A 114382-nucleotide genomic window follows, 5' to 3' on the forward strand; every position below is an offset into this window, starting at 1 on the left:
TTGAATTTGGAATCCTCCATTGCTCCCACTCAAATCTGAAAGTCCTGCCAATTTACAGAAAACCTCGCTCTGATACCAATTGTTAAGGTTTCAAGCAGATCCGAAGCAAATATGAACTAACAATTATATGCAGATTTAAATACAAAAGATAAAGAAATAAAACAGGACACAAATAACACAGAGATTTAACGTGGTTCACCCAGAATGGGTTACGTCCACCATACACAGCCGTCCAATCTTTCTTATTATCTAGCAAAAACAGTACATCAACCTTACAATGCCTTAAGCATCCCAGCCGCTTATAAACTTTGAGTACTTTCAACGGGGGGGAGATTGTAGGCACAAAAGAAATCATCAAGGGGGGTTAATTGTCCAGGATGATAATGATATTTGTTGTTTTATAGTATGAGTCTCAAGGATGATGGTATGCTTTTTATTGTATTATTTATTATTGTTTATTTTTTAGGAATGATTGAGTCTGGTTGGAATTTTAGATGATTTTGTTTGACTAATTATTTGTACATAGAATAACATCACTGTCGTTGAAAGATGAGTTCTAATTTAGATGTATGTTTACTTGATGATTGATTCTCTACTTTTAATAACTTAAATAAACAAGAGATGCAATGCGTCATGTTCCTACCAATAGTGTGGTTAGTTTAGAGCATAAAATAGAAAAGCATTTGGATAGTGTGTGTGTGTGTGTGCGCACGCGCGTGCGTGCATACATATAAATACATATATGATCCGCCACCAATCATATAATATATACATATAGATATAGATACATGCATACATGTGTGTGTGTGCATACATATACATACATATATGTATATATATGTATATGTATGTATGTAAATATATCTATGTATACATATGATCCGCCACCAATCATATAATATATACAATATGATCCTCTACCAACCATATAATATATACATATAGATATAGATACATACATACATGTGTGTGGGTGCGCATATATATATATGGTATGTGTGTGTGTGTGTGTGTGAAAACCACACACACACACACACACACACACACACATATATATATATATATATATTTATATTTATTTATTTATGTCAATAATTTAAATCAAAATGTAGGAATATAAGCATTATGATCACTCAATACGAAATTCATATGTCAAATTTAAACAAACACTCCAATTAGAGTCATTTGAATCATTCATCTTTGCAAGATGCAATCTATAAATTCTAATGTGGTGTGTGAGATTCCATCTTCATACCGAATTCAGAAAGCTAGAACAACTCTACCTGAACCAAGTTCTCACCTTCATCCACATTCACTTGTTCCTGCATTCACTTGCACTCGATTGTTCATTAGTAATGACAATCCCCAATTTCACAATAAAGGAATAATTTAAATCATTCATTTGCATTTAGATTTCCATTTCCCTTCAATTTCATTTCATTATCCATCTAGTTCAATTTCAATCTCATTTCTATTTCCATTTCATTCATATAACATAAAATATAAATAATTTTCCTAATTTAATAATTGCAATTAAATATAGATAAAAACGGTACGTGACATTGACAAAGTTAGTTTATGTATTGCTCACAAACTTAGGAAGAATATCTATGGGTTTAAGAGCAATAGTTTTGGTTAGAACCTTTTAAAAAACATTTAGAAGAGTGGTTGACCTCCAATTATTGATAAGGAATTCATCACCATCTCTGGGAAGTAAACTAATAACTCCTTTGTTAATGTTTTCTCCTAAAGAATCTTAATCAAGAGCTTATATGTGTATACTTGTAGCAAATCTTCACTTATCCAACTCTTATTTTTCTTGTAGAATTCCATTGGGAGCCCATTAGAGCACCGTGATTCATCATTGCTTAATATATTGATGGCATTTTCGACTTCCTCTAGGGTAATGTCCTGATTGAGGAAGTTTGTGTCTCCTTCTATAAGCTTGTTTGGAATAAGTTTTCAACATAACTCTTTGGCCTCTCGATACTTAAAGGTATTTCCTTTAGTGGTAAATAGGTTTTTGTAGTATTGAAGGAAAGCCTCTGTAATTTTCTCTTGATCCTTCACTACTCTATCATCTTTCCAAAAAAATCAATCTTCTCTTTGACTTCCTTTTGTCTTAAGATCGCGAAGAAGAATTCGGTCCCTTTGTCACTATGTTGCAACCAATTCATTTTGGCCTTGATCCTCATCGCTTAGAATCTTTTGGTTCCTCGAGGAATTCTTTATAAGGGTAATATTATCATTAATTTCTATATTGGAAGAGTCCAATTGAAGTTGTGATTAACACTGACAAGATTATCATTTAATTCATCCTCTAGACTTTTTTAATCCTTAACCTTCTTCTTACCAATGGTTTGCAATAGTATCCTCCAACTACTAACATTTTGGTCACATCTACTGATAGTAGGGGAATTAGACTTGTCCCATTTGTTAAGTTGTATTATCATGTAAGTAGCACACATGTTGTCTTCATCATTCGATAGGCTAATGCTGAGGAGGAAGATATCACTCCTAGCTAGAATCCTACTGATGGATTTATTAATAGAAATGTCAGCTTGAATAGGGTGATGATAAGGGAGAGTGTAAGGGGACACTTTAATATTGTTACCTTCCCCATCTTTATTGGAGTTGAAGTGATCTTTGTTGATGTAAACTTTGTCCAATCTATAGTATACCATCTTTCCTCCTTATTGGTAATTGTACCATGTGTACCAAATTGTATTGTGGTCCTGCTTTCTTGACCTCTAGAGGATCAAACAGTTTTAGCTTATCCTTCATTTTTGACTATTAGTTTCACTGCTTTTCTACTCAAACTTCATACCACCTAGTTTATCCGCTTGTTGCTCTGTCAAATCAAAATCACCAACTATAATCTAAGGTATCTCAACAAGGTTGTATAGCCATTTCCACAATTATATTCTCCCTCTATAAACATTGGGTGTATATAGGGAGCATAGTCTAAAATTTAATTCAAATTTTGCTAATACTGACCCATGCAACCCCATTGCATGGAGAGGATCCATTTTTTGTGACATAGTTGATCCATCTATTAGCCAGTAGGATTGTCATAGCCCTAAACTTCACTCGCTATTTTAAACATTTGTTTTAAGTTGAATTAGAATGTTTTCGAACGAATTTCTTTACAAATACTAAAGTAAATTGTTTTCTTTATAAAAAGTTATGTTTAAAACTAAATGTTAAAATATTTATTATAACTATTATGTTTCAAACTCAAATGTTTGCTTTAGATATATAAAGAAAATAAAAATAACAATAATAATAAAATGTATATACTTTACAGTACATATAAAAATGCATTTATGGAAAATATATATATGTGTGTGTGTGTGTGTGTGTGTGTGTGTGTGTGTGTGTGTGTGTGTGTGTGTGTGTGTGTGTGTGTGTGTGATCTTTTAAATAATGTATTTCATTATAAAGTGACAATAAAGGGAATAATTATAAAATGCATGAAGGTAGGCTTTTTTATTTAAAAGGGGGGACTTTTCCAAATCGTGGGAGGAGATAATATTTCATTATTTTTGCAGCATTATTTTACTAACAAAAGAACTTAGCCAAATTTTGGGAGAGAAAAGCACTCTTCTTCCTTGATTTTTAGATTTTGAAGAATGAATTAGTTTGTGGGTGGATTTGAATGGGATTTGTTGCATTGGAGTAGGAATTGGGAGGTCTTCAATGCTATCCAAGAATTGCACAAATTCATTTGGTATGTTGGGGGTTCTTTGCATTTTCATTTTGAAGAAAAATGAGGTAGGGCTTCTCATATCTTCTTCGTTTCTTCATCTTTTGAATTAAAATTTGTTACAAATTGATTGCAACATGATTTTAAGCATTCCCCCTCCTTCAATATTTTCATTTGAACGAGTATATTATTTGCATGTTTCATATTTGGACAAACATGGGTTTATATGGGGTAAATGTTGGTAAACTTTCATTGAATTATGGGAAGGGAATTTTGAATGCATTTTTGTGTTGTTGGCTACATGGAGACTAATGGGTTCTCTCAAATTTTGGTTTTGAGTATTTTGGATTTTTAAGCTTTTGAGGTCCATCAATGGAGGATGGCCTCTAGGATTGGTTTTTATTCAAAAAGCGAGTTTTATTCAAAAAGTGTAATTTGAGTGTTATAATGTTATAGTTTAATGTGGATTTATATTATAAATTATTTAATTTGGCTTGATTTGAGTTTGTCTTCATTCAATTATGGTCATGCTAAGATAAACTTATGATCAAGTGAAAGGGGTTAATCAAGTTTAGTAAAATGATGTATAATTCATGTACCTTAAGTGTATAGTTCCAATTTGAATGTAATTAAATCAGTCATTATGGATGTTTTAATCTATCTAAAAATTTATAGAAAAGGGATTAATTTCAATCTAAGAAATTAGCTTCAATGTCATCTATACATTTATCGACATGAAATAGTTGATATCATTTTATTGACACAGATTCAACCTTAAGGTATGGAACATAGATTAATGTATCATTTTAAAGAAAAATTATAATACCATGATTCATGATCTTGGTCATTGTCGTGTATATTTATCTTATCAAGTAGTTTCTACTATTGACCCATGAGGAGTTGAGAATGAATTTGCATTTGAATCTTGCATGGTCCCAAGTTATTTCGTAAAGATTAATGCTTACCTATGGTTTTATATGCTCTCTCTCTCTCTCTCTCTCTCTCTCTCTCTCTCTCTCTCTCTCTCTCTCTCTCTCTCTCTCTCTCTCTCTCTCTCTCTCTCTCTCTCTCTCTCTCTCTCTCACACACACACACACACACACACACACACACACACACATGCATGTTTGGAATATGAATGTGACATTGTGTCAGATGATTAAACTCAAATAAGAATGTAAAAAATGGCATGTTAGAGTTGGTTTGATATTGTTTTAAATGCTTGACTTATATTGATTTGGATTTGATCCATGCCTTCTTGGGTGATCAAGGAATTGGTGTTCAAGCTGTGAGCAAATGAGAGAAATGCAAATGTGTGTAATGAAAGTCAAATGTGATTGATGTCTTGTGTGTGATCATGTGATTACATTTGATCTCTTAGCATATGCTTACTAATTGAATCACTATGTTTCATACTCTCTTATCTGTCACAGTGTTGGTGCATTACCATATTAGAATGTAGATTCGCTATGTCGCACTAGATTCCATCACCCTACCAGTTTCAAGTTGTTAGATGACCTCACGTAGGATCGGTGGTTCTTTGTGTCATGAAGAACTCCGAGGAAGCATAATTGCTTCGTGGTTGGGCGGAAAAGCGCTTTGGCAAGGTTCTCACCCATGATGTGCTTGTGGGAGATAGATGTTGGAATCTCCTATTAGAATTATTATCAACTATATGAATTATGTACTATTGTAATCAACCTTATAAATAAAATAATTTCCTTATGTTTGCCCATCTCCTGGGTCATGTACTTTGACAATACATAACAAAAAAAAAAAAAAATGATCTCTCTATTTTAATATTTATTTGAGTATGTTGTGTTAATGCATTCTTAATTATGTATGATATTAAGTGTAGTTATATAATTTAATATTTTAACTAAATAGAGGTCCTTGCAAGGATAACAAATCCCCCTTTCACCTTAACATGATTCATGGTGAGGTTTGCATATTTCCAAATGCATTTTAGGTCCACATCAAGAGTAAACATGGTGGCTTTAACTTCTTGCAAAAAAATAGCATCTTTGTTCTTATGTTGGTTAAGAAATCTTCTAATCATATATTTTCTATTTGGAGATTCAAGGCCCATAAAATTCCAAGAGATACAATTTAAATCCAAGATAAAATTAATCAGAAGTGTCGATTGATTTCCTAAAGCCATCAAAGCATTTAGGCAACTATTGTTTAGTATATTTCCTCTTAAGAAGGGGGGATATAGAGCTCTTAGTCCCACCTCTTTTTTTTGTTTGACAATGGAGATATGCACATATCTAACCGAGATCATTCTATCAAGGTAATCCATTCTGGATGTAGGGGGATGGTTTCACATAGATCCTGCTCACTCCTAGTAAGAATATAGCTAGACCCTTCATCTTTTGCCTTTATAGACTTCATAGTTTGGATCCCTTTATTATCCATGATAACTCTGCCTTGATGATTACAGTAAAGAATATCAAGGCTTGGGAAGTAGAGCTGTTAGGGGCCTCATTATCCATAGTGGAATTTATAACATGTGGTCATCTCCTTTAGGATCCATGCTATGAGTCTCCTTAGGGTATTTGACATCTATATCTTTATCTTGTAGACCACAATCTCGAATAGATTTTGTAGGGGTCAAAGCAGTAAGGGATTGCAAAGGTGGGGTGGTCAAAGTAGCCTCAAGGGCTAGAGGAGGGGCATGTTCCCTACTAGGAGGATCCATATCAACAAATCCATTCTCTTTTTTCACAGTGAACATTTTGTATTGGTTTGAATATAATGTAACAACTATTAGATAATTTCAAATCTTCCTCGTGCTCATTAAGAGTTGTAGGACTACCCAACCTATGGGGACTCTTAGAGCTATGACTCTCACTCTCTGTTTCTTGAACTATAGATTTGACAAGGGAACCTAGCTCATTGGAATGCTCACTATCATAGGAATTCAAGGGTTGTATGTCTACAACACCCTAAGAGTAGTCCTTGGGGTGACTAATATCAATCTCACTACCTTTAGGAGCCACATAAGCCTTGTTATTTTTTATTACCGAATTTTCTCCCAGTCTTATCCATAGCTAACAGTTGAGTGTTCTTCCTTCTCACTCAGCTTTGTTTAACCAGGAATTTCATTACCCAAGAGACCATTTTTGTCCTTGGGGGAGTCCCATATTAGGGATAAAGATTGAGAAATGGTTGAATAGGGAGGGGGGTCAGCATTGAATTTCCCCATAGAAAGGGAGACATTGAGGGGTTGAATTATCGAAAGAGGGGAGAGCATGGTTCTCTTCACGCTAGTAGAAATATCATTAACAACAATGATCAAGTTGATATTTTTGCAAGGAGCTCTCATGGATTGTTGGACAACATCATTCAATGCATCTAGATGGGAAGCAAGATTAACCCTAGGTGGCTTGAGGATTGTATTTAGGATGAGAAGGGCCTTACCATTTGAATATTGGTTAAGAGTTTTGGAAGCCATGTTAGGATTAACACCTTTAGCCCCGCTGGGCATAGAATTAGGAGGGTGCTTGATTTATTTGTTCAAAATAATAAGACATTTTTTTTTCCGGATATGTCTTCTTTACGACACAAGTAGGAGACATTTAAGTGTCTGAGAACTTCAATGCTGCAAGATTAAAGTTCTCTACCAATGGTAACTTTTACAAAGTAGGGAAATTCAAGGTCGTCGTTAAGGGAGATCAAAACCCTAGCGCCCATATGGGGCAGGGATGCTTGCATGGCATCTTGCCTCATGGTTTTACTAATAGTAACAAGCATAAATTGGAAACAAGAGACCAAAGAAATGAAGGGATTTTTTTAATGGTAATCCACCTAGGGCAGTAGAGTGCCAACACTTCATCATTGATTACATTGAGTGACCACTTCAAGCTCCGAAAGTGCAATTCCCTATACTCCAATATTGTCTATTAACAACATCATTTTGCATCTTTAAAAAAAATAAGGAATAAAACTTTTCGACTTCGTTCTACATAATGATATTTGAAACCTTAATTTTTTTAAACTAGACATTCTTAAACCGTCAATCAAGAAATTTTTTGGTCGGGATTTTGTTACTGTCTACTACGGTTAAAAAAATTACAATGTTCTTTAATCTAGTTTTCTCCTAAGAAAGCATATTAACCATATCAATAGTTGGAATTATTGTGATTTTTTAGGAGGAATAGATAGGGATCTTACCTCTTCCTCCATTTGGGTCCCCATTAGCTTCTACAATTACAACCAAGTTGGCTTCAAATTTTGCAAATCATGGCATCATCATTGGAGAATTGATAAGAACATCTTTGAATAGTTTAATTTCCAAACAAATTGAGATAAAGGCTTGTTGGTCATTAGGGATGGGTTGCTATCCATCCTGAGTGCGGTATACCACTAACCCTAGTTGCATTTACAGCATGGGCCACGACACAAGGTGAGAGAAAGTACAAATACAATAATTGTAGCATATGAGAATGAGTAAAGTTCAAAGCACAAGGGTGCTTACAGAGTTAAGTACCAAATCTAGGTTGACGAGGTTTGAATCCTCCTCCACAATTGATGCTTTGAACCCTATGTTAGCCTTCCTTCACTACCTCCATCTACTCGGCATTCTAGTTTATCCATTGTTGTTGGATTGCTTGGGATTGGAATGAGAATTGACAAAGAAGGATTGAATATGTGTTTGCATTAAAGAAATTGGATTGACTTTTTAGCAAATTGAAGTAAAGTGATGAAAACTGGTATTTTATGAGTGTAAAAGTAATTTTCCCTAATTTATCCATTGTTTTAATTTTTTTTTTAAATGTTTAGTAGACTTACCCATATGGGAGCACATGGCCTATATTTTAGATTCAATTTCATGTAATTTAACTAATTAAAAATGATTTTATAATTTTTTGCCCAATTTGTACCCTCATTATGACAATATTTTTTCAAAACCTTTAAAATGTGAAATTGACCTCAAAAGTGTGACATGTTCACCATAAGATCAAATGGGTATTTTTTCTTTGAAATTTTAATTTAAAAATTGAAGCATTGACCTGTGGGGTTTTTGGAATTTTATGGTTTTTCCTTTAGGAAAAAAAAATTGGAAAATTGAAATTAGGGAAGAATTTCAATGAATTTCAATGTGGAAAAATAAGTCTCATTAATGCTTTTTTATTTAAAATCTTTAGAGACGTTGTTTATTTCATTGTCCCAAATTTATACATTGAAATTTGTATCATGTTTAAAAATAGTGTTTTGGCATGATGAATTGGAATTCCAGTTATAGGGCTAAGAAAGAGGTGCTCTAGAATTTGTCTTAAGTTTATAAGTAACTTTGTTGCTACAATGACCATAGAATTATTAATTAAGTGAAAACTAAAGAAATCACAAGGTAATTAAAAGGAACCAAGATGTATGGTTGTGGCATACTTAGAGCGCTTGCATGGGCTTGATATGATTAGTTATGGATATGGCACACCTAGGTGGGATGGTGGATACACTTGGATACTCACTTTATATGGGTAAATGCCATGCATACTTGAGTTCATAAAGCCATCTCTTTGTGCTTTAGTAATTATACTCCTAGTATTGTTCTTTAGATCCTCATCCTTGATACTATTGGACTTGGTGTGTGATGTGAGACCTATCTCTAGCCACATTTGTGTTAGATGAGACCATGTATGCATGTTTATGATACATGATATGGATTATCCTTCAAGGTTATTATTTGTGATGCTTTCCCCTTGAGCATGTTTATTATGTGATAGGATGATCCTTCTTATTGGTCTATTTGTGTTTGATGTTGATCATGCTTTGTGACATTTTTTGCATTTGATATTGTGTCGACTTGAATTTCATCTTCAGAATATTACCTGCAACATATTAGTTTCACAAAATACAAAGGAAATGCTATAGAAACTCAACCAATGAAACTACATGAAATGAATATTAGAATAAAAGCCATATTATTACCTTCATGATTTAAGTCTCATTGTATCCTAACTCCACTATTCCTGGTTGCAGATGATTTTCTCTCAAACAAGCACTGGTAGCTTCCAAGATGGCATATGAAGAATGGACTGATAACTAATAGTTAACTGATACTATGATATGCAATGCAAATTATTTAAAGCTAAATGATAAATGTTAAATTGCTTCAAGATAGAAACTCATTGATGCATAAGTTTTTACTCAAATTGTTAAATTGAAGACTAACTCTTTCTCAACTCAAACTCCTACTTTTATAGACTTTGAGAGGATAAGATGATGTGTCTGAGATCAACGATCATGATCAAATCTACAAATTTGGATGGTTGTGAGCAAAGGTGAAGGTTGAGAGAAAGGGGGAAGGAGAAGGCAAGTGTCACTCATCTCACCTTGACTTGGTTGCAGATTGAGGGAATCTAGGGATGGTTGTAGAAGATTTGGGCATGAGAGGACAAGTGGAATTAAGTCCTTCCTAAGATATAGGGATGTTGGAGAGAATATAGAAGAAGGTTAAGAAATATGTGTACGTACACAATATTTCATTTATTTTGAAAGTTGAAGATAAGTGGCTAATACATGTTTTATTTATTTTAATTTTGTTGAATTAATTTAGCCACATGATGGATGAGTTGGCAAAGGAAAGATGAAGTGGAGATGGAAGCTGAGTTGGAAAAGAGATTAAATAATTGAAGAAATTATTTAATATTTGAGACTATAGGATAGAAGAATAACCATTAAATATCAGATATTTAATTGACTGATTTGAAGAATAGTTAAATATTAGATATTTAATTAATTGATTGGAAGAAAAGGATAAATGAATGAATTAATAAAATATTTCAATTAAATTAATTAATAGAAAGACATGAAATGAATTAAATAAATTAATCTTTTCAAATTAACTGTTTAATAAAAGAATAATTATTAAATAAATATAAAATATTTATTTAATTGCTCATAGCAATTTTTATGTGTATACATTTTGCCCATCTTTGAAATGATGTCGAGACAACATTGTTTCAAAGATTAAATCAAGTCTTGATAGTGTGCCCGATGGAGATAAAAGTCCTGATTGTGTGCCCCCTCAGGAGATTGACCGTGAAATTATTGAAAATTTTGAATAAGCGACCAATCTCACAATAATTGAAAAGGTTGTTCAATTAAATTTATTTGTGAAAAATAAATAAAATTGCCCCACTTAAAAGCATTAATTACCCTTCCAAATGGTAATTATTAAATTAGCCTTGGTTAATTTTATCCTCATTTGCATCCTTGTCAGCTTGTGGAGTGAAAAGAATTGTCTTGGTGAGCTGGCAAAATGGTGATTCCGTTCGAGAACCATCGATTTGAGCATGTTCGACGATATCAACGACCTCCTGAGTATGGTTATCCGATATGTACCTTATCCCAATCTTGTTTTCAACTTGTCGTACCAATTTCCTTGTTTTTCGGCACGTTTTATGTTTTGTTTTTAATTTTTCGATTTTCGATTTTGTGTGTTAGCACTTTTGCTTTGTTGGTTTGCACATTTGCTTTGTAGATTCTCGCTTTTGTTTATTTAGCGCATTTGATTGTTTGGATACCGCTTTTCAATGGGATGTTAGCGCTTTTATAGAATTCATGCTTTTGATCATGTATTCATGCATATGTAAAAAAGGTTTGCACTTTTGAATGATTTAGCACTTTTGACTTGTCTATTGCCACATTCATTAAAAAGGTTAGCGCTTTTGCTTTAGATGAATTTGTTTGATTTTGTTCATGTTAAAATTCATTGAGATGATTTGATTTAGGCATTTTGATGCACAAATGTGATTGATAGGTATTCAATTGATATCTTGATTGATAGAAATTTTGATCATGTTGATTGATAGGATAGATGATTGATTGATTTGATAGGTAGATTGATAGATTAGCTCCAAGAGACCGATTTAGTTTTGATGAAGAGCATTGCAGAGTTTGATTGAACTTGTTGATTGATAGAAAACCATGATTGATAGTTTGAGGTTGATTTGATAGCCTGATTTGCTTCATTGAAAAGATGTACCAATCATTGATGTGATAGATTAGCGATCTCTTTGATTTGATAGATAGATGATTGATAGAGATCAAATCTCTTGTAAAACAGGAGAAACTTGATGTTCTCCAGTGTCGGGAGAAATTCCCAGCCATGCTTCATTTAGTGTCAAAGCTTACCCAGGCTGATATTAAACATATAGATGCCTGCGGATTACACCATTCGTTATACATGTCTGATATTACCCATAATAAGGGATTGTTGATTGCCTTAGCAGAGAGATGTCATAGCGAGCATAACACTCTCCACCTTCCCACTAGTGAGATTAGTGTGACACTCAAGGGTGTCTACAAGATTCTTCACATCCTTGTGACTGGTGAGTTAGTCCAGTATGATTTTCAGGATCTTGGTGGGACAGAGGCTTGCAGAGCCATATTTGGTTATGAGAGCATTTCCAAAGGAGAGATCCGATGGGAGGATATGATTATGTACTACAAGACTCTCCCAGTGATTCTTACAGGTTTGATTGGCAGATTCATCTATCCAGACAGGAGATCTCAAGGTTTCGTTGTTGGTTGGGGTGAGATTCTTCAAAGCATGATTCAACATCAGACTCTATATGCGTGGGGTGTTTGCATGCTTGCTCATTTGTATCATGATCTTCATCAGGTTGTTTTCAATGACAGTGCTAGTTTATCTACAGGATGCACGGTTTTACGGATCTAGTACTGGGAGCACATTGCTATTACTCGACCTATCCATCATAGAGTTCATGGTGAGAGGCAGTCATATGTTTATTTATATGCAGGTATCCTTACTCAACATAAGCTGGGTAAAATGGAGTATTGGTATTGGATTCTAGATTCATTGGATAACATCATTTGGAGACCTTATATCAATTGTGAACCTTGGATGGATAATGCACGAACATAACCATATATTCTGTAGAGTAGATATCTGATTGGTTGTACTCCATACATTATTGAGCGGCAGTTGATGAGTCACATTCTGAGACAGTTTGGTATCATTCAGCACTTTCCTACTGGTGTCACTATATATGCATAACGGTACAAGGATAGGCGAGATTGGGGACCTTCTTTGTCTTTTGAGATAGCACGTGTAGAGTTCTAGCTACTCCTAGGGTGGCTTATGATTTGAGATTACATGTTCTAGATCCTGGGGTGACTGCGGATTATGCTCAGTACATGCTTGCACACCCTTTTCCTTGAATTACTGATCCAACAGACCCTCCTCCCAGCTTAGGAGATGAGGAGGATGATTCAGATGATCCCATCATTAGGAGACGAAGAGGAAGAGGAGATCTTAGAGCTGCTCGAGAGGCTGAAGCTGAGGGAGATGAGGGAGGAGATGGAGGCAGAGGCGGTAGGAGACCCAAATGGAAAGGAGGTTGATTGAGAGTCCGTGGAGGACCTTTTGGACCGGTTGGCAGGATTGGGAGACCACTTCCAATGGGTGGGAGGGATGAAGGATGTATTGGGAGGGACAATGGTAGGATAAGTATGATATCAGTGAGAGGATTACCCTCTACAGGAGGAGGTAGGAGCATTGGACTCGATGGGGGTTGCGGGAGAGGCATTGATTTTGGTCAGATTTAGCCAGACCCTAGGGTTATTGCAACTCATGGTGGAGAGGAGGAGGATTCAGAGGATCATGTTCCTCTCATTAGACGACGGGTTCTGAGAGCTACTTGGGTTGAGATTCCAGCAAGTGGAGATTAGGGGATTCAGGATCATGTTCCTCGACAGGATGTACTAGAGCAGGATACTTTGGATAGTCTCAGAGCATAGATAGATCAGCTTAGAGCATAGGTGCAAACACTCGTGATAAAGAGAGAGATAGGGTTGTTAGGAGGCAATAGGATACTCAGGGTCTTCTTGATCACATTTAGCAGGTTGGGTCTGACACTCTCTCAGTTGATACCATCATAGCACTATTTTGGGTCAAGAAGGAGACATCACACTAGCGACAATTATATGAGGAATTAGTCACAGAGAGTCAGAGAGTATGTAGCTATCATACTACTATGATAATGGATACTAGTAGCGATGGAGTCATGGGACCTCCTCAGAGAAGTGATGATCATGGGGGACAATAATTTGGAGGATCTTCTCGCCCACAGCCATAGAGATGGACAGAGTCAGGTGGTAGTCGCACAGGATAGCCTTGACTTGATTTATATTGATGAGGCACTTGTATTTTTTATCCGATATCATTGTATACTTGGACTTTTTATTGTTTTATGATGATCTATATGCAAAAATGGACTCTATGTGATGATCTTTGGTTTATGCATGTTACTCTATATGATGATGATCTATATGCATTGATTACATGGATGATGTTATGATAATCTTTTATTTCTTTTATTTTCGTGATGATGATGGAATGAAAATGCTTTTTATTTTTTATTTTGATGATCATGAATGCAAATGAAAATGATTACCAACTTAAATGATATGTTGTACTTAAATGATGCAAATGCAATGATCTATATGGGAATGCTTCTAATGATTACACATGCAAGTGAATGTTGATTGAGTTTTTTTGTTTTTTGTTTAATGTGTATGCATGAAATGCAAATGATCTACATGAAACGTTTTTTATTCTTATATGTAATGGTTATAATGATAAATGAATCTAAGTGCAAAGATGCAACTAAATAACTTTAATGGATAAAAAATGAACTAAAATGATAATGAACTTAATGCAAATAAAAATGATGATACACTACATGATTATGAAATGCACTTAATGGAATGCAAACTAATGAAATGATTGAATGAAACTAAATAAAATGAATGATAATAACTTAAACGATTCTAAAGATGAATGAACCCACAGTGATCAAATGCAAATTGTTTTTGTTTGTCCAAGTATACTCAATCTTTATTTATGACCGTTGATCTCTGAATGGAATGGAATGCAACTAATAATGAATGCTTATAATGCAGATGATAATGAGATAATCTAAAAATGATCTAACTAAAATGATACTTCCATTCTTCATATGTTGTCTTACAATAGTGCTTGATTTCATCATTAAGCTTTAAAATGTTGTAAGATAATACAAGCAACTTGACATAATGATTCAAGCTGACCTAAGTATTTCTTACATGGATTTTGATATAGCAAGTTAATACAAGCAACTTGATATAATGAATCAAGTTGACCTAAGTATTTCTTGCAGAACAAACAAGGATTGTCTCCTTTCATGCATGACTCAGAACGTCCTCATTGATCTTTTGCCAATCATATCCTTAGACAGGTACATACCTTAATAAGAGATAAACTACATACAACAAACAAATAAAATAAGCATGCCCCATCATAGCTTCTCTAGTCATGGACATCCTTGAGTTGCATAGAGTACATGATTAGCAATAATCAAGATATAAACATTGAATCTTGTATGTCATTCACATGTTCTCATATTCATTAACTGATATAATCATCTTGATGAATGATCATTGATAATTCTTCATTAATTGATGGTTTATTCCTTGGATTCCGAGTTTCATGATTTAGTTGTTACAAAATGCCTTGATCTTCATTGCTCTGTTGCTCGTTATTTGTTTCAAAATCCTAGGTGTTTTTGGTTTTTCTAAGTTTTTTGAATGTTTTGGATTTTCAAATATTTAAAAGATCACCTTAGCAAAAGGAATTAGAACTTTGCCCCCAGCGGAAACAAAACTTTATTATGGATATATGAATTGATCAAGATCCAAACCATGGTGGGATACAAATGTAGATTGATTGATTCTGATAAAATCTAAGACAATGACTACGATAAGTATGTCAAAGATTGATAATTGTTGGTAAGTTACATATTTCCTGCTAGTGGTTCAGAGAAATTAATGTGAAAGATGAAATGGATAGGCTCGGATAGATGGAAGCGATAGGATGGAGTGGATAGGTGTGAGAAGCGATCTCATAGATGGAAGAACTCACTTTTTAGATAGCACATATTTACTAGGTTTTCACTATCTAAATTTATTGCATTTTTTTCATATTTTGATTTTTTTTCTTCTGTTTTCACTTTTTTTATGCTTTTTAGGGATTTTCTGCTTTTTTTATTTTTACTGATTTCTTCACGACTTTATATGCTCTTTACCGATTTTTCAAGATTTTATATCTCAAGCATAGAATTTCTTGAGATTGATGGAATTGATAGGTTCATCAAACCAATCACCTTCAGGGGTAGACAACTTGTATGCTCCTGAGCCATATGCTTCTACTATGACAAAAGGACCTAAGCAATTTGGTTCAAATTCCTTCTTTTCTCAGTGTTGTTGATTTCTCGGATTCTCCCTTAGAACTATATCTCCAATCTGAAAAAATGTGTGGCTTGACTATGTGATTATAACTTCTCGCCATTCTCTATTGATATGCCTTCAAATGATCTGTTACATTTTGGCAACGTTCCTGAATCAAATCAAGTTCTTGAAGTCTAGAGACTCGTTCTTCTTCTTCAGGTATAAGACCTTTCAAGGAAACTTGTAGAGAAGGTATCTCTACTTCTACTGGTAATATGGCTTTTGATCCATAGACTAAGAAATATGGAGTTTCCCCCATTGGTGTGCGGATGCTGGTTCAGTATGCCCAAAGAGCAGGATTTAACTGAATGTGTCAGTCTTTTCCGTCTTCATTAACTATTTTCTTCAAGATTTTCAAGATAGTCTTGTTTGATGCCTCAACTTGACCATTTCCCTATGGATAATATGGGATATAAAACCTATGTTGGACATGGAATCGCTCACATACTTCCTTCACATCTTGATTCTTAAATGGTCATCCATTATCAATGATAATGGTCATAGGGACTCCATAGCGACGGATTATATAATTCAAGATGAATGATGATATTTGTTTTCCTGTCACTTTTGTCAAAGGTATTGCTTCAATCCATTTAGTGAAATGTTCAGTAGCAGTCAAAATGAACTTATGTCCATTAGAGGATGAAGGATTTATCTTACCTACCAAATCAAGGCCTCATCGAGAAAATGGCCATGATCCTGCCATAGGATGCAATTCTTGTGCTGGTGCATGGATGAGATTCCCATGGATCTGGCATTGTTTGCATTTCTTGGCATATGTGAATGAATCTATCTCCATAGTAGGCCAATAGTAACCCATATAAAGAAGTTTCTTAGCCAATGTTAATCCACTTGAGTGTGTGCCACAAATACCCGTGTGAACTTCGTTAAGAACTTTCTCAGATTCTTCTTGTTCGAGACATCTCAATAAAGTGCTATCTAGACCTCACCTATATAAGGTATCAACAATAATAGTATAGCGAGATGACTGACGGATAAAATTTCTTCTTTGATTGCAGGATAGGTCAAGAGGAAGGATATTCTCTTTTAAGTATTGATAAGTTTGGCCATATAAGGATTGACCGGTTCCATATATATGGCAAATCATGTGGGTATGTTGGGATTCAATGGTAGGTTTCAAGATATCTTCCACTAAGAATTTGTAACGTTGTTGATTCTCCTGATTCTACAATAGAGATGTTATTGCAGCCATTGCATCTGCTGCTTTATTCTCATTTCTTGGGATCTAAGTGAATGATACTTCTTCAAAGTGTTCTTTAAATTCTTCTACCAACTGTTTATAGGGCATGAGCTTGTCATCCTTAGTTTGACAATCATCATTTATTTGGTTGATTATAATTTGTGAATCACCATAAACATGTAATTCCTTAATGTTCCATTCAATAGCCATTTTGAGCCCAATAGTCAATGCTTCATATTCTACAGTATTGTTTGTGCATGGAAACCTTAGTCTATATGATTTTGGAATTATGTGTCCCTGAGGTGTGATGAACAAAATTCTTGCACCTGATCCATATTGTGTATAAGAACCATCAAAGTACAACTCCTAAAATTTTGTACTTATTGTCAGAATGTCTGCATCAGGAAATTCAATGTGCAAAGGTATGTCATCTTGTAAGGGTGCTTCAGCTAATTGATCAACAATGACCTGTCATTTGATATCTTTTCGATCAACATATTCTATATCAAACTTACTCAGTACCATAACCCATTTTGCTAGTCTGCCTATCAAAGTTGACTTGTTCAGCAAATACTTTAGTGGATCTATTTTTGCTATCAGTTTCACAAAATGAGCCAACATATAATGTCACAGTTTCTGAGTTGCAAATACAACTGCTATACATGTCTTCTTTACTGATGTATAGTTCAATTCATAGCCTACAAGTGTTCTACTGATGTAATAGACTTTTCTTTCTTTACCTTCTTCATCATGTTATGCTAAAAGAGCTCCTAATGATACATTTGTCACTGAGATATAAAGTTACAATGGTTTCCCTTTGATTGGTGATACAAGTACTGGAGGATTCATGAGATATTCTTTGATTTGCATAAAATCCTCTTCACACTTTTGATTCCATTTGAATGGAACATTCTTATGTAAAAGATGAGTGAATGGATGACATCTATTTGCTAATTGAGAGACAAACCTTCTGATTCATTGCAATCTCCCTTGTAGAGAACACAATTGACTTATGTTCCTAGGCGACTCCATTTCCATGATAGCTTTGACCTTTTCTAGATCTACTTCAATTCCATGAGCTGAAATAATGTACCTAAGAATTTTTCCAGAGGTTACTCCAAATGCATATTTCTTTGGATTCAATCTTAACTGATATTGTTCAAGCCTATCAAAGATCTTGCCCAAGATATTCAAATGTTCTTTCCTTATACAAGATTTTGCAAGTATATCATCTACATAATCTTTCATAAATGTATGCATCATATCATGAAAAATTGTTGTCATGGCTCTTTGATAAGTTGATCCTGCATTCTTAAGCCCAAATGACATAACATTTCAGTAGTAAGTACCCCATGCATAGGTGAATGTTGTCTTTTCTTGATCATCAGGGGCAATTCTTATTTGATTGTATCCTGAGAATCCATCCATAAATGAAAACATCTCATGTCCTCCTGACAAGTCCACAATTATATCAATGTTGGGTAGTGGGAAATGATCTTTGGGATATGCCTTGTTTAAATCTCTAAAATTAGTGCAGACTCTTATGCTTTTATCTAGCTTCGACACTGGCACAATGCTTGAAACCCATTCTGGATAGGCAACAAGTCTTATGAAACCCACATCCAATAGTTTCTTTAGCTCAACTTTTCCAAGGAGAGCAATGTGTGGATGCATTTTCCTTAGTTTTTGTTTAACTGGTTTTGATTTTAGATCCACATTGAGATGATGCATGATAAGATCTGGATCAAGTCCTGACATGTCTGCATAGGACCAAGCAAAATTTATCCGTCTTTGTTTGAATAATTATATGTATCATTTCCTCGCTTCAGCTGATAATGATGCAACACGATGAAGTATCTCGGGATCCTTTGGTGTACCAATGTTTATTACCTTCTGTTGGCTCTATTAGAATAGCACATCTCTCCTGAAAATATGCAGGAAGGATGTCAAATTTTCCATCTTCTAGCACCTCAAAGAGGTTTTCACTGTCAGATACGTCCTTTATTTTTCCTCTTGATTGATCTAGTGTTGCCATGAAATGGTTTTCAGCACTAGGTCCTTTTCCTTGATTTATTTTAATTTTGAGACTAGAAAGTTTGGCATTCTCCTGACTACAAGAAATGTTACTTGATTCTACGATGGAAGATATCTTAGGTGTTATGGGTTCGACAACATTAAGATATACAACTAAGTCATGATCATTGGAAAAGACATCCAATTCAGGGTTTTCTAGTTTATCCCAGTCAATTAGTTATGGGCGAAGAAGGGGTAAGTCATAGTCATCATCATTGTTAGGTGCTTAAAGGTTCATGACATAATAGTCATAATTTGGCGTAGAGTAGGTAATGTCATAAATAGAATGCTCTTGAGGATAGTCTCTCCCAAGTGTTCTCCAATCAGTTCTAACAAAATCAGTATTGGTATTTTGTGGTTCACAATCAAGTGACTCTTCATCTAATGTTTGTCCCTCAAACGAATGGATTATATCAACACATACATCTTTAACACTGCAAGTTCCTTCTTGATTAATTTCAATAGATTCATTTGTATTTTGAAGTTGACTTACTTGTGTACATGACATAGAGGATTCTTTTGCTATCTTTTGTCTTCTTTCAAACTTAGCTTCTTCTAGACTAATAGTCAATCCCTCTTGACTATCTATTAGTTATTTCATTGCTCTTCCATACCTTGGTACGTCTTGCTCATCATTTGATAGAAATCTGATATTTCTTGATACTCAATCAATAATCATTTGTGTTTCTTGTGGTGTTACTTCTTGTTCTTTTTCATCCTCTTTCTTTTGTTGTCTTGTATATGCCTCTTTTCTTTGAATTTTGAGTTCTTCTTGTCTTCTTTCTAACTCTATCTTTTGTTTTGTGAAATAAAAGTCTTCATTTGTAATAGTTGTTTGCTTTTCATTCTTTTCTGCACTTGATACACTAGATGATAAATCTGAACCCCATTCATATTCATTTGAATCTGTCTCTCAACCATTGTCTAGGATTACACCACTATACCATACAGGAATATTGTATGGTGCAAATAGTTCTCTGATTTTGGCCATTTCTTCTTTCACTGCTTCTGGAATATATTGCTCAGATTCAACACTTGTTTGTATTTCTTGAACTTGTTTTCAAGATTCTTCTTCTCTTTTGATTGTAAGTTCTTCATGTTATTTCTCATATCCTTCTTGTTTTTGTTTATTGGCTACTATTTCTGCTGCTTGGTGTATCTTTTCTTGCCATAGTTCTTCTTTAGGGATTGCTTTCTTTCTCCACTTTTCCTGTTGATAATTATGTTGCTTTTGATTTGATTTTGGATATCCAAGTCCTGATTTATCTTCTTTAGATTGCAAGTGAGGACAAATAGGTTCTGAAATACCTTCTTGTCGCTTACCAATTGGTCCTTTTCTTTCATATCCCATTTTTTGCATGATCTTATAACCATTGTCATATTGCTCTATGGGAATATTGACTTCTACAACTGTTGCTATAGTTTCATTTTCATCTTTACACAACCAACTAAGAATGTCCTTGTCTTCAATTTCTCCTGCAAGTGTTCTAACTCTAACAAATTCTCCATCAAACATTTCTACTATTTTTTCCGAGATCCGTGATTGAACATTTGTAGGCTTTCCATATGATTTAGGTGAAAGTGGAAAGCTATGTAAATAATATTTTCCCATTCCTTCGTCATTTAATTTGAGCTTTTTTATCAAAGGTTTCCCATAATTGTTCTTGAATTTCTTTGGTTAGATAAATTGATTCTCTGTTATGTGGAACTCTTGTATTGTGTGTTGGCTTCATATTTTTGCAATATTGGCTAGAGTATGCAATTATAGTGAATTATTGTCCCTCATGAGGAAACTTTACACATTGGTGATATGTAGAAGTAACTGCTTGCATGTTGTGAATCCATGGTCTTCCCAGAAGAATGGTATAAGATAGATTCAAATCTAAAACCTGGCATAATGTATTCCTTTCCATAGGTCCTATTTTGATTGGTAACACCACAGTTCCTTTAGAAGAACGTTCTTCTTTGTCATAAGCTTTAATGGTTATTTTATTCTTTGGATCTACTGCATTTTCTGAATATCCCAAAGCTTTTATTAAAATTAATGCACAAATGTTTAAGCCAACTCCACCATCTATGAGTACGCGTTTCACATGAGTTTTGTGAATGGTGACTTCAACATGTAAGGGAGCATTGTGAGGATGTTGCAAGGATGCATCATCATTTTCAAAAAATGATAAGAAATGAGGGACTATAAGGTGTCCCACCATGTTTTGGAACTGATCTACATCCAAGTCTTTTGAAACAGTTATTTCCGTTAGAGCTTTTTCCAAAATTTCCTTATGCATAGGTGAAACTTTGTGATTCAGTGCAACAGGATATATCTTGTCTTCTAGCTTTAGTTTCTTGGGATGATTACTTGATAGACATTGTAGGTTTATTTGTGGAATCCTACATTATAGATTTGGGAGACATCATTTATGATATTCATCTTCTCTTTGATGAAGATGATCCTTCTTTGATTGTTGCGAGGGAACACTCTGACCCTCTTGTTCATTCTCTACATTATCACTCTTTCGAGGTTGACATGATTGTGGATACTTATGTATAACAATTGGAGGAGGTCTCTTCATGTTTGGAGGAGACATGTGAGTCTTTGGGACATGTTCTACATTCATCTCCACTGGATCTTCACTGAAGCATTTTTCAGATATTCCATTCATCATGAGTTTTTTTCATTCATCTTCTCTTCATGATTGGGGAGACTTTATGGATACACCTTTGGTTTTGTTTCTTCTTAAGGGGAGGAATGTTGTTCGACGTTCATGGAGCAATTTATTCATACATCTTCGAGCTTTTATCATTGGTGCAACTTCTACATTGAGGGGGGGCTTCCTAGCTTCTCTTCTCTCGTATGGGGGGGACTTTTTCCTCACATGGGGTTTGGTTCCTCACATGCTTCTATGAGAGTTATCTTGTATAGTTTTCAACTCTCTTTTGGGGGAGGGTTTTTTTTCCATTGGGTTTTTCTCTCTTTCCCCGCTTTGTACGAGATTTCATTGCATTGGTTTTCTTTCCATTTGCATTTGTACATGGGTACCTAACATGGCCTCGTAGTTGGGACCCATCTTGCATTTCTTAGTCGCATTGTAGACTTAAGTGCATTCCCCTAAGTTGCAGTTAAGGGGGGGTGTTGGTGTAAATAATTATTAATCATGGATATTATTACACCTTACTTAAGTTTACTTAGGAAATGCATTTCATAGTAGTATGGGTACGAGACATTTGGGTGTTTGTGCTACATTGGGATAGTGTGTGTAGGAGAATTTCCACCTTTTATGGTGTTGATCTTGTTTCTACTCTATCATTTCCACTTATTGTGGAGTGATAATCCCACCTTCGGTGGGTGATCCACCTCATGTGGAATATTTTATTGTTTCTCCTACCTACCACACCTATTTCCTACATACCCTTGTTTATTATTGCGCCACATGTCATGTTTGTGCGCTCGCATATCCATATTGCCTTGCCTATATATGCAGACTCATATTCATTGTATGTAACATCTATCAATCATCTATCCATCGATGAGATTACAATTTATTCTTGTCTTATTATTTGTCTCTCTTTTTTGTAAATCTCATTGAGCTCTTGATCTTGGAAAAATCTCACACCTTCTATGTTAAAGTCTTGTAGAAATTTAGCCCCTGGTTTTCCCAACATTAAAAGGTATTTTTCTTTTTGTTTTGCTAATAAATTTTCCATTAGTCTATCAAAATTGAAATCTTGCTCAAGGTTTCTAATGGTGTTATTGGCCACTTCTTCATCAACAACCATATATTCAAAAGTTTGGAACATTGAATTATCTTCTTCCATTTGTTTTTGTTGTTTTCTTAATTTCTCGTATTGAGCTCTAGTCCAAACTGACATGTGATTGCTTTGAAAAATTTCTTAAGTTTTGACCTTCTAAAAACAACTCAATAGGTGATTATTGGTTTAGGAAGGTATGCTTTGTTGATTTTACCACTGTTGTTGGTTTGTTGTGATAAAGCGTCTCTTTATTGAAAAGCACATCCTTGCAAAATTTCTTCATCAAATTCTGTCCCACAACCACGTAAATAGTGACAAAAATGGTGTAGGAATATCCTATATTTTAACAAGATTTTGCGGTTGATATACAAGAATCTTATCCTCTTCTAAGTAGCTTTGTAACTGGGATTTCTTTTCTTAAGGCAATATTTAAAAGTTATACAAGCATATGATAGTTTACAAGTTTGCTTGATTCCAATGTGAGTGCAATTCTGATTTTGATATAACCTAGGTTCAAAATAGGAACGATATCCAAGATAATGAACAAAAGGTGGATTGATCAAGTTTCGTGATAGAGCATTTGATATATCCTGATGAGAAACTGATAATGATGCCGACTTTTGCACTTAAGATGGTTGAATCACTAGCTCGTTGAATGTTTTATGCTTATGGAAACCTTTTGGAAATAGCCTGTTGGATTGGTAACCCAGTTATTGAACTAGTTTGAAGATGTGTGATAGTTTAAAGACAACTATACTCAAGAAGGGTTTTGATACCAACTTTGAAATTTTGGTTTAATATGCTTTGTCTCAGATGTGAGAAAGCATTTGTGCTAACTTTTGGTCAAAAGCGCTAACTTATGGAACAAATGCGCTACTTTGTTGCTTCAAAGTGTTGTTCTAACTGTGTTTCAAGGATTTTTCAATTTTTCCAGCAAGTTGTTAGATTTTTGCTCATTTTTAGATGATGATTTTCTTCAATTTTTGACTATTATGAGCACGTTGTAGACATAGAAGACACAATGTTTAAAAAGAAAAATGCACAAGCAAACACAAAATCCTATGACAGACTATGATAGGCTAAGACAATAATTGTTGAATCTCACATGGGGTTCCCCCCGAGGCTATGCTATTCAAAGCGGATATTTAGATGCTTGACCCCATTGGCTCCACCCTTGACACTCACTTCTCTGGGGCAACCAAGCACTAGTTTCTGTGAAAAATCCCCATGGCAAACTTTATAACTCTACTAAGAACCATATGTGTGTGAGCCGCTTCAGAGGTTCGACCTGCTGCGCCAACAATTAGAAGGACTTTGACAACTAGTACAAGTGGTTTTTAGTAAAGGATTCCGATCATGTGGCCATACATGCGACACTTTCAACTTTGTAAATATAGAAGGTTCCCAGCCTATAGAGGTTACACTCTATAGGGTTTATGGTGAAACATAGTGTCAGTATGAACTTATCAACACATGTTGTTTGTGACTTTCGTCAAAAACACTATTTATTTAGAGTGGATCCGAAGGACTCGATATTAGCATGTTTCCACTTGGGTGGTTCCCCTCTCACTAGCCCCCTCAAGGTAGATCGAGAAGGCATGCCCTCTAAAGGTTACACATAAAAGGGAGTAGGTCTGGTTTTCTGATCACCACATGAGGGTGAGAGCATACTTACCTACTACTTCATCGAGCACAAAAAACACAAGTTTATTTTAGCCCTCTACAATCCATGTGCATCTATTTTAAAGAAGTCACTCAAAATGCAAGTTGCATGTTGTCAATTTATCCCCTTAGTTTAAGCTAAATGAGTAAGATATGATGTGTTACTTTCCAAAATAAAACTCCTAATTAACTACGTGAGGAAATGCATGAAATTTTATTTAACATAATCCTGCACACATATATGTTAGTAGTTTTAAATTTTCAGTTCTTGGACATTTGGACCTGTAGAAAAAAGTTTGTTAGTTGCGAACAAATACGCTAGTCTAGCAAATGCGTCATTTTCCACCTCAAAAGCGCTGACCTAGGGGACAAAAATGTGAACCTAAGATACGAAAGCGCTGCTCTATGGACTAAAATGCGAGAATTCATAGACAAAAGTGCTAGCCAAAATGACACATGCGTTAACCTTAGAGACAAAAGCGCTAATCTAAGGATCAAATGCATTGATTTGAAAATAAAAGCGCTAACCTAAATGCCAAATGCACTAACCTGTGAGACAAAAGCACTAATCTATTACATGAAAGTGCTGTAAGAATTCACACAAGTGTGAATTTGGATTACAAATGCGTTAAACTTATATTTGAGAGAACTAGATAGGATGTTAGAAAGATATATGCGAGGTTTCAGCCCCACGGTGGGCACCAAAATGTGTCGACTTGAATTTCATCTTCAAAATACTACCTGCAACATATTAGTTTCACAAAATACAAAGGAAATGCTATAGGAAATCCAAACTCAACCAATGAAACTACATGAAATGAATATTATAATAAAAGCCATATTATTACCTTCATGATTTAAGTCTCATTGTGTCCTAACTCCACTATTCCTGGTTGCAGATGATTTTCTCTCAGACAAGCACTGGTAGCTTCCAAGATGGCATATGAAGAATGGACTGATAACTGATAGTTAACTGATACTATGATATGCAATGCAAATGATTTAAAGCTAAATGAGAAATGCTAAATTGCTAAATTGCTTCAAGATAGAAACTCACAGATGCATAAGTTTTTACTCAAATTGTTAACTTGAAGACTAACTCTTTCTCAACTCAAACTCCTACTTTTATAGACTTTGAGAGGATAAGATGATGTGCCTGAGATCAACGATCATGATTAGATCTACAAATTTGGATGGTTGTGAGCAAAGGTGAAGGTTGAGAGAAAGGGGGGAGGAGAAGCCAAGTGTCACTCATCTCACCTTGACTAGGTTGCAGATTGAGAGAATCTAGGGATGGTTGGAGAAGATTTAGGCATGAGAGGACAAGTGGACTCAAGTCCTTCCTAAGATATAGGGCTGTTGTAGAGAATATAGAAGAAGGTTAAGAAATATGTGTATGTACACAATATTTCATTTATTTTGGAAGTTGGAGATAAGTGGCTAATAAATGTTTTATTTATTTTAATTTTGTTGAATTAATTTAGCCACATGATGGATGAGTTGGCAAAGGAAAGATGAAGTGGAGATGGAAGGTGAGTTGGAAAAGAGATTAAATAATTGAAGAAATTATTTAATATTTGAGACTATAGGATAGAAAAATAACCATTAAATATTAGATATTTAATTGATTGATTTGAAGAATAATTAAATATTAGATATTTAATTAATTGATTAGAAGAAAAGGATAAATGAATTAATCAATAAAATATTTTAATTAAATTAATTAATAGAAAGACATGAAATGAATTAAATGAATTAATCTTTTCAAATTAATTATTTAATAGAATAATAATTGTTAAATAAATATAAAATATTTATTTAATTGCTCATAGCCATTTTTATGTGTATACATATATTGATCATGCTTGTTGGCATGTATGCCTTGATGGGTTATTTCATTTAATGCCATGCAAACATTATTCTATTTGTTCTTATTAGGTGGTGTGTTTGTGAGCTATGCTCCCTTGTTTTGCATGAATGTTGTGCTTGTACCTAAGTGACTATCTTCTAGCATGGTAGGTTGGACCTAAGGGTGCCACATGGTTGAGTGCGTGGAACCACTATTGGGGATTGGAGTTCTTAGAGGCTTCATTTGGTCCTGAGCTTTGGTTAGCATGTAAGTGAAGGTTCTCTACTTCTTATTTCAGTTTCTCTCATTTTTTAATATGATTACACAACATAAAACATATCAATTTAGGAGTTTGAGTCATCTTTTGTAATTGTAGCATGTTTATTTGGAACCTCTTATTGGATGGAGTATAAACCTCCCAAATAAGTGGCGATGATTTTATTTTCATTTTCATATTCCGTTGAGGTCGATGTTGATGCTATTTTCATTCCTTGTGATTTTCTTCTTTTTGGTTAATATGGAAAAATGAACTTAGCACATATTTGGATTTATCCCTAAATTAAATTTAGTGTTGTTAGAATTCCTTCAATTTTATCTTTGGTTTCTTGTGTGGTTTGTCTTCTAAGTTTGAGGTTGTGTGTGTGAGAATGCACCATGGGGTCATGTCACTTTGGTTCTCCTTTTGGTTGATGGACTAGTAGGATGTGTTGATAATGAATCCCTTGTCCCTCGTGTCCTTGTGCTTATGTTGGAGTTCTTTGTAGTTCTCCCGTTATGTGAGGAACATATCTCTTGTTAGTTAGTGTGTTGGAGATTGGTCAAGGTTGTCTCTCTTCTTGTCTCTTGGATGTTTTTGATCAGTTTGTTAATGTTGATTTTATTTTTTGGGGATTGCTAAGTGTTGTCCCTGGTATAAGACCTAAAATGGTCATCTATTTAATTTCTAGACATGACTCTAACACACTGTTAGGACTATTGAACACATCCAGATGATGAGAGGGGGGTTAATCAACACAAATCAAATTTTAACTATTATTTAACTTTTAAGTCTTCAAATCAAATCAACAAAAGTAAAGAATGAGACATAAAAAGGACAACATGGGAACACCAATATTTTTTTGTGGAAAATCTAGTGAAGGAAGAACCACGATGAGGATCAACTCACAATATATGAAATAAGTTATTACAAAGTTTGTTTTAGGATCACTGCTAAGGAAGCTCACTGCTCTTTGAATGGACTTGCAGGCCAAGGTGCACTTTCCTAGGACGCGATACTATACTTGTAGTCTAAATATCACTTCTCAAGAGAAAAATACAATGAGATTACAATGACATATATAATGTGAACTACTATATAAAAGCATATGACAAATGCTGGTAGTGCAGTCCTCTTTGTAGCTCAGTTACTCTGTCATACAAACTTTGCACACTTCATAATTTTATTAGATATCACTAATTTATTTTGCACGTTACAAAAAAATCACATAATCTTTCATATCTTCACAAATGACTTAACCTTTCATATATATCCTTTGTAGTATCCAAAATATCAATTATGTCGGCTTAAATATGACTTAACAAATGAGATGTGTGACCTAGAATGGGTCGGTTCCAAGCATATGCATCAACCACAAAATTAGGTAGCAGATCAACCTAGCACTTATCTGGAACATAAACATATCATAGTGCATCCTTGAAAGCAAATGAAATAGGCTAGGATTAATCACAATTGAAGGAACATACTCAATCGACCATATATCAATACCATTGTCAAGTTTACTAATTGTTTGCCTTTCTATCATTAGGGAGAGACTCAAAACACATTGTAGACTAAGATCAAGTCACTAGAGACCATCTAAACCTTTTTACAATATCTCTTGAAGAGATCAATGATCGAGTGTAAGTTCGAAAGAACATCATCATTGAACTAGTAAATAATGTGCAGACCAGACCAAGTGTATGAAAACATGAGCAACCACAATTATATTGGCCATATTTATATAATGTAAGTTGGTGCCAAACATTTATATGGGTATCCACATAATATCATGGATAAGATATAATTTGTCTGCAATGTGGGTAAATAGATCCTAAACGGTACATCGGATTTTGATTTTTTTTTAGTTGTCTTCATATGCGACTTAACCACTTATAGATATTGATCTGGCTTTTGGGTAGCAACGATGCACACCGTGGAATCAATTATGCGCACAAAGGTCAAAAAGTACACATTTCAAAGTGTTACCTGATACATAACTAAAGATGTTCCAGTAACTGTCAACCCAAAATTGCTAGTAGTTGTTGACAAATGTCCCAATAGTGGTGCACAAATGTCCCAATAGTGGTGCACAAATGTTCCAATAGTGGTGCACAAATGGGCCAATTATGAACAAAAAATTACAAAAAATGATTGGCTATTGGTACAAAATAAATTTATTAATGGTGTTTTCACTATGATGGCTATTAGGGGTCAACATGACAATAAGGTGACGATTATTGGAACTGTGTTATCTATTGGTGCTCTTCTCCTATATAGTATGTCAAGCTAGTTGAAGGTTATGAAAAGCCATTTTTTAACACATGAAAAAGGCAATACATATCGTGGAAATTTGTAAAACGATTTCACACATAAGCTAAAACCCCAACTGCATATCATGGAATCTATAAATGTTTTGTCACCAAAGTTTAAGCCACAAGGCTACAACCTAAAGCGAGTTGAATAGGAAACGTTGTCAAAGGATTTCAGAGGAATTTTTCAGCTGCAGAAGCTTAATTTGGCAAACTCGAACCAAGTTACATTATTGATTTCCTTTGAATGTATATAATGGAAAGATTTCAAGTTTAATTAGTTTTAATTAAAAGAGAAGCTTCCATGAATAAATAAAATAGGTTGTGCAAATTTACTATTGCAACCATTCATTATTTATCTATGAAAAATATTTGTAGAAACAAGAAACATAGTCTTGGGTACTCTCATTCAACGCTATAGTAGCTACAAATCTATGTTTAGTCCAAGCTCTTGTTGCGAGTATTATAGAAGAGTTGTAGCCATATATATATATATATATATATATATATATATATATCTTTTTACCAAAATTATTGAAGGAAAAATGCTGCCATGCAAAACTTAGAAATTTTTTATTACAATAATAAGACCAACTCATTCACTATTTTTAGTTAATAGAAAAATATTCTTAGTAGCATAGACATACATTAGTAAGTAACTTGTAGCTGGAAATGAGCTCATAACTAGTACCTTTTTTAGATCATGTGAAAATAATAAATAGATTAACATGGATTAAGCTTTAGTTCTTACTTAAGACAATATGGAAAAGAGCTACAAAGTTTTATCATCTCTATATTTGATTGGTATGATACCATGTTCAATTGCTATGAAATAAGAACCTTTAAATGCATGCTTGGAGATAATGCAATAACTAGTTAATAAAAGGAAACCATAAAATAAGGGCATTTATATGTAAATATAAGGGTGCAAGTATGCAAGCTCGTGTCTACTAGTGTAATGCCCAATAGACTCAAGTAACAACAACCCAATTTAATATAGATTAAAGGTAGCCGCCCATGAACTCTACACAACAAAGATTGCACCAAGTTTTGTCTAGGAGGTGATTCTTAATCCAAGAGTCAAGTGTGCTATTAACCTTGAGTTAGTATGCAGTTAGCATAAGAGATTGCCTAGTTGGTTCAAAGACTGAATCCTTTTATTGGTTCTAGCTGAGTAGGGTGGTGAACATTGATTGCACGTTAAATCATGCTTGCAACTTAAAAAAAACCTTTGGGGAAGGTGACACTATGCCATGCAAGCGTTTATCAGTTCACATGGTCTAGATGCACTACCTAATCAAAGGTCATACTGGTTAGGAGGTACCTATGGTGTGTGACTAACTAGAGTTGTATAGCGTCAAAACACTAGGCTTAGATTGTATTAGACTTATCAACCTATTTACACCCTTGCAAAGGGTAGAGCCGCTTCCAGTAGGAAGATGTGTAGGAGATTGCTAGGTCTATGGTTGGGTGGTAAATTACCCTGATGATACTTTCCCTCTAGTTAAATACTAGGAGTTATAAAGAAATAAGAATGGATTCAGGTTGCTATAAAATTCTAAACTTCTTATGTGTTGTATTAGATAGAGTATTTTATGTTTTATTTATGCATTTGAAAATCACGCTCGAATAATACATGTTAATTGTTGTTAGATGATAGTTACTTTTCCTTATTTACGTTTAAAAAATAAAAATCAATTCAATGTTTACTTCTGTAAGAATTATGATGTTAATTTACATGATATTTTGGTTTCAGTAGTTTTATCATATTACACATTACCACTACTCTTAGATCATTGCACGGTAGCTCTCATTCTTAAAGTTATACCTTACTATTTTGCACACATTAACAAGGATTTTGCATTGCACACACATATAAGAAATCTTGCATGTTTGAAAGTGTTGTTGAATCTTTTATCTAGCGATTCTAGAATAGTAGTCTTACATGGTTTGACAACAAGGTGATTGAAAGCAATGATATAAGCCAACAAATACCAAAACTAGTTTTTATACGAGAAAAAAAAAAGAGGAAAACAAGGTGAGTTGAAAGCAACACTATGAAAATTGTAGAGATTGTATTCACAATTCTCAATCAAATCTATAAGAGAAATGTTAGAGCCATAATTACAAGAATGATTCGTTAGTTGTAAAAATGACTTAGCACAACAAAATAATATTTATTAATTTATAAACACTTATTTTATTATCATTAGCACCCCTACACGATTGATAAACTGTATTTTGTTAACTATCTCAATATTGCTATTTATTCTTTTATTAAAAAAAAATAATATCTTAAATTTTTTAATTTTAAATAAATTTTGAATACTTGTATATTTTATTTATCTAAATTATTAACATAAAAAATCAATAAATTTGATTGTATAAACTTTTTACACACATTACCTAGATAGTTTCGTATGCTTCGACGAAGGTCATCCTTTACGCAAAATTCCACTTCATTCTTGGCGAGCACGAATGCAATATAGTATTTGTCCCTTTCATTATACAATACAAAAGGGAAAGAATGATACTTTCATGCGCTTCCCCCCTCCTTCGCCCATGGTATTATAATTGTTGTACCTATATAAAATTTCAGTACTTTCAATGGGGGGAGATTGTAGACACAAAATAAATCATCAAGGGGGTTTAGTTTTCTAAGGATGATAATGATATTTGTTGTTTTATAGTATGAGTCTTAAGGACGATGGTATGCTTTTTATTGTTTATTTTTTTAAGAATGATTGAGTTAGATTGGACTTATAGATGACTTCTATGGACTAATTGTCTTTATTTATGATAACATCGCTATCGTTGAAAGACACATTCTAATTTAGATTTATGTTTACTTGCTACATTTAACAACTTAAGTAAAAGACAATTTTTACTTAGTTTAGATATATGGTTACTCATTATATTGTAGTGTTTAAAATATAAAAACATTAATAAACTTGTATTAATAATAAAAAATTTATGTTCTTCAAAGAGAAATCGGAATTTTGTATCCTATAAACAATACAATATATATGTCCCATATTCAAAATACAATAAATATAATTCATGCGTATATAAATAAATGAATATAAATAGATCCATATATTATAAATCACCTGCCAATCCAAAACCAAATTGGCTCTAAAAAATTCTATTGCCACAAATTTCTAATATCTTCTATAGGGGAATCGTACCAATAGCTGTTATAACTAACTTCGCACACTCACATGTTTTAAACGACACATTATATTTCAGCAATATTTTTTGTTGTTGTCTCCATATACGACATAATTGCTTATAGTTGTTGTTCTAGGTTTTGGGTAGTAATGATGCACACTGTTGGTTTTGTTATGCGCATAAGGGTCAAAATGTAGTCATTTCATAGTGTTGCTTGATACCTACTTAAAGATGCCTCAATAACCATGCACTACAACCACCTAAAAAATGACCAATACTTATGCACAAATGTCTCAGTCATCATGCACTATAGGTACCAATAATATTTTTTTTTGTATTGAATAAATGCGAAAAATAATAAGACAAATAAGGGGACAACAACATTTGCTAAGAACACAAAGATATACGCTACCAAACAACAAATTACAAGGCTTCACAATCAACAAAAGGGATCATAACTTTCGAGCAACAAGACAATATAAGATCGAACATTCAAGAGGAGGTAAGAAGCTGATTAAAAATTAGATTTGAATACCAATAAAGTTGCATATATCCTCTGATTAAAATCCAAAAATTCTAACTATTGAATATAAAGTAAACGGTACATGTGAAATTAATTAATAAATTTTTAATTATCATTTTTTTTTGATTTCTTTAAAACTAACAATTTAAAAATTGGATAAACAAAAAGTGAACGTAATTGAAACATAAAGGATTAGTGCCCTTCCCCTACAATTGAATCCAAAATCTAGCTCACATAATAATTCCATTTTCTGTTTCCATTGAAAACCAAAAAAAATTGAAGATAAATCAAAACCCTCTAGCAAGCGTTCAAAAAATTCTAATTCACTGTTGACCTGTCACTTTTTAATTGGACACGTGGACTCATATCTTCCAACCCTAGTCAGTGCATATCTTCTGCCCGGAGGAGATTTCTTTATCCGCAAGCGAAGCAACCCACAGAAAAAAGCATATCGCGAGAAAACCACGCTGACCGCCTTAAACTAGGGTTAGCCTTATGTACGGCTGGATCCGAGATTTTGAGCAGGACTTTTTTTTCCACCGTGTTTTGATAAAATAATATTAAATTTTTGCGAAGGTCTGCAAGCCAGGGTTTCGTCGGATGGTGTCTGATCGAGTAGTGCGATTAAACTGGCGGAAATGGACCCGTTGTGCATGCCGATGCCCTCGATCTACAGGCATTGCTCTCACTAACTTCATTTCTCTAAATCTCTGCGCTCATATTTCTCTGCAAGATTTTCGACGATTTTTTTTTTTGAAGTTTATTTTGTTTTTAAAAACCTGGGAGGATTTTGAGCTACTACACTTCTCTGATCACCTCCTTCTCTTAGTCCTTTTTTTATTCGGTGTCGGGGAAGGGGTGTGGCGGGGGGGTTAATCTTATATATTTAGCTGAAACTGAATATTTTTGGGTTAGAGAGATTAGTACCAGAGCTTCGATGGTAAGATTTTTCTATGATAGGACCATAAGTTTGGGGTCTATGCGTGTGTCGATCTGTATTGAAGATGAAATTTATACATCTTTTCGTTTATTTTTGTTCGGCAGACTTTTTTAAGGATTAATTGGCCGCGTAAACTTGGAAATTTGGGGGTTTGTTGACAATTTCGTTGCATGCAGAGAAAGATTTTACTTCATTTTTGTTGTTGTTGTTGTTATTGTTTTTTTAAGTGCGTGATCTTTTTAGTCTAAGTTCTTGATGCGGTTTTTAGTGTGTTGAGATAGTCCTTTTTTTCTTGGTGAAATTCGTGAAAGATTGTTAGAGCTAGGTGTATAGGGTTTCAAAATAATGGTTTGCCGACTTTCTGTATTGCGTGCTGTCACCTATGCACGATCTCTTCGCTCTGTTGGGCTTGTAATTTTTTAAAGTTTGCTAGATGGTTCGTTTAAAAGGGATTTAGGTCAGTGGGGTTTGTTTATTGCTTGCAGATTCTTGAAACTAAAGTGGTGCTCTGTTGATTTTTGTGGGTGATGATTGACCTCTTGAGATTAGGGCATGCAGGTTCCCTTTCTTGTTTTGCATTCCATTTTTCGTACAGTTCTAAAGAGGGATTTTAATTAAGTGTATGCTGGCATCTCTTTTTTGCATGAACAGGGTTTCAATTGGCCACTCTCTGAAGGAGAGCTGTAAATTAGTGTTGTAAATACTCTTTTTTTTTTCGGAGTTGTTTCTTGTTTGGTTTACTGAAAGATTAATGTAATATGACTATGGAAGTGAGGAATGGAAATTTAGCGATTGACGTTAACAAAAATGTAAAAGCGATTGATATTAACAAAAGTGTAAAAGCCAGTGTGAATTTGAAAAGGAAGCGGGCAAACCAATGCGCAGAATATATAACTGCTTTTGCTGCTTCGCTGAAGAATTCTGATCCAAGCCTGAGGCAGTCCAGGAAGCGCATCAAGACAGATGTACAGGAATGTTGTTCGCAAGAATTTGAACATTGTTCTGAAAAAGCTGTTTTACAGAACTGTGGCAACTTTCACAAGAATTGCTCTGGAAAACTATTTTTGCATAATTATGACAACTTTCGCAAGAGCTCCTTACCAAAGCGGGTCATGCATTTCTGGGAGGGAGAGTGGAATGATTTCCCTGTAAATACACTTGCTCCTCTCAAAGAGGCATTTCAAGCTGGAAAGGCTGTTTCTGATGTGTCAATTGATAGCTCCTCATATCTTGTTGATTTTCTCCACATGGTTCTCATAGATTTGAAAAATGGAATGCAACGTTCAATTGCTTGGATAGATGAAAATGATAAGTGTTTTTCCCCAACTTATGTTGTTGAGGGCAACTGTCGTTTCAAGGGTAGGCAGGGTGACAAGGACAAACATGTTTCTTTGGGAAGTGAAAAGGTTCAACAAATTGAGGTGAAAGTTGAAATTGGCATAAGTGGGACAGACAGCCCAAAATCAGAAAATAGCAGTGAGTTGTCTGTTACACATGTTAAATCACAGAAGTTTCAGGCGCAAGTTCTGCACACAGACTCAAGTGATTCTGAACATGATTCAAGTGACACTCAGAATCAATGCAGAGTGTTTCCTTCGGGCCAACTGAAAGAAGTCTTTTTAGATAATGGAGCAGGGGATGTCACAGCAGCAGGGATTTTGCCAAAAGATTTGCAATATGGCTGGTGTATGGGTACCAACAGATCTGGAAGTCATTTTTACGGGATGTTCTCTGACAGACTTATTAAACTAGAGGAAGGTGATCATGAATTTTCGACTGTCCAAAACAGGTTTCTTGCAGGCGATTGTACACATGTAACTTATCGCAGCATTGTTGGCATACATCGTATTTTGTCCTCAAGCGTTTCAGCAAAAGCCCGCTTGCAGGCATTTCAAAATCATGTTGAGATAACTAGAGAATGCCGTGGAAATGCTAATGTTTTGCATGCTTGGCATGGTACCTCACGGAAATGTGTACCTGGTCTCATAGTGCATGGTTTTGGACCTAGTCAGATCAGAACACTTAAGGGTGGGGCAGCTAATGGCATTGGTGTTTATTTGACACCGGAAGATTGCTTCCATGCCAGGTGTGTAGTAATATGTGACTCAATAGAAATTACTATTGCATTCTTCGAGAAGGGGTACAGAATGTAGGTTCTGTTTTTCTAGTTAGTCACTTCTTCGACCTTTTTTGCTTTAGTCTGGTAAGTTGTATGTCAACGTATGCAACAATTTTATATCATTTGCCTTTCTCTGCAGTGCTGCTTATTCAGATGTTGACGAAAATGGTGAACAACACGTGGTGTTGTGCCAAGTAATAATGGGGAACATGGAGGAGGTTAAACCTGGCTCCCAGCAGCTGCTTCCCAGCAATGAAAATTTTGACAGTGGTGTTGATAACATAAAAAATCCAAAGTGCTATGTTATTTGGAGTACACGAATGAATACTCACATTCACCCAGAGTATGTCGTGAGCTTTAAGGTCTCTGCTGAAGTGCGCGGTAATTTTACTAGGCTTTTCTTAACACTGCTTACTAGTCCCTACAACTTTCTGTTTTATTTGCAAAGACACAGTCTTAGTGACCTGCTGAAACATTTTTCTTGTGTAATTAGAATATTGGGCTGGATTGAGAGCAAATTATGGCAGTCATGGTTTCAATGATACATTAATGGGGCCTCGTTTGCAAAGGGGCATTACTTGTGAGACGGTAAGCTATTGGGTTGTGTTTAGTGACAATGGTTATCTGCTTGTAAACGCTGGTGACATAGGACTTAAGCAATCTGTGCACAAAGGTAGCAAAATACCGGGCTATATTGTATTGTTTGTCTTATGGTAAGAGTTGACGTTAGTATGTTATCTGGTCAGATAAGTTTTTCTGCACCATATAAGCATGGAAAATATCTCGAGGATAAAGGTGAATAAAAGCATTCATAAAAAAGGCGATACAGGTGCATGTTAATAAGTAAAATGACCAATATAAATATCTGGTTTTGCTAGCTTAAACTAAACTTTCTGGTATTCTTTATTTAGGCAAGGATTCAACAGGCTCCAGCTTCAGCCAATGAAATGGATAAGAAGCTACAGGAACCTGCAGACGTACCTGTAAAGGCCACTACTGCATGGATTCATTTTCCAGTTTTATTTTCTGTTATTCAAAAGCACTTATCTACTTCAGATATTGATTCCCTCCAGCGTTACTATGCCGATTTCAAGGTCATCTATCCCCTCTGTACAACAGAAAAATAAAATCTTTGTATTTTTCCAAGTTGCTCAAGCCTGTTTGTTTTTGGTTGTACCAGAAGAGGAAGATATCTCGAGGAGACCTTATAAAAAGGATGAGAATGATTGCTGGAGACAAGCTGGTTATAAATGCTATTAAATACATTCAAAGCCAGGTACCAAATGCTCTTCTCCAAACAGTCACATGCATAAGTTGCTTATTTTGAGATTGTTTGTAGCATTCATCTCGAAGCTGTATGGAGTTATCTAAGGCAGAGTGACTTATGATTGTCATTGTTTAATTTTCTTATAAACTCAGATTTTGTTTTTAGTAAAAGCATTAAGATTCCCATGTCCTTAAACCTAGGATCTTTAAGGGTCTTATGTAGTTGTGTTTTAAGCATAATGGCTAATGGAAACTTGTTAAATCATATATGTTAGGCAGGAAACTCCACTAACATGCCTGGAATGTTAATTTGAGCTATGAATATTTCTATTTTCTCACATCTAATTGTTCTCTCTAATCTTACTTATGTAATGCATTTTTATATATGAGTATGTGACACAGAAGATTGTCATTGTTACATTTTTTTTTAAAATTTTGAAATTCTTTCGAGTAAAAGCATTAAAATTCCTATGTTCTTAAACCTACGTTTGGTAAGGGTATTATTTAGTTGGGTTTCTTATGTACTTTTTTTTGGCGTAAGAGTGGATGGAAATTTGTTAAATCATATATGCTAAGCAGAGAACTACACAATATTAAGTCTGAAATACTATTTTATATTTTAAACTATGAATATGTCAAATTTCTATTTTCATATCTACTTCTTTTCCTTTAAGTTTATTTCTTAAAGCATTTTTATAGATGAACATGTGAAATTTGTATTCTCACATCTACATTTTCTCTCTAAATCATTTGTCTGTAATGCTTTTTTTTAAAATTATGAAAGAAACAATGCCAACTTATGTTGTTGTTAAAAATATTATGAAAGGATAGGAATATAGAATACAACTGACACATAGGACATACCAAAATTTCTTATTGAGAAACTGTCCAAAATGGTAACCAAACCCTGAAAGCTGAGGAAAGATGGGAAATAGTTGTATTTAAGACGTATCATGTACTAAATTTGTATTTTATCTGTCATTGATAATTCATTGTGTGGTTTAAATTCACTAAAGACTCAATTCCCCTTATTAAATTTTTTGGAATGTCGTCCCTTTGGCAACATACAACAATGATTCAACTTCTTTGTTGTGGTGGTTTTCTTTGGTGTTGTAGTCAATGTGGAAAATAGTATAAGAGCTTATGTTTATGAGTCAAATCTCACTTATGCGCCATGCCTTGTCAAGGAATACAAGTTGTCTTGGGCCAAATTAAAAAGGGTTGCCAAAGGAACATGTATTGGTTTATATTAAAGAAAAAGAGGATGTCGACATTGCAAGTAATAGATCAAAGGCTCTTGCATATCCTCTTGCCAAGAGAAGCTCACAAAAACATCCTAGTGGCTTCTCACAGTCAGCTGGCCCACATCCTTTCATTTTAATGCCACCATCTTTTGAAGAAGAGAATGTTTTGATTTTGTGAAAAAGAGGCCAATTGGACAAGCCCTTCTAAAATGAAGCGAAGTAGGTTGCAAGTCAGAGCATTGCTTGTTGCATTTATGGCAATGGGCTTCCTTTCAAGATTGTTAGGTCACCTTATTGGTGGGATATGGTGAACACCATTAGCAATCACCTCTTGATTAAGTTAGCATTGGGGTATGAAAAGGTGCGAACACCTTTTTAGCAAAGGAGAAACTTTTAGTAGAGACATCATTGAGAGTAATTTAGGAAATGTGGCTAGAAATAGACGTGTCCATTATTTTTGATGGATGGAAAGATTGCAAAAATAGACTATTGATCATTGTTATAACAATGTTCCTAAAGGGGTGATTTTTTTGAAGGTAGTGGATTGTGAAGGGCAATTTAAAGATGCATGTTTCATTGCTGATATCCTCATAAAATTCATTGAAATGGTGGGGCTTTAAAATGTTGTCCAAGTCATAACAGGCAATGCTAAAAATTGTAGGGTAGCTAGGTCTATAGTGGATGGTACATATAGTCACAGTTTTTGGACGCCATGTGCAGTTCACTCACTTAATTTGATTGGCACACCAAGGGGTCTATAGTGGAGGGTAAATATAGTCTCATTTTTTGAACACAATGTGTAGTCCACTCATTCTATTTGATATTGTAAAAGATTGGCACACAAATTGAGTGCATCAAATGAATCTACATGGAGGGTAAGGTGATTCAAATGTTTGTGACTAATCTTTGTATGTCACAAGACATCTTCAAGACTTTCTTCAAGTTGTAGTTGCAGATGGTAATTTAAATTCTATTTTTTCTATGGTGGTATACTACCATTTATTGTACATGCTCTCAGATGCCTCAATTCAATGCACTCTATTGATGATAAGCAACAAGGCTTTAAGGCATAAGGATTTCATTGGTACTATCATCAAAGTACTAGTGGTTATAGGCTATAGAGAATCCACATCCTTAAGGGGAGTTTAGTAGATGGCTAAATTCCCTTGAAGAAAGAAGTTGATCAAACTGAGTTACTAGGCCTTGATGAAGGAAACCTTCTACTTGAACTTCAAGGTGTTTTTCAAACTAATATGAAGAATTTGTATTCTTGACAAATTCGTTAGAATCCAATCAAGTGGAAAATTTTATCACATTACAAGATGTTGTAAATTATTCAGAATCTAGTCAGTCAAAAAAATCAAGGCATCTTGGGAGAATTAATCCTTCATGGAGTCATAGACACGGTGGCTTGAGGGGAAAGCATCTCAAATTGAGTGGACTTATAATGAACTTATTTATTATCTAATTAATTATTCTAATCAATTTTGGAAGGATGTTACACCATTGCACTTATACCTCTTTGGAATGTATATAAATGGATTCTCTATGTATTATTGGAAACTCATCTTGTACAGGTTTGATTATTTTATCAAATACAAAATGTTATCATATCCTTTGCCCTTTTCTATTCTACAAGTTTTAATGGATCTATGATAAAATATTTCCTCCTTACAGAAGTCGTGGAAAGTTCAGGTAATATTTTTGGGCCAACACATCATCATCCAAACATTCCACCAATGATTGAAACAACTTTTAACATAAGACTTTAATAGAACAAGATGCAAAGTGAGCTTAATGCATGCCGTTTTAAGGGTTAAGAGATATATCATAAAGGTGGAAAAAGACACAAGTGACCAAACCCATTGTGAATTACTCTTTATTTTTTAGTTGCCGGGTAGGGGGTTATATTACCCACCCGCCCCAAAGACCCTATCTCATGCAGGGTGGGTTATTGCAGTGTATTCTAGTAGGCGTGTTTATGAACTAATTAATGGGCCCCCCTACAATTCGGTTGGCTTGGGGGAACTATGATTCGTATGCAGGGGCACCTGAAGCTTCATCAGAATAATGTTGCTGCCATTTTAGCGTTCCAGGGCCCCATTATAACCTTCATCCTCCGATGCCATAGAATCGTTGGGGCTGCCATTCGAGCCCCCTACTATTATAAAAGGGCCCCCTAGAGGTGGGAGGAGGAGGCGGCTCGGGCACATTCCCTCAAATTCTATTGACTCAACCCCCTACAATTCGGCTGGGATGGATTGGTGTGGTTCCCCTATGCTTGAGACACTGAAATTTCAAACCATAAGTGAAGAAGGCGACAAGATATTGGTTAGTACTTGTCGAGTTCTCTGCTCGGCAAGGGCCCCTTTTTGGGGCCCTGCCAAGTAGAGAAGAGAACTCAAAATGATATGAATGGAGCTATGAAATAAAAGCTTCCTGGATTTTTTCAGCCTTTTTTTTGGAAAGAAAAAGAATCATTTTTAATATTGATTAGGAGTGGGAAAGACTCAATTCCCTTTATTGATCTTTTTTTATTCTTTATCACATCTGTAGTAAAATGTTATTTTAAAACATACTCTGTGTACCCAATCAGATTGGCTGCTCAAGCTGTTTAAAGATGAACGATCTGACAAGGGGGCATGTTGGTCCAAGGGAAAATCCATTCGCTGCATTAATGATGTTGATTAGAAAGTAGGATGCTTCCTTTTGCAAGTGTAATGACAAAAATGCCCAAATAAGAACACTATAAAGCAAAGAAGCATTAATTGTTTGGGGAATTAATTGACAAAACAAAAGTATAAGATTTTTTGAAAAAATTGAGAAAAAATCGGATAATATATTATTATTATATTATAAATATTATGTTAATATAATAAAAATTAACAATTTTTTATTATAATATTACATAATTACAATAGTTAAAATCTGCAAATCCTCAAAATTGGTCAAGGAAAATGGTCAAAGATTTATTTTGATTTTTTTGGGCTAAAAATCGGCATATGAAAAGTTTCATGATTTTTCCTGATTAATCCGATTTTTTCCTGATTTATGCTTCACTGCTATAAAGAACTCATTTCCAATGCCTAGAGTGCAGAGTTGCACAGAGTGGCTATCTTTTCCAAAGTTGACTTTAATATTGGTTGTGATTTGATTAGGATGTGACTGAAGGATCTCCTAAAAATGACATTTTTAGGAGATCTCATGGGCTTTGTGAAGTTATTGTCATGATGCTATGTCAATTCTGTTGTAACTTTACAGGTTATCATAAAAAAGGGTATTTCATCCTTATCTCAAGGAGTTTGTTTCAGTGTTTCTGTTGATATCTTGGTCTATAACAGAAATTTGCATGAGCACTTTGCCTGCCTTGAAACTTCGTTTAATGTGGGTAGATTTAATAATTAAGGAATTGCTAAAACCAAAAATACTAATCAGCTGAGAGGTTGTTGAGGATTATAATGTTATTATCAACATTTTTCCAAAGGATTTCCCACCTTGCTGCTCTGGTTGCATTACTTGACCAAGAAAAATATATCTGAGTTGTAAAATTCAACTAGTAATAAGTTTTTCGTAACCTCAACAAATTAATATACTCTCGTACCTTACTGGTATTTTTAGATTTCTCTTTGTCATTTATGTTTAAATGCCCATTTGGATTGGGACATGGAGCAGTTCTAATATACTAGGGTAGGCTCAGTGCCTTGACAGCTGAAACCTAATTAGAACTGAGAAGTAATAATCTCTTTATGACAAGGCGATGCTAGCAAGAATGTATGCATTGGCTAAGTTTAATAAATGTCAAGTTTGTGGCAAATTTGCTGGTAACACCAACTATAATTTTGTTGTTGTGGCTTGCACAACATTCTCTAATTCTTCTTGAATTCGGGACCCTCTTCTTGAAATTCAACTGATCTATGATCATTAAACACATTGCTTTTTGTTATATATGTGCAGCCTTGTTGCAGTTCAAAATTTGTTCTTGGCATTTTTAATAGTTGATTTGAGAGCATTCATTTTGGTTCATGAACTTCTTTATGTTTTGACGACACTTTATTGTTCATATTTGTACCGTGGTTTTGTTTTATGTTTCTATGGTTCCCTTTATGCATGCATTCTACATGAGGTAGTAACTTGTGTCTATGCTTTGTGCCTTATTCTAAATTCATTATGCTAAATTGTATCAATTACATTTTGTGGCTCATAGATTTCCTGCTTGGCCTAATTTGGGTGTGCAATTTATATTTATAATGATAACTTTGTGCTATGTTTCCTTGTGTGTCACCTTGGTTTTAATGGCCGGTTTCCCTCGTTTAGTTTGGCCAAAGCTTTCTTTATTTGCACCTTTGTTGTGCTTTATTCTATTTTGTTGTTGACCTATTACTGCACATCCTTGGCTTAAATGATCCCTTTGCAACACAATTGTTATCAACAATCAGTCTCGTGGATAAAGCAATATTATATGCTATTTGACTGGTTGGTCATATCATGTTTTATTGCAAGATTGTGATGGTTCTACCCCACAATCATACACTAGGGTGGCCAGGTATCATTTGTGGGGTGAAATGGCTAAAGGTTAACCACTCATATATTCTTTGCTTGTTTAAAACCTAACCATTGATCTAAAATCAACTAGTGAGGATTGTTAGATGTGCGCCCATTGTTTATGGTGACCTTGACAATGTAAGTGAATGGTGGGCCCTGTTACTATGCACATTATTATCTTTATGTTCAGCAGAGTGTCCATGAATGGTTTTTAGATTTAATCAGGCTCTTTGAACCTTGTCTGAGCTATTGTGGACTAAGGTTGACATATAATGATGGGCCATGCTATACCCTAACACTATAGTGTGTATTGGGTCATAATTAGTTGGCTTGTGGCTACCTTAATTCTTAGATAAGTTACATAATCATTATTATAATCATATATGCGTGTTTAGGTCATCCTAGGGGTTACAGTTAAGTATCTAAGTCAGCTTGGGTGGCAGCCAAGTCTTAATTAGGTGTGTATAGGAGTTAGTGTATAGTTATTTATCATCACGTGGAGTGTTACTTCTTATTGCAGACAATCAGAGGTATCCCCCTTAAAGTGGATTAGGAGGTTTTCCCCTCAAAGTGGCATATTATTATCAAGTACTAGTTAAGTATTTATTATTATATTCTTCATTGTGCAATTTGTTTCATTACAGGCCATCATTTTTTATTAAGGACATATATTTGAATAATTGAGACCTTTTAGACATAAGATTTCTTTTGGGGTTTTTGGACGACTTGTCACAATGTTAGTGTATTGGAAAAATGGCAAAGTGAATGCATTGCTGCTTTAGCCTTGCTTGTTACCATTAAGCCTTCTTTTGTGATGATTTTACACCATTAATTCCCATTGTAACTCAATGCATGAATATTACAGTCACCACCAAAGGGAGGCGGCATGGCAGCATGAGGGCTAAATTGCAAAATGCTACCACACATTTTTGTCCCTAATGTTAGTGCCTGAATTGTAGATCTTGGTTGCTTTATGTTGGGCCATTGGAGTCTTAGATGTTAAACATGTTAGGAGCACACTTTCATTTCATTTGCCACAATGTCATTCTACTTGCTCAACACATCATGAACTCAGGATAAGTTTAATGGGCACATGTTTAACAAAAATGAACTATGGGCCTGTATGCTATGAAGAGTGAGAACTTTTGATTATGGACTTGGCAATTATCAAGACTTTTTGAATAACAAATTGCAACCTATGCATACAAAATTAACTTGAACATGCATTATGATATGATAGGAAATATGATATTGTTCATTAAAGCTTGACTTTTACTTTACAATCTTGATACAAAGAGATAACATGAAAACAAAGAGAAACTCCAGGAATAGGAGAGTGCAGTGATAATTGTTGATCATGTATTGACCATGAAATTGTTATGAACTTGATTGTGAGAAGAACAATAAAATTTAAAAACAAAGGGGATCATAATGCCATGCTTGAATTGGAATATGAATGAGGGATCACAGAAATAAAGTAAAGCTTTGTGATTAGAGGAAGAGATTTATTAAAGAGAATCTGATCTTTTCAATTAAATCAAAGAGAAGTAATCAATACAACTCGGTCACTTGTCTTTATTTAATAAGATTATTGAACTGGATATGTACAATTTGATCTCATTTAATGATTTTCACAAGGATCATAAATAAATTAACTTGTTTTTTAATGTTTATTGGAATTCAACGTTTTTTTGTGTGTTGTAGGATTTTTACTAACTGTAGATCAATTGGACACGGTTGATGATTGCCTAGAATAGCATGAATGGCTTCTTGTTGATTTTGATTACTATTGGAGTTGTGCGATGGGGTCATTCAAATGGAACAATTGGCATTTCTTATTGTGGACCTGTTGAAGATCGAAGATTGTGGGAGCTGATATTTGAAAATGAGACCATGTTAAAGAGATGGTTGCACCATGATGATCTCAAAAAGGACAAAATATTACTTAAAAGTGAATTAGGGCTAACTCTCCTCAAATTCTGGAGATATTTATTTTGGAAGTTCTAATTGAATTCAACTTTATAGTTGACTGGAGGGAAATTGAGCAAATTTTTTTCGCTTTAGGAAACATATAAATTCCAAAAAATTGACATTGTTAAGGGTTAAAAACCATTTGCTATTATTTTTGTTTGTTTTGTGGTTTTCCAATCTGAGTTACAACATACCAAGGTTCTTTTTTTAATTGAATTATTGGGGGATCTATATATGGGCCCTCTTCCCAACTACACATAAAACATGACCAAAACAAGCAAAACAAACAAAATCTATTAAACCACTATATTAAATGATGCTACATCTATGTTACCCTGAGTTTCCAAGACCGGGGGACAGGGAAAGGGGTTTCCGGGACATATTTTTTCCCTGGAGTAGGGGACAACAGGGCTCACACACACACAGACAGATATATATATGTATATATATAGGGAAATCTGAAATATATATAACATTGTAACACAGTAAACATTCAACAAACAGAGAGAGAGAGAGAGAGAGAGAGAGAGAGAGAGAGATATGTATATATATATATAGTGAAATCTGAAATATATATAACATTGTAACACAGTAAACATTCATCATAGCAATATAATAATATTTATAAATCAGATTCTAGATTCTAAGTCTATATTCATTGAATCATCATAGAATAAGAACATAAATTAGCATCATGATGAAATGAATCAAATGAGTTCAACTTTCAATTTCAAACATTCACAGATATAATTCATTGAAACAATGAAAAGTATCACTATCAAGTATCATATCATATATCAAAATATTTAAATAAGCAAAGGCTGCAAGTTTCAACAGAATGAAAAGTTAAACACTTAAAGTATCATTTCATATATCAAGATTCATTTATCATTGTATCAATGTATCATATAATATCGATATCATATTTCATTTGAATATTGCTTCCATTGATTAAAATTAATTTTTTAATAATAAATATCGATATTGAAAATTAATTTAATAATTAATCCATTCATTTTCGCTGCAATAAAAAATATATTTTAATAAAAAAACTGATTTTTAATGCCTCTTGCCGCTAGAAACAGCAGTTTGTCCCTGGGACGGGTCGGGGGACTTGGCTGTCCCCAGCCATCAGGGGAGACCAAATTGTTGACCGTTTTCAAGTTTCTGGGACGGTTTCAAAAAATTTTGCTTGATTGGGGATGGCTTGGAAACATTTCTGGCTGTCCCCCTGTCCCCGAAACCATTTCTGTTCCGAAACGTGTGCCTTTAGGGTGGAAATGCGTTTCCATGTAACACCGTGCCACAGTTTTTCCTTTCTTCTTCTTGATCTAACTAATATATGGCATGCAGGCTGAAATTTAGCTCTTCTTCCTTTGCTTGATCTCTTTCTATCCAAACAATGACTTTTCTGCTTCATAATCTGTATAAGAAGAACTCAACAATGGTTGATTGATTGTTGCTACTAAGGATTCTTGAAAATAGTTAGAGTTTCCCCATTCTTCTTCGTTTGAAAGAGTTGGTGGCCAACTTGACACCACCATCCTACCAACCAACTGTTTTTGAGATAACAGATGTAGCACTGCTTGCACCTTTTTAGATAAAATAGGTTCTTCAGGCATGTCTTTAATCTCTACTATACTAACAAAAGCTTTCTTTTTTCCTTTCTGAGAATGTTCTTGTTGAGACTGAGATTGGCCTACTATTTTGGAGTATTTGGGAGGTGATGGCAGCCACAAAACAACCTAAAGCAGCATTAAATATGGGAGCATTAGATTGCTTCTCCACATCAGTGCTATCTACCATTGTCATTTACTTGTCATTGGATGAATCTGGAGCTACACTTTTAATTGACAAATTTGAAAATCTAGCCCCCTTGCCACCATGTTTTCCCGTTTTACAGTTTTTCCAGTTTCTCTTTTCAACAATCTAGTAATATGCCCTACTTGAAAGTAACACCTACATCTAAACAAAATGTTTTTGTAGTTTAAAATTTGTTTCATATTCTCTCTTCTACTTGCAAACAATATTCCTTTATCAAATCTTTAGAGATACCCATCTCTATTTGAATCTTGCTGGAAGTAGAATGAAGCAAACCATCTCTTTTCAGGTCTGTACAAGAATTGATCTAACAAATTACTTATCCCTTGAAACAATAATCCGCCTAGAATTGGAGTGGTAGATAAGTAACACTATGCAAACTGGCATGATTGAGAATGTCTCAGTCATTAGATTAAATTTCAGAAACTACATTGTCATTAAAACATCAACTTATTTAAGAACCAAGGACCATTGGCTAAGATACACGTTCTAACTTCCATAATTGACATAGGAGCACAAAAATCATTCTGTGCTTGAATAAATCTTTGTTAAGCCTTTTTGTGTTTTAACCAATTTTTTGTCATTCATTCATGTAAATCAACTAGCCTATGCTATAAAGCATCACATCACAAATCAACTGTCAACCTGAAAATCATTCTTTCTCACTAATTACTTCTTGACCTATAAAGAGGATTGGAAACTCACCATTAACAGGAAATGAGATTTAATTGATGCATTTGAGATACCAATCCTCCATTTGCATCGTTGCCTTCCACTGCTTCTTGTTATTTGCCATTGTAATGTGGCCTAGGGATCAGATATCATCTGTTTTTTCTTGTTTTATCACTTGCATGCTCTTTATTGCATGGTTTGCTAGGAGTGATACTTGCCTTTTGACACCTTCATATCTGAGAGCTTGGCTGAGCCCATTGCCCAGTGACACTAATATTCTGTAGCTTTGTCTTCAACACATACAAGACCCTGCTTAGTAGGGTTTACATCTGTTTGATTGTGATATTCATCTTAAATTTCCTTAGCAGCATTTTCTCATAATTTGTTAATTTGATATTTGAATTTTAAGGTCTTATCTGCAATTCACTGAGACTTTCAGTCAACTCAATTGAGTGCTTCATATTATATATTGAGTGTTGCTGATTGTGAGGTTGTTTCTGTTCAACTTGAGCATTCTAGTTGATTAGTTCTCAGGGTATCTTTTCCACAGAGGATTGTGAGATTTTGTATGTTCAATCTGTGCATGGAATATGTTGGTCGTTTGCACTTGTGTTCATGATTGATTTATCCTTGGAAGATTGCACCATCTTATGTTTTTGATTGTGTGAAGATTGGTCCAGCTAAGATTGGTTTCAATTTGAATTTGTTTGCTTTCAGAATTAGATTTGGTAGCAGGATAAAACAAACTTATTCTTAAACTCTAAGTTACCGGTACGTCTAGGTTTTGACCTGGATTCGGGTACGCTTCGAATCAGATTCGGATTCGAACTGGAATCCCTGTGGAATCGAACAGGGTTCCTGCATTTGCCCTCTGAAACGTATCCGCGTTTTCAACCATGAATCCCAACGTATTTGGAATGACGTGGCGTTTATTTTTCGATTCTGTGGCGTTTTTGACGAGTCAATGTCGAATGTGGATTTCGAGGGGTTTTTTTAGAACAGATGCAAGCATAGACGACGCAGCGAGGCGACGCACAACGAGGGCAGACGAGGGGAGGTGACGCACGATGAGGTCAAATGAGGGCAGACGAGGGCAAAGTAGCCACCTCCCAACGAAGATTCACTCTTCCATCCATTCGAATAGCTTCTTCCCGACGGAGATAAAACCAAAGTTGTGTTCGACGGAAGTGTTTTAACTTTAATTTTAGGTTTTTAATTTACTAAAATTTTATTAAATTTAATATCGTTTATTATTATTATTAACATTAAGAAGCTTACAATTATTTTAATGAATTCTATTGTTTATTAAATTTAAACTTAAATTAGTTATATTAAATTATATTAATTAATATTAAATTAAATATTATTTAATATTTATTGTTAATTTAATTATTTTTATTATTATTATACATGTGTTATTTTATGAATGACCTAATAAGTAGTATTTATATTAACAGGTTTTGAAAAATAGTTATAGGAATATAGTTTTACTTTTATTTTGTTAATATTTATTATTAATATTTAACATGTTTAAAAACTCAATAATATCAAATAACTTTATATTAATATGGTATTAAGATAATAGTTCATAAACTTATAAATTTAATATAATATAGATTTATATTATTATGACATTAAAGTTTTAGGTATTAAATATGTATATATTTATGATTTCATATGTTTATTAAAGAGGCGTACCCAAAACGTACCCAACCCCCTCCAAAAAAATTGACGTATCCGCGTACCGAAACTACGTACCCGTACCCGTATCCGTACCCGATTCGGTAACTTAGCTTAAACTTTCTCCTTACCCTTCTATCTTTTGCATTTTCTTTAAAATCTATTAGAAGTAGGACTAAGTTACCATTTGCACTTGAATTAAATTGAATCAAGCTTGTGCTCTGTTTTTGAAGTGCTGAATTAATTTGGTTACAAGTATTTATTTCTATAAATTGTGCAAGGATATGATGGATTAGATCTTAAATTAGGCATGTTTAAACTTTTGAATCTCATCTGCTAATAAGGGCAGATTTGCAAACAAGACTGTGTGTCATTTTCTCTAGTTTCTATTAGGATCCGTTGTTGAAATAGTTATCATGAATCTCTAAGTCACCCAAGTGTTCCAAGACTCGGTGATGTAAACCTGGGGGGAAGAAATTCAAGAAATTCCCTTTCAAGAAGGAACAACCTGTTCCACTTATGTTTGTGTGTTGAAGCACACATTGTCATATTTGGTGACAGGAGGGCCTGAAATTACAACTTAAGAGAATCACCACAGGGTCAGAATCTATTAAAATGGAATGGCTAAAATCTAACTTAAATAAGAAGATTAGTGAAATCAGAATCTAGTGCTGCTCAAGCTTCCAATAGTCCATCTATATCCACAATATTCCCTTTTGATCCTAGGAATTTATTTGTTGATCTCTAGGCAGATTCTCAATTGATCAACTCTATTGCTTTACCTTAGAATCTGTGGTCCATGGGGACGTGTCACCCCCCTCCCCCACCACATAAAAAAGAACCTTGCATTTCTAGGACATGGGGTGATGTCCCCTTGCTGTGGATGTTGGGACATTCCCAAGACGTTGGAGAGGAGTCTCTCGAATGTCTAGGGGATGCCTAGGTGTCTCTCATGATGAAACAACAAAAAATAATTGATTTTTTTTCTTCAAAGCCTGTGCCCAAAGCCTAACCCACAAACTCTATCAAACTGCCTCATATCCTCTTTTTTAATTCACAAAAAAAAAATCAACAAGAACCTGATAGTGGGAGCTGGAAGTGTACAGTGAAAGGGTGAGAATGAAGAGCAAGAGGGTGGAGGAGGAGGCAAGAAGAGGAGTGATGACAAGTTGATGGTCATTTCAAAATGGAAATTCCAATCTTTGAAACTAGTTCGTGAAAATTTAATTTGTAATTCTTATACTTGTACATCTTGTTATAATTATTTTTTCATGTATAATATGTATTTCAGCGCTGCCTCATGCCTTCACCCTGTCATCCCCAAACTTAGGCCTTTGGACCCCGTGCCTGCATCCCCTCTTCAGGAAACTCCATGGAACTATGCTTAGAATCAACAAATGGATGCCCCAAATTATGGGCTCTTAGGAAATATGCCTTTGAATATAGCAAGTCTAATCCATGAGCTATCAAAAAATGGAGATACTGACAAGATATAAACATGGAGTTAATAGTTGAGGAATACATACAAACATACGTAAGGATGCTTTCTTATTGGATCTATAATCTCTTGGGTTGCAATGGAGACTGCTTTTATCAATTATTTTAGATTGCCCATAATTTCTTTGTTTTGTATTGTCAGTTCGCTACAACTCTTAGGGATTTCAATGAACCTATGAGACTATTAAATGCTCGGTTTAATAAAACATTCAGTAGGTTAGTAGTGCTTTATTCTTCTGCAAAAGATGTTGTACAATTGTATTTAAGAGCTCTAGATCCCTTGATTTTTTATTTTTGTGAGAGGAGCTGCATTAACAACTTTATCACTATCAAATCCCAAAATCACGCACTCATATAACAAATATCAATGCTAAATCTAATTCAAGTGCTTTGCATCAAATTCATAAGCAAGTTTTTACTCCAGCACTGTTGAATCAAGTAATGCTTCATGTTAATAATTAGTAAATCATCACTGTGTTCTTAAGCAATCACATGGCTACAAACAATGTTCTTAATCATATAACACCAACACACGATCAGCTAGTTGCACATGCGTTTTGGAATCCTCACATGTCTACAGGTAATGCAACTAATTAGCTGGGACCTAGTCAACTATCCATACCAAGCTTAGAATTGGAAAATATATGAATTTGAACAATGTTACGTTAGTTTCACAAAGAGTAGTTGTACAGAGTCAACAAGTAAATAACAACAGTGGTAGGAACTTCAATTTGTATAGATAGTGGATTACTTGACCTAGTAATGGAGACATTGTTATTCTTGTGGACAATGTGAATTGTTTATGCTGTAATTGGGGGGCTGTTTCAATTCAGAAAACCTTGCTTAACCTAAATAATCCTGAGCTGTTGAAAATGGATGAAAATCGTGGGTATAATGATAGGAATCATGGGAATGCTTAGTTTTGGAAACCTAATTCTTCTGAGAGTCTTAGAGTAATAATGAGCCTGGAGATAGTTTGGGGGAAGTTTCAGCTTCTTAACAAACATTTTACGTCCTCTAGTCCAGCAAACAATGCTTCTAACTCTTCTAATCTCTATGCTGGCAATAACCTAGTTGTTTAGACTAAAAAACTTTTAGAACAAAACAAATCTGATTATTATATTGTTGAAGATCTGTATTTGATTTTGTCCAATTAATTTGTTAAAATGAATCATTAATCAAAGCTTAATCACTTAGCGAGGAAAAAAGAAATGAGTAAGGTGGCAAATGTTAATGTAACTATGTACATGAAGAAAATTGAGCCGCCTCTGTTTCTATTGATAGTTGGGAACTTGGGATGTATGTCGTAGATTCAGTTTAATCTTTTGCTAAATCAGATAAGGAAAATGCAACTTGCTATTGGTCCAAGAATAGAACAATGCATAAATATACGTGTGTCAGATATCTCATATGCATACGGGAATTCCTCTTGTTGCTCTGATATGATTTGCAATTAAATGATTTATAGTTATCAACTCTCAATTTTTAATCTGCAATTGTATTGGAAACCAAATAAAACAAACCTGCTAATGATTTTTTAATTCTTCAGTGCAAATCTCCACAAATTCCATAACATTTAGTGCATGTGCAACCTCTGTAGGAAATCAGTCGAATGGATCTTGAGTTTTTTCGTTCCCAAACCCAATTATCTTCAGCACAGATGACTTCTTGATGAAATCACTTTCAAATGGCGAGGAGGGTTTTCATTTTAGGTGTAGAAGATGAACAGAGTCCAATCGTTCAAGCAAAGCAAATTTTATAATGAACAATAGATGTGCAAACTCTTTTCTCAAGCCTTGTTTAAATAGCTTTTACATTGTTTTTTCAAAAAAAAAAAAAAGATATTTTGCTTTTTAATCTTTTTTTTTTCCTTTTGAAAAAAATATTTTATTTTTCTAAACAAAGAACATTAACTTTTGTTATGACCACTTTTCAGCAACTTGAGCCTAGGGACCCTTTATCTGCACACTAAAATACCTTTTTAAATAATAAAATATAAGTTTGTCATTTAATTTACTTTTTTTTTGACAACTTTAATATTTAATTATTTAATTAATTTTCCCTTTTGAATCATCCCAAGGTTTTATGGAAAATATTAAAATAGCTGAAAATATGAAATTTGACCACACCACCAATACCTCAAATGCATATGATATCAGTCTGTATGAAAGTTGGTGTCCTTCCAAGATATGGAATTCTGCATGATGTTTGGAGTGCTCCCAACATTGTGGATCCGTACACAAATACTACAATTGTACTCATTTTGGCTCTAGAACCTCTTTACCAGTGTCAAAACATTTTTTCGATAAAGCTGGTGCTCTCCAATAAAGTCGAAGTTTCGAAGGATGTTGGAATGGATCCAAAAAACGGGACTCTACAACAACTTCCAGGTTTTTGGAGATTTGGATTTGGTAATTAAACAAGTTAGAAGCCAATATTCCTGCAATAATAAATGTTTATAGTTTCTAAGGATGCTGGAATGGACCCCAAAAAAGGAGGGGGGCTTTACAACAACTTACAGATTTTTCGAGATTTGGATTTGGTAATTAAACAATAACAAATAACAAATAACAAATGTGTATTATATGTGTCTACAATGACAAATGCCAATTATATGACTGCAATCTTGTTTGGAATTTGCTTGAACATTTTGATGCATTCAACATGCAGACTATTCCTTTTAGAAAGAACCAATAGTGGATTCATCAATAGTAGCTACAAGTACTCTAGGAACATGTGTCTACAATAACAAATGACTATTATATGACTGCAATCTTGTTTGGAATTTGCCTGAACACTTTGATGCATTCAACATCCAGACTATTCCTTGTAGAAAGAACCAATAGTGGACTCATCAATGGTAGCTACAAGTACTCTAGGAACAATAGTGACCTCCACATTGACGTTGGTGGTGATTTGTACTCTATCAATTTTGGATACTTTTGGGAAATTCTATGTATTTAATTTAAGTCACAGAATACAGCGATTTGTTGAAAATGTTAGCTAAGTTTGGATACCTGATTATCAAATTTTAATATTGTCAAATGACAATTAAAATTCATATGTATTATCTCAATTAATACTCAATTAATTTGATATTGGGCTGGACCCAATGGTAATGTGGGAAACAATTAACTATGTGATTGGGCTGGGCTCAATTGTAACATGGAAAGGCAATTCAATGACTATTGGGCTGGACCCAATACCTAACGTGGGAAAATGTATAATATTAATTAATAATCTTGCAAGCCGACTTGAGGATGTTTAGCACCAAAAGGATGATATATAATCCACTTCAAGATGAAGTCATTTACACAATCATTAGAAATGCAATCTGCTCTCCTACATTTTAGCGAACTCTTCACTTGTGCGAATTCAGTCAAGGATATTGTTGGGCGAAGTTGTCAAGAAGTCATGTTCTTCTTCATGAAGATTTTAGAATTGAAGGACCAACTCAGCACCATTGGAAGCGAGGTTGTGGACAAGGATATTGTCATGATTGCGTTGAATGGTCTTCTTGACTCTTGGGATCCCTTCATTCAAAGCATAAGTGGAAGAGCTGAATTCACTTCCTTCGATCACCTCCGGTTAGATTGCATTCAAGAGGAGTCACGTCTAGCTGCCAGAGAAATGCATAAAGGCTCTCATGGAGGAGATCAACACGTGCTTGCATCTCAACATGTTAGAAGGAAGGGAGGCCATTGGAAGAAGAACAACTTCAAAAGAGATAGAGACTTCAAACCTCCAGCTTTCGATTCAAGGAAGAAGCCAAGGGATCTTTCGCGTGTCCGTTGCTTCAGATGAGACAAGTTTGGACATTATGCCAAAGAACGTCAAAATTCGCCCATGCAAGGGGAGGCCAACCTTAATGAAGTTGCAAACTCAGAGGATAATGAAGACTATCTTTTCATTTCTGCTTTGTCCAACAATGTGCCAACCGATAGCAACACTTGGTTGATCGACAGTGGTGCATCTAGACACATCACGGGATATCGAGAGCATATCTCAGACTTGATGGAGAAAGAGTCCAATTTTCATGTGGTAATTGGTGATGATGCACAATATTCAGTAAGAGGCTTTTGTAGTACTTCTTTAAATTTAGAATTTGGTATGTCCTTGCATCTTAGTGATATTTTATTTGTCCCTGGAATTAAGAGGAATTTAATTTCTATTTTTGCACTAGAAGATAAAGGTTATCAAATAGCATTTTCTAAGGGTAAAGTACTTGCATGGCCTAAGAAATCTAGTATTAAATCTGCTCATGTTATTGGAAATAGATATGATAGTTTGTATAAGCTTTCAGCTAACCCCATCGGAGCACTCATTCATGAAGCTCCTGAATCTAGCAAGCTATGTCATAGAAGGCTCGATCATCTTCACTACTAGGCACTTCCTTCACTTGAAAGGATGGTTAAAGGTATGCCTAAACTTAATCAATCTCATGATGATGCTTGCAAAGGTTGTGCATTAGGTAAGAACACTAAAAGTCCATTTCATAAAAGTGAAAGTAGAGCTAAAGAAGAACTAGCACTTGTTCATTTTGATCTAAGTGGACCTATGTCTGTTCCTTCACCTAGCGGATTTGTATACTATGTAACATTTATAGATGATTTTTCTAGAAAGACTTGGATTTACTTTCTAAAATTTAAAATTTGATGAAGTGTTAAGTAGGTTTAAAGAATTTAAAGCTCTAGCTGAAAATATGTCTGGTAAAATGATTAAAGTGTTAAGATCTGACAATGGAGGTGAATACACCTCAATTAGCTTCAATGACTTTTGTGCAGAAACAGGAATTAAGAGGGAGTTTTGTGTTCCCTACAATCCTCAGCAAAATTGTGTAGCTGAATGAAAGAATAGAACCATTGTTGAAGCTGCCAAAGCTATGATTCACTATCAGGACCTGCAGATCTTCTTATGGGCTGAAGCATCCAAGACTGCTGTGTACATTCAAAATAGATGTCCTTACCATGTTCTGAAGAACATAACTCCTGAGGAAGCTTTCACAGGAGTCAAGCCAGATATCAGCCACCTAAGGATCTTTGGAAGTCCTGTTTATGTTCATGTGCCAAAGGAAAAGAGGACTAAGTTAGAGCCTTCTAGGAAGAAGTGTATCCTTGTTGGATATAGTGAATCTTCCAAGGCATTTCACATCTACATTCCTGGTCAAAGGTACATTGAGGTAAGTAGGGATGTCACCTTTGAAGAAAATATTGCTTTCAAGAAATCTAAATGTTCTCATATTGATAATGGTAAAGAAGTTAATGATAATCAAGATATGGATATTGATACTAACCCTGAGATTCAGAGGGAGCCTATTGAGCCTCCTGAACCTATTGAGCATGATGATCCTCCTGAGCCTCTAGTTCCAATTGATGGACCTAGAGATATTGCAGTTAGGAAGAAAAGATCCCTTCGGGTTAGAAGCACAATTCAAGATGCAGAAAAGTTTGCAGCTCCTAGTGGCACTTTCAGAGATGTGCAACATCAGAAGCTCCCTAACTATGTTGCAATGATGTGCAACATCATTGAGGTTGAACCATCTAGCATAGAAGAAGCTATGAACCAGCAAGCATGGAAGTTAGCTATGGACGAAGAGTATCAATCCATCATCAAGAATGATGTTTGGGATGTTGTGCCTAGACCTAAAGTTAAGTTTGTTGATTCTTCCAAATGGTTGTTTAAAATTAAACATGCTGCTGATGGTAGTATAGAGAAATATAAAGCTAGATTTGTAGATCGTAGTTTTTCTCAAAAGGAAGGCATAGATTATGAAGAAACATTTGCTCCTGTTGCTAGATATACTTCTATTAGAACTATTATAGCTATTGCTGCAACCAAAGGTTGAAAATTTACATCCCAGCCAAAGGTTGGAAATTACATCAAATGGATGTAAAGAATGCCTTCCTTAATGGTGTTATTGAGGAAGAAGTCTATATTGAACAACCTAAAGGTTATGAGATTCATAATAGAGAGACTCGTGTGCAGATTGAAGAAAACTCTCTATGACCTCAAGCAAGCTCCTAGAGCTTGGTATGAAAGAATTGATAAGTACTTAGTTTAAGATTTTATAAGAATGATGCTGACCCTAACATTTACTTTAAAGTATTAAATGGTGAATTGCTAATTCTGGTTTTATATGTTGTTGATTTATTTCTAATTGGTGAAGATAGTCTCATCATTAGGTGTAAGAAAGAATTAGCTACTGAATTTGAAATGAAGGATCTAGGTCTAATGCATTACTTTCTAGGGTTAGAAGTGTAGGAAAGCCCTAATGAAATTATTCTAAGTCAAGTTAAATATACTATCGATATATTGAAAAGATTTGGCATGATGGATTGTAAACCTATGTCTACTCCTATGGAAACTAACTTGAAGAAGTTGAGTATTTCTTCAGCTAACTTTGATTTTGCAGATCCTTTAGAGTACAGGCAGTTGATTGGATCCTTGATGTATCTAGTCAACACTAGACTAGATATCTGCTATGTAGTGAGTGCACTTAGCCAATTCATGAACCAACCAAAGCATGCTCACTTGGTGGTAGCCAAGCACATCTTGAGATACTTGCGTGGAACAATTGGCTATGGGTTGAAGTATTCGATCAACACAACAATCAATTTGGAAGGCTACTTTGACTCTGATTGGGCTAGAAGTGTTACTAACAAGAAAAGCACTTCAGGAATCTGTTTCAGCTTGGGTTCTGCTCTGATCTCTTGGGCCAGTAGGAAACAGTCCTCTGTTGCATTAAGTACTGCAGAAGTTGAATACATTGCCTCAAGTGTGGCAACTAGAGAAGTAGTTTGGCTTCGCAAGCTTCTTGCTGGGTTGTTTGGACAACCTTGGGAATCCACTGTTATTTATTGTGATAATCAGAGTTGTATTCAAATGTCTAACAATCCTGTGTTTCATGACAGGTCAAAACATGTGGAAACTCATTATCACTATATTCGTGATATGGCACAAAGAGATGCCATCCAGCTGAAATATATCAGCACTGATGAACAGGTTTTGGATGTTCTCACCAAGCCTCTAGCTCAGGTGAAGTTTGAGTACTTCATAGAGAAGCTTGGAATGGTGGAGAACACAACATTGATTGAGAGGGAGTCTCAATCTTAGTGATGCAATTCAGTTTTGCATCTTCCACCCTCTACGGGCAATGCAAGGTGACAATGTGTCCTCCTCTGGGTGAAGGCTGAGGTGTAAGACCTCTTCCACCTCCTGCAGGCTATGCAAGGTGGGTCTATCCTTTGCGGGCAATGCAAGATAGATATCATGAAACGAGTTCATGATATTTATGTGTTTACTATAGGTATACTCTATGAAGTTTATACATTCACTCTTGCGGGCAATGCAAGATGAAAGTCATGAATGGATCATGACATGTGGCAGTTATCCTCCCTAGCTAAGAGGGAGTGTTAAAAATGTTAGCTAAGTTCGGATACCTGGTTATCGAATTTTAATGTTGTCAAATGACAATTAAAATTCATATTTATTATCTCAATTTATTGATATTGGGCTGGACCCAAATGTAACGTTACAATTAACTATGTTATTGGGCTGAGCTCAATTGTAACGTGGAAAGGCAATTCAATGACTATTGGGCTGGACCCAATACCTAACGTGGGAAAATGTATAATATTAATTAATTATCTTGCAAGCCGATTGGAGGATGTCATTTACACAATCATTAGAAATGCAATCTGCTCTCCTACATTTTAGCGAACTCTTCACTTGTGCGAATTTAGTCAAGGATATTGTTGGGCGAAGTTGTCAAGATCTTTTGCAATTCTGCTCTAGCCTATTGTAGTCATCTTCTACTGATCCTCTCTTTTGGTCATCTACTATTGATTAGGGCTGCATCCTTCATTACCTTGTCAACTTGCTGTTTGGACAACAATCTGAGATAAGTCTGCTATATTGTAGTTGCCTACAATTGAGATAATACATATCATATTTAAGGCTGGGTTTTTCACCTCCAAGAGGGAGGTTTTCCTAGGGTATTGGTGTCTTTGTCTTGTGTTTTATTACTATTACTGTTCATTCACAGTCTGATTATATTTAATTGTTTAGATTAACATCTGATTGCTTAAAATTAACACAATTTTCATGGACGAGGTTCGAATTTAATCGAATTTCAAACTTTTGTGAAAAAATCAAATCGTTCAAATTTGGCCATAAAAAAATTCTGCTAAAAAGTGGGCAGACAACCTCTGTAAACACACAACTCACTCCTGTGGCTGCCATCGCTGCTGCTTGTTGTAGTCGCCATCACTGCTGCCGCCTGTTGTAGTCACCATCACTGCTGCCTGTTGTAGTCACTGTCACAGCCATTGCCATCACTGTCGCCTGCCGTACTCGCCGTTGCAGCCGTTGCAATCGCTCCCTTGTTCAGTTAGGTGCGCAAGCCCTCAAATTTTGTTAGTTATTTTGACATCGCTCCCGTGTTGTAAACAATATCGAGTAATAGTAATGTATTCGATGTTGTGAATTTTATTAGTTATTAGTTAATTACAAGCAATAGTAATTAGGTATTCGATATTGTTTGATGTAGTTTTATTTTTTTATTGTAATAAATTAGTAATTAGGTAAAAGGTATATCGAATGCATTAAAAAAATATATAGTAATATGTTATTATGTATATTTTTTAATGCATTCGATATACATTATTAGATATATTTTTTAATAAATTAATTATATTATTAGTTATATATTTATTAGAAGTATTACATATATTTAAAAATAAACAAAAATTATATAAGGCGAATTTAATAAGATTTTTTTTTTTGATTTTTTCCTTTGTCAAATTTAATTAGAATATTATGACTGTTGAATTCGAATTCGAATTCGAACCTTTTGACTTGGTATTTAATGATGAACAATACCTTATTGATTTCATGACTTGTTTTAGCAGATTTGAATCTTAAATCATAGATAAAGAAAATAGAGATGATTCATAGATGGATGAAGAGTGGTGTTGTAGATCCGCAGACAAAAATTAGCCCTAAAGATATCATTTCATTGGAATGCATTTTTGACATGGATCATCAAGATCAAAATGTAGATTCAGCTCCATTTGAAGGAGGGTTATTTGGTACATACAATTTAGAAGATAATGAGAGACATGCATATTTTCTTGGGAGAGGCTTGCACGGAGAAAGAGAAAAGGAAGGAATGATTCATCCACCCAGAGATTATAGGGATATGATAGCATGGAGCTATGATGATTTAAAAGTATATGTTGTGTATTATTAGTAATATTGCTGCCTTGAAAACTAGATGTAAAACCTTTCCGTCAAATTTAGAGACTTGTGAATCTTCTGTTGGAACCTCTCATTTTAAATGAGTTGGAAAAGTCGTTAGCCTAAATTGTTTTCCTGTTAGATATTCTATGTAGGTTGCAATTCTGGTTCTTGTTCACAATAAGATTGGTGAAATGCATCTTTGTGTTGACTTAGCAATTTGAACAAAGCTTCGAAGTAGGATAGTAACCCATTCCCATCTTTGGATGAAGTGCTGTAGATAGTGAATGCTTCTCAAATAATGTATTTCATGATACAATCATGTTGTGGCAGATCGTAAGGACGCAACTAAGATTGCATTTACTACGTAATAGATATTCTATGTAGGTTGCAATTCTGGTTCTTGTTCACAATAAGATTGGTGAAATGCATCTTTGTGTTGACTTAGCAATTTGAACAAAGCTTCAAAGTAGGATAGTAACCCAGTCCCATCTTTGGATGAAGTGTTGTAGTTAGTGAATGCTTCTCAAATGATGTATTTCACGATACAATCATGTTGTGGCAGATCGTAAGGACGCCACTAAGATTGCATTTACTACGTAATAGAGGACTTTTATTTATGGAAGGCAAGCTTTTGGTTTGATCAATGCTTTGCCACCTTTCAGCATACCATGGATATTGCTTTTAGGGATCTTATTGGTAACTGTATCATAATCTATTTGGATGATGTAATTCCTAAGATATGGGTTTTGGGGACCAAATGCGAATCGATCCGTGCTGGGTTCTGACAGGGTTCGCAATTTTCCCTGTGGGTTCACCCTGGGTTCACGTAGACATATATGAATCTATGATACATTGATATATGTTATATGGCATATGACATAATATGATAATATTGAAATTCTGAACTATCAATTGGTATTTGCCACTGATCAATGATGAAGTAGCATATTATTTGTAATTTTGTAACAAACACACACACACACACACACACATGTATGGGCGAACCCAAAAGGCAATTTTTTTTCCCGAACCGGGTTCGCGCCTCCGAACCCGAACCCGAACCAGTAACTTAGTCTAATTCCGTTTTGTAAAAACAATGTAGATCTCCTAAAGGATTGGGACCCCTCTCGAAATTACTAATAGAGGTCCATAAGATGTTTCAGAGGCTTGTGAAGGCCAGGGATGCATCCCCATTGAATGGTGGTATTTCCTCTTGTTAGCAGTTTTAATAAGGGTGGTGTATTAAATTGGAGTCCTATTTGGCTCTCACCAGTCAGAATCAGGACATTTGTATATTTTTTCTTGTTCGATTTGCATGGTCAATATTAAGTTCCACTTTTTTTATCAAGAGGCAGTGTGGAAAAGAGGACAGTTCTAATGATGAAGAGGCAAGTGCTAAATCTGGAAATGTATAAAGGCAAAAACAGTACAACATGGTTCAGTGCTAAACAGAAAGAACTCAAAAAGAAAGTAAGTCAAATAAGTGAGGGCTCTTAAACAATATTGTTCATTGTTTTGCTCTTCATCCAAGTGACTGGTCTGTATGAGTCAAGAAATTTCAATTTAAAAGTTAATCTATGCACTTTGCTTGGGCTTCTTGCTATTTCCCACAAGAGCAGAGAAAACCAAGATTTTGGTATCCAACATAAACTATGAAGGACAGAAATAGTTTACCTTAAATGAACGAACCATACAACTGAAGTAGTAAACAGTGTCAAAATGACCCCTGAGCTTTTTTGTGGATAAGATATTATTTAGGAGAGTTCACTGGTAGTGTTTTTCTGCAAATAAGGAGTCACAGTGTCATTCCAAAATGAATGCATTTGTTAGAAATTCTAGCACAAAGTGTCACAGAAAAAATAAAGCAGGTCCTGATTTTGGCGTGTGTTTTCTATTCTGAGAGGTATTGTCTACCTAAATTATGTGTGCTCCATGGAGGTATGATTTCTTGTATATCGGTCAATAGCTGCTTTTCATATATGAAAGGTTATGAAATTTAGGATTTTGTTATAGTAATTCATGGTTTTTTTGTTTCACATAAAAATTTCAGAATTGCAGAACAACAAACAATCTCTTTTGTTTATTTTGATTAAGGATCTGGTTGTATAACTGTGCTATTTATGTGAAAGATGAATATGCATCATAAATATAGCAGGAGAGATGGTGTCTGAGGAGAATATGCAGACCACTTGGTTGGGAATTGATATTCAAGCTACCATATGCAAAGAAAAGGCTGTGCTTGAGGTGTTTTGAGTTTTTGCTTGTGGGTTTGGTTTAGCTTCTTATCTTTTGCTATTTGCAGGATCAGTGAGATAGCAAGACTTTCAATACAACATTTAAAATGAGGCTCATAAGTTTTGGTGGAATCCATTACGATTCATGTGTTTAATAGAAGTGTAGTTAATTATCAATAATATTTAAAATTGATTTATTGGCATGCTATCAGGATTTAGAGTACAATTTTTATTTGAATCTGTGTAACTTGCAAGATAACAGAGAGTTTTTCATATAAAATTTGAAGGGCAATTTATTAATGCATTTGTGTGTGATACACCATTTAAGTGGATCCATGGATTTTACAGAGATAACAAATAAATGGAATCCATTATGATCCATGTGTTGAATAGAAGTGTAGTTAATTACCAATAATATTTAAAATTGATTTTTTTGGCATGCTATCAAGATTTAGAGTACAATTTTTATTTGAATCTGTGTAAGGTGCAAGATAACAGAAGAGTTCTTCATAGAAAATTTGAAGGGTGATTTATTAATAATGCGTTTATGTTTGATATACCATTTAAGTGGGGATCCATGGATTTCACAGAGATCGCAAATAATCTGCAAGTCTTGCAAAATATTTCGTTTAATATTCTCTTTGTTATTGTTAGCTTTACAACTTGTCTTTGGAAACTTCGACTTGCTTTTAGATGTTTAGTCCTGTTATGACGCAATAGAGTTTACATGGAGGTTTGCTGCCAAAGAAACTATTGTTGTCAAGGTCTTCTCTTCTGGTGGCTGGACAAGATTGTGTGATTGTTGTAATTTTTCGTTTTCTATGTGTTTTTATAACATAAGAATTATAGTTTTGAATGTTTATTACCTTAACTATATGATTGTAATTCATGTTTGCTAATTGTATGCTACCTCTTGTATTTACACAGAAAATTGGGATGCAAGGTCACGATGAAGTGGAGGAAGGTCTTTGTTCTGGTATTCAGTACGAGAAAGTGCACTCAAAAAGTGGGTTTGCTTTATTGGGGAATAAGGTAGTGTGTTGATTCTGAATTTATATAAGATGAATGGTGGCCTACAGTTTATTTAAAGCTGAAGATATGTCATTCCAATCTAATTGCTCTTACTATAAACCAGTTTTGCAAGTGTTCCAATTGTTTGACATCCATGTTCCTAATGCAAATAATTATTTATGATGGTTTGAAGTGCCATGAGTGGGTTGGACTCATATTTCAAGCACCTTTCTCCAGTACTTCACTTTGCTGATCTACTTCACAATAGAATGCCTAAAGCATTGTGGGACAGATAGACTTCCTTGCTTTTATGTTGATATTGCATTTTGGAAGATGGGTTGTGGGAACAGTAGTTAATCCTTTAGTGAGAAAAAATAATGTTTGGTGGTCATTAGAGAAGGAAGTATGGAGCAAAATGTCTGATCTATGGACATTATAATAGCATTGTTTTATGCGGTACAGTTAGTGTCATCCTTATAAATTCTTTTAAGTAAATATAGTGATCTTGGAAGAAGTGGTACAAATTTACAAATATGCTGCAATTTGAAGAAGCATTCAGAGTTATCTTGTTAGTTTTTAGTTTTGAGTGAAAATCTATATGGATGCCTCACCACATTCAAAAAGATATACATAGCTGTAAAGATCAAAATCCTGTGTGACCTATGAAGGGTCACATATCTACAATAACCAGGAACAACCAAATAAACAAAATCATGGATAACATGGACTGGAATAATCTGAAAGACGTATAGCAACATAGCAATGTAGAACGATACACAGATATCATAAAGCGATATTGAAGTGCACCTTTATTGCTCACCAGCCCTATCTGTGGCACCATCACCTGTAACCTTGTCACAAGGTTCGAGTTTGACTGTGTTTGGCAACAATAAAATTCATATGGAGTTGGCAAGGGGAAAAAATTTGGAAAAAAGTTTGTGAGTAAATTCACCTTTATAAAGTTGATTTAATAAAATATAAATAATAAATTCATAAAAATAATATAATATTATATTAAATTTGAATACATTATTGATTAAAATAAGTTTCCAAAACATTATAATATAATATATTTAAAATTGTAATATATTAAATTATAATTAAAAATTTATGAGAATACTACCATAACCTCTAGAATACTACCATGATGTGAGAGAACAAGATGTTGTAATGATTTGGTGGAGATCCGGAAGCATATTCATTGCAATCCCAACATCTTTGCATAGAGGATTAAATTCCACCTATATTTCTGTGATTGCCTACACATTACAGCAAGAAACTGAAGGCAACATTTCCTGGTCCATGCCAAAGTAAACTGAAACCTCTTGCTTGATTAAATACAACAAGATTCTGAATGCATCTGTGAACTTTCACATTTCTCACCACTTCTTCTAATTTGCCTAATAAAATAATTAGTTCGTGACCGCAAAAGATTATTGTCACCAATACCATCCAGCCCCAAAATGGCTTTTCATTAGATAAAGGGTCTAGGCTGAAGAGTCTTTTTTTTTGCAGCCTAAAGTTAGAAGCACATGTGCCTAAGTGGGTCCTTGGAAGCAAGAATGCAATGGATACATCTATTGCAGACCACATAAAAGACAATGCTCAACAACAATTGCCAAAAAGTTGCAAATCAAAACAGCTGTACAAGGTCACAAAACCACAAGGAGCAGCTTGACATGATAGTGAGCATACACATGAAATAAAAGCCACCTTACGTTAAAATAATGCTTTAGAAACATAGTGAACATACACATGAAATAAAAGCCACCTTACGTTAAAATAATGCTTTCATTAGATAAAGGGTCTAGGCTGAAGAGTCTTTTTTTTGCAGCCTAAAGTTAGAAGCACATGTGCCTAAGTGGGTCCTTGGAAGCAAGAATGCAATGGATACATCTATTGCAGACCACATAAAAGACAATGCTCAACAACAGTTGCCAAAATGTTGCGAATCAAAACAGCTGTACAAGGTCACAAAACCACAAGGAGCACCTTGACATGATAGTGAGCATACACATGAAATAAAAGCCACGTTACGTTAAAATAATGCTTTAGAAACATGTGAATGCCAACCCCTCTATCGCCAAGATTGAAAGCAAAATGATTGTGAAGAAAAATTAAATGAGCCCTGTCATTATAAATATAAATGTTCTTTTTAAGTCCATTCCAATCATGGACACTGTTGCTCTGTAATGGTGTGTAATCCTTTTTAACATCTTAAAGTTTTCACCAAGCTTTAATCTGAAAATGAAAGATTTGAAAGATGCAACAACAAGAGGACAACACACAAGTTTTTATATGGAAACCCAATGTGGGAAAACCATGGTGAGAAATGCCGCTAGGATCTACTGTCCTAATCCGACCTCACAATTTTTACTCCAATTACAATGTTTTAAGGGCTTCGGCTTCAACCCTAAGGACTCACCAAACCCGTCTATAAGTGCACCAACACTTCAAAACAGACTATCTTTGAGCACCAACTCAAGTTTTAATACAGACTATCTTTGAGCACCAACTCAAGTCTTAAAACAGACTATCACTTTCAGTAGCAAATACACAAATATTCAGAATTCTTTTACAAATCTGAAGAATCAAACTGATTTTTTGTGTAAACTGAACAATCTGAAACTATAAACTCATTGAATTTAAAAACTGATCTGTATATCAGATATCTTTCTGTATAATCATGATACTGTATATTTGCGAAGTCTTATCCTGAAAATAATATTCAAATCTTTGTTTTTCTGCAAGAGAAACTCAGAAAAGAATAAAGATCTAAGACTTGTTGTGACATATTATTACTCCTGTTCTTAAAGCAAATCTTAGTAATAAAACCATCTCCAGAAACTCCAATATCCTGTTTCAACACATTATTCAATATCCCCTGTCTCAACGCATTCAGGAAAAAAGTTAATGTGTATTAAACAATTCTGTCACTGTTAAGAATACGAATTTGTAACAATTCTTGAAACTGTTTTTAATCTGGAGAACTGATCCAAAATAATATAATAATCTGAACTCACCAAAATTCTACTGAATGTAAAACGCATAGGCATGTGGCATGTTACATCAATACTCCCAGGTCGTCACCGAAACAAACACAAGCATTCTCAGGTTATCACCAAAACAAACTAAAACATTCTCAGGATATCAGCAAAACAAACTCATACGTTGTCAGGCTATCACCGAAACAGAATCATACACTTTGGATGCAATTTATAATATCTCTGTCTTGAAGATCTGAGTGCTGCTCTCCATTTAACATGAGAATACAGATATTGTTTGTGTATTTCAAAATTTCATATTATATATTTCATCTCTCACAAAATCTCAGTGTTACACTGAAACACGTTTTCCCCCCTTTTGGGTGGCATTTAGGAGACGCGGATGTTTTCGGGATGGGGACACAGGTATGTGACGTCTCCTGCCACCGCCACCGGTGCTCTGCCGGATACGGGGAAACGTCTCCATGTCTCCCAAGGAGACGTGGAGACATCTCCAAGTCTCCTTTGGGAGTCTTTAGGCACCCTTTCATACTTTCCCATCAGTGACCCAACTTCCCTCAAATTAAGTAGGCTACCCCGAGTGATGACATGTTCTTAGTTGGATTTTCTTGCCACTTGTGCTCCAACGGGTTGTCTTAGTTGGATGCACTGTGCTATAGGGCTCAATTGGGCTTAACAGTCAATGGGTGTCCCCTCATGTTTTCCTTGAAACCTTACTATGATTGGCTCATGATGGTTTAGGTTCTAGTAGAAAATTTATTTATCATTTTATATGATGTTAAATGTTCATGAACTCTCAAATTTAATTGTTTAAAATGAGTTAAACTTCAAAAAGCTATTTGATAAAATGAAATTGTATTGTTGGAATTATTAATTTTTTACCCCAACTACTTCTACAAACCCTCCAAAACATGAACGACACTTTCAACAATTTTCAATCCAAATTAATGGAAGGGATGTCACCTCCAATTATTTTGAAAATGATAATAGAGCCCATTTAGGTTCAACACAAAGGATAACTAGACCCTCCTTCATATCTAGAGAAGGACCAACTAAAGAAGAAGAATAAATTAATGCGCCAAATTATAACTTAGACGAACTTGTCGAATCATATTCAAGACTTGACCTTGAAACTAGTAGAAACATTCCATGTAGAGAATTTTGTGATGTCTGATCAAGAATTAACCCTTGAAGGGAAAGGGGTCAACTTAATAAAATCCTACATGATAAAATAGGCATAATAACTCTTTCAAATTTTGATGGGTGAGGAAAGTTCACCACTCATTCATGGATCGAAAAATTGGATACATACCTATCTCTTAACCCTATGATTGAAGAAGATGCCATCAAATTTGCCATCCTACATTTAGAAATGGCTGCACATGATTAGTGGCAACATGGCTTGATTACGCAATTCCATCAAAACTTACTCATTGAAAGATTTGACCAAAAGCATCCATAGAGCTACTTCAAAGAATTAACTTAAGGCAAGAGGGGACCGTTGAGGACTATGTGATAGAATTCCAAAAGATTTCCATCATGGTTCTTGGAATAATTGAAATAAGACTCACCTATTTATAAAAGGATTATTGAAATCTATTCGTGGCCGAGTAAGTGCCTTTGATCCTTCCACTATCCAAGATGCAATCATAAAAGCCCTACGACTTGCTACCACTAAAACAAAGGATAAAGGTTACTCTAAAAATGTATCATCAAAAGATAAACCCTTCTATGAGAAAGATGGGCATGAAAGAACATTTCTTCCTAGAGATGATTGTGAAAAACATCGAAGGGAAAAGTTATGTTTCAAGTGCAAGGAAAAATGGGAGCAAGGATATGTTTGTAAGTAAGAAGAACTTCAAAATAAAGAATTGTGCTTCAAGTGTAAGGAAATATGAAAGTCGAGACATATTTGTGCGAAAAGAAGCTAACTACGCAATATATAGGCATTATCCAATGAAGAATCTTGGGAAGAAGAAACAACCCCAATCAAAAGGAGGAGGTGCGATGACCAAAAACATGAAATCACGACTAAGTAGAAACAAGGCTCCTAATTTGGCAGCTATTTCCAAGGTCTAACTCTTTCCATAACATAGCTAACATCATCTCAAACTAGATTCAATCCCAAGCTATCTCAAACTTTGACAAAAGTAATCTAGTCATTATTTTTGCAACACACACTCTTGAAGAAGACAATATCAATAGTAATGATTGTCAATACACTTGACAAGCATGATAGATAAGATTCTTCAATATTTTATATAGCTGTTAATATTTGCAAAAAATGAAGTCATTCTAAAAACGTTTGTTTCATAATTCTCTTTAGTAAAAAATAAGGGAACGATATGCTAGAACCTCATTTGCCATGAAATTGCTCTTGGTTGAGAATAAAGATTTATTTCCTTGTAGATGTTTAATCCAACCTAACTAAAGTTAATATAATTGTATAGTCGAACGGTATGGAATTTCGAAAGCGCTATTTAAAGTTGTCAAAGGAAAGTGCTGCTTTTAACAAATTGAAGAACAAGTTTGAAAGTTGTCAATGTTCCTCTTGAGGCTTGGACGTGAATATGAAGGGCCATACAAATATGCCAAGCCAGTAACTAAAAGATGAACCTTGGATTTTTCAAATGAATGAGAAGTTTCAATCAAGATTTATCCTACCACTGTAAAATGACTAATCTAATACAAGATTTATCACACTCTTTTATCAGTCCAATTAAGTCACAAAAATGAACAAGATTGTGAAAGAAAAAGACAAGTTCCCAAACCCTTCTTGACAAAGGACATTGCATCGATGTGTGTAATGCTTCTAATGCTCATCTTAATATATAAGTCTTGCTGTAATGGTAAGAGATATCTATGATATTGTGCAAACATGGGGACAACCTAATTGGTTCTTTACATTTAAGAGATTATGTTGTTGCGAGTTGTAGTTCATAGTTACAAAAAGATCTAAAGATGAAAAATCTCTTAGAGTTAGTTAAGGAACTTTTGCATTGAAAAGTTTCGGTAAAAATTGTCATTGCTCAAGGACAAGCAATGTTTGGGAGAGGAGGACCATTATGCCCCCCACTATACCCAAGGAATTACACCTTCAAAATGTCCACTTCACAAGAAAAACGCACCTTTAAAAGGTAGACTAAAATCGCTTATGGAAGAAAACCAAACACAAGCTTACTAAGCTGAGGTTATTTGAAGCAATTAAACACTAATCATATATTGAATGAGAAGTTGCAACTGGTGGGGGGAGAACAGGTAGATCTGAGCAGGTGCATCCCTCCAATTGGCAAAGTATAAAGAGGATTAATCACCATTGCAAAGGCATGGGAGAGGAACGAAACAAGGATGTTGATCAAGATAAGAAAGTACATCCCAATTTTGGTAAATTCCGAATGCTATTGGAATTGTTAATTTTGGTAAAAAACAGGTACATCCCAATTTGGCGTGTTGAAACAATGTAGCTTCGGTAAGATAAGTGATTGAATGAGAGATAAATGAAGTCTTCTCATTCAATCATCTATCCTATCGATAAATCTACATACTAATTGTAGACATCATAATCATCCTTATAAGCATCAAGATATGATCGTATTTATGCAGTGATTTCATTTATATGCTGTGATTGTAATCGGTTCTGCATATCTCTTCTAGTTGTCATACGACAACACTAATTAGTGTTGTCATATGATTACTACAATAGTTATCACCTTAACATATTTTTTCTCTTATACTGATTCATAATTGGGTTACATTTACCACCGATTACCACAAAATAGCATTAAGTATAAACCGATTGATGATCGGTTAATGATTAAATTGCATTAGAATCTAACCGATATATTATCGGATACAATGATAAGCAAACCGCATTTAATCACAAACTGTTTGGCATTTGTTATAAATCGGTTTTGACATTAACCGATAGTTATCGGTTTGCTCCACGAAGAGGCACCACCCTTGATCAAGACATGTCTTGATCGGACATGTCACGAGACATGTCCGGTCAAGGCATGCCTTGATCTCAAGGAAATGCCTATATATGTGCCGTGAAGCATGCTGAAGATAATATCAAAATCAATAAATATTATCTACAGCCACCTGCAACCAAAGAAGTTTAAATTCATGATCAGAAATAACTAAGAGAGTACACATTAATAGCATTGAATTTGTCTATAAGAAATTAAAGAAAGATAAAATCCTTAACATTCCAATTTTGAACATAAATTTGAATACTTTTACATGGGGACATTGCATTAGTAAATATCAAAACCATTGATTAGGTTTTGTGTTTTCTGTATGCTCCCATAGCATTAGTGGTTTGGATTCATATCTGGAAGGGGTCGTTGCATCTGCAGTAGCCACAACTTGACCATTTACTAATCACTGAACATTCCACTGCCAGAATGTAAACAATGAAAACATGTTGATGTATAGATGGAAGTGGAACTTTTTTTCATTTATCATAATATTAGTTTTCTACTTTACTATTTTTATCCAGGATCTGATAAATTATATGTTGAGGTTTAATTAAATACAGTGTGTTATTTTGTTCGCTGAATTTCAAAGATGAGAGGTCATTCTCCCTTTCTCGTAATGGTATCTGAATATTGATAATTATTAATTTTCAAGATTCTGTTTATAAGAGTGTAAATTTGGGCATTTAACCCTATAAGTTCATTGGTTTTTTTTTTTTTTTTATACAGAATGAAATTTATTATGGCTTAAAACAATTGCCTCTTACCGATCTATTCAATTTTCTGGGTATCTTGTCCTAGATAACTTAATTTGAGTAATGGAGTGCTGCAAAACGTTGCTATGATAATATTGTTACTGCCTGCGATTAATTGGTTACTGATTTCTTATTAGTGTACTTCTGTATTGTACAGTTGTCCCATTTTGTGACAATTCACTTGATGACATTTCAAATTGTTTTAATACTATTGAGGTGGAGGGACTATTAACAGGGTTAGTATATTTTTTTTCTTTTTTTTAGAGGAAAGGAAAAAAAATTATGTTAGCCTGTTGAAAAAGTTGGTTGAGAAGAGCCAAATGCTGTAAGTATTAAACATTAGTTGAAGATTGCTATTTATGCATTTAACTTATCAAATCGTGAATCGGCATATGTAATTAATGGTCATCCATGAATTGTGCTAGTAGCTTTTTAGTTGCTGGCTTGACTGGTATGGATCAGAAACTTCATCTGATGATGACTTTTGGATCCATTTCTCTTGAGGAAGCATGGTTTAATTTTAAAAATTAAGTGCCTCACCTTTCTTTGTAAGTTTCCGAGAGCATCGCAAGTTTTAAGCTGTGCATGTATATTTGTTATTAAGTCTGTAATATGTAGAATTTGCAAAGCAGATATTAATCTTTATAATGTTTTATAAGTCTATAGCATACACAGAGCCCTTACCATCCATAATTCATTGCTATAAAATGTTATTTCTTGATGGACGTCAAATGATCTTTTGAAAAGTATTGGCAGAAGAGCGACTGAAAAATCATTATCCTGAAGGTTAAAAGCGTTTTATTTAAAATGTCTCTACAGTTAATTGAATCACTATTCATGAAAGTATTAACCATCCAGATTTTGATATGTGTTCTGCTGGTATTCGCCAGTCCTTGTAGGCAGTGCCTCTACAAGTCAAAAGCTACTTTTGATGGTAACTGGACTGAATATATGTTTACCAATTCTGTTGGTGGAATTCACTCATAATTGTAAAGTTTTTGACTGAAAAATAGATAAAGATTATGATCATGATGATTACATGAAATCTCTATTTGAAATCTGCACATGCAATTCTTTTTCCATTTCTTCGAATGATGATGTTATCCAATCTATTTGTTGAATGTGGAGATCTTGAAGATTTATGAGATGTGTACTCACAAGAGTTCATGCAATTTTGAAACTCGTGGGGATGATGCTTGTAATATCGAGTGTATTAGAAATAGTGAATTCTACATAATGTGTTTAAATATGCTCCGTAGAGTCTGCGAATGGGGTTATGGGTGGACCAAGGCCTAGATTTGTGAATGGCAGTGCAAATATATATAGAATTTAAAAAAATGTGTAAGGAATATCAAATGAAACTTTGAAATACTAAATACAATTTGTCAATAACCCATTGCCTTTAATTGTCTACAAATTCTTTGCCAAAGTCTTCACCACTCAAATTGGTGAACTCATCCAAAACAATATCAACTAATGCTTTCTATGACTCATTATCATAACTTAAGTTTGCTTCTCTGGCACTACATCCCATCAGGTTGTTGGACTCTCATTGTATGTCTCATGTTGCACTCAATGAGACACAAGGCACTATGCATAGCTACATGTTCTTTCACCTTCCTAGAGTTAAGCTTGTCTCTCTTAATAGTGTGGATGAAGTTGTAAGCAGTTAGTTCCTCAGTAGTATGAATATCCGTTGTAAGCAATAGAATTTTGGAGCTTTTGTGTCATAGTTTCTTTATCTAGTTTTGCATCTTATGGTTATCCGTTACAAGGTAAATTTTGATCACTTAGTATGAATGATGCCAACATTTGTAATGTCATACATCTTCTAAATACTTTTCATGAACCTTGCCTTCACTTCAACATCTTGTATAGGGGTTACTTTGTTAGGCCCTTGCATCTATTGCTTTCGGTTTAATGCATAGAAGACCTTGTGTAAGGGAGTGTTAAGCTTATCCCATCTTTGATGAATGATTGGCTAAATATGCTCCTTGTAGGATTGCAATGAGGGGTCTTGTTTTGTACAAGGATCTTTATTTGGCTAGGCATACTATTAACACACTCACACACTTCTCCAAGGCCAGGTCCATTAGTGTGCCCATATCTAATGATTTTGAATATTGGAGTAATGATAGTTGTTTTGAATGAGACCAAAAAGTGCCAGTCATCACCAACTCTGATATCCTCTTCCCCTATTTTGATTTTGATTAGGGTCTTTGATTTCAGTTTGCTTTTATGACTATTAGTTGCAATGCCTCTTGCAACATAAGCATATTATCCATGAGAATGAAGGATGACGCATTTCTAATCTTTATAAGTTTTAGAAACTCCTTAGGGAAGGTCTTGAAGGATGCATGTGAAAGTGTGGTGGCTGTAGACAATCTTATAATCAATTGCACATCTTGAACATCATAAGCTACCTATAAGATCCAACAACCAATTCTGCCCATGTCTTTGAGTGTATTATTTATGGCTTGCTCACAACAAGGAGTCCACCAATATGCTTGTAGCCTATCTCAGATCAACTTCTTTGTAGCTTTGTACACATATGCCTCATTCTTAAATATTTGTAGCACATTCTTTTAGCCCATTTTCCTCAATACAATCTCTAAGGATTTGGAATTGAAAATTGGCATCCTTACGGTACCTCGAGCAATCTTTAACACTAAGGAAGTAAGGGTCTTCTATGCATGTAATCATGATGTTGATGAATGAATGATGATTGATGTCCATCCACCTACTTGTGACTATGTTGCATCCACTGGTGATCTAGTTAGCCTTCATTTTTTCCATTAGAATATTTATCTTAGAATAGTTTTGTGTCTCTTGGTGGCACATATGATGGTCTTGCCCTTATTTTCTTATCCACAACCCTCTTATAAGAAGGGGAGTGAGCCACATGAAATAGAATGCAATTGACAGAGAATGGCATCATCTATATCATCCTTATTTATACATTTAGTAACTTGGCTGCTATGTTTACAGCATATCGACCACGGGTCATTTTACATTTCTCCTTAGGCTTTGCTGTCCTTGAACTAGATGGAGAAATACGAAGTCTTAGCTCTTGGAAAGTTATAATACTATTAGGAATAGGACTCCTTGGTGGTCGAGTAGAAGTAGTAAGTATTGTGTTTTCATGTTAACCCTTCAATTTTTTGTTTATAGGACAATTCACCATATACCTCCCCAACTATTTTTAATAGCCCATATATGATTATATGAACAACTTATCATATATCTATATTGGAAACAAAACAAAATAACTATCACATAATCACTGATTTTAGATTTAGCCATTTAGGAATAAAGAATGAAAATAAAATAATGCAAATCCCCAAAAGACTAAGGGCCCTGATTTTCCTTGAAGGCTTAAGGGATTCTAACCTGAGTAATATATTGAAATTTGACTGCTTGACAGTTTGTTCTTCCTCGATGTATTGCTCTCACTCTTGCAGCTTTGCATGTTCTTACTCTTGTTATGCGTAAAAATTTGATAGTTATTTAGAATTAGATTGTGAGGTGGATGGGGTACATAAAGATTTAGGGTTAGTGTTGGGGGCAGAAAATGTCTAGAAAATTTTGTAGTTTTTGTTTGTTTTTTAAATTGCTTTTTGGAATTGTTTGGTGCAAGGTATGGTTGGCCATCTTAGAAACTTTTGAGAGACTTTGGGGAGTTTTCTTGATGTCTTCACACCTCCCCAATGTTCTCCAACAGTGGGGACTTCTTGTAAACATGTTCCCTTTTAGGGAGATGTCTCGGGGATGTCTTTCGCTTTCCCCAAGGTTTAGGGATGTCTACATTTCTAGATATGCCACGTTTCATGCAGGAGGGGACAGAGAATTCTATGATCTCTCTAGAGTTGGATTCATAGGGAATTTTAGAAAAAGTGACAATTCGTACACAACAACTTTGAATGACTAAGAGAAGGCTTTTAATTGAAATAGCCAAACCTTGAAATATAGTAGTACAACTTTTTTTGGTTGAGTCAACAGGATTGTAGCTCCAATCTTTTAGTATGTTTCCAATTCAAGTCATTTGCTGCAAGTTAGCTTCACACAATTTCCTAACTTGTTTTGCCATACAATTTCCTGACTTCAGTGACATACATGTTCATAGAGGGCTCAAGGTTTGTTCAACGGATGTAAATCAACTGTGATAGCAAGCCCCAGGTTGGCCAAATATTCTCATGGTTGTCATGACTAGTGGAGTAAAGTATTTAGAGTACCACCTATAAGAAAGAATTACAAATGAAGTTTCAAATGCTCCATGGGAAGATAGTGACCACTTTAGCAAAAATATGAGCAGAACCAGCTAGTGGGAATAAATATATAGACCAAGGTTTATCATATAAGCATCTAGATGATATTTTAATATATTGAGTTCTTTAATATACACAAGAAGAAAAGTATGTAGAAGCTCATTATAGTGAGCTTTGAGTTGCGAGGACATAGAGAATTCCGTGATCTCTCGAGTTGGATTCATAGGGAATGCCAGAAAATGTGACTATTCATACTAAACTTTGAATGAGCAGGAGAAGGCCTTTAATTGAAAGAGCCAAAGCTTGAAATATAGTAGCACAACTTTGTTTTGGTTGAGACAACAGGATTGTAGGTCCAATCTTGAGTATGTTTCCAACTCTTGTCGTTTGCCACAAGTTAGCTTCACACAATTGATGCTAGAAACTAAAACTTTGGTTATGATACAGTATCCTAACTACCTTAATTCAACACATGTATATCAGCTGTGATACCAAGCAACAGGTTGGGCAGGGATCCTCATGGTTGTTATGACTAATGGAGTAGCGTATTTGGAGTACCATTTATAGGAAAAAATTACAAACGGAGTTTTAAATGCTTCATGGGAAGGCTGTGACTTCTCGAGCAAAAATTTGTGCAGAACTACCTGGCGGGATTAAATTTATAGACCAAGGTTTATCATATAAGCTTCTAGATAATATTCTAATATATTGAGTTATTTAATATACACAAGAAGAAGAGTATGTAGAAGGCCATTATAGTTAGCTTTGAGTTGCAAAAAATTGACAATGAATAAATAAATCTATAATAACCTCTGTAAATGTGAATCTGTTGTAAAATATTAGACCTTAATATACTTACAATTTATTGGGTGTTTATTAATATCCATTTTGTGAATTGTGAAGGTATACTGAAAGTTTTTTACTGTCTATACGATTGTTTTAAAAGTGGATGATACCATGAATGGCAAAAGAAGTCCTGATTATGAGTATTGGCCTAGGGCAGTACGATTGATTCAAGCAGAAGTCATTCTTCTGAGGAATGGAGCCGTATAAGCCTTCTGTTAAGGTCTCTATATTTTAAGCCATGATCTGATTTTAAAAAAGAGATCTTTTTAATGTATTGGTGTCTTTGATGATTCATATCAATATGTTTATGTTGATTGTTGGAAATTTGGTATTCTAATAGCTAATTCTAAAGTGATTAAGTTATGTATTGGAAATAGATCAGATGTTGCATGGTTGTTTATTATGTTATTAATGATTTATGTAGCATTTGAAGTAATAGATATCATATAATCATTATCAGTATGAGATATTGGTTCATGCTGATATTTTGGTAGATTAAACAGGATCCTCATTGTACCCTACACACATACCATGGAAGCATTGATATTGTTTGGGTAGCAGACCCAATTGATTTGTTAACAATTGCAAACACAATTATTAAGATATATTAGTGAATGCTGATATTTCAGTAAAGCAAATTGAGAACTTCAAATCTCACAATACATATATAATCAAATGTTATGTTAATACAAAGCACTAAAATGCTGAAATGAACAAAATAAAAAAGACACCTAAGATAGAAGGCGCGTTTCGACGAATGAGAAATTTCATTAATTTACCGATAAATGTGGGGTTTTATAGTAAAATTGTCTTTAGGATATGCTCATAGAGATCCATCAATAGAGGAATCCAATGCAAATTAAGACATGACAGGTATGTATGGCATGAAACCAATATAATTAATGTTAGGTTGATAAGAATACTGTATAAGGTCAACGTGGAACCAAATGTGGGATGCAATTGATCCATATAGATTGACGATATGCACTCCACATGTGCACCCAAAACACATCATAACCAGATTACATATACATCACGGGGGACATTGGGAGGCATTGACGATATGCACTCCACATGTGCACCCAAAACACATCATAACCAGATTACATATACATCACGGGGGACATTGGGAGGCATGTGTGATCATGCATCTACCCATCTATATGTACAATGTTTCATAACTGCTGCTTCTTTGACTTTATTTATGGCAATTGTTGTTAATCCTGTGCCATCATTCTTGGTTTTAATAGTGGTGTGATGTTGATGTTTCTTTCCTTATAGTTTATTTTGTTTCCGAGTCTTCAATGCTGTTTTCCTCACATACAATCATGTCCTCCTTTGGCTCACTACTATACAATATACACTCCACAATACTATGGGTTTTGGTATGAGATGGTTAGGTTGAGATGCCCATGAGATTGTTAGTCGACCTATAGTTGTAAGTTGGTCTTAATATGCTAGCTTTTTATATGGACATGATAAAAATAAAGGGAAAACATGTGAAAAAGGTAATTAAAATAAAATATGATCCAAAAAAGAACATCTGAGGATTGTTCACATGACGAGACATAGGCTTTTCAAAGCAACATATTAAGTTTTGTAGCTCATCTTGATTCTATTGTTTATCTATCCACAAAAACCAAGGTTGATAATTCACCTTCTTGTACTAAAAAGAGAGATATCTATTTAACACAGGGATGTGTTACCATCCTTGAAACCCTTGTCCTGGTTCTTGTCCCCTGAGGTGTTCTGGGGATGGTGAGATGTTACAGGATTACCCCTTGTCGTCCTCTCCTACCAACAAATTTTTGGAAAAGTTTTGGAATACATCCTTGAAATCAGGGATGCCTAGTCATCCTGAGGATGGTCGAGGATGTCTCAAAGTACACCATTCATCGCAAGGACAACTTGGCAGCCCCTACAGAATCTAAACTCAGGCAATTGATTTTACTTAAAAACATTTTTTTCACATTCTATTGGGTTGTAAAGGGGCGCGGGGGTCCTACAAACCTTACCACACTCTTTATCCCACCGTAAAATATCAAATTAAAAAAAAAAAAACATAAATGCATAAGTGAAGTGTTGCGCATACGTCTGCTAGTGATTGGCATGCCTGACGAAACTGTTTTTTTGTTTCTAGTTTGCTGTTGAAGGGGCTAGGGAAGAGGGTTTGAGGGGTGAGACCAAGGATGCCGCCCCACTACAAAAGAAAAGCTTTACACTTGAATAACAACTGCAAATTTGAAGCTTGAGTTGAAGCTTAACAGTGAGAAAAACTCTATACTAGTGTCTTGGTATGCCATTTTTTCTCTTTTTATTTTTATTTTTATCAGATTGTCATAGAGGGTTTGAAGGTTAGTAACGAGTTTTAATTTTGAACTTTTAGAAAATGTTCTGGTTTCAGTTTGTTATTATAAAGAAACACCACAAAATGAGCACTAGCAGTAATTCCAGTGATGACAATGTGAACGAGGGCAACGGAGAAAATGAAGTAAACTGAATAGAGCTTTCTTCTCATTCAGAAAATTCAAACACGATTTCTATTGGAACTCCATAAGAATGTTTTGCATGCCCTTCACCCTCTTTTAAAATTTTTTCAGAAGACCCTTTCAACCCCAAAAAGTCTCTCGCTTCTGTTTGCCACTCATTTAACTGTCAATAAGGGTAAAAATATAGGGGATAACAAGCATTGGCTACATCATATTTGCTTTGTTGATTATCGTGGGAGCTATAGTACGGTTAGAAATCATCTATTGGGCGAGAGTGGACATGCGGTTAGAGTTTTTGTAGATATAGCATTGCAATAGTAAGTTGAAGTGGCAATGTTGGATGGAATGAGTGAGGAAAAGCCTGCTGGCACTACTCACAATAAGAAACGGTCGTCTAAAACATTGCAATTGATTGACCAGTATGACTATTCCAATGTGTATCAGTTGGAGAGATTGTGATAGAGGTGTTAGTTTTTAAATCAGACTAATAGCAATGAACAGAAAATAATGCAATGAACACATAGAACACGGAACTACCCTGGGAAAACCTCCCTCTTGGAGGTGAAAAACCCAGCGATCAAAATCTCAGTTGCATTAGATTAAAACAGTATGTATCTTACAAGTTTTGCTTCAACACTTAAAGCAATATATCAGCACAGTATAATTGCAAAACTAGGCATGAACGGCAGTAAACAAATCTGCACTTAGGGCAACTTATCTGCACTATCCTTGCTGCAGGTGATTCACCAATCAGATGTAGGCCATTTGCTTGATAAGGAGACACTTCGCTTGGTCTGAGAATGATTCGCTGGCCTTAGATCAGTTCACTTGCTGAAGGTAATGCATATTCGCTGCTTTGCTGAAGGAATTCATAGAGGTAATTCGCTAAACAATGATTGATATTTGCTGCTCAAAACTGGTTTGCTGTTCTTGGGAATGAATTCACTGCTCTTAGAAATGAGTTCGCCGCTCTTGGAATATACTTGCTGATCAGAAGAAGTATTTCGCTGCTTTGCTGAAGGTGATTGATCGGTGAATGAAGGTTGAATGAGTGTGTCCTTTGATGCATGAATGACTTGTATATATATGTGTCAAGTCCACCTAGACACCTCAGGCCGGCCTTAATAATATTATCTTATTTTGGCGTGCAAAGATAGGGTCAGACCAATAGCAATTACAAGTTACATGAGATAGGGTCTGTACTATTTACATTGCAAGTTACATTTGTGTATTACAAGTTTATCACCCATTATGGAGCCAGCATAAATTGCAAGTTACATTGCCCATTTAGGGCCAGACAAAAATACACGTTGCAGATTGAGTTTGCCTAATAATGTGGCTAAGGCCGATAGACCAATTAACCACCCACATTTGCTAGGTCGGCCTAGAAGGAATCCGACCTAGCTACAACATCAACAAGAGGGAAGAGGCCCTAGATTGAATTTGCAAAAATGTGAGCAAGTTGATGATTTAGTGGACAATTTTTTTTATTGACATGCTATTTCATTTCATTTGGCAAGGTCTCCTTATTTCAAAGGTATGCTGAGAGATGCAATGGTAGTTGGACCATCTTATGGTTGTCCTTGAAAAACATAGATTCCATACCTTCCTTTTTGGCAAACAATATTGAAAAGTGAACGTGTTGCTGGAGGAGATGAGAGAAACATGCATTAGGTTGGCTTTTCCATTTTCATGGATGGGTGGTTTGATATTTGACATCAACCACTTGTTAATTTCATTGTTACATGCTCTGGTGGTTCACACTTTGTTAGATCTATTGATTGTTTTTGGAAATGTAATGATGCTGATTACCAGTTTGCCATTTTGGAGGAGGGCATAGAGGAGGTTGGGTCTTCTAATGTTGTGCAGGTTGTGATAAATTCAGATCGTGTTTGTAAGTTAGCTCGTTTGATGGTTAAGAGCACTTACAAACATATGTTTTGGATTCCATGCTAAGTATATGCTATGAATAATGCTTTGAAAGATATTGGCAAAATAGATCGGGTGAAGGTAATAGTGGCCAAAGGTATGCACTATTCCCATCCAATGCAATGTAACCATCACACTACACTTGCACTATTCCAATCTTATTCAAGAAAGAATTCCTCGAACTAGTCGAGACTAGATAGGCTAGGTATTTTATTTTATTGGAGGTGGAGGATGCTCTACAATCCATGGTGGTTTGTGGAGTGGAAAAAGTAGGCTGAATCAAAGACAAAAGAAGGGAAGGAGGTGAGAGAAAGGGTGCTTAATGACACTTAGCGGTCTAATATTAGGTAATCTTTTTATTTAATTTATATTAATATGTTTGAGTTTTTTTTGTTTTATTTTTAATTTTCAAATTTTAATTTACATTATTAATAGTTCTAGTGCTATAGTTTTTAAATGTTACCTCCAGGTATATTTGCTTTATCAGATCTCCTGTTGTGGGGGGTAATTAGGTATGCAGATATAGACTCCCTTAGCCTGGGTGAGATTTGTGAGACTTTTGATAGCATGCTTTAATCAAATGAAGCAAATAATTTATGACAAGGATCATGAATTGGAACTCTATGAAGAGTATATTTGGCCAGTTGTTACAAGGATGTGGAACACAATGAACAACCCTATTCATAATAATGGTCTTAATCGCAAGTGCCATGCAGCTAGAGTTGGTCGAATTCTTACTTTTGAAGATGATGAGCTAATGGAGGGGTTTATTGAGGCTATTTGTAAGATGTATAACAGTGTGGAGGCAACCATACTTTGAGAGCAATGGTTTCAGGTTTTATATCTTTAGGGCCCTACATGGAACAAACCAGAGGCTAGGATGCATAGAGCCACCATTGCACAATAAAATCCCCTTGAATGGTGGAAATTTCATGGGAAGGACACACTAGAGCTGAAGCAACTTGCTATTCATCTATCTCAGAGACTGCTAGTTCCTCTCCTATAGAGGAATTAATCTGCCTATGCTTTCATTTACTCAATCAAGAAGAATAGGCTTACATCTAAATGGGCAAACGAGCTAATTACAGTTCATAGTTACTTGAGACTTCAAAATATTTAAACTATGGAGTATTGACAAACTCCAGCAACATGTTGGGATGTTGATCCTGGAGATGTTAGGCAGCTAGAGAGTGACAAATAGTCTTTGTCTTGATATTGATAGCCTAAATGAGGCATAGTTGTATTTTGAAGTTTGACTATTTGAGACTTGAAAATTTGAACTGTTGTTATGCTATTGTCATCATTGAACAGCTGTTATACTGTCGGTATATTGCTGTCATGATTAAATTTTATTGCACTTATATTGTTGTCGTGATTAGTTTTGAGTGTCTTCCCTGCTCTCTGCTGCTATGTTGCCATTATTTTTGGATATTAATATATTTTGACAAAGTCATATATATTGTTGTCTCCTCACTCTACCCAAAAGACTGCTCTTGGATTGCTGTCCCCAAAACATTTGTTGTCCTTGTCCCCAAAATGCTGTGGAACATAGAGAGATCAAATTTTTGAATGAGTGTCTATACGGTATATCAGATTCGCTTAAATGGGAAATGAGTTTGAGAATTGTGATCAAAATGTTGGCAACATTGAGGATGTTTTGTGAATCAATGAGGAATGAGATCCTAAGACAAACCATGCAAAATATCTCATTTCCTTCTCATAACATTGGGGAACAAGAATAGGTGCTGGGATTTTTGTTCCCTTTTTGTTGTGATGAGAAATGAGATAGTGAAGTGTGTGTATGTGATCTATAGGCCAATAATGATAATATGATTGAGTTCAACAATAAACAGTAGATATGAAAATGACAAGCGTAGACAATAAGGCAGATCTGGAATAAAGACAAAGAGGAACCTGGATTTGAGATCTGAACTTGACTTTGCAGGATAGAAGTGATGGGTGCCCTAGTTTGGAAGTTGCGAAGGCTTTGAAAGACGATAAAAAATGTAATTAGGAGGCTTTGCACAACTGTTCCCCAAAAACCTGCCTCATAGTTGCAGGACAGGGGCGTTGGGTGCCCTTGTCTGAGGCTTTTTGTCCATTCAAAGTTTGGCATTGTCTGTCACTGTCTGCTCCTCTTGTCTGCAACTTTCCCGCTCTTGGATTTGGATCTGCACACAATAAATGAAGAAATTGGTTCGTGCTGTATAAGGGCTTGCCTAAGATAAACCCGTGTTGGTGTTCCCATCTCCACAACAACAATGATGAATGATAGAATGCATTCTCTTGGAAGGATAGAGGCTGAGTCAATGATAAATGCCGAAATCTCAAGATAACCTTATGTGTGAAACCCTCTCAAGGAGTTCCAGATAACGGTCGTGATGCAATAGCTATTGATTTTTGCCTTAGTCTCCAAGTATCAGGAAGGAATTGTGAAGATTTGTAAATGCCTAGGTTACCTCTCTCTAGAAAAGCTTGATACTATGTAGGGATAGTGTGAAATCCTTGCAGCTAGATACCAAATCTTTTGTTTGTCATTAATGGTTTGAATCTTTTTTTCAGAGGGTCAAAATTTCCTTTGCCACTCTCTCTATAGGCCTTTCCTCCATATGTGGAATTTTTTCCTCATCTGAATCACCAAGATGAACAAATTCAAATGAGGGAAGCAACATAGAAAATCCACTACTATACTATAAGATCTACCACCCCTACTTTTAGCTTGTCTTTAAAACCCATCATGATGGAATCTCGAGACCTAGAAATTACATTATTTGCTAAACCATCCACTCGAGATTTTCCTTAAAAAATTTGTAAGAGATCAGATAACAAGTAATAAAGGTTGAGACAATGTTATTGTAAAGGTAATATTTTCTTTTTCCTTGGATTAGCAGCTTCATTTTCTGTAATCCTCCTTCCCATGCGGCTGTAAACTAGAGAACTTAGAAAGCTATGTTCAAATTGCAGCTGATATTTTTGTTGTCGAATACTTTCCAGCCTTTGACTTAAAATTGTCCACATAAAAAGTTAAAGGAGGAATGATAATAGTGGAGAATTTTGTTTAGCAAAATTTTGACAAATTTTGGAAAGAGAATGGGATCAAAAAGCACAAGACAACTTCATATAGCCCTCAACAAAATGGAGTTGTGGAAAAGATTTAACAAAATTTCAATGGAGAGGGATAGGAGTATGGGGTTAAATAATTTTGTTGGTAGAGATAGTTATACATGCTGCTTGACTAATATGCCTTCTATATTAATGCTTGTTGAGAAAATCCCTATGGAGATATGGATGGGAAAGAAGCTCTCATTTTAGTATCTTTGTGTTTTTGGTTGCAAGGCATATCTTCATGTGCCTTAGGAGAAGCGATTAAAGTTAGATTATAAGGTTGTGAAACATATCTTCATTTGCTATTGTGTTAGTGTGAAATGGTAGAAGCTTTGGGATGTTGTGGTCAAGAAAGTTCTACATAGTTAGAATGTGCTCTTTAGGGAGACTGGGCCATCTCTTGTTGAGTAATTAGATAGAAGTGTGAAATCTATGGTGTAGTTACCGCCAAATATCAAGATAGCTGTACTTGAAGCTGAACTTGAGGTTAAAAATGGACTAGATAAGGAGGCAAGTATTGCAAGCTCAACAATCTTTGAGGAGGAGGAACCTCAACCTCAACTTTTGAGGAGGTACACTGGGTAGAGGAAGCCATCGAAGGGGTGCACATTGTTTGATTTTAAATGTATTATTGCTTTGATTACTAAGTACTAACACTCATAAACCTAAAACTGTTAAAGAAATAGAGTTGACAGATGATGGTGAGTGTTGGAGATTGACAATGTTTGTGAACACTACATTGAAAAAGAATGAAAGCTGGGGCTTGGTCCATTTGTTAATGGAAGGAACCCTGTTGTTTGGAAACAGGCCTTCAAGAAGTTTGGTTTAGATGGTAGTGTTAAGGATTACAAGGCGATATTGGCTGTGAAAGGATATTCCCAAGATGACGGGATGGACTTTCGTGAGATCATTTCTCTTTTTGGTTAGTTGACATTTATCAGGTAATTATTATTCATTCCGACAACTTTTAACTAGTTATAGGGTAAATGGATGCAAAAAGAACTTTTTGGCATGGTGATTTGGAGTAAGAGATTTATATGTCATTACTAGAGCACTATGTTGTTAAAGGTAAGGAGTCACTAAGTTTATAGACTGATAAAATCTTTGGTCTCAATTAGTCACCCAAGATTTTGTACTAGAAATTCGATTATTTTGTGTTTAGATTGAGAGTTATGAGTTCCAAGTCAGATCATTGAGTCTTCCTTTAAACAGGAAGTTGATGATATGTTGGTTATTTTAGTAGCAGTATGATGTGATTGGGGACTTGAAATCTTGACTTTGTGCACAATTTGATATTAGGGACATGGGGTTTGCTAAGTTCACACAAGGTATAGAGATCAAAAGAGAGAGCATACAAAAAAATTGAGGTTTGCTAAGTCTCAATATGATAGATAGTATACTTGTGAGTTTTTTTATTCTAGTGTGGGGTTAGTTAATGAATGAGCAATGTCCATACATACTTTGTAAGATTGAGGATATGTCTTGTGTTCATTATGCTAGTGCAGATGGTAGCCTTGTTTATGCTAGGGTCTACACTAGTTTAGACATTTCCCAAGCAATTTGGAGTCTTGAGTTATTTCTTGGCTAATCTTCGGTGGAATTGTTGGGCTATGGTGAAGACGTTCATATTTGCGAGTTTCTTTTGAGTAATCTTTATGTTGTGATGCATGATATAACATCTTTGGATGGAGATAATGGAGCTGAAACAGGGCATCCAAGTTGGGGAGTGGATTATGACTAAGCTATGACAGGTGATGACAGGTGTCAGGAGTATGATATTTTTAGTCATTTGACTTGTCTAGGGATTTGGGTGTTGGATTTTGACTTGGGATTGGATGCCACACATTGGGTGTTTTTATCTGATGCTTTTTCCATTTACCGTTTGGTGGTTTCATTTATTGGTTCTTTTATTTGTTCAGTGCTTGAGAAGGAGGTTTCATAGTGTATTTGTAGGCATTTTTTATGTTGTCAGAAACTCTCTAGACTTCGTGATGCATGAGAGTGATGTTCTTAAATTGTATTGCAATCATATTGCTATTGAGAATACAGAAGTCATTGATACCTTTTCTACTGGGTTTGTAATATTTATTGAAAAGGATTTCCCAGGATAAATTTCTATGTTATTTGATTCCACTAAGTGTGTGAATTCTATTTCGAAATTGTTTTGATCATATTTTATGTACATTTCATTTATTAGTATAGAAGTGTTTCTGTTATCTTAACTTCCTTTAATAATTAACTGGGAATTTATAAGCAAGAGATATAAGCTGGGGGTGTCATCATGTCTCATGTCTATAAGGTAATATGAAGTAACATAATTTGTCATAGTTGTAAGTGCTAAACGGACAGGCTAGAATATGCATGGGATGAGTTGCATGAAGTTTTTTTGTTTTTATATATGTATGTATATAATCCAATAAAAAAATATTATGTGTCGATCAATCTATTATTAGATTTTTCTGAAGCATTTAAAATTAAAAAAACATTACAAATATTTATTTGTTATTTTGATAATTATGTCTGATGGGGGAAAGCAATTTCAAGAAGTTGTTATTAGCCTATTAGGCTTTAAAATATTAAGCTGTATAATGATGTCAATATTAATCCATATTCCTAGACTAGACACTCACATATCTAGGCTTTGGAATGTTTTGATTTAAAAAAGAGGTAGGACTTCTAATGGGCAGGAAATACATAACACGCGTAGGCTTCTAGCAACCTTGCCCAATGTATAAATGAAACTCAATTATTTTTTTTGAAGCTCATTTTATATTGGTTTCTACAATGAGACCTACAAGATCTCTATTAATAAGATGACAACAGATTGCACATTCAACTGAAGGTACAACACACATTATTCCCTAGATACGAATGCCCTTAAACTTTACTTACAACATATGCAATCTGAATGTGTAAATAGTTGAAAAATTGCAAAGTTTATTGTGTTGGATTGTGCAATATGGTAGAACTCCAAAAATGTGCAACTCTCTAAATGTTTATTAGAATTGGATTTACGAAGAGTTCAACAGAAGTTATAACATTGAATCATATAGGGCTCCCTACTTGAATGCAATAGGAATTTGCTATGTAGTCTGTGCTTGCATAAATCTTGAGTGTGTTGAAAAGTCACGCTTCTCACTCAACTCCAGTGTACAAAAACGTGGCTCCACTGGGCATGGAGGCAGCAACAATCTAGAGGTGAAGCCCTTGATAGAATGTGGCATGGAAAGTTCTTGTGTCATCTACGGACTACCAGTTGGAGACATTTGGCACTTATTTGTTTTATGTGCACGCGAGATCTCATTGACTTAGTGACTCACTGGTTCCATGATAGGAAATGACAGTGTGCACATTACTTGTCCAACCTTGTCCGTCTTGTATTCCCTTTGTTGCGTGTGGGAGAGGCCTGCTATATTTTGAAGCGGCTATAACTGGGCCTTCTCAACTCCTTATGCTGCAGTTGCTTGCATGCACAATAATTTTGCTTGGTGCCTTGAAGAAGACGCACATACCAAGTAATTCCATGATGGCCCCACAACACTTATAAGCCATGTGGTCATGTGGTGCATCACTATTGGCCCACAAACACTAGACTCATAAATAGGCCACATCACTGCCACTAAGCCACAATGGGAATCTTGTATGCACATTGTTGCATAATAGAAAAGACCAGCTGACACGCAAACACTGCTCACCTCACAGGAGATTGAATGGCTCGCACTTGAAAATAGAATTGTTCGGTAAAATAGAACCGTTGAAAAATATTTACCTGCTGTTGAATGGCGCTTGGCCACAGCCATAACACACAAGCTTTTTAATAAAGTGCCAATTGCAACCTGTGGGCTGAGCAAATTATGACACAATGTACATTGACTAATGAGAACCTGACACCACAAAACTTGGCTGCCATGGGACTGCTACCTTATATTCATGCCCAATTTGCCAGCTGATGTGGACACCACTACGACAACGGTAGTAACAAGGTCATCAACTAAGTTTTCAGTGAACATTCACTGACTGGTAACCAAACACCAGCCAAATAGAAAATGCTACTTTACTTCCTTATGGTGGGCTGTACATATCATGGACAAATCAGATATAAAGGACAGATAGAGACAACAAAGGAACTTAGGTCGATAAAGTAAACAGCCGTTACTGTTAACTTTTGAAGCTCAATGAGGCACAGTGCCAAGGATGTAAACACATGTACAGTTTGATGTGGGGCAAGATCAACATTTTGGCCAGGGCATTTTGATGGGCTCTGTCAAAAGGAAAATCTCTGATCGTTTATCAGTATTAAGGCAAATGCAAAAGCTAACAATCCATACCATTTTGTGCATGTGCCAATGGTAGAAAAGCAATTAGTAACTCTATGTTCTTTTTAAATGTTAACATATTGTCTTATAGAGCCTTGAGCACATTCCTTGGTAAGTCACATCTGATTCTTAACTTTTGACTTACTGGCTTGGATGTATATCAGACATTGTTTAATGTATGGATATGTTGGATCAGTCAAGAACAGTGCTTTCATTTTATGTTGAGTGTTTTGCGTTTTGAAGATCTATATTTATCAGGGTTCCTATGATGTTTTATATAACGATCCGTATCTTGGGCATGAGTTACATGATGGGGATGTATAGACTACAATGGGATTTCTATACCAGGTGCTTTATTTGTAGAAATGATCTTTCTCAACATTTTTCTTGGTGAGAGAATATTAATAAGTTTTGACAAAGATGCAAATATTGAGGCTTTTTGATTGCATTGATAAAATACCAAGAGACGTCATTGTTTATTATTGGAATTATTAATGTAACATACAGTTTCCAATTGGAAGTTGCAGTTAATTAGGCTTCATGGACAAACATATGATTTCAATTTTTTTTTTCATGCTTTTCTATGCTTCTGTAATTGGACAATCGGAAATGCAGAGTCAGGGTCCGATTGAGCTCAAGACCACAAGTGATGCTCAGCAGTTCTCATGTAAAGACGAGTTTGCTTCTCACGATGTTCAGGTAAGCTATAGGTATAAGCACGATTTTTGAATTTGCATGTTGCAGGTTCATATCTTCGTTTTTTGAAGCTTTATTCAAACAATTTCATTTTCATAATTGGTGGTAGTGGTATCACTTCTGGCAAATTGACTACATTTGCAGGCAGGCAAATAGGCATCGTTTTCAAGTTTGCACCAGGATTTTTTTTGGTTCCTGTGGATTTGAAACTCCATTGGGTAGCGGGCTTTTTAGTTGAGGTCGATCCAGATTCATAGTAGATTAATTTGGTTTATATGTGGGCATGCATTGTATTCGGATTCTAATGTATGATTGTTACATTTTGGTTGCCTTGTTGCAAATCAAGTAGGTTTGCAGCTTATAGCCTTGGTGCAAACTCCACATGAGACATCTGAAGCAAATTTGTCGACTTGAAACAAACCTGTGCATTTCCTTTGGTGGGTTAAGATTACAGTTCTCCATCTTTTTATATCATATGCGTACAATTTTGTTTCCAATACACTAGTTGCTAGCAAAATTTAGTTTTAACGTTCATGTGGTAATACTAAAGGAGAAACATTTACAGTCATTTTTGTGAATGGTTGCTGTTAAGCCTTTGAAGCTTTGTGTGCTGCACTTACATCTTTTTAATTTCCTAATGCTTTGGTGCTGAACTTTAATCTATTAGATGATACTTAATGTCTCTCCTCCGTTTTAATTTAATTAAGATTTAATTGTTGTGAAGTGTATGTCTAAGAGATGAATTAAGGTTTGGTTCATTTAAGAATATGTTGTGGCTGTACATACACAACGCTAAACAGTCTATATAAAAATGCCTGTTTTGTTGCTCCGTTTGATTGCAAGCAACTTTTGAGTTGCAGGTTAGGAGATCTGATATTTTATTATAGGTGCTTATTGTTCATTCACTCTGCCACCTATATGTGTGTAGTTAGAGACTATAATCGTTGGGAATTTTCTTTTGAGAAGACCACCGTGCTGAACAAGGATTTTTTACTATTCTGAAGTGAATTAGCGTCAGAAAAATTCACATACGCAGCTTTTTGAGGTAGTAGCCATGAAATGACGTCGTTCTTATCTTATGGATGTTGCTATATTGTCGAACATTAAATGGGCATGTCATATTTTGAAAACTCAATTGGTTGCAATTGTGTTCTATTTGTGTGGATCATTTTATTTTTTTGACAGTTTTCCAGTTTTTGTGTGTTAAGAGCTTGATTAGTTTTAATTAAGATGGCATGTGGAAAATTAAAATAGCAAATATTGTCAATGTGGAGCAGTGGATCTTTTTATTACGTTCATGTATTATTAGTAGCACAATAGTTGGAGCAAAAGTACCAAAAAATGGGGGTACGCATTAAGTACCATAATTGTTGTTTTAAATTTGGTAAGTGGACGAGTTTATAACTCAATTGTCTAGGACTGTAGAGGAACATTTGCAACTAACTTGGGCTTTCAACTCTTTTTATCATAGCACAGTAGTTACGGAAAAATCACCGGTAAAAGTAACATTGGGCAGTGTTCTTGTTTTTCGTGTATTGTGAGAATTCATGATTAGCAAGTGGATAGGTTTATGAGTATTATGAATGTGGATTACCATTTATATATCTTTTATTTAGTTATTGTTAGTTGTTTTACTGGCAAAATCTCTGGAGCAATGGTGACATAGATTCGTTTGTTTATTGCAATTTACAGTAGTACAGGTTTAATAAGCTGATGAAATTGGGCATTTTATACATGTTAATCATGAGTTTAAGGCAAGTCAAAGAGTTCATTGGTACATGTTTTATGAGGTGATTTTTTTTTTAACAGTCAGAATTTAGGTCGAGACCTTTCAACATAATGGGAGAGGAAAGAAGCCAGTAAGGTACGACTCATGGGAGAGGAAAGAAGCCAGTAAGTTACGTCTCATGGCTCATGAACTCTTAGACAAGTTTTGTTGGTGTTTGGGGTGCATATTCTTTGCAATTGGTACTCACCTAATTATTATCAATAAGCTATGGGTTAATTACATTAAAAAAACATCCAAAAACAACATTAAAGTGAACAAAGAACAAGCATGACCAGTGGAATGAAAACCAGAGCTAAATATAAGTTGAAATATTAGAAATTGAACCCACTAGTAGGCATGAACTTTTTTTTATAGAAATCGAGGTGCGAATCTTGAGCACACTAAAATTGGATAAAGCAGATCTGAGAAGAAAGTGTCCTAGAAGGAAGTTTTTGAGAGCAGGGTTCTCGGGCCTAGAAATATACAGTTTTGTGTGAATGTGCTCGAGTTTTTGGTCTTGCCCTTGTTTCTTTCCTCGTTCTCCAGGTCCATCTTTGATCACTGTCGATGGCCGTTTTGAATCACAAATCTTAGACGAAAAATATCACTTCATATCTTAAAACGCACTATCAGAAATTATTTGCTTTTAAGAAATCATTGTCATTTACAAAAATAGGATGCTAGCTGCTTTGGTCTTGGAGGGCGAATAATGGGAAATTTGGTTTGCTCTCCTGAATGTGAAGATATTTCTGGTGTGTCAAGGATGCTTGTGCTTTTTTGGTTGGCAAATGGGGTAGCAAGCGAAGTGGCTTTGATATTTTGGTGAAACTCCATTATGAAGTGCAAGTGTTGTAGTAATATTGGGCTTGGTTAACTCATAAAAAGTTTAGTGTTTAGCATCACCTAGATGCAATTAGTTCTAAGTGGACTATCAATGTTCATGAGATGCGGGTTCTTGTAAATCATAACTCATCAAATATGGGTTGATACTGAAAATTATGCAGTTGATTTCAAATGGGTTAATTCATGAGAAGTTTTATTGTCTTCACATCTGTGAGCATCACTTAGATGCACTTAGTTCTAAGTGGACCATTGATGTTCACGAGACATGGGTTCTTGTAAAGCATAATGGGTTGATAAAAATTGGACTGAAAAGTATGCAGTTGGTTTTTTATAAAACATCATATAATTTTTATGGGGATATCTGAAAGATGGTATTATCAAACTTCGTATAGGCCTAAGAATCATTAGATGGCATTTATTTGGTTTACTATTGTTTTCAATGTGCTTTATCTGCATAAAGAATTATTATTTAAGTCGTCTTATAGGTAATTATTGTAATCCTTTGACCTTTTCATTGAATGAAATAAGCTAGGTATAGTTGTATGTACTTTCACGGACTTGGATCTCTAGGTTTTAATATTTGTGACAATAGCTTGTCACAAGTGCAACTTAGCACTCATTATGTATAACGCGTGTTACTGGTTACAGAGCAAAATAATAGGTTTAGTAGGCATTTTGTGTATATATGTGGCTATTAATGTTCATCCGGCATGGATTATAATCCAGGAGTATTATTGACATATCTTAATACAAAGTTCGTATGGGTGGTCTGGAATATGAAACTATACAATACATGCACGGTCGTTTTTCTTTTATAATTCACTTCTTTTTTGTATACATAGCATTCTCATGAATAATAATCAAATCAGTATCAATTTTCACCGTGTTTAACAGTTTTATGAATTAGAAGGCAACGGGATTTTTATCGGTGATTTGAATGGTCATCTATCACTTTTCATTGTGTTTTATGATATGTATTGCAATAAGTCATGTTTTACTTTTCCTTGTGTTTTATGGATTTTGTAATGCAATAAAAAAAACAAAAAATTAAGGAATCTAAAGACTTTAGGTAAACGAATGGCAAAATGCTAGGAGTATCAGAAGTACACTAATATCCTGTTCTAGCTATTGATACTTTTAATTGAACGTGTTTTTGGGTAGCTACTATTAGTGGGATTCTTTTTGGGAAACTTGTGGGATATTGGCTAGGGTTGAAGCTAGAAGCATCACTCGTAAAATGTGTATTTGTGTTTTGTCCAAAAACACGATTTATTAGCATCTTGTATTGCGGTTGAAGCACAATTTAGGTTACAATGGTTTTTGTTTGGGTAGAACTTCGTTTTTTCAAGTGGGGTTTTTTTTGTCCCTCAAAATAATGATGTGATGTGTTATGATTAAGTATTGCCCATACATTTGTGAAGCACCTTACAATATAAGATGGCCTTTGAAGTGGATGATTGTATATTATTTTACTTTATTTTGTGAACAATTAGTAGTTGCACTTTATTTGGGATAAGAAAATAGTTACATTTATATGGAATTTATACTTTTAATTCCTTTGGTCATAGTTTATAGGCTAATTAAGATTATTACTACTAATAACAATAATGATCTATTTAGAGGATAGATCGAAAATTTTATGTAACAATCCTTTCAATTGGGAGGATAAATTTGTTTTGATGGTTAAACCTTGGTTCTCGGATTTTAACCTATCTATTGATTCATTTAATAAGATTCCCATTTGGGTTAGACTCCCTCACCTTCCCCTTCATTTATGGATCGACTCTCGGTTAGAGGAAGTGGGGGAGGCTTTAGGTGACTTCCTAACTATTGATAAGGATTCTTACTATATAACATTCTACTTATGCTGGGATTTTGGTTGACATTGATGTTTCTAAAGGGATCCCAGTTGAGATAAAGGTTGTTGTTGACATTGATGTTTCTAAAGGGATCCTAGATGAGATAAAGGTTTTGGGTGACACTGATGTTTCTAAAGGGATCCCAATTGAGATAAAGGTTTTGGTTGACACTGATGTTTCTAAAGGGCTTCCAGACTGGGCATGTTGATGCACGGTGTGAGTCAGATAAAAAGAGAAAAAAGATCCGTTTCTTGGGGGAAGGGTGCCTCTTCTAAACACTACTTTGTTCGAAATAAAAGCTTCTTCCAGGTGGTTGCTCAGGTTCCTCATGTTGATGTGGGTGAAGCTATTGCGCCTTTGGATGTTGCCCCTGGTTCTGGTGTTGCTTCGCCTCAAGTGTGTGGATGCTTGTGGTGGCATCCCGACTAATTGGTTGAAGGATGCTGGATCTTCTTTGGTGGATTCTTGTTTCGTAGATTGCTCTTGGATCTTTGTATGATCCTTCTGATTCTCAGATTTTTGTTGTTCCTGCCTCTCAGGATGCTACCTCTGTTCCTCCAGGTGGTCGGAGGGCCTCTATTCTGGACCTGTCTTCTTAGCAAAGGATTGCAGCTAGGGTTGAGGAGGGATGGATCACTGTTAAAAGTAAGAAGTCTAAATCGTCCCAGTCCTCTTTTGATAGGACCCTTTGGTCCCACAAGGGTAGATCAAATCCTGGATTCGTCCTGGTTGGGTTGGGGTTGTTTGCTTGTCTTTGGTTTTTGCATCCTATTGGTTCTTGTTGGGGGTCCTTACCACCCATCGCTTTTTTCTTTCCTTTGTTCTCGGAGCTATTTGTTTCGTTTTCCTCATGGCAATCAGATACACATAATGATAGCATCCGTTTGCATGGAAACATCAATCTTGCATGCATACTTGGTATGATAAAGTTTGCTGATATGGGCACATCTGCGAATCACTTAGTTGAGCTTCGTTCCCAGTTAAACCACTCCCGGTTGTTGAGGATGAAAGTAGTAGTAATGACGACGATTGGTCTTAAATCTTTATTGATAACCCCACTTCGGGTTGTGTATGGGAGGATTGGTCCGCACCATCACCTCGGTGGGTTCGAATGGTGAGACCCTGCCCAAGAGACTAGTTGGGATGTGCACTTCATTGATTGGTTCAAATGCAGAGTATGCCCCTCTCATAGGTAGGCTAGTTTGCCCCAGAAAGTATGCACCTCATTTGTCTCTATTGGTTGGTGAAAATCCACCTAGAATAAGTCTGTGTCGATTGGTAGAGATGGGAGCCACCTCAGATGGATGGGACTAGCCACTGTGGATAGATATAATGCTTGGTGAGCATTGGTACTCCATGAGCTAGGGCTGTAGAGATGGGCTGCTTAGTATGCACCTGCGCCAGTTGGACTTGCTGATAAAGAGAATGAGTGGTAAGCATCGGTAGCCCACTATAGATAGGGCATAGGTAGCATAGGAACCACACCTCACTAGGTTGCGATTGGTCGAGATTGAATAGATTGGCAGTCGAGTAACTAGGGTTCCGAGGAATGGGAAGGGAGAAGTGGAGGAATTGGTTCTGGATGATACTGCACCTGTTTCGACGAGAAGTTGTATTTGTAGCTCTATCACTTGGTCACTCTTTACCGTATCGAACACGATCGAGATGCAAGCACAAAATGCAGCTGGTACGAATCCAAGCATGGCCACTTGATCCACCAATCATGCAGAGTTACTTCGGTTGGTAGGGAATCTCAGGGATGATATGGGTAGTACTTGAATAAATGCCTTTCTTGCGAGTGAGCAAGCTTTGCAATGAATGATGATGTATTTATGTCGGGGAATGATGTTCTTGTGTTGCCTCCCATCTTTTGTATGGTTTTGCCATGTCTCACTTGTGTTCTATTTCATTGGGTGGACTTTCAGGCTCATCTTAAGGATTGGGTTTCAGGTCCTTCCAAAATTTGTTTTGTATAGGGTTTCAGGTTCCCTTCAAAACTATTTTTCCCTTAATAAAAAACAATGATGATCTATTGGTGAAGTTCAATGATTTAGAGGGACCAAAACTACAGAGTGAAGGTCTTGAGTAGGTTGGTGCGAGGATAATGTTTTGGACAACTTTGATGAATATACACCTCTTAATATATTTTGCTAAATTGAAATAGGTTAGCACCCATGTTTTTGAAGTCTTGTATACCAATAATTTGGTAAACGATTTAGGATGTTTCTTTTTACATCCTTAACAAAAAGAAAATAAAAATAATTGTGCATTTGCGGGTATTCATAGTTTTTAACATCACTTTGTATTGGTACTCATCTATATGAACCGACACTACATTATCATTTTTATGATAAAGATGTTAGTTGAGTTCTATTCACTAAGAGAGCTTTCATCAAGACTAGAATGAACAATATTACTCAAAATAAATTATTTTAGATTAAATTTATTTTGATGCAAGAATATGTGATCGGAACGTTTGGGTGGTCAATCTGCTTGGTCAAGATTAAATTTAAGAAAGTAATGTTTTGATCGATTGCTTTTATCTTTAGAAAGACATCTTTGTTAGATGAGCAAGATAAGCTTATTGGTGGTTAGTTTCTAGATAAAATAATGCATTGTTTATTCATTCTCTTTGCTTTTAAAACATCCTATTTTAGATGTGTTGGCCATTTCGTTTGTTTTTACCATAAATATTGTTGTATCATTTGTAGATGAGCAAGATTGACTTATGGTATACATAAGTAATGTGTAGACATCACCCTTGCTTTTCAAGCATGGCCACCCAAGTGTAGGCATCCCCTTTGCTTTGGAAGCTACCCGTGAGATTCTCAAAGCAATATAATAAATTATATTAGTACAAAATGCAATGGATTTTGAAGGTTTTTATATAGTTGTATTGCACTTGTAGTGTTATAGTTTTGGTTATGAAGGTCTTAGAACCTTGGAAACTGTTCACTAAACATTTTACTTGATGCGGTTAAATTTATAGTATCGATTAAAAATCGTGTCTACAATTTTTTTATGTAGAAATATGTGCAGAGTGAAACATAAAATTTAGTTGATCTCATTGATCTCATTGATTATGTAGAAATATGTGCAGAGTGAAACATAAAATCCTTTTAATCATATAATTGAATATATCTAAATGGAGTCCAAAATGATGATGAACTGAAAGGAGGTTTTGTACATTCAAGAGAGAAGAGAAGTGAAAGCTACGATTGCAATTTGTGCTTTAAAGGAAGATGTGGTAGCATAGGAGTAATGACATGGAAATATTACCTAAAGTGAAGACTAAAGAAGTAAAGTAGTAGAATCATGTTTTGAGTAGAAAAATGTGTATGGCATTATTTGTGAATAAGAATAAGATCATATCATAGCAGATTTTTTTTTATTTTTTTCTCAAAAGAGTAGATAGATGGAGTGATGGTTGGAACTAATTCTCAAGGGTCCTAGAAAGTGAATTTTATCCCAATAGATAATATTAGAAGGTTCTTGGAAGAATGTTAGAAGGAGGTAATCTTCCAGAAATATAGCGTAAAGCAATGTAACTTCGATAGGAAATGATGTTAGAGTGACCCAAGTCTAAGAGTGATTGGAGTGGTGTAGTCAATATTGAGAAATAAGTGTATTGCTTGGAAGATGTGAAATGGATATGGGAGATGAGTGCAATTTTGGAATGGATATTAGGTGAGAAAACAAGTGGGGTTGTAAACATAAGCTGAAGCTATAAACTATCGAGATTGGTATGGAAAATAGTCAAAATATCAAAAAAAATGTTAGCAAGAAGGAAACTAGAACTCTAAAGTCATATTCTTAACTTGTTGTTTAGGATGCTAGTGCTACTCAGTCTTTGGACATGCATCTAATGATTTATATTTTTTTGTGATGATAATGCATTAGTACAATGAAACTTGTTCTTCAAGATGATAAGCTAACATGCTCATTTAGTGTCCTTGTCATAGCCATCAATAGCTAGCTAGTATGATCCCATCTAGTTGTTGTTGTTGTCTCTATCCATTTGGGTTGATTTTGAATTCAAATGACCAAAAAATTGTGAGATTCAACACAATGGCCCTTAATTTTTATATGCATTAAAAGACTTCGCTAGATACAAAAATGGTTGAAAAAACAATAGTGTTTGAGAGGCATTATATCTAAGGTTCTAGAAAAAATAGATGGGCAATGCCTTTAGAGAAACTAAAATGCTAAAAATCATCAATATTGTAGACAAATAGATGCTTGAAGTGTTGAAATATATCAATATGTATCAAAATCAAATTGAAGATAAAATTAAAGGTTTGAATCCATTTTAAAATCATTTTCTCAAGAAATTTATCCCTTGATACCCTTGTGAGGTTGTGTAGGTGCATAAGAGGCATTTAGAGGAAGAAAAATGAATGAGACACGAACATGCCTCTAGACCTAGAGGAGTTACTTCTATGTGCCAAATAGGTATATCCCAAGAGGAGACCGTATTATATTGGGGTATTTTAGTCCATATTATTAGAATCCCACAACCCATCCAAGGTTAGTATAACACACATAATTGTTTTGAATTAGCAAAACCATTCTGTTGTGTGAAAGGGTTACCTTTGGTGATATGATCAATGAACTAGAGTTAGTACCATTGAGGATTAAAGGTTGAATACTTTGAATGAGAAGTTCTAGGTATATAAAGTTCACATGCAAGATCATAAAAAAAGTATATAATAGTCATATTGAAAATTGTGACACAATGCTATTTTTTTTATAGGGCCATTATTTGTTAAAACTATCAATGACAACCTTGTGACAAAATGTTAATTATCTTTTATGCATTCTAGAGGGAGAGGAAGAGCCTTTGGTGATAGAGGTGAATAAGGTGTTAATAAATATCAAGAAGTTCAAGGAGGAAGGGAATTGAGAGCTTCCTACTGACCATTAGAAGACATGACATCATAAGCTAAAAAATAATAAAATCGAGGAATTGAAAACTATTGAAGAGGATGTCAAGGAACCAAGAAGTTTCCTTAGAGGTGAATTGTTGGTGATAGGAGGAAGAAGCAAACACACATGTTGCAAAATCCAATGAGTTAATTAGATTGAAAGATTGAATAAAATAACTAGACTATTGGAAGGTACTCATTATAAGGAGAGTACTATTGAGTCCACCTTAGAGGACTAAGATTGAACATAGTGGAATTTGGTTTATCAAGTATATAAATCAATATGTAAATTCTATAGGTGATTTTAGATAGCGAAAACATCAACAACTATCAATTGAGATGGTAGTGAAATAGGGGTTGAAGAGAATGTTTCACTGCAACCCTTTCCTAGTATCTTGCTTGTAGAAGGGGAATTTGATAATGGTGAAGGAACAATGTTTTGCATTCACATTGGAGCATACAAAGATGAGGTGGTGTGTGACATTATGTTGGTTGATGTTTGGCATATCTTGTTATGTAGTCCTTGACAACGATAGAGAGTCCATGCATGATGGACAAGATGACAACTATAATCGTCAAATTTGACAAAAAGTATGTACGAAATCCTTTTAATAATATAATTGAATATATCTAAATGGAGTCCAAAATGATGATGAACTGAAAGGAGGTTTTGCACATTCAAGAGAGAAGAGAAGTGAAAGCTACGATTGCAATTTGTGCTTTAAAGGAAGATGTGGTAGCATAGGAGTAATGACATGGAAATATTACCTAAAGTGAAGACTAAAGAAGTAAAGTAGTAGAATCATGTTTTGAGTAGAAAAATGTGTATGGCATTATTTGTGAATAAGAATAAGATCATATCATAGCAGATTTTTTTTTTTTTTTTCTCAAAAGAGTAGATAGATGGAGTGATGGTTGGAACTAATTCTCAAGGGTCCTAGAAAGTGAATTTTATCCCAATAGATAATATTAGAAGGTTCTTGGAAGAATGTTAGAAGGAGGTAATCTTCTAGAAATATAGGGTAAAGCAATGTAACTTCGATAGGAAATGATGTTAGAGTGACCCAAGTCTAAGAGTGATTGGAGTGGTGTAGTCAATATTGAGAAAGAAGTGTATTGCTTGGAAGATGTGAAATGGATATTGGAAATGAGTGCAATTTTGGAATGGATACTAGGTGAGAAAACAAGTGGGGTTGTAAACATAAGCTGAAGCTATAAACTATCGATATGAGCATAGGAAATTATCATCTTATGGTAACCAAGACAATGTGAATAAAAGATAAAAGGTAGATAATCTAAGATAGTCTTAAATAGTAGTTTAGAAAGTAGATTTGGACCACTACAACTATTGTTCTTATTGCATCTTCAAATTGAGCATAACTATATTCAATTTCTTATTGAGGTTTAAACTTTGTTGATTTTAGGAAAAAAAAGTTGCATGTTGAGATCTCCTTTTGTGTCAAATCTTTGTGTCATGATGCCTTTAGTAGTTTTGATATCGACTCCTTGTCTTGGAATTCTCCTTGCCGATGTAGTCATACATTTGATAAGAATTTTGCCACTAGTAGAGTGATTGGTTATTATATTTGCTTAAGATGTTAAATAAATATGGGAGACTAAGTGTACATATATATAATTTGAAATGATCACCTTTGTGGTGCATCCAGTGTTTATATTCACAAAAAATATGAACATTATTATGAATTTTAATATATATTTGCCTCCAAGTGTAGACCGATTGGTTGAGTGCTGAAAGACACAAAGAAATGATGTAGTTTCAAAACTTAGTTTACTTGATTGCATCAAATTTGGGGTATCCTTATGGTTTAATGCAACCTAGAGGACTAGTCAAATCACTCCATTGGATCATTGTCCATAGGTATTTTAAGATTTTTTTAAAAAGTTATTTATGTGAGTAAGTGTTGTGAGAAGATTAAGTTTTTCGAATATTATCCTTTTTGTAAATTGTCCCAAATTGATGCTGAATATTTATTTAGTGGATGCTTCAAATTGGAAAAATTTTGGTCTAGGTCTAATTTATCTAGATGTTTGACAAAAATTGACTTGCAATTAAAAACACTTAAATTCATTTGTGCTAATAAGTTGGCCTCAAGTAGGACACAACTTTGAACTTTCATCCATCCAAAATAAACATCAAAACCATCATTATTCAATATACAATAATATAAATAGTCATAAAACAATTGAAATATGTGAATTAAATATAACATTCATACTTCGTGTTTAAATTTGCACATAAAATAAAATTTCAAATTGATTTCATGTAAAGTGTTTCCATCTTACAAGTCACAAAATACAATATAATGATAACTATGAAGTTTTAAAAAAATCTCAAATCATTTTTGAAATTTATATAATATTTAAAAACTAAATATTAGTTAAGAAATAGATATAAAATCTCTAGGATATCATCATGCTCAATGCATGCACAACAAATTGGCTTAAGTCAAGATGTGTCCTTTATGACACATCATGATAACCACTCTATTTTAAAAAAACTAAAAAACTTAAAACAACTCTCTTTCAACTATTCACATCACTATGTATGGTTTTGGCACCCCTTTTACCCTTTCTATTAATTTATATGGGACATATACTTAGGATTGGTTAATACATTTTTAGATATAAGACATATTGAGATTTCATTGACACTCATGGCCACTACTATTGATGTATATTGCTTTTACATGTGTCACTTATCCAAGGTCCATATATATCATGTATTAATTTTTACCCATGGTAGTAATACCCATGGTAGTTATTACAAGACATGGATTTTTCATTAGTGTAACATTTGGGGCATATTCTTATCCCCCAATAATATGTGCTTACATTATTATTGTTTGATTAATAGTCACAAATCACACAATCATTACTTATAATAGCTAAATATACATACTATGCATATGATTCTATATGTTCTTACATTCTTATTTCCCATTAAAACATCTAATATCATGCATCTATATTTGATATATAGATATTTGTTATTATATGTCTATGATATATATGAGTCATATGTGTCATTTATATATAGGTCTATGTTTATTTCATATATATAAACTTATAATATAATTCTTGTGTTTTTAGCCAAATAGGATTATAAACATATAGTTAAATAAACATATATAAGTATATACACGTTTCATTTAATTTTTTTTTAATATTTTTGTCTAATAGTTATATATTAAAAACGTATGATTTAAAATATATTTATAGATACACACACAAACCTTCATGTTGATAGATATGTATATATAATATTAATTTGTAATTTTTTTATTACATTTTTTCTATCTTTGTCATTTCTTTTGAGTCTTATGTTCCTTCCTCTCTCTTTCTCATCCTTTCTCCTTTTTAGTGAGTCTTGATCTACAACTAACCATTTTACAATTCCTTATACTCTCTCATCCTGATATTGGATCATAAAGTGTGACCCGAAATATTGATGTTAAAAAATTTCACACAATCAAATTTAGAACCATAAAATTGACAGTCTATTGTTTTTATTACTACCATTATCATATATTATTTCCTCTATTCCAATTCCTTGTATATGTGGGATGCAACAAATAAAGAAAAGAATATACTTTTACTAAATATCCTTATCATTCAGATTTTAGATGAGTAACTTATGATAGGGAGACAATCTCACACACAGTTTTTTAGTGGTGAATGTTTGCCAATTGGCGAATTTCGCACGAATAGCGAGGGGCACAATCGTGGTCAAATCGCCCAGAGTTTTGAAGAACAATGCAAATATTTATAATCTAGTTTCGCCATTGACCACACACCGTCGACGTGCATGCCCGTAATATTCGTCTGGAATCACTCGGACGTGGGTATTAGATCACCTCCGCTATTCGCCAACAATAGTAAAACGACCAAGTACCCAAGACCTAATTTGCCAATGGTAAATTAAATGTTCATTGCACGTGTCAGCCAAATTCGCCAATATCAATTAAAACATTATAAGCATTCGAGGACCCATTTCGCCCCGCTTAAATTAAATGTTCATTGCATGCCCGCGCAATTTGCCAAAAATACAATTAAATTAAATGTTTATTGGCAATTGCGACGCCCAGGCCTCGTGCAAGACTTCTCAGGGCAGTGAAACTGAAGGGATTGGGAGGCCATCAAAACACCCAAAACTTAAACTTAAAGATATTATCATAAAGTCTTTTTTTGGAATTGGCAAAGTTTCTGGTCCATCAACCTCTGCAGTTGTAGAACCCATTCAAAGTAGGTCACCACCACCACAAGTGGGATTGTCATTGAGTTAAATGCATCAAATGAAGATGACAATACCGACACGACAGAAGATGTTCTAAGGGATACACACAATGAGATACCATTAGTGAATGCAAATGCTAGTACTGAAGATGATGTTGGTAGGAAGAAAATAAAAAGGAAAGTAAAACTGTCGCGAGAGTGGGATATGACAAGGAGTTTTAAGATTGATTGGCTAGCAAAGTACCCATTCATTGAACCGGTCCCAAACAATGATGAACAACCAACAAAATGCAGGTGTAAGATTTGTAGCTGGAAAACTAAAAGAGAGAAGAAGATGCAACTAAAGCTTGACACCATAGAAAAGCATATTGGTAAGGTTTATGAAAAATAGATCATAGACGGAAAGGAAACATGAGTAGTAAGATGGAAATCAAAGGAAGAATGTCTTCATGTTAAGTATGCCGCGGAGTATGAAGAGCATAACCACAAAATGACACTGATTTGTAATAGTGGATTTGGAAATACAATCAAGGCTGGGCTTGAACATGCAGCGAAAGATGCAAACCTGGCAAAGACTTTTCAGATGAGTGTTGTTTTTCATATTATGTCGAGAGGGCGTCCTATGAAAGATTTCCCAGAATTTAGTAATTTATTATCTTTTTTGAATGTTCCTCACTATCCTATGTGACATTGGTCAATAAACACTGGAAGGGAAATGACAAACTGTCTCGCTGAGGTGGAAAAGCAAAATTTACAAGAAAGTTTAAAAGAGTCAAATTTCATTTCATTATCCATATGAAGTTACTGCGGTAGATAACACTGCCTGGGTTTGTATGCATGTGTATACCGTAAAAGAACACGTCCGCCGAGCTCATCCACTTTGTGTTCGTAAAATGAGGGGAAATTCAACAACAAAAAAATTATATTTGGAAGTTAAGAAAGCTTTGAATGAAATTGTTGGTATGGATGACTTGACAATTGCCAAGAAGTTGGTGTGTGTTGGAGCTAATGGAGCTGCAGTAATGCAAGGTCAAAGGACCGGTCTTTGCGCAAGATTACAAACTAGTATTGCACCATACATGGTTGGCATTCACTGCATGGCCCATTGAATGAATTTAGCATATAGAATTGTAAGCAATTTCCCTACAGTGTCAAAAGTTGAAGATCTGGTCCACGAGCTTCACTCATACTTTTGTCGAAGTCCTAAACGTTTTGCAGAATTTCAGATTTTTGCGGAGGGAGTAATATGAGGAAACAAGCTTCTTAGGGATGTTGAGATCAGATGGATCTCCTTGCATGGACCAGCGGAACGAGTTATAACAGAATATCAATTCTTGATCGAACTAATGTATGAGCAACGCCTCACAGTAGACAAAGCTCCTGATCTCTTACATACGTTAAGTGATATAGAGACTCTGTTAACTTTAGCTAGTCTTCTCCCCACACTGGATTCAATGAACAAACTTGTTAAGAAATCCCAAGACAGAACTATGTATATCAATGAGTATAGCACTCTACGTAAACTGACATGCTTGAGCCTGGATGGTCTATATTCAGATCTAACAGGGCGAAGCCCAAATTTTTTTAGGTGGCAGATAATTACAGATTTGAATCATGCTGAATTTTTTTTACATTTCAATACAAAAAATGAGTTATGTGTCTTTGTAAAAGGATTTCAGATACCAATGCACCAATCTAAGATGGGCAAGCGAGGCAGAGCACTACCAGTTAAAAAGGAAGATTTTGACAGGATTGCTAAATCTGTTAGTGATAATTTGAAGTCTATTGCATATGAACTTTCAACTGAGATTTGTGAAAGATTCCCTCGAGAAGAAATACTTGAATCCATGGGTTGTGTGTATCCTCAATTTTGGCATTCAATTGGAGATAATCCAAATGACGCAAAGATGTTTCATAAAAAACTAGAGGAATTTATATTGACATTTTCAAAAGATGCATATTGCAATGGACAACCAATAGAAGGAATTTTAAATTCAGATCATCTTAGAAAACAATGTAAACAGTTTGCATTGGTTATGAAACATCAGTTGGTTAACTTGGAGAATCCATTTGAACCTGGATCAATCACAAGGCTTTGGAAAAGGATAGATCAAAGTGAAGCATTGCATATTGCAATACCAGAATATTTGAAACTTGCTGATTTATGTCAAACAATGATATTGGGGTCGGTGGAAGATGAGAGAGTTTTCCGTGCATTAGGGCTTTTGAAATCAAAGATCAGAAACAAATTAGAAAATAATTTGGAAACTTGCTTGAGGTTGTTTGTAACCCAGTATAATGTTAGAGATTTTCCATATGATAGGGCACTGGAAATATGGAATTCCATGCATGAAACACGAGGGGTGTGCAACACTTTAAAAGCTGGTGGTGCTACTGCTAGTGCTAGTGCTGAGACAAATGAATATGATGGATCACAGACTCAGAGTCAACATGAAGACGAAGACATTTTTGAATACCCGACTCAGAATGAAGATGAACCTGTTAGTACTAGTCAGTTTCCGGATCTTGAGTCCATTTGGGATATAAAAGCCTCAGACAATCGGACTGAGTCACTGAAGTGAATTAGCAATTAGTTTATAGGTATTTATAATTATACTACAGTTCTTGAGTCATATTACAATTTCAATTTGCAAAATTGCAATACTATAGTTGTCATTGATGATTTTTGATATTGTATTCCTTGAATTTGTCAATCAGAAGTAGAACAGATACTTATTTCATATTTTTAATTGTGAATTTGAATTATTACTAAACAATTGAATTATTAGTAATTGGTATTTGGTTCCACATTATGTAACATGTTGAACATGAAATGCAACAATTTGTGTCACAAGATCCATAAAATTATTCATATTGCATAACTCTTACTGCTAGAACCTTTCTACTGTTCTACATTAAATGCTTAAAATGATGTTCATGGTGATTAGGGTTGGTCAAGTGTGGTCAAACGGTTGGTCAGACATGTTTAATGGTTATCGCTAGCTCGCAGGTCCTTTATCATCAAGTCAGTTTAAGTCACGAGCTTACGAGTACTGGGAGATTTTAGTTGTCGCTACCTCGCAAGATGTTTTGCACTTGACCATTTTATGTTGCGAGGTTGCGACTGGGTGTGATTTTATGTTGTCGCACAATCGCGAGGTGTTCGTGGTCAAGTCATTTTAATTTGCGATCATGCAATGTAGTTGGTATCTCAACTTAGTTGGTTTTGTCGCTTGCTCACAGGTTTTGAAGTTGTTTAGCATTTTAAGTTGCAATCCGGCGACAGGTAAGTTTTGGTTTGATTTTGTGGTCATCGTATGCTCGCAGGTTTGTAAGTCTTAAGTCAAAAAGTGTTGCGAGCATGCGATGGCGGTTAAGTGCCTTGTTGTCGCGGGATCGCAAGGGTTTAAGTCAAGTTTCGAGTTGCGAGTTTGCGATGAAATAAATTATTTTGTTAGATTTGCAGTGGTCACCAGATCGCAGGTAAAGAAAGAATATTACAAATGTTGTTGCGAGGTTGCGACTGAAGGGCTTGATGAAGATCAACGGATGTCACTCACTCGTGAGATTCTTTGAGGATTCGTAAAAGGGGTTGCGAGCTTGCGATTAAGAGGATTTGGTAGCATTGTCGCTAACTCGCCGGTTCCTTTCCTAATTGTTATAACCGGTTGAGAGTGTGCGATTAAAGATGGGGATTGACACGTGGATTTGTTTGTTGGGTTCTGTAAAAGTTTTGACATGATCGAGCCGAGATTTTGACATTTACAATTGCATTAATGCATTCTATCAGTTTAATTGAATTAATGCCACACTAGCTAGTTCATGCAAGTGTGGCAGTTAATGAGACTTGAGAGAAGTGACGACGCCCAAATACCATTTTATGTTGCGAGGTTGCGACTGGGTGTGATTTTATGTTATCGCAAGGTCGTGAGGTGTTTGCGGTTAAGTCATTTTAATTTGCAATCATGCGATGCGGTTAAGTCGCTTGCTCGTAGGTTTGGAAGTTGTTTAGCATTTTAAGTTTCGATCTGGTGACATGTAAGTTTTGGTCTGATTTTGTGGTCATCGCATGCTCGCGGGTTTGTAAGTCTTAAGTCAAAAAGTGTTGCGAGCATGTGATGACAGTTAAGTGTCTTGTTGTCGTGGGATCGCAAGGGTTTAAGTCAAGTTAAGTTTCTAGTTGCGAGCTTGTGATGAAATACGTTGTTTTGTTAGATCAACGGCTGTCGCTCACTCGCGAGATTCTTTGAGGATTCGTAAAAGGGGTTGCAAGCTTGCGATTAAGAGGATTTGGTAGCATTGTCGCTAACTCGCTAACACGTGGACTTGTTTGTTGGGTTCTGTAAAAGTTTTGAATACCAATCGCCAATCAAATAGAAGGGCATGGATTCAAATTTCGCTCGAGTACTTCAGTGTGAAGTTTGAATTAATGCCACAGTAGCTAGTTCATGCAAGTGTGGCAATTAATGAGACTTGAGACTTGAGAGAAGTAACGACGCCCAAATAGTAAATACCATAAATTACATGATCGAGCCAAGGTTTTGTATAATTGCATTAATGCATTCTATCTTTGAGGTAATCCAATGAATTGAGCTTTGCAACAAAGTTGGAGAATTCAGAGTGTTAGGTGTGAGAAAATTTCAGAAAATTGGTTAAGTTTTTCTCCTGCTGCTAAAATGAGCCAGGCGACGAGTGGTACTGGAGGTTCCAAGCCCAAGCCCAAGCCCAAGCCCAAGCCCAAGCCCACGACAAGTGGAGCAGGAGGACCTGGAGGTTCCAAGGCCAGTGCCACTGAGGAAACGATGGTTAAGAAATACAAAGATGAATTTGTAGATTTGATGCCAGGGACTTCCGTTGATTTGAATACAAATCATTTGGCATGGAGAGATTTATGGAGATAATGTAGAAACCCTACCACACTTAATATGACTGGTTCTGCTCCGTTTCATTATTTCTGGAAAAATAGGGTTAAGGGTGTCCCGATGTCAAACCCTTGGGATTTAAATATGGCAAAGTTAATTGTGCCAGATGTGTATGTTGATGTGGATTTGATCAAAGAGTTGGCCAAACGCTATTGCCCAATATATATGGGGTAATCAGAAGAAAGAACCAGTCTGCCCTAGTTTCAATTAACAGAGCTAGCTTTGTTGAAGCTTTCCAGATTACTGGTGCTACATGTACATATATAAATTTGGAGCGGATTGCAGAGGATTATGACAAATACAAAGGTGTTATTAAGAAGCATGCAATCCCCAGATACATGCCTAGGGTGAATAGGAAGCCGATTATAATTCCAGAGAGTATCGAACCACCATTTGACATCACACCTTTCCACCATTATATGCATTGTACAATCTATGGATTATGCAGAGTGTTGGGTTTTGAGGGAGATTCAATAGTGTCAGCTGAATTACTGATGATGGCTATGGACATTCAATACCCAGATGTTAACAAGATTACGATTATGTGGGCTATGTGGTTGAACACATTCATAATGCTCTAGTTGAAATTCAGAGTGGTGCACCCAACCCTACATTCAAGCATTATTCATTGCCGATGCACTTAATCTTGTTCTATAATGTTGAGTTCGTGGATAAAGAATTGGAGCTTTTGAAAGAAGAATTCAGTGTCTTAATGCCAATACAAAGATGGACCTAGGTTTGGGACAATAGTTCTCCCCATTCTTCTTTCCTTTTCTTTGAAAATTGGATTGTTTCGCCAATTATGCAAATGCTAGGAATAAATAGGGAACAATTGTCAATTAATGTTAGGAGAGTTTTGAGACCTTACCAGTCTATTTCACATAACTGGGGGGACTTTTATTTTTTTGATAACTTTACTGTGATGAGAGTCTATGGGTGTCCTCAGCCTCCCCATATTTTACCAAAATTTGTTCCAATTAGGATTGCTTTTATGGAGTTTATCTGGCAATTGACCATAGTTGAAAAAGAATACCTTGATAAACATAGGAAGGGTTCTTGTCTTCCTAGGCTTTGGGTCGCGTCTGATTTTACCATTGGTAGGAGTTCCTTTGATGAAGTAAACAATTTCCTTAAACAATATAGGTTGGTTAATGTTGTGTCTAGATTATGTGATCCAGAATGATTTATTAAATTTGCAATGCCAAAAATGACACCTTGGGCCATAATAAAGGACCATGAACCATTGGATGATGAAGATGTGGTTAGAAATTTGCTGAGAAAAGATGAAGTACAAGAAAGGAGAAGAAAATGGAAAAATTTGATGAGAGTTGAAGCAGAATTGTTGGCTGCTGACCCTAGCTTCTTAGGTTTTTGCCTTGATAGCCTGTACCTGGAGAGGATTAACAAACTGCTGAGTTTATATGAAACTTTGATGGAACAAATGCCTCAAATTCCAGAAGTGGCTGCTCAGCAGCAAGACCCCCAAGATGGACATTCTTCACATGGCAAGAGGCCACTTAGTGTGTATGTTGATGATGTAGAGAGTGGGGATGAAGTTCAATCTACCCGAGTGCCAGCTGCAAAGAAACAAAAAACCACTAAGGTCGGTACAATTGTGAGAAGAGACCCTGCTAGAGCAATTGTTACAGAACAAGGACACTACTTTCATCAAATAAGGACACATCTCAGAGAAGCAGGGCAGAATGAAGAACAAGGAGAAACAAACGAAGCTCTTGCTCAAGGCTTTGATGAGCATGTGATGTTGTCAAATGAGTTCATGAAAGATGATGACTTTATTAAATTAGATGAATTTAAAAGTTTTTTGACTAGGTTGAAACAAAATCAATTAAAACAAAATCTGATCATAGAGGAAGCAAATGAAGACAAGAAAGAGGAGATCATCACGACACTGCAGGAATATGATCCTGACAGGGAGGAAATATCTGTGGAACAAGCAAGACAATTGATAAAGAGTACTGGTATGATTATGATGCTTGACTGGGATATCCAGTCTATTTTTATTATTGATCAGATTAGGAAGCAAGAGGACCTAATGTTTAGAACTGAATTTGAAATTGGAGATGTAATTAGAGGATTAGGATTTAATCCTAAGTCAAAGACACTTGATGCTTGGTCTTTGGCTTCTAAATATCCAAGTAGAAAAGAAAGCTGATAGAATGATCTGGATCTTGCAGAACACAACTGACACGAAGATTGCCTCATTTTTGACTTAAGTTTCTTTCATGAATTTATCAAAAACAAAAGATTTGTCAAGAAGATACACAGAAACATATACCCAATTGATTGTCTTGTCTAAAAAATATGAAGAGACACTGATGAAGAAGGGCACTATGGAGGAAGAGTAAGTGGAGTTGAAAGAAAAAAATGCAAATGAGCCCCTTCCAATACAGATTACAGAACAAGTACAAGAAATACCAACTGATGTGACAACAAAAATAGAGGAATACACAGGAAAAATTGAAAAGCTTGAAAATGAACAAAATGTCAAGGCTATCTCTGTTGTGTCAGGAATTCTGAAACACAAGATTAATGTATTGAAAGACAAATTGATGGTTGTGCATGATTTGCACATTTCTTTGAAAGAGGCAAGCAAAACATCCTCTGAGGCTGTCGCTTTTCTTGGACCTTTGTTCAATGTTTGGTCAGGAAGAAGCAGATTAATGGATAAGCTAGATACTGCAATGATGTATAGTGACGAGTTCCCTCCCAAGATTAGTGACACTAAAGACATGATGGAGGTAATGAATGCAACTTATGCATTTTTCATAGGGAAGGATGTGCTTATAAATGAAAAATTGCAGACATTTGGAGAAGGTTATAATAAATTGGTGCCTTCAATTTATGGTAGTAATGGAGATTTGAAATCAGTTTCTAATTGGACCAGCAAATTTGATTTGATTCTGGAGCAAGAAGAAATAATCAAGCATGTAAATGAACAGGTTGATGCTGATTTCCTTAATGGTCTGCTTGATTCACTGTTCAAGGTTGAGGTTGACCATGCAAAGTTTATTGTTGAGTCCAGGGCAGTTACAGATGCCAGATGGACATATCCAGTTGCAAAGTTGGAAGAGGTAAAGGCATTCAGTTGGCCAACAAACAAAGAGGTGGACAAGTGGCAAGCCATGCTAAAGGCAAAGAAGAAATCTCAGGTTGAGGTTGCTACCCAAGATTCCTCACAGTAATCCTAAGCTTGTTGAATCCTCAGGTTGAGGTTGCCACTTTTATTGATCAATGATGTTGAACTTGAAAACTCTTATATAGTTATAATAGCTCAACTGTTCAAGAATTTGACAAGTGCATAGTTGAATCGCATTGTGAATTTACTTTCTGATATCATTATGAATACAATATCAATATCATTTGCAGTTTGAGCAATGAGATCTTCACATAATTGTCTTTGTGTTGAATTTATGTTTTCACTGTGAATTGAATGGTCAAGGGTTTTTCAGTTTACATATGAATTTGGGTTGTGTATGTAATGACATTATTCATAATTTCATTCCTATTTATCTGCAAATGAATCTTATTGAAGTTTATTATCAGGTTGTCTTGAATTGTAAGTGACTCTATGCCCTAGGATAAGGCACTAGTCTGTTGTCTTGATGTTTTACTAATTATGTTGTATTCCTATCTAATAATCTATTGTGGTGTTTAATATTTTCATTCTTAATACTCTTATGATTTTAAATGCTATGGATGTTTATGTAATATATATGGAGGTGTTCTATGACTGTCTATAATCCGCCCACCAATTACAATGAGGTGAATCCTTAATTATTTAATATGATTCCAGACTAAAATTTTTTTTGCATTCCTGGGCATAATAGGATTAGGAAGCATTAAATGAAAAATTACATACACCATAACAATGCAACAAATGAAAAAAGTTAAATCTCATGATTCTGATCATTTGAAAGAGATATAATTATACACAATAAATTTATATATAATTCCTTCAAGAACCTGCACAAAGCTTGACACTAAATGCTTTTCATTTGCTCTGTAAATGACTATACGGTATACAACTTGCTCCCTTCACCTAGAGTCTAGAATCACTACTGGAACCAGAAAAGGAACCCCGATGACTATACAACTTGCAAAACTGTTTGAGCCATGCCATTATCACCCTAATGCCTTCATTTCAGATGGAATGCGAGATGTTACGTTCTATCCAAGTCCAACAGATCGTTTCCAAATAGAGGAGGAAGCCTTCATGCACAGGAATAGAGAAAATGGAAAGAGGAGCTCGAGCCTTCATGCCCACGACTAGGGAAAGTGGAAACATGAGCTTTAGGGTAAATGTAATATGTTGGGGAGGGGTTGTAGCTTCCATGTCGTCACAAAGATGACTGGCTGCCACTCCCCACCCAAACAAATCCTTGTTTCATTCCTCTGTGGGCTCCTTCTTCAAACCCCTTGCCATCCTATGGCAGAGTAGAAGCAGAGGATGTGCCATGCTTGGCCCTTCTTGACAAGAAAAGGCTTTCACACTCCCTCTGGCAATCCTTCTCACTTTCACAACCCCTCTGACAATAAGAAAACTCACACAGAAGAAAACAAAAAAACACCCATCCGGTATCACAAAGCACACAACAAGTACAACTCCATGCACAATCCTGCTCAAACATCATCTTCCTTTCTGAGGAAAAAAACAACTCTCAGAAAATGAAAAAGGTTTATTTTCTCTTCTACCAATTAAGTCACCACTCCATTGTATTTATAACATTTTCACACTTCATTTGGTGATACTCATTCACGTGAAAAATCATGATTTTGGTGGTTTTCAACATGATTGTAGACTCTAGAAGTCATCATCATGCCTATCAAATCCACTGCATCCTGCTAAGGCTCATCTATTGTGAATGATTTTGTTCTGATTTTATTCCTCCTTGATTGGACAAATTCTGCTTCAAAATCCCTGACAACAAGCAACCCGAGCTCTTATTTCTTAGAGAAATACGTGATCTCCCATCTCTAACTCAGAAGCTATCAAATCCTTTTATGCCTCTGAAACCGTCGTCCTCGCTTGTCTAATCAACCTCGACTCAAGAGAAACCTTCAAACCAATCCCTCAGGAATGAGTCAACATCCAAGCCTTAAAAATTTTAGGTTGCGAGCTAGCGACCAGATAGTTTGTGGTTAAGTTTTATGGTTATCGCCAGCTTGCGGGGTAAAACGTCTGAAGACGTGATCAAGCCGTGAGTTGGTGACAAGTTGGTTTGGGTTTACATCGCGAGGTCTCTAGCTTTTTGGGTGTTAGCATTTTATGTTACCGAGCTGGAGATTGTTAGTGAAATTGCTTTGGTCGCGAGGTCTCGAGTTGGTCTAATGTCATACATTATAGCCGTGAGAGTTAGCGAGTAACTCATTTCATACAGTTGTCGCTAGCTCTCATGTTTGTTTAATGTTAGCATTTTTAGGTCACGAGCTAGCGACTAGACAGTTTGTGGTTAGGTTTAATGGTTATCGCCAGCTTGAGAAGTTAAATGTCTGAAGACCTGATGAAGCCACGAGCTTGCGAGTGAAGTTAAATGTCTGAAGACTTGATCAAGCCGCGAGCTTTCGAGTGAAGTGCTAGCGGTTAAGAGATAAACAATTTTATGTTGGTGAGTACGCGACAAGGGTTAAAGTTACCACTATCTCCAAGTCGCTGCTGTGACGAGGACCTAACATTTGTGGTTGAGAATTGGCGAGTGCCAGTTCAGTTTCCCTCAGTCGCTAGATCTCGAGGTTAAGAAGGCTTAGCATTTTTAGCTTGCGAGTTGGAGATAGAGAGAGTCGTAAGGGCTTGTCGCTAGGTCGTGAGATTTTCTAATGGGTAGTCTTTTAGGCAGAGAGTTGACGACTGTGTGCCACGTGTTTTAATTACTTAAAGTTAATATCTTAAAATCGCCAATATTTTTTTTTTTATGGTTTGAAAATAGCTTGAAATCGCCAATATTTTATTTTTATGGTTTGAAAATAGCTTGAAATTGCCAATATTTTTTTTTTATGGTTTGAAAATAGCTTGAAATCGCCAATATTTTATTTTTATGGTTTGAAAATAGGTTGAAATCGCCAATGCAAATATTTTTCTGGTTTTAAAAACATTACCATTCGCCTATGCAATTATTTTTTGGGTTTTAAAAATAGTACAATCCGCCAGGATTTTTCACAAACTTTGAGCGATCACGGCTAATTCGCCAATGGAGATTATTATTTTTCTCCGTAAACCACAAAAAATCGCCAGTAAAATTAAAATTTTCCTCGGAATTATACAACTTTCGCGAGGTTTTTACACCTTGTCTAGGGGGGGGGTTTCTTAAAGTTTTTCCCTGACCACACATATAGATAAAGTTTGATTACATCATACACTCAAATTGCATAAAGATCTACGACATTGAAACATTTTGTACAAATTCATCACATGATGTGCCACATCACATGAAGATATATCCTATGACACATTACATAAAAATTCAATATATTACATGCCTACTATAATTGAAGATATATGATATTAACCACACTGCAAGGAGATTGATCATAGTGTTGCAAGAAATCAATTTTCATTTACATTGTCTTCATCACGTGGAGACTTATCTCATTGCCACATCATGCATATTTTTATTGCACAACCATATCACATGGATTCATATAAAATTGTAACATCATACATGGAATTTTATTTCACCTTTCATCCACATAGAAATTTTCTATCCCTTCTCTCTACTTTTCTTTTTTATATAGATATTTAAATCAACTTACAATTTGCATGTATTTTGATTATGAGATAGGAAATATTTTTTGCATATCTTATGGGTGTGTGCAGGATCACGGGGGTTTGAATAGTGGCAATGGGGTAAATAATGCATCTTAAACGTTGCCAAAGACGTTGAATTCCACTTCGACTTTTTGTGTGGGTTGGGTAAAATTTTAATTTGGTTTGTTAATACCAAACCAAAATGGATATCCATTTTGTGACATCATTGCTGTGATGTCATGTTTTCCAAAATGGATATCCGTTTTGCTTAGCCTAAAAAACACACTTCAGTAAAATGGGCATAACTTTTACATTTTTTATTGAAATTTTGATCTTTTATAGGCATTGGAAAGGTGATTTAGAGACCTATCAAATGGACTAGGTAATTTTGTCAGAGTATACACCAAAATATAATTATAATTATTTGAAGTTAATCCTTCATTTTTTAAAACTTTAAATACTCAAATATTTCATACAAAGTCTATTTTTCATTTTTTGCTCCCGAAAGAATTAAAACATTTAAAAAGTATTAAATAATGATTTTTTTAGTTTTAAAGACTAATGAGACTAAAAAATTTAGATAAATCATCATAGAACGTTGCCTTGTCTTTGATCCTATGCACACTTT

The 114382-nt window shown here is 35.1% G+C and overlaps 1 protein-coding gene across 6 annotated transcripts; it reads left to right on the plus strand.

Moving 5' to 3' along the window:
• Positions 1–33211: 33211 nt before the first annotated feature.
• LOC131033924 (inactive poly [ADP-ribose] polymerase RCD1) lies at positions 33212–88891 on the plus strand. 6 transcript variants are annotated; one of them, XR_009103720.2, is made up of 10 exons: positions 33214–33476; positions 34392–35826; positions 35999–36240; positions 36353–36447; positions 36771–36953; positions 37040–37135; positions 62954–63058; positions 70932–71010; positions 88340–88423; positions 88565–88592. XR_009103720.2 is itself a non-coding variant. In XM_057965245.2 (9 exons), the coding sequence occupies exons 2-8, from the start codon at positions 34499–34501 to the stop codon at positions 71004–71006; spliced, it is 2124 nt and encodes a 707-aa protein (XP_057821228.1). In that variant the 5' UTR covers positions 33214–33476; positions 34392–34498; the 3' UTR covers positions 71007–71010; positions 88340–88429. The 6 variants fall into 6 exon arrangements, 4 of the variants coding, with proteins under 4 accessions (XP_059072772.1, XP_057821228.1, XP_057821241.1 ...); XR_009371602.1 differs by lacking the exon at positions 88565–88592 and adding an exon at positions 75943–76105 and having other exon boundaries at positions 88340–88429; XM_057965245.2 differs by lacking the exon at positions 88565–88592 and having other exon boundaries at positions 88340–88429.
• The last annotated feature ends 25491 nt before the right edge of the window (positions 88892–114382 follow it).

The sequence above is a fragment of the Cryptomeria japonica genome, chromosome 2 (assembly GCF_030272615.1).
Source record: "Cryptomeria japonica chromosome 2, Sugi_1.0, whole genome shotgun sequence".
Classification (NCBI taxonomy): Eukaryota; Viridiplantae; Streptophyta; class Pinopsida; order Cupressales; family Cupressaceae; genus Cryptomeria; species Cryptomeria japonica.

Bases quoted from the DNA above. Each gene is read 5' to 3' on its own strand.
- LOC131033924 (XM_057965236.2), top strand. From the start codon at position 34,499: ATGACTATGGAAGTGAGGAATGGAAATTTAGCGATTGACGTTAACAAA. The intron at 36,954-37,039 runs GTCATCTATCCC...TGGTTGTACCAG, and splicing joins GTTACTATGCCGATTTCAAG to AAGAGGAAGATATCTCGAGG. The intron at 63,059-88,339 runs GTAGTGTGTTGA...TCGGAAATGCAG, and splicing joins TTGCTTTATTGGGGAATAAG to AGTCAGGGTCCGATTGAGCT.